The sequence below is a fragment of the Sprattus sprattus genome, assembly GCF_963457725.1.
Source record: "Sprattus sprattus genome assembly, chromosome: 2".
Lineage (NCBI taxonomy): Eukaryota > Metazoa > Chordata > Actinopteri > Clupeiformes > Clupeidae > Sprattus > Sprattus sprattus.
In genome coordinates, this window is record NC_137921.1 from 39,471,895 (window position 1) to 39,616,073 (window position 144,179).

The following is a 144,179-nucleotide window of genomic DNA, read 5'->3' on the forward strand; positions in this document are numbered from 1 at the left end:
TTGGGTAACTTACATGCCTCCATGTGAAGCCTTTTGAGGCATTTTTTTTTTGTGGTTCGCGCGGATCGTCTGGTTACCCCCCCCCCCCCCCCCTTCCACCTTCAATGTGTGAATGCATTCTTATTCCAATAATTATGTGTAATAATAATTTACTGCTAATTCAGGTCGAACACTTGGTAAAATGGCTTTAGTGTTGAAAAGAAGACCAGATCGGAGAACTGCAAACATTGTAATCTAACCTTAATAGAGTTTAAAAAAAGATATACAATAAAATGGCCTTTAGGGTTCCTTATTGATTGACTTGTTTTGTGTAACTAAAATCAGTCTTTGAGAGCAGAATTCTGCGACGCCAGCATTCAGTTAATATGTACATACGAGTATGAGGAAGAAATATTGTTGAAATATCATGTTTGAAAACATTTTGTTAATAATTTACATGGTTTTGTATGTAGCGTCCATGTTGAAAAGTAGACTATACAAGAAAATGACCGGTTAACAAGACTTGATACAGTGAAAAGTAGACTATACAAGAAAATGGCCGGTTAACAATACTTGATACAGTGCTGTGTCAGTTTAGAGTGTCCCTTTGTAAATGCAAATGCTCACAGTCTGTCACACTTCCGTGTACCCAAGGAGAGAAGTCACTCGCCTTTGCACTGAAACACAGAACGTACTTGCAAGTACGGTGCTGTGTGCAACCTTTTGGCACAGATGACCTGAGGCACTTAAGGTGACCGTAGGTACAACCGTCAGCCTTCGTCACTGCAAGTTCTTTGTTGTCGGTTTGGTGTGTCTTTCGCTAGAACTGACCGATTTCACCAGTGTATGCAGCATATGCCAAAGACTAGTGCTGTCTGGGTGAAGTGTGTGTGTGTGTGTGTGTGTGTGTGTGTGTGTGTGTGTGTGTGTGTGTGTGTGTGTGTGTGCCTGTGCATGTGCATGTGCATGCATGTGGTGGTTTGATGGGACACAACATCATTATTGACTAGCCTTTAAATAGATTACATCTATGTTCCTAATTCTTGGCTGATTACAGTGTGCCGATGGTCCCCTCCTCCTCTCCCTCCTCAACCCGGGAAGGATCTGCGAAGGTCACTACATACTCCAAACAGGACTGAGGATATGGCTTATGCCATAGAGTCAATACTATTTGTACCATCCCTTCGTGGAGTATATTATGAAGTTCATTCCTGTCTCCTGAGTCTTAAGGGAAGAAATATGATTCACAACAGAAAGGCATGTAAGTGACATTTAATGATTTAATTGTCTGGGCGTTGTTTTTGAACCACATACTTTGAAAATGGGATTAAACTGTGCCCTGAACAATAATTAAATGTGTTATGAACTGAATTCTATGCAAGAAATAGAAGAAGTTGAACAGGTTTTTGTGTGACTACATGGGTGGTTGTGAGTATCTTTGCACACATTATTTTAAAGGGGTGATCATCCAATTAGACTGTGATCATGACAAACGTGAAGCTGGTCGAACTAGGTTATAAATGAATTGATTCCACTTAATGTCATCACACATCTCAATTTGGTGAACAAAGCAGACAAACAAACGCAAACTGTTCCCTCACCTCCTCCTTATCACAATTTATTTGACCTATCAGGAATCTATTTGAAATGTCAGAACATCCCTGCAGCTATTTCTTCAACCTGTACAGGTTTAAGATTGTTGGAAAAACGATGTTTCTTTCCTGGTTGATCCAGCAATTAGTCTTCATTCCGGTAAAGTGCAGTAACGAAACACGTGGAACATACTCCAGATTCTGTGGTGCAGATCTGGGGCCGTATTCACAAAGAATCTTAGGGCTAAAAGTAGGTCATAAGTGGCGAATTTAGGAGAAACTCCTAAAAATAATGGGCGTGTCAGTCTTAAATGTAGGACTCCTAATTTTTTTTACTAAGAGCAATTCACAAAATATTTTATCCCTAAAAGTAGCACCTAAGTCTAGGACAGCTTAAAACTCCTCATGAGGACTCCTAAGTCACTAAGACCTATTCACAAAAAATCGTAAGATGGCTGCAGCCGACTTGGAATTGATAAAAGACATTGCTTAAACCGTGAAGGTATTAATATTGTCGTAGAATTAGCGCGGGATGCAATGACGCCTTTAAACAACTTTGTGTCCCGAAGTGAAATGTTTGGAAACATAAATATAGCCTATTTGGCTTCGCGGAAAACGCAAATGACGACACTGGGAATCAGTCAGCCGTTTAATTCATCAAACTATCAACGCACTGTAGACCCCACATCATCCAACAGTTTATCCAGTTGCCTTTGCCCTTTGGACAATCGCCAATTACACAAGATCAAAGTAAATTCCATGGCGATCGCAGGAATGTCCAGTGAATGTCCACACATTACAATAATTGCCCCATCAAAAGATGAGGACGTTTTCGACTCGTGCATTTCAACGGAGAGCGGTCTGCAGCAGTTTTTTAAGAACTTACCAGCTGGATGCCGCTGGGGTGACAGTGGCTATTGGTCCTGGGACCAGTAGGCTTTCGCTATACGTTTCACGTTCGTTTCGCTTGAAGGGCCGTATGTGCTGATATTTGAAGTGGTCAAGGGCTTGGAATATAATAGCCTAACAGTTTGCTGGGTGCTTTAATTATTACTGCCTTGATTACATGCAATTGCCATATTTTATATTGATCGTTTTTTATTTCTCTTAACGTGCAAAGTGTCATTCCCGTTGGATGCACAAACTTGTCATCATGCGTGTGCATTCTGCTAACTGCACTGTCCATAACTATTTAATATGACTTAATGTGAAGCCTAGGTTATTCTCTTATTTTCAGTTGATATAGTGGGATTGTTAGAGGGACGTCACGAATGAGTTTTTAATGAGAGAGCCTGTCAACAACCAATCACCGTCCTCACCCCTTCTAAACTCGTGCATGAGAGTCGACGTCATCCATAGCAACGGTGGTTTTATCTTAAGCTTAGGAGTTGGTATTATCCTTAGTATGAGTAGGTCTCAGAGCCGTTGTGAATCACTTTTAAGAAATTACTCCTACGTAAAAGGTTTTAGCGCGAGTTAGGAGCACTCCTAGTGGTAAGATAAAAGGCTTTGTGAATACGGCCCCTGAACCACAAGCATTCTCCAACTCCAGACATATATACTGTTTAAGATACCTCCTAGGTTTTTAATGTAAATGACCTGCTGCCTTAGATGGTTCTCAATGGCCTACCCCTTTCCCATACTATGATTAATTGCTGTCACTCACACCTCAGTTTGATTCCTGACCTCAGGTATCTTAACAATTCCAGTGTGGGGACCTTTCCTTTGTTACCATGATAAGATTACTATTACGAAGATTATGCTGGCCAACTTTTGGTGGACACAGCAGCTGCTTTATCATATTTAGTTGGGCCAGTATTCTCACACTGTTTTGTTTACGATTGAGGCAATGCGTGCACTCCTCATTACTCTCTGACACTCCCACACCAACTGCCACCATCTCCCACACCAACAAGTTTAATCCCAACCTCTCAGTAATTCACACTGCAAAAATGTAAATGTTATTAAGATGAAATATCTTAAATCAAGGCAATATGTGCTTGTTTTTTGTTTGACAAGATATTTCATCTTACCAGGCATTTTTTATGTAAGAGCATTTCACTTTTTTATGCTTTTCAGTCCTGAATAATCTTAATAATGTATTTTAACTTGTTACTGAGATTGTATAACTGGGGCCGTATTCACAAAGAATCTTAGGGCTAAAAGTAGCTCATAAGTGGCGAATTTAGGAGAAACTCCTAAAAATAATGGGCGTGTCAGTCTTAAAGGCACCCAGTGCAACTTTATGTAAACATTCAATGAAAAATAAACATTCAATTTCTAGTCTTTTTTGCACGTAGTAAGTTTCAATAACTCCATACCATTACATATCGACATTCAAGGAGCAAAGATGAGACGTCGTTGTGTGGTGAGAACTGATAGAAAATCGTAAACAACAACAATCGACGGTGGGGAGAAGCCATTTTTCCATTGACTGGAACCTGCTTTATTTATTGTAGGTTACCAAAAAATAAAGAAAATGGCGGCGATTGTTGTTGTTATCGATTTTCTATCAGTTCTTACCACACAACGACGTCTCATCTTTGCTGCTTGAATGTCGGTATGTAATGGTATGGAGTTATTGAAACTTACTACGGGTAAAAAAGACTAGAAATTGAATGTTTATTTTTAAGCCTCGAAAGTTGCACTGGGTGCCTTTAAATGTAGGACTCCTAATTTTTTTTACTAAGAGCAATTCACAAAATATTTTATCCCTAAAAGTAGCACCTAAGTCTAGGACAGCTTAAAACTCCTCATGAGGACTCCTAAGTCACTAAGACCTATTCACAAAAAATCGTAAGATGGCTGCAGCCGACATGGAACGCAGAGCGGTCTGCAGCAGGTTTTTGAGAACTTACCAGCTGGATGCCGCTGGGGTGACAGTGGCTATTGGTCCTGGGACCAGTAGGCTTTCGCTTAGGCTATACGTTTCACGTTCGTTTCGCTTTGATCAATTAAGATTGGAGGGCTTAAAGGGCCGCATGTGCTGATATTTGAAGTGGTCAAGGGCTGGAAATATAATAGCCTTACAGTTTGCTGGGTGCTTTAATTATTACTGCCTTGATTACATGCAATTGCCATATTTTATATTGATCGCTTTATATTTCTCTTAACGTGCAAAGTGTCATTCCCGTTGGATGCACAAACTTGTCATCATGCGTGTGCATTCTGCTAACTGCACTGTCCATAACTATTTAATATGACTTAATTTGAAGCCTAGGTTATTCTCGTATTTTCAGTCGATATAGTGGGATTGTTAGAGAGACGTCACGAATGAGTTTTTAATGAGAGAGCCTGTCAACAACCAATCACCGTCCTCACCCTTTCTAAACTCGTGCATGAGAAGCGACGTCATCCATAGCAACGGAGTTTTTATCTTAAGCTTAGGAGTTGGTATTATCCTTAGTATGAGTAGGTCTCAGAGCCGTTGTGAATCACTTTAAAGAAATTACTCCTACGTAAAAGGTTTTAGCGCGAGTTAGGAGCACTCCTAGTGGTAAGATAAAAGGCTTTGTGAATACGGCCCCTGGTTCTGAGAAAGTACATTTTTAAAACTAGTTTGATGACCACTGACAAAAGTGCTTTGTCAAAGTCAGAATCAAGACACATGTACTTATTTTTAGTCTGGCCACACTAGTTATAGCCTGGCCACACTAAGATATATTTCGGTTCTTTAAAAAAAATCTTGGTCAGTCAAATTTTCCTGTTCTGTTGGCAGATAGTTTTGCTTATTTTAAGTGATATATCCCCCATTTTATCACTTTTGTTCTTGTTTTTGATGTTGAACAGAGTTTATGGGTGGCCGTGGTTTATCATGGTTTGATGTTTCCTAGGAAGGCCATGGTGAGATAGCATTCCTGTGGCAATTACACACAACTGAATTATTTCCTTGGAAACCGTGCCAAACTTCCATACACGCATGTGTGAAACAAGAAAACAACTTGCCATTTCCTATGTCCTTCATGTCCTGTCCCTAGGTGAGATGATCTTTGTCTCTACTGGGCCTTGGCCTCAAGAGAGCATCTGATCACAGTAACACCGCTGGACTGGGCATAGGGCATGGCGGGCATATGCCCGGTAGCCTGAGACCTTTTATTTTTTTTTGTATTCATGCCAAACTCGCGTCTAACGTAGCAGGTCATGTTAACTTCAAAGCAGGCCACATTAACGTCAATTCAAGTTAATGCAAGTTTAACAGGCAGATTTGCCCGCGGGCCCTGGCCTTCAAGTAGTCTAGCTAAAGTTTTCAGCGCTAACTTCCTTCTTTAAAGATGTAAGTGTCTCGACAACTATTTATACTCCTATAATACCGTACGTATCTTCGTCATGGTGGGAATTATTTTTGCAAAAAAAAATAGTAGCAATTTAGAACAACAGCACATGATTAACCAACATACACTGAAGAAACAATAAAGAAAAACGATTCAATGAAACGAATAAGTTATTTTCTTTGGTATTTTGTCATTCAGAATTTCAGATTTGCAATGGGGATTTCTGGGTAACATGTTTAACAGTGTTAATGGACCAGATCATTTAAATATTCGTCTCGCGAGAAAGGTAACAGAGTGACATTAAGGCTGCTAACTGTCAATAGCAAAGGAGCAAGACTGCTATACCCACGAGTCTGTTGAAAATGTCTTATAAACACAAAAGTCACAGTAAGAAAAGGCAAGAGAGAAAAGAGCTGCAGGAGAAGGTGGCAAAGCTACCTAAATTAGATTATTTTGATTTTTCACCAAGCGTTCGCCAGTCCATGGAGTCTGCTAGTGCTACGTACGACCCTCCTGCTAGCCCGCAAGGCTCGTCGAATGCCATTCAAATACTGTAGGTGAGTAGTACAAGGGTATTTGATGGGCTGCCATGCCCCCTTTAACAAGTCGCAGTGGAGCACCCGTTTCATTATGTGTTTTTCAGATGTGGGTAAAGCAGGTGTGTCGCTTGTCATCCGTGTTTTAAGAACGCTTTAGCACACTTTGACCCTGTGTTTACGTTACCGCGAGTCGGAGTGCGTCGCTATCCATGTTTCTAATACCTTTGTGACTGTCCTGTCTACTTTCAAAGAGCAAGAGGACTTTGAGTGAGAGAGGTGTCGGGCCATCCGTGACCGCATCATGGCCAGGAGGATGGAAAACAGAACGTGTGTGTCTGTGTTTAATAATTTAGTTAGTTTCATCGTGTCTGCGTTGCTTGTATACACAATTTAAATATCCTATTGAAACTTCTTCTTGTAAATATTGTTAATACATTGTTTGCTGTTCCTCTTAATAAATTAGTTAATTACGTTATGTGGGACGTCTGTCATTTCTAAGATCAGGGTTATCGTAAACAGTGCTATCTAGGCTACTTTCTGACCATTTCTAACGAGTTAAACAAGATTTTGTTCTTTGTGTACACACCTGTCACAATCATATTGATTACAAACATCTTTGTTTAGCGTAATAGGGAAAGCCAAAGTAACTCTAGGGCCCGTCAAAATAGCGTGCACCGGGGCCCGTCGCAACCACGTTACGCCACTGTACAGATGTCATCATTGACAGGGTAGCCGAGAAGAGCGATTTGATGAAAAGGCTGCTTTTGTGATGAGGTAAAATAATACGCTGACTTGAAACACTCATAGTGGATCAGATTAAGTTAATTAATATTTTTTAATATAATTCCTTTACTTAAATTTAAGTAACAAGGTTGAAAGAAATGACATGTCTAAAAAGTAATGTGATCATACTTTTGATAAGCCTACGATAACAGTATTTTGGGAGAACTTTTCATAATGCTTCTCATAGTGTTAAAATGTTTGTGTCTCCTAGTGCACATTGATCGTTTAAAGCAGTGATTCCCAACAAGGGGTAAGTGGTACATACCACCTGAGGTGCGCAAGCAAACTGCAGGGGGTATGTTGATAAATTAACGAATGTGTGCAGCATAGTCACTGCATGAGTGAAGGGGTACTCATGGTGTGACAAAAAGGCTTAAGGGGTACGCATGTCAAAAGCAGTCACACAGCGCGCTTACATTTTTCCCCGTCAATACCTGGTGGTGGCCTGCTCTTGGTTAAAAATGCCCGGCCTGAAAAATTTCCCCAGTCCAGCCCTGCACAGTAACCTAACACGCCTACATTCAGTCAGCTTTCCATGCAGTCTATTTCATTCTCCTCCCCCTCACCTCTTTGTAACTAGTGTCTCTTTTTACACACCTTACCTATTGTAGGCTACTGCTCGCAACTAGGTCTACCTCTTTAAATCGTTTGAAGGTACAGCCGCAATTCTATTTCAATTCTCTTTCAGTCAATTTCAGTTCATTGTTCCTAATGGTTGTCTAACTGTCCGCTCAGTGTGTGCGCTCAAAATAAAACTTTGGTGTTTGTACACAGTCCCGGCTTTGTCAATGTGAAACAAACACAGTGACTTGGCCCAAGCCGTCCAAATCACTGTGTTTGTTTCAGATTGACAGAGCCGATTGATTGGCTGTTGAACTCAAATATCAACAACATTTTGCCAGGCAACATATCAAACACTGGCTTAAAATCTATTCTTTTTTAGATAAGGGTGAAATTAAGCACATAATCATAGGTTGGCTGCTGGCAGGTCCCACATAACATACAAAGCACAACTTTGTGCACTTTCATAATCTTTCGTATTTCATAACAGCAAGGGGGGAAAAAATCAGGTAATAAGGATCACTGAAAATAATCCTCAGATAACTATTAAAAGATTCCAGGTGCGCCTTTGTGTTTGAAGTTACTAGTAAAAATGTAAAAATGTTTCACCATGCAAATTCTGGTTAATGCAATCAAACCATCCTTAGCAATTATTTTGTCACAGATATTTTCTGTGGTGTGTCTCATGCTGACACTGGCCATCATGTACAGTCCCCGCCACAATTATTTTTATTGGCAACCCTGATGAGTAAGAATAGTAAAAAGGGTCATATGACATTCCCCTTTTGGTGAATTAACTTAGTATCTCACTGAAAAAAACCTAAACCTGAGAAAAAAATGACCCATCAAGGAATACTTATTTTCCATGTGTGTTTTTGTCCCGAAGAGAAGTTCTGTGTTTCCCACAAAGAGAGTCTCTTTTCATGGGCATACACATTCCAAATCATGAAGAGGTTAATTTAATTAGTAGGTGTGTGTGTGGGTGTGGTGTGGATCTGTTTCGACCTCACTCTGACCGTCACTACGGTCTAAAAAAGGAATGATCACCTTCGTTCTGCCTATCACCGAGACCATATGTCAAAAATGTCATGTCCATGACCTCCGGAAGCAGAACGACACGTGTTTATAATAACGGTGAATGCTCCCGGTTCAGTCCCTCACCTTGATCGCCTCAAAACCGGACCAGGTAAGACGCAGATCTTTTCTATGCGAACTTGACAGTTGAAAACCAAGCGAAGCAGCCTGGACTGAAGATAAACGGCTTCAGACTTCCAGATACAAGCTGTTGACGCAGAGGGAATCAAGATGGCAGAAGATGCACTGGGGAAGACGGTCAAGCAGCTCAAAAGAGAGAGGACTGTAATGTCTGTAGCTAAGTAACTAACAGGCATAAGACCACGCGTGAGTTCTCAGTGTCTGGTTTATTTCCGAACCGTCTCTTCAGTACAACACAACGTAATTACTCCTCATGTGTGTAACGCTTCTTCTGCTTGGCATAGAACAATGCCCTTGGTATATGACCCTGACCTCTTCAGGTCACTATCTGTCATTACATCTCCCCCCTAAAGATGTTACCCTTATCATCTCACATGAACTGTAAGTGTGTAGTAAACATTAAACACTTCTGTATGTTAACAATATTCCTCATTGAAACATAACTGCATATCAGACCTTAATGGTGTCTAATGAAAATGACCATTATCTGTTAATACTGTTACAAAATATAAACATTCACTCTGTCTTGTTTTTTCTCTGAACTAGTGCATTTCCTGTTAATGTAAATCAGAAATAATGAAAGTGCATTTTCTGCAACCCAAAATCATTCATCAATCAAACATTTCCCCTCCTTTTTTTTTTTTTTCCCCCAAAACTCCCTCCCCCAAAGGCCGTACTGCAAAGTCTCTTGACCCTGAGTTTTCTCCAAGACAGCCCTGCAGTCCCTATTCACCAGTTCAGTTTGACTGGGGGCTTGCTCACTCTGCCAGAACGAGTGACGATCACAGTCCCTTGTGGTCGCGTGGGAGTGTATTGTGTTTGTGTCCCCGCACCCTGTGTGTCCCCAGTATCAGTGTCAGTGACCTCTGGAGTCACCTGGTCAGAACTTTCTTTGACAGGCGTAGACTGCAGATGGCGCCTGTTCCTTCTGTAGCGCTCACCTTGTGCTGTCTCAACGACATAGGACCTTGGAGTGGAGCTAGAGCTATGAACAACAGCAGGCGTTGTCCACTGTTTCTGTCCATCCAGCTTCATTAGCGTGGAGTCCCCTGGGCTCAGGGGTGGTAGAATCTTAACTCCATTTCTGCGATTGTAAAAGTAGGCCTGCCGCTGCTTGGCTGCAGCGTCTGCCTGCCTGATCTCATCCTCATCGGGCCAGCTGGGTCTCAGATTGTCCTGCAAGATGGACAAGGTGGTCCTAATTTTCCTGCCCATCAGCAGTTCCGCTGGGCTGACTCCTGTCGATGAGGTGGGTGTGGCTCTGTATGTCATTAGGGCTAGGAGGGGGTCTTTCTGTCTCAATATGGATTTAGCCATCTGAACTGCCCTCTCTGCCTGCCCGTTACTCTGGGGGTAGTGAGGGCTGGATGTGACCTGGACAAAATCATAATCCTCACTAAATTCCCTCATCTCTGCTGAAGCTAGCTGGGGCCCATTGTCACTCACTATCACTTCGGGGATACCGAAACGTGCAAATGTGGCTTTCAGCTTAGCTACAACCTGGTGGGTAGTAGTTGTAGGCAGATTCAAAATTTCAAGATATCTGGAGTAATAATCTGACACTACTAAGTAGTTGTGCTTCTTATACTCACACAGATCTATAGCAATTTTCTGCCATGGCCTGGATGGGAGCTCACTAGGCATTAATGGCTCCTTTCTCTGAGTGTTTTTATTCTCCCTACAGAATGTACACTGCTGTACTGTTCTAGTTATTTCATCAGCTATTCCAGGCCACCATACTGATTGGTAAGCTCTTTCCCTGCACTTCACTAGGCCTTGGTGACCATCGTGAATTCTTTTTAGCATTTCCTCTCTCATTTCAGTGGGAATGACGATGCGTTGACCTCTAGTGACTAAACCTTCTACCTCTGATAGCTCTCCTCTCACTTTGTAGAAGTCTTTAACTGCCTCCGGCACCTTGTTTTCAAACTCAGGCCACCCACTCCTAATGAAACCTATGGCTGTCTGGAGCTGGCTATCATTTGCAGTGTTCTGTCTTAGCTCTACCATTCTGTGTGGTGTGGCTGGGACCTGGTCCATAACAGCCTCAATGTGTGCTGCTACATCTTCGTGACAAACCCCATCCCCCTGACACTGCTCTGGGCCCCTAGACAGTGCATCTGCTACTGCTAATGTCTTACCAGGTGCATGCTCTGCGGTGGCGTTGAAACGCATGAGCCTCATCAGCAGCCTCTGGCACCTGATTGGGACGCAGTCCAGATCTTTACTGTTCATGAGGGGTACCAGTGGTTTGTGATCAGTCACCAGTCTAAAACTGTCCAGTCCATACAGGTACTTGTCGAACCGTTCACAGGCCCACACGCTGGCAAGGCACTCCTTCTCAATCTGTGCGTACCGTTTCTCCGCATCGCTTAATCGTCTGGAGCAGTAGGCCACGGGTTTCCAGCTCTCCCCATGCTGCTGGAGTAGGACACCCCCCAGCCCGTAGCTGCTGGCGTCTGCTGACACGATGGTGGGCTTGTTGGCATCATAGAAGGTAAGTACCGGAGCTGTGGCTAATGCAGTCTTTAGATTTCTGAATGCTTCACACTGTGCGGGACCCCACATCCACTCTGTGTCTCCCTTCAGTAACTCATACAGTGGATGGGCCACTGTTGATAGCTCTGGGATGAACTTGGCTAAATAATTCACCATGCCTAAGAACCGCTTGAGTTCTGTCACGTTCTGTGGTTGTGGGAAGTTCTCTATTCCCGTCACTTTGCTTGGGTCAACACTGACCCCTGTCTCGTCGATTACGTGACCCAGGAAACGAACCTGTCGCTGTTTGAATTTGCACTTGGCTTTGTTGAGCTTTAGTCCTGCCGCCTCGATGACCTTTAACACCTCTGCTAAGCGTTGGTCGTGTTGCTCCTCAGTCTCACCATGGATCAAGACGTCGTCCATGAAGATCTCTGTTCCTTCAAGGCCGGCCAAAGTCTCTGCCATCTTCCTCTGAAAAATTTCAGGCGCTGATGTTATTCCGAAAGGGAGACGGCGAAAGGCATATCTCCCAAACGGAGTAATGAACGTAGTGAGCATCCTGCTCTCTTCATGCAGAGGAATCTGATAGAATCCACTTGCTGCATCTAATGATGTGAACACTTTTGAACCAGCGAGCCTGGGCACTATCTCCTCCACTGTAGGTAGGACAAACCTCTCTCGCCTCACAGCTTTATTCAGTTTCCTGAGGTCGGCGCAGAGACGGACCTCTCTCTTGTTTGGTTTGAGGACCGGCACCATGGCGGCACACCATTCAGTTGGCTGTGTCACCTTTTCGATTATGTCCTCATCCTCCATGCGCTGTAGTTCCCTCTTCACCAGCGGTACCAGTGGCAGGGGTATTCGTCTGGCTGTTGGCACTGCATACGGCTGGGCATCATCATGCAGGGCTATTCTGACTGGCTCTGTTTTCAATAGCCCGCTCGATCCAAACACACCGCTGACCTCGTCCATCCTCTTCACTAGGCCCATTTTCACTGCTTCCTCACGGCCTAATAAGCAGCTTGTTCCCTCCATCACATACACTTTGAAAGAAAACCTTTTCTCTCTGTAGCTGGTGGTGCCTTGGAACATGCCTGCACATTTGAGGTCGCCCCCTGGGCTTACAAAACGTGTGTCTGGAGGCCCTAACTGTATTTTAGGACTCATCTTCTTGAATGTGTCTTGATCGATAATGGTAGCGTCAGCTCCTGTGTCGATCTTGAAAACTACTATCACATTGTTTATGGTTAAGCTTACAGTCCATTTATTTTCCTCATTCTTACGGTCAACAGCACCAAGGAAATATGTCTGTTCAGGCTGTTCACTTGTGACTTCCCTGACTGCTTTAGACTGACATTTACGTTCCCAGTGTCCATTTTTGTGACATTTATTGCACTTACTTTTGAATGCAGGGCAACGTTTTTCATCAGAATGTTGTGGCTTACCACATCTTCCACACTCCTCCTTTGTGTAGGCTCCCTGGCTGCTGTTCCCGCTTCTCCAGTTGTCATGGCCTTTCTTTCCATACTGTCCACCTTTCCATTTCACCGCGTCAATGTTGGCTAGCTGATGTTCCGGTCTGTTGGCTTGAAGACTGATCTGTTTAGTCACCACCTCTGCGTGGCGCACACGTTCAATAACCTGCGCGAGAGTCAGGTCTGCTTTGAGCTGGAATTGGCGCGAAAGTTCTTTGTCTGCTATTCCTACTACAAGACGATCCCTTATATGTTCATCTCTCGTAGCTCCGAATTGACAATGTTCCGCCATGTCATACAAAGTCCTAACGTACATCTCCGCCGATTCTCCGGAATGCTGGCAACGTTGGTAGAAACATGCTCGTTCATGTATGATATTACGTCTTGGAATAAAGTACTCGTCAAACTTTTTCATTACCTCATCAATGTCCTCCTTATGATCTTCATCCTCAAACTCGAATGAGCTGAATATCTTTTCAGCCTCACTTCCCATCGCGTAGATAAGTGCACTCACTTGTATCTCGCCATCTTCTAGGTTGAGCTTCGTGGCTAGCCGGTAGCGGCAAAATCTCTGTTTCCACTCTGGCCATTCTGTTGGACTCTCGATCTTGAATTCGTTCGGTGCTCTAAACTTTGCCATAACGTATTACGTATTACCAACACACTGTCTAACTATGTCTGACACCATGTAATGTCTGTAGCTAAGTAACTAACAGGCATAAGACCACGCGTGAGTTCTCAGTGTCTGGTTTATTTCCGAACCGTCTCTTCAGTACAACACAACGTAATTACTCCTAATGTGTGTAACGCTTCTTCTGCTTGGCATAGAACAATGCCCTTGGTATATGACCCTGACCTCTTCAGGTCACTATCTGTCATTACAAGGACCACTGCAAAAAGCAGCTTTACCAGACAGGCCAACTTCATTTCCAGAGGGGTAAGCAGCATGCTCGAAGCAGAGTTAGAGGAGGGGTTCACAAAACTCTCAAACTGTTTTAGAAAACTGCTTGACGCCAATGATGAATACAGGCTCGGATTACTGGCTGAGATTAAAAAGCCAGAGGAGGAGGAAGAAGAAGTACTGCTTGAAAAGCAGCAAGAGCGTAACATTAGGATAACAGAAAATGAAGCTGAAACTAAATTTGAAGAAGTAAAGCAAACTGTCCAGACGAACCTGTGGTCAAGGTATGGCAAAGATAAACTCATGATGGCAATCATAGACGCAGAAAATGCCTTTGATCAAGCAAATGGTGTAGTTGTGGAAAGTAATAATTTGGAGTGCTTTGAGGTGCACCTGACCCTCAGCCTGGATCTGATAAAGGAGCTTGCGCCATTGATGTTAGCTTGGGAGCGATGGATCCCTGCCTCATCGAAGGAGGAGCAAGATGTCAGAGTCAAGGGTCTGAGAACAGCTAGCATCAAGCTCAGACAGAGGAAAGCTGAATTTGTCACTGCACAGAGAATTGCAGAACAAGCACTAGCCACAGAAGCTTCAGGAGCTGGGAGGGGGAGAGCACTGCCCACACCCGCAACACCAATTGTGAAAATCAAGCCAATCACTCTGCCCATCTTCAATGGCTGCAAAAGAGAATTCCACAGATGGAGGAAAGACTGGGAGAGCCTACAAATGCATGGAGAGCCAACTGGATCACCTGAAGTCAAGAACATTCATCTCCTGGGTAGTGTGGAGGACAAGATTTCAAAGGACCTCAGAATTTCAACCTACAACACAGCTGAGGATATATTCAGAGTCATGGAGAACAGGTATGGAAATAAATCAACCATCGCCATAGAAGTCCTTGAGGAGCTGAAGAAGATGGCGCATGTGAGGGGGAACCAGCCAAGGCAAGTCATTGACCTCATACAGTCTGTGGAGAGGGCCCTAGCAGATCTCACAGAGCTGGGAAACTCCGGAGCCCTAAAGAACCCACTGATCATTATATCTATTGAGAGTAAGTTACCTGACTTTATAATAAGAGACTGGCTAAAGTTTATGGTCGACCCTGCAAATGATGTCACGCCAGACAACCACTTTGACATGCTCTTAAAATTCCTAAAAAAACAGGAAGACATCCTAGAGAGGCTTGAACAGCTAAGGATTGTGGAGAAGATGGAGAAATCAGATCGTCCAGAAAATAAATATGAGCGGAGATATGCTTCAACAAGAGCCACAGAGAAAGGAGAGCTGGAGGATGTGTGCAGTGTGTGCGGTGATAGTGGACACAATAACAAAATCTTCTTCTGTAGGAAGTTCAGATGGCAGAAGCTACCTGAAAAGAAATCTGTGGTAAAAAAGCTGGGAGCGTGCATAAAATGTCTTGGATGCCATGATGACGATGGGTATTGCAGAGATACATTCCTATGCAGAAATAAAGACTGAAAAGAGGGAGGACGCACCCCAGACCACCATTACTATCTCTGCCCAAAAGGAGGAGGTAAAAGCAAGCTGACAGGAGAACAAACGGGATTCTTGTCTGAACTTTCCCCAGAACTAGCAGAACGGTGTGTAGGCCTGAAATTATCAAGTCTAAGTTAATCTAAGCATGTCCTCTTTCTTTAGTAATAAGTGTGGCTCTTGGGTGCTCCAGTATGCCTTAAATGGTAAAGCAGAGGTCAGAGTTCACTGTATTTTAGGCCTAACTGCTAGACAGAGAGGTTTTACTTACTTTAGCATAAGAGGACACTCGGCGGGACGCCACCTGTGACTTCCCATTAGACAAATCGTCTCCACCTATTTTAAACAAACTCTCTCTTATTTGGAGGTAACTTGGGGAAATGTCATATGAGAAGTAGGCAAAGTTACATACTATTCTGGGATTTCTGATGGGTATAAGAACAGTTTGTATTCTGTGGCTAGTTAGATCTTGGATTCCGGAGTCCTGTCTCCACGTCTTCGGCGTGTGTATGTTATTAAACCAGCTCCAGTTCTCCTCAATCTTGATGGCTCTTGGCTCTTTTGATTATCGAACTCAGATCTAGTACAAAGTATTACCAATTCTCTACATCATAGTTGTCGACCGCGAAAGGGACTGAATAAGGACAAAGAAAGCGTCAGGAGACGTGGTTTTCGCCGCCTGGCTCTCGTTCAGCTGCAAGCGCGCATTAATTGGTAAGAATGGCATACTTTTGCTAAAATATATGCAGCTGAGTGAAGTCAGAAGCGATTACGGCTATCCTGACGTAGTCCTCAGTTAAAGAATTCTAAATTAAAGAGTCTTAAGGTTGAGGAACATTGGAATACCTGGTAATAATATGTCTTATGTTTGTAGAACGTGTATGTTTGTATACTAATGTCTTGGTGAAGTTTGTAGAAGTGTATATTTGTATACCAATGTATTGGTGTGTACGTATTGTGTATATCGTGTCTAAAGTGAAAGTTTACGGATGAGAGTTCACCGTGCTTTCGGTTAAATGGTATGATGTTATGCGCTGATAGTGTTTAGAACTCCACTTCCCAGCATGCTTAGAGTTACGCATGCGCAGTAGGTGGACAAACGCTACAGGCATATACGGTAGTAAAAACGTTGGTATATTTCTTTAGAATAAAGGTTCGGTATGTGCAGATTGGAGAAGAGCTCTCTGCGAGAAAGAATGATTGCAGGTTGAAGATGAGCTCCTTACATTGTGAGAATGGTTGTGGGCCTGAGTTACGAGTGGATGGTAGCCTAGTAACAAGTCCGAGCGGACAACAAGATGCGTCAACTCAACTCTGCCACCTTGTGGACACAGGAGGGAATTACAATTGAAAGAATGCGTTTCAGACAGACCGACCGACCGACAGGCGGACGGACATACCCTCTTATAGAGATGCCGGACGCATCTAAAAACGGATAGGAGAGGATCTCTGTTGATTAACGTGATAATTAAAGAAAGGTGTTTAATGTACAAAGAAAGGTGCTAATGTTAAAGAAAGGATTGTGAGATCTCTGCGTTGAAAAAGTGTGTTAAATTGTGAAAGTGTTAAGTGTTAGGCCTATGTGTTGTTTAAGTCATTGGAATAAAACATAAAGATAAAAGAATATATGTTTTTTGTTTAGCGTCTATGTTTTCGGTGTTTACGGAATGAATGGAACTCTCTGTTTTTAGGTATAGCCTAATGAATAGATTTAGAGGACTAACCGTGTGTAATGTATAGATATATGGAACTCTCCGTATATTAAGATATGTACGGATTTGGAGGAATGTATCGCGTCTAGTGAAGGTTACGGATGAGAAAATTGCGATGAGCGGCCATCACATTTTTTGTAAAGGTTACGGATGAAAGATTTCATTCCGGGTGGAGGCAAGAGGATCTTGCATTTGTTTTTAATTACGGATGAGATGATTTCATGCCGTGTCACCGCAAGAGGATCTTGCATTTTTTAATTACGGATGAGATGATTTCAGGCCGTGTGATTATTGAGAGGATCTCAACATTGATAAGGCTTGGGTGTGCAGAGTGAAGGTAACAGGACTTCTCTGCGAGTGAGAAAGTGTGCAAATTAGGAGAGGAACTCCTTGCAAACGTATGACTGTGTGTGGGCCTGGGAAAGTGAATGTACAGCCAGTGGAAATATATGCAGATTATATAAAGTGTAGCGCTATGAGTAATGCTCTCTTCGGTGAAGAGTGTGGTATTTATGTTATGTGTAGTTTCAAAGAATGACGATTCGGTGAAATATTGTAAGTTGAAGTATTAAGCATTTAAACTGAGAATAAGTTAAATACATCCAACACATAAGGTACAAAACACAAAGGTGCTGGGAGATAGTATTGACACATTTCCTTAAGCAACAGACATATAAACACCACACGCAGTTGTTCAGTTATGAATTGTCAATGAATCATAAATGAGAAATTGTCATTGAAATGAGAAATTGTCATTGAATATTCCTTTAAAGGTAATTTCGTGACTAGTGGAGAAAGCAGATAAGAGACTGCATTGTGAGTATAGTGAATTCTAGAGAATTTGAGATTGTTGTTGTTATAAAGTTTAAAATATAAGTTTTAGAGGTGTTTTTAAGTTTTGGAAGAAACATAAGCTAAAAAGAATTCATTAGGAAATTGAATTTAGAGTTTAAAATTGGAAGACTTGTATGATGATAAGTAGTAGGCTACATTATAGGTTATTGTGAGTATTTTTAAATTGGCAAAAAGATTAGGTGATCGTAAGAAATTTAAATGTGGGGCAGCGAGATTACTAAATTGTTTGTTGAGAAAATTATATGTGGAAAAGACATTGTAATTAATGTTATTTGACAGAATTGTGAGTAGGGGAAAAAGTAAGGGCCATATCATCCTGCCATACGGGTTATTTTCTGTCATAGAGGGAGAGAGACAGAGGGACAGCGCGTAGGAGAAGCAGAGAAAGGAGGGGTTAGCCCCTCCCGTACTGCTCCTTGTCACACAGAGGAAGAGGAAAAATCCTTGAGTAAGCTTTAAGCAAAGAATTATTTTTCAAAGTACAGTAATATAGTTTAAAGTATACGGTTGTAGTCAGAAAAGAGAGAGAGGAATAATTATAATACATAGAGCTGTGGTAAAATTTGAATTCAAAGGATGGCGTTGGAAGAAATAAGCAAATTGTATTTGTCGGAAGCAAGTGAGAAACTAGGCATTAGCGCTGCATTTTGGTCTCTGGCTGATGACACAATAATAGCGGGGGAAGATTATAGTCATACTACAAAGGAAGATTTGACAAAATTGAGACAAAAAATCAGCGCACCACCAGATAAGATTAGAGATAAATTTGGAAAATGGACAGAATCTGATTGTCCTGTAAGGTAGTTTATGTGCTACGCCTCTAGGTAGGCTGGCAGCCGTGTTTATATTTTGTTCGCGCTGGGGTGTTTGTACCTCGGGGTGACCCGTACAGTTTGAGGAGCTCTGATGTCAGAGATGCGTTGAATGAATCGGTGAGTGTGTGTGTGTTAGATGAAGGAGATAGATGCTGTGTGGAATACAATAAATCTTGACACCATTACGAAACCTCCTTTTCATCTCCTGTGTTAAATACTTTGAACGCCCAACCACCCGTTAACATAGATCACCAGAAAACAACGTAGAGTTTCAGTGGGCCGTTGACTAACTGGAGAGAGAGGGTTACATATAAGAATATGGCGTCATTAACAAATACTATGAGAAGTTTTGGGGTAAGATAGATGAAATAATTGAACTTATTAATGGATTTGTGACGGAAACAATAAAACAGGATTGCTCAAAGGCAGACATGGAGCACTTGATAAAGAAAATTGTGAAAGAAGAGACATTGATTTTTAATGCTTTAAGTTCAGGAAAATAGGAGGGAAAAAAGTTATTTGATAAAATGATAAGGCAATTGAGCAGTTTGTGGAGAATGCAGGCTGGGGTGTGGGGATGTCTGAGTGTTGGAGACAGTCCAGAAAAGGGAACAAGATAAAAAGCATTATAACTTAAAGTAAACAGTAATTGATTGGGATCTGTAAATATAACTTCTGGGTAACTTTAGTAGTGAGGTGGAAGAGGACAAAGTTCCACAGCCAGATTTGTTAACACTAGTGCTCCCATTAAGGTCTTAAACAGGAGTGAAAGAGACAGCACATAGTCCATTAGGGAAAGTGTTGAGATAATTCAAGAATAGAGAAAACAGAGACGGCAGTAATTAAGAATCAGAAATAGCAGGAAAATGCTTTATAACAGAGCTGAGTAGAAATACATTCTGAGGGGAGTGTAGATAGAAAGGAAAAAAGAAAGGCCAACACATATAACCTATTGACTGTGGGGACATCAGGTTGTGGCTGGGCTGACCTCTACTACCCATATGTGCAAGAAAGTGCTCCAATACAACTCGTCTGGAAAGAGAGATGGAAAGAAAACATCTTGCTTGGATCTATGCCTAAGATCTGAATGCAAAACTAACTGGACTATGTGAGAAGGACAAAGATAGCTCAGGCCCTTGAATCTGGCCTGAGACTGCAAATCATGCCTGTGTCGGCGTCTGCTCAGCGTCTCACAGCAATTCCCTCCCAAAGAGTTTCATGGCACATCACGCCCAGCCAATGAACAATCAAACTGGACACAGCCATCTTGACAGTGGCAGCAGCCCTCAGAGGAAAGAGGGAGAAGGGGGTGAAGGGAGGTGGCAGGTGAATAGGCCTCCGACATGACCACCCACACAGCAAGGACTTCTCTCAAGTATATGCGCTATGTGGTGGGACGAGGATATGCTCAGCCATGAATTGGTGAAACCAGGGGGTCTAGTTTCCCTGTACTGGGGTGTGTAGTATTAATAAAAGGCCTAGTGAATTCTACAATTCTAGTATCAATTAAAATGAGTGGGAAGGAGGTAAGGATGCCCATTTTAATTTAAAATCATACTCATATTAATTTATTAGAGAATTATGTGTTTTGCCGTATGATAATTTAAATTGAGTGTACCTAGGCTGGACTTTCTTTGACTAATCAGACACCATGCCTCACAATGGTTCTCCAAGCACTTCTTACGCCGCAAATGTAATCAAACCAAGCTGATAGAGAACTTCACTGCAGGTAACATGATGGTCCTTCAGACTTTTGTTACACTTACAAATACACAGGTTTAGAGTAAATGATCCTTATTGATGGTGAGTATAGCCATAATATGTCATATAAAGATAGGGTTAATAAGGGGTTTAAAAGATGAGATGATGCTCAACTATTAAAATAGATTTAACTAGCTATGCATTTAGAATTGGAAAAATAGACATGGTAACAGGAGAGATATACAGAGAAAATAGAGAAATTAAGTTTCTCTTGTCAGTATTTTTAGTTATACAAAGTGCAGGAGTCAGTGAAACTTAGAACTAGGCCATTAGGGGTATGGTGTTTTTTGGCTTATGTAAATGACAGGAAGGTTTGAAGGAGTTTTGGAATGGTTGGCTTGAGATTAAGGGGGTGTCAGGTGAGAACACATATTCCAATAAGGAATCACAGTTTAGGGTGTATATGGGGAGTTTTCGGTAATATGAGTGGGACTGTATGGATGTGTGTAATTCAAAGATTTGCGGGTATGCTTGTGTGTTTGTGTGATGAAGATAGGTATGTGTGGTTTTTGTTCAGATATCGCACACTGGATAAGACATGTAGCAGTATTGAAGTTGCTGTTCTTCTGAGTGATAGGAAGGGGCGTGTCTGTGAGTCCGTGAGGAAAAATGGGAATCTTCTAAACAGTGAAGATGTGAGTGAGGAATTGTGTTAGTTTTATGTTAACACATGAAGGTATATTTGAATATATGTGGTTTTAAGTGTCTCTTACAGGCTTGGCTGTAATATTACACTAAGTGGTTTTTGTTGAAAAACAGAAATGGCATCAAGGGAAGGTATGCCATGGGTAATTGTACTTTCAGTGGGTGAGGGGCATGAGGTAGGAATGCCATGCCTGTGAAGTATTAGTTTACTAGTGATATATCTTGGTATTGAGTAGGGTTGATGTAGTATGCAGATTGTGAACATCAATGTAAGCCTTTGGTTATTATTATGTTACCAAGGGGGGTCAGCCTTTATATATGTTTGATAAGCCGTGTGGGCTTTGGTTGTTTGCCACACAGGATTCAACAATTACTTTGCAGTAAACTTAGTACTAGAAAATATACTGAGAAATATGTGATGAAGCTTGATGGAATAAGACCATTGGATAAAAAAGGGGATTAACTGCGGGCATGATACAATATGAATGTACTATGATGGCCACATGGTAACTTCATACATGTTATTAGCCCTGTTGTTTTGTACGCACTTTGATTTTAAGTGCGTAAGGGGGGTATATGAGAACAATATTGAATTTGGGGTTATGGTCACCCTATTATGGGAGGTTTGGGATTGCAATATGTATAATGCTATGTTTGTAGCATCTTCAATCAAAGAAAAGGAGTGCGGATAAAACTTTTGGGTAATACTTTACACTAAAAGGTGTAATCGTATAGGCAGTTACGTACTACATAGATATGAAAAGGTATTGGAGATATGGAGTGATTTATATGATTGATTGAGGAATGTCTAAGGACAGGACCAAAATTAAGAGAGGGTAAGTATACTTCTTAAATATGTGATATTATTTTAGTTTTTAGCATTACAGCAATGCTTTTAGTATAACAATAAGAATGTATAGGAAGCATGGAATACAAGTACTGCAAATCATCGATCATAGTACACTTTTAGAGCATGTCTAGGGGGCATGTGGAAATTATGTGTACCTGTCATTTCTAATTTTTGGAGATTATATACACACAGGTGGACGCATATGGACTGATCCAGTCAGGAGACTGGGGATAGGGGAAGATTTTAAACAAAAAGAGCTTCCAGCCTATGGTGATATCAAGGTTCTAGTGTCTAATATTGTACTAACTTTTTGTGGAATTTCAGGACCACAAGGTGATGGGACTACTACAATTTATTGTATCAGGGTTAGAATGGGAAGCATTCTGTTGCAGCAGCTCGACCTGGACGAGAGGCTGTGAAGGTCATGGAAATGCTGCAGTGAATGAATGTTTCTTGTCATTGCAGGAAAGAACTGTTGTATGATATATGGGAAATCATTCACATATAAATAGGACATTTCATGTGGAAAAGGGTGTTGCATACACATTACGAGACCATTGTAAATTAGATGTACACAATTGGCCAGAAACTGATTTAGCGGAAATCCGTGAGTACACTGTAGAAGAATATTTCAATTACAAATGTTTTGACATGACTAATAAAGAGCATGTGGGTATTTTTGAAGGAAATTGTAATAGAACTTGGACACTGGTTACCAGTGGTCCTTTTAACACTTCAAATAAGAAATCCATGTTATACAGGCAAGCATGGGAGCTACGAGGACTTGTTCCCATCAGAGGTAAACAAGGCATGACTAACGGTACTGATATGGATAGATTCCTAGACGGTCAAAGAACATTTATGTATGCATATCATTTCCCCCATTCTCCGCAGGATGCTCCATTAGCTGATATATGGTGGGCGTGTGGAAAAGAATATGGATTAAGAAACACGCTACCTCATGATTGGACAGGGAAATGTGCTAGAGTAGCCATAATGCAACAAATAAAAGTTATTAACGTGGACAATAGCACAGAGGGGGACCTGGTTTGCTTCAGTACTTGGTATCATTGCACTAATCGTATTGGTGTTCAGTCTAATTGTATGTTGTGTTATTCCTTGTTGCAGGTCACTTGCAGTCAGAGCAATAGCTTCTCAATTTACCCAGATGACAGTGTTGGGTGATAAAAGTGAAAGCCGAGTGGGGTTAACAATGTCTTATGGTAACGATGAAGCGCTTGAAATGTTACAGGTTATGAGCAACTAAGACATTATGGGTCAGGGAGGCAGTCCTGACTACAACGGTGGCGTGTGGGAACTAGGTGACTAGACCATATTAGCCCTGGAAAAAAAGAAACAAACAAAGTAGCAGGCCAAAATCAAGTGCTAGTCTGCCCTCGCCAGGCAGAGCGATAAGTGGTTTACCACTATCGCAACCTCTGATTCTACGGCAGACTCAAAGGAAGTTGAAGAACCACAACACCAGCATTCATGTGTTATGTATTAAAAGTATAAAGCAGTAGTCGATTTACTGATGAGTATAATGTAATAACTCAGGGAAAATGTGATAACGTATGATGTGAACAAAGGGGCGTATTATTATTCTTTAAAGGATTTTCCCTCATATACAGAAAGGCCTCTCAAGGAACTATACTTCCTAGAGATGAATGTAAGCGTAATGTTAAAGTATAATGGGTAAAAAGAAATTGGATATCCATATTGACTTAACTTCTATATTAAAATTGTGTATGTAATGGTTTAGATAAACAGAGAGTGCCTTAGAAAAATAGACAAATGTGCTTGTAGCTTTTTAGACAAAGCTATATTTCCATACTTGTGTATTTTTTATTTTTCATATGACAGGCCATATGGGAATGTTCCATGGTCTGTGTGTGTGTAAAACTCTCCTAGGCGTACCCTAGGGAGGCATTATTGTTCTGTGATGTAAACTACTGGAAGTTGGTAATACAGCTGTATTGGATGTTTGGAGTAATGTGATGTTTAGCATAAGGTTAGTTGTAGGCTTTACTGTATAAGTAAAACTGTGCTTGTTTGCTGTATAGTATAGCGATAAATGTTTGGGTTATAACATGTGCTAGGATAAGGTGTGGATTAATCCACAAAGGGGCGAATGTAGGCCTGAAATTATCAAGTCTAAGTTAATCTAAGCATGTCCTCTTTCTTTAGTAATAAGTGTGGCTCTTGGGTGCTCCAGTATGCCTTAAATGGTAAAGCAGAGGTCAGAGTTCACTGTATTTTAGGCCTAACTGCTAGACAGAGAGGTTTTACTTACTTTAGCATAAGAGGACACTCGGTGGGACGCCACCTGTGACTTCCCATTAGACAAATCGTCTCCACCTATTTTAAACAAACTCTCTCTTATTTGGAGGTAACTTGGGGAAATGTCATATGAGAAGTAGGCAAAGTTACATACTATTCTGGGATTTCTGATGGGTATAAGAACAGTTTGTATTCTGTGGCTAGTTAGATCTTGGATTCCGGAGTCCTGTCTCCACGTCTTCGGCGTGTGTATGTTATTAAACCAGCTCCAGTTCTCCTCAATCTTGATGGCTCTTGGCTCTTTTGATTATCGAACTCAGATCTAGTACAAAGTATTACCAATTCTCTACATCAGGTGCAAAAAGGCTTTCACCAACAAGACCACAGTTACAAACAGTGCTAAATTCCAGTCAAAGCTTTTAGAGAAAAGGGGGCTGTCTGAACTTCCTGTCATCATGATGCTGATGGAGGTCACTGCAAATGCAGGGCAGAAGATTGGGACTCTGATTGACCTTGCATCCGACACTAACTACATTACCCACAAGACTGCTAACAGGCTGAGGTTAAAGTGAGAAGATAACCTTAGTTATGCACGGAGTTGGTGGAATGACCATGAAGTTGAACACGAAAAGATATGTCCTCAAAGTCAGAGTCAAAACTCCTCGAGGAACAGAGAGGGCACATGAACTTGTCTGCTAGGGCCTGGATGAAATTGCCAAAGTGCACAAAGTAGTTGAACCTGAGAAGTTGCAGAAATTCTTCCCAGAGGTCAAGCTTGAGGAATTGAGAAGACCAAAAGAAGTTGAACTCCTCATAAGCCACCGGGAGGGAAGACTCGCTCCCCAGAGGGTAAGAGTTGTAGGAGATCTTGTCTTGTGGGAAAGTCCATTGGGTAAGACAGTGGGCGGAGCACATCCCCACTTGTTTGAGGAAATAGAAGTGGCAGCACACAAATCCAAAACACACTTTGCCCGCTCCATGAGGACAGCTGCTGTCAAGTATGAGGAAATCCTCAGGAGTTCAACAACTGAGGCAGCCCAGTTACAACAGAAGAGGAGCGATGGCAAGGATCTTCTCAAACGGGAGGTGAGATCAGAGACACCTAACCCGCTGACCAGGAGGGGACTCCTAAGCCAAGTAGCTGGACTGTACGACCCAGTTACACCTGCCAAACAGAAAGGGGCAATCCTTGCCAGGAAAGAGTTCCAGGAAGGTGGAGGCGGTAAGCTGACCTCGTGGCAGAATGGACCAGACCTCCTTAAGTGGCCAGTAGACGAGATGCCCAAAAAGTCTGCTGGAGAGGTTGCAGCTAGTGCCAGGGAGTGTGTAAATAAACTCCAGAAGAAGACATTCACAGCTGAAGGGACAAGAGCTCAAGCTAAAATGGGCCAGAAAAAAGAAAACCTGCAGACCCTCCAGGAGAGGCTAAAATGTGAAATTCCAGGGGGAAAAAACTGCATCAAACACAAGTCCTCCTCTTCCAAAAAGGAAACCTGCTGGCTGGGTAATCGAAAAGCTTGTCAAAATGAGGAATATCAGTAGTTTTTCCAAACTGGTCATCAGCTGGGTGTGGCGAGTTGCACATAAGTCACGTGAGAAGAAGAGCCAGACCAGAGGTCAGTCAAAGTGGGAGGCAATTTCACTGAAGAAATTAAGTGAAGAAAAGGGTGAGCTGCAAAGTGTGGGGAATTGTGTTCTGTTGCATGGGCTCCAGTCATACACACTGATGTGGTGGGTGGTCATCAGAAGGATCCTACGACCCATCGAAGAGCAGTATGAGGCTTGAAAGACTGGTGTGACCTCCCTGGGTTTGAAAAACCAGGAGCTCAAGTGGGAGGTGTTGAGGTAAAATGAACATTTTCAGTCTTTTTATAATAATTTCAGTTCATTATACCAGCTTACTTGTCTTTGTCTGGGAAAACTATAAGTCCCAGAATGCACCACTAGCAGGCCGGTGCAGCCTGCTTATTATTTTAAGTGGAAGCACCTGTGAGCAGCACCTCTCAGCAAACATTTCAGCAGAGACAGTCAAAGGAGTAACACACAAAATATCTACTCATGGTGCAACCAAAGAAGCCACTGGTAAAGTAACTTGTTGAGTTTTAAGTGCAAGGATTATTAGAAGTGTTGTTATATCGATCTATGGTTAAGGCGAGACACAGCAGGTGAAATATCGATTTTTTTCATGCCCTGGTCAAATTTGAGATTTTGGGCTAGTTTGCCTCTTTAGCTTGTTATCTTTCATACTACCATAAAGAAAACGTCAAAATTACACATTTAAGTGTCTGTTTCACTGCATTTAGTTCAGCCGCGGCATCCATTTTCTCCTAACTTTACCAAGAATTCTCCCTTGAACCACGTTCAGCGTTTCGTCTTTTTACACGACATCTTTCATGTCTGGAATGACTTTAAAGCTATGAGCCTCGATCAGAAGGCTGTGTAATCCAAATATGGGCATTTCCTTTCTTTTCAGCAACCAATCCTGACTTTCTGAAGGGATTCATTGGCTGACGGCGCTTTTCTGCTAACGTGATTCGCTCAGTGCCCCACGTGTTGTCTTTAAATGCGGTTTTCTCAAAATGAGTGTTTTTTCATTTTTAGGTACACATTTCTCAGCCTATGTAGAACCTAGGTACACCACACTTCCCAGTTTCACACATAGCATTGTTATGAAGACATCTACAGATGGATTTATTTATAAATTGTTCCTGGCCAGATTTATGGGTCATTTTACCTGGAAATCATGGCGAAAATAGGGTTTTTAAGGCCACGGATAGTATATTTTGATTTCCCAGGTCATAAAAGCAGATATCCTAAAATCCATCTGAGTATTTTTTGTCATTTGATATATGAACAAAATAAAAAAAGAATTTTGGTCCTGGCTTTATCACAGTTTAAGATTCATGTACCTGAAATATATGCAAAAACGTGCATATTTAATGAGATCCAGCCTAATTAGCATAATTAACTATGCAAAATTCAAAAACTTGTAATACATTTTTTTCTTGTAATGATGTATGTAATCAACTGGTAAAGTTTCATGGTGATCCCTTGTATTTAAATTTTTTACCCTATTCACCAAACAAATTCTAGAAAATAAAGAAAACTGAGTTGAAAAAGAGTTGTCCCGTGCGTCCTTTGGGGTTCCAGCACCAGGCCATTTCAAGTTGGGCCAGAGAGTAGACCAAAAAACACCTGGGAACTTGACACTCACCCCATCGCTCGTCCCGCCCCTGTAAACATGGCCATAAGCGCAAGCGCTCAAGAGACCAGCAGCGGGAGTCTCCCCTTAGGTCTGACCAGGAGGAGGCCTCCAGAGCTGCAAAGCGCCCTGCTCCAGCTGAGGCAACAGAGGGCAGTAGTGCGGAGTCACGCCAAATCCTCTTGGATCTCCAGGCACTATCAAGGAGGATGGACGGGCTAGAAGGACATCAAGGCCCGCCATCCATACCGCCGGGCCAGGAGGGTCCCCCCTTACGCAGGCCTGAGAGCCATGGTGAGGAGGAGGAGGACTTGGCCGATGCGGATGTGCTATCCCTCCATGCCTCTCAGGCTACACACAACAGGCCAGGGCACGACACAACACGCCAGGGCAGCCGCGGTGGGGAACCATGTACCTACTGTAGAAGTGAGTCCACAAGGGTGGGGGAGATACCTGTTAGCCCTCTGCTGACCAGGGTATTGAGTGCCGCTAAGATTCTAGGCATGCAGCCCCCCACACCAGACCCGGCTCCTCATAGGGGTGTTTGGGAGGGTGTATCTCACGCTAGCCCCCCTCCTTCTATTCCTGTGGCAGAGGACTACACCATAATGCTGAGGACTGCTTGGGGTAAGACCTTGCAGCGGCCCCAGTTTAACACAGGCTGCCGTCAGCTGGCAACGGCTGTGTACCCAGCTGAAACCGGTATGGGGGACATGCCGCCTGTCGAATCGTCAATTGCCTCTTGGACATCGCTTGGGCCTGCCCGGGCGTCCCCTAATCCACGTTGCCCGCGCAAAGAGTGTGCAAAGACGGACCGCCTGGTCACTCGATCTTTTAATGCATCTGCACGAGCAGCCCGTATGGGCAATGCCCTTGCTATGACGCTGGCGGCTCTGCGTAAGACGCTCGACCCGGCGGACAGAGATGCCATGGCCCTGGTGGCGGCTGCACTATTGGCTCACTCCCAGCTTACATGGGACGTAGGGGACTCAATGGCCTCCGCAGTGTTGTGCCGTCGTCAGGTGTGGCTGGCGCAAACCTCTCTGCCAGAAGCTACTAAAACAGAGCTGCTTAACCTCCCTGTGGCACCTGGACATGTATTTAACCCAGGATCCCAGGAGGTGCTGGACCGTGCAGAACGTGCTACAGCATATAGGGGGGCTGTCCAACGTGTATACGTTAGGGCAGCTCCAGGCATCAACCGGGCACCAGCAGGTAGGTTCAGGCAACGGCAGCCCGGCAGGCCTCCACAGGCAACTAGTGTTGTCCAGAACCACCGCTTTCATGCAGCTAACCAGGGGCCAGCCCTACATCCCCAGTCCAGGGGGTGGCGGGGACCGAAACCGAACAGAGGCAAGAACACAGGCCGCGGCGGTGGTGCTACCTAGCAGCCAGAGGCTGCCCGTCGGATGCCCTTCCCATCTGTCTCAGATCTCCTGGGAGGGGATTATGCCAGACCCTTGGGTCGTGGCAACAGTAGCCCATGGGTACCGGCTACAATTTCAACGGCGGCCCCCAGCATTTTCAAGGGTCAGAGTAACAAATGTCAGAGACCCAGTTTTAAAGTCCGTGCTCGACAAGGAGGTTCGAGAACTACTTTTAAAGGGTGCCATCTCAGAGGTGCCACTCAGCGCACAGCAAGATGGGTTTTATTCCAAATATTTTATTGTGCCCAAAAAAGACGGCGGTCATCGGCCCGTCCTCGACCTCAGGCCCCTGAATCAATATCTCAAGGTGCTGCCATTCAAAATGGTCCACACCGCAGTGGTGATACGGTCAATCCAGAAGGGGGAGTGGTTTACGTCTCTGGACCTGAAGGACGCTTACTTTCATGTCCCAATCTGTCCAGAACACAGGCCATACCTCCGGTTTGCCTTCCAGGGCAAGGCGTTCCAGTTTCAGGTCCTTTCTTTCGGCCTCTCCCTGGCCCCAAGGGTTTTCAGCCGGGTGGTGTCCGCTGCAGTTGCCCCCCTCCAGGCACGGGGGTTGAAAATACTACCCTACCTGGACGATTGGCTCACTTGTGCCCCCTCTCGAGAACAGGTAATGCGCGACAAAGAGACACTGCTGGCCCACATCCATTTCTTGGGCTTCACGGTAAACTGGAACAAAAGCAACTTGCAGCCCCGCCAACAGGCGGAGTTCCTTGGTGTCATTCTCGACTCGGCCAGCATGAAAGCGTCCCTCACTGGCCGGAGAGCAGACAGTGTGGTGGAGACTCTGAAGTACTTTCGGCTGGGCGGACTAGTTACCGCCCACAGAGTCCAGATCTTGAGCCAGCATGGATCTTGAGCCAGCAGCAACTTGCCCTGTGCCTCATGTGTTACGCTTCTCGCAGTCCCAGCTGGATCTAGGCAAGGCGGTTAGTACGGTGAAAGTCTATGCTTTTGCCATTTCGGCTTTCCACCAGGGCGAGAATAGCAGGCCCCTTGGAAGGCATCCTTTGGTCAGCCAGTTCTTGAGTGGGGCGCGCCGGTTGCGTCCAGCTCGTTCCCTACGGGCACCAGGCTGGGACACACCTTTGGTTCTAACTTCACTCACTGGGGCGCCGTACGAACCCATATCAGATTCCAGTCTACGCTCTTTGTCGCTCAAGACTGCATTCCTTTTGGCTCTCTGCTCAGCAAAACGAGTCGGGGAGCTGTGTGCCCTCTCTGTCAGTGACGACTGCCTCAGATGGAGGGAAGGCGGCACTGGTGTTTCACTGTGGCCAAATCCAGCCTTTTTACCAACCCAGCAAGCAAGCCTCCACAGGCCCTGTACGGGCCCCCTTAGGGACGGCACAAGGGCCCTTTGAGGGCTGCCCATGCAGGGCCCCTGAGCTTTTGCTCATTGGCAAAATACTGGCCCCTCAGTGCTGGCCTTGCGTGGGCAGTCCTAACATAGCCCACAGCAAGCCTCCACAGGCCCTGTACGGGCCCCCTTAGGGCTGGCACAAGGGCCCTTTGAGGGCTGCCCACGCAGGGCCCCCAAGCTTTTCCTCATGGCCCTGTGTGGGCAGCCCTAGCATAGCCCACAGCAAGCCTCCACAGGCCCTGTACGGGCCCCCTTAGGGCTGGCACAAGGGCCCTTTGAGGGCTGCCCACACAGGGCCCCCAAGCTTTTCCTCATGGCCCTGCGTGGGCAGCCCTGACATAGCCCACAGGAGCCCTCACTAGGCCCACACAGAGCCTGCACTAATTTTTTGCTAATGTATTTATTGAATATATTTATATATAATAGTACAACATGTTGTGTTGCAAATCTAAATGGATGCAGTTACATCATAACTAGGCAGAAATGTACAATAGCCAAAAGGAATTCAAATGAAAGACTTTATTAAATAGAAGTGTGTGTGTGTGTGTGTGTGCGTGTGTGTGTGTGTGTGTGTGTGTGTGTGTGTGTGTGCGTGTGTGTGTGTGTGTGTGTGTGTGTGTGTGTGTGTGTGTGTGTGTGCGCGCGCATGCCCGCGCGTGCTAATCCTCTCCCCCCCTTGTTAACTGTCGTTGAAATGGCTCCTTCCGTCCTCCCCCTCTGTCGCGTGAGTTCCGCAGCCAGGCCTTTATTTCTTCCTCAATTTCAGACATTTTTGGACTGGGTTGAGGGCAACATTTTCTAACAGCTTCTGCAAAGCAAAAAGCAAATAGGCTTATATCCAACAACTATGTGAACCGGGTCGAATGGTGTCTTTTAATCTTTAATGTTTTACATTTAATATTTGTAATACTATAAATGTAAGTTACCTGTTTCAACGCTCCTTAACACCAAGTTCTGAAATGCCCTTTTGTCATGAGTTCCATTCCAGTTTATCAAAACGGCCAAAGAATGCCCAATGACTGTGCCTTAAATTCGCCTGGTAACAACCTGGGTATTGTGTCCCCCAATTGTTCCTAGGTAATCGGTCTAACAGAAAGGGAAGACTCAAAAATAAATAATAATAATAACTATAATAATGATATGCGCTCTTGCACTGTTAAAAGATTGGGTTCAGGACAAAATATTGTTTCAATGGCTCACTCTACCCATAAATATGCAAATGGGAAAAAACATAGTTTTGATGACAATAACTAACTAATGACAGAGTGACAGTATGCAACGTAGGTGTTTAAGAAAAGCACTTCAAACGTCATTGTTCAATTTATAATCAACAAAATACACTTATCAAAAAACCAAACTCATATGCATGCAGCAAACTGATATGCATGCTGCCTGTATGCTTTATGCTGCTTGGTTGGTATCATTACACAAATCAAACAATTAATACTACCATCATCAACAATCAACTACCAACAGCAAATAATCATCTAAAAAAACCACTCAATAAGTTACGTTACCAGTGGCTTCTTTGGTACTTTCTTTGGTTTGCTTCTTTCTTTCACCACGAGTAGATCCTTGATTCTCTCTCTCTTTCTCTCTGTCGAAATGTTGAAAATGCTCCATCATCAACAATCAACTACCAACAGCAAATAATCATCGCAATGAAACACTCAACAAGTTACTGTACCAGTGGCTTCTTTTGTTCTTTCTTTGGTTTGCTTCTTTCTTCTTTCTTCTTCTTTTTCTTTCACTACCTTGTTTCTCTCTCTCTTTCTCTCTGTCAAAATGTTTGCTGAGACTTCTCCTTCACAGGTGCTCCAACTTCATATAATCAGTTCTAAAATGGCCTCTTTTTGTTCCTGTTAGACCATTTACCTTGGAACAACACCCAGGTTGCTACCAGGCGATTTCTTGGCACAGTTATTCTGCATTCTTTGGTCACTGGTTGGCCTACTGGTTAGGGTTTCAGGCTGGTAACCGGTTAAATCCCCAACCAGTAGGAAAAATGTGGGAAGTGGTAGAGCCCTGCTCTCCACTGGGTGCTGTGTGTGTGTCACTACCCTGGATGGGTCAAATGCAGAGGTGGAATTCAGAGTGTGTGTGTCTACACCACCTCTGCCATAAAAGTCACTTTCACTGACATTTCTGATTAACTTGATTTTAAGCCATCAGTGCTTGGTATACTGTATTCCGTCTCCCTCCATTTGCTGAACATGTATGTTAGTTTATTTCAAATAAACTTCTCGTTTGCTGTGTTACAACCTTGCACCACATTTCCATTTGTCTTAATGAAGTTTGTTTATTCTCGGATTAATAAAGTATCTATCTATTTTCAGTTTCAGTTGTTTTCAGAAATGCATTTTAATGGGTTTTAAAACCATGCGTCTTTGTGTATTCAGAAAAGCGCTATAAAAACATGAATTATTGTTATTATTGAGCTTTGTCAAACCAAACTCCGAGGTCGAAAAGTTACACTGGGTAGGACTGGTGTGGGCTGGCCCTAGCCCACAGTGCCCACACCGGGCCTGTGTAGGATTGGTGTGGGCTGGCCCTAGCCCACAGCCTGCCTGCATGGGGCCCGTGGAGGCTTGCTTGCTGGGAAAGGTTATTAATAAGCAGTCCATCAACCAGGTTCTGGAGGTGGATCAATTTCAGCCAGCCTCTGCCTCACAGGCAGAGCAGGAGAAGTTACTCACCTTGTGCCCAGTGAGATCCTTGAGGGCTTATCTGGCCCATACACAGCCACTGAGGAGAGCACACTCCCAACTCCTCGACTGTTATGGGGCAGCAAAAAGGGGGACGCCTCACTCAAAGCAGAGGCTATCCCGTTGGTTGGTAGAGGTTATCTCCCATGCGTATAGCGCACGGGGGATGCAAGCCCATCCTGGTACAAGAGCTCATTCTACCAGGAGTATGGCAACGTCTTGGGCTGCCCTCAGGGGAGTACCAGCAGACGATTAATGTGCAGCGGCCTCATGGTCTACGCCATGCACTTTTACTAGGTTTTATAGGGTGGATGTAACTCGCCCAGCTTCGGTCAGCGAAGCCGCCCTCATGTCCGTGACCGAGCGAGGTTTTTAATAACTAATTATGGGTTCCTCGCGACTCTTTTGGTATGTGTCATCCCTTTTTTAGACCGTAGTGACGGTCAGAGTGAGGTTGAAACAGATCGTAAGTTAGAATGTAACTATGGATCTGTGAGACCGAGGGATGACCGTCACTATCTTTGTCGCTCAGAACCAGTGGTGGACGAAGTACACTAAGGCTGAATCCCATTTCACCCCCTACCCCTTCGTCTTTCCCCTTCCCCTCCGTTTTGCGCGTTCACGTGTAGGGGTAGTGCTATCCCAATTCACGTTAAGACAGAGGGGTAGGGGAAGGGGAAGCGCTTTCTACCCCTCCAAACGGAGATTTTCCGAGGGCACACTTCAAACGGAGGGGTAGACTGATTTCCCTCAATGCATTGCGAACCCGTGATCATTAAAGAACAAACATCGCGCGAGTCCATTTAAAAATGTCGGAAACAGCAGGGAAAGCATCACACAAATGAAAGTATTTTCTTTGTAATTCATGATTTTAAAACTTGTTTGATGAAATGTTGCATTGTGTAAATAACAGCTGCAGGCGCCATGTTTGTTTATATCTGGTGAGTGACAGCTGTCGGTCTCCGGTAACGTAACAGCTGACGCTTCGTACTGATGACGTACGTAATTGTTGAAGGGCTATCCCATTTCGAAGGGCTAGCGTTCCCTACCCCTTCGAAATGGCTCCGTTTGAAAAAGCGAGGGCAAAGGGGTAGGGGTAAGGGTAGGGGTAGAGATTAGAAATGGGATTGGGCCTAACTACGTACTTAAGTGAAAGTATAGATACCTGGTGTAAAATATTACTCCAGTAAAAGTAGAAGTATGCACTTTGAATTTCCACTTAAGTAGAAGTATAAAAGTATTTGCCTTCAAATATACTTAAGTATTAAAAGTAAAAGTACCTTAATGAATTATGGTTTTAATGGCCTTTTATCATTTTCACATCAAAGCTCGGGCTCAATCAACTGATATAAGATGAAAATACTAATGCCAATCTTTAAATAGTGTCTTACATTTGTCTATTTAAAAGTGTATAAGCACAAAACATTGAACGCTATCTATTGCCATTAGGTAAGACAAAGTGGTTATGAAAAACAAGAGAACAATTATTTAATTTTACATTTATTTGTAACTTAGTTGCACATTTAGTTATAAAAAATGTGGAGTTAAACATAAGCTCCTTTACTATATCACATCGGTCTGTCTGTGTTACCCTTAAACTCATAATTCCTGATTTATGTTTGAATAATAAATACCATTACAGGAACTAGTTCCACAAACTCAGAGAATGCATGTGGTGTTGTAATAGTTTGTGCTGAAGACTAGTAATAGCAGTGATATTTCCTACACAACTATAGGTACAAAAACAACAACACTTGACCAAGTTATACTAGTTTGTGCTGAAGACTAGTGTTAGCAGTGATATCCCCTACACAACCCTAGGTACAAAAACAAAACACTTGACCTCAGATCAAACGTGAAGAAAAAAAATGTCATTAAAGGAACTAGTCTTTGCTAGCCTGACGATGTCATACTCATGATTCTAGTCAGAATATGAGTCTGATACCGGACCTTTGGGCTGTGATTATGGGGCGTGTTTCAACGAACCAGGAAAGAAAATGCCTATTCGCTGAATTGGATACCTAGAACCAATCAGAGCAACGTAGTAGCCTATTACCATCTGATAGATTAAACTTTTACCTGATCCCTAGGAAGGACGGCAAAAACATCTTTTCAATGACAAATGCCTGCAGCTACAGCCTTAATCGCGTTTCTCTGTTCCTCTTTCAAAATGAATGCGCTGTCAATGTCTGAGATATGCCTGCTCACGTTAATTAATTAGCATTAAGGCTACAAGCTACAGTTTATTTCGATGGGTTTTTTGTGTACACGTTAGCAATGATATAACAATAATGGTCTAGAGAACTTTAGTTAAGACAAACAATACTCTGTAACATTCGTGTTGCACATGCACAACTAACCGAGTCAATGTAGACATTAAAAAGTCGTGTAGATAGCTTAATTCACATAAAATATTCCCCACTAAGCACCCGAGACGCGGCCATCTTGGTCGGAGTTCGAATCTACCGGTTAATTCAACTCAAGCGTTGGTATCTGTCCATCAACGTATAAAGCCCGCCCTGCCAATTTGATTGGTCCGGTTTGATCCTACCGATGAAACTCTCTCCCAATTAACCCAGAGCCAGACCAAATCTCCCTGACATAAAATGTTGTGGGCGGGGTTTGGGCTGGTATCCAGGCTAAGTCTTTGCATAAATTGCACAAAACTACAGAGCATACCAGTCTGCTCCGAAGACTGTAAAGAAGTATGTAGTGATACCTTTACCGAGGGAGTTTGTCAAGAACTGCATGATAAAAGTTTGCGACATCTTGTGCCCTTATAAAAGGCAAGCATTTTTAAATGTGTGCCTGAGCAGAAACTCCGTTGATTGTGTATGTTTCTTCCATAATTTATGTAGCGTTACGTAGGCTAAGCTTGAGAATAAAACAGCCTCAAAATGCTGCAGAATTCAACGTAGCTCACGCTCAACGAACGAACGAAACTGACAAAACCGAAACTTCAGGCCAAATAGCGCTAATCCCTGATTGGTGTGATTGTGAACTCACTTTGACCTCTCATTATTTGATTCGCTTTGGTAAAAAGGAACGAGGGGCTTTACTAAATGTAATGGAGTAAAAAGTAGCCTACGAATTTTCACTTTGAAATGTAGTGGAGTGAAAGTATAAAGTCTCACTAAATATAAATACTTGAGTAAAGTACAGATACATAGATATGTTACTTAAGTACAGGAACGAATTACATTTACTTTTGTTACTGTCCACCACTGCTCAGAACAGCCTGAGGCGCTCAAGGTAGGAGACTGAACCGGGAGCGTGTCGTTCTGCTTCCGGAGGTCATGGACATGACATTCTTGACATATGGTCTCGGTGATAGGCAGAACGAAGGTGATCATTCCTTTTTTAGACCGTAGTGACGGTCATCCCTCGGTCTCACAGATCCATAGTTACATTTGTAACTTACGTTATGTGGTCCTGTTTATCAATGTTTTGATCAGAATCCACTCATTGACATTTCACATGACTATATAAGTAACCCTATTTCCAGGACCAACAGAGCTGTTGTATCAGATGAAAACATAACGCCTTCAAAGACAATATGATATAGTGCACCGGAACACTCAACAGTATACAAAAACAATACAAACAAACAAAAAAACACATAAAAAAATGTATAAACGATAAAGGTGTCAGTGGAATTAAATCTCAGCCAAAGTAAAGAGTACACAGAAATCCCATCCACATATGGCGTAATATCAACCAGCTAAACCACTAATTGGACATACAACTACAACCTCTCTGCCTGTACAAGCACATTCCCATTGGCTCCCCCTTAGGGAGATAAGAGAGTCTGTATATCTGACTCATCTTCGCCCTGATTCCAGACCAGCAGGAAAAGCATTGTCTGAGCAGATGTGTGTGGACATTACATGAAATGAAATGCCCTGTATTGTTATTCCTTGGCTTCTTACACTTAGTATTATTCTCTTTACCAATTTCTGTGTTCAGTTCAGCTGGAACCGCTGAACATAGAAACTTTGTTCAAACTTTGTTGAGAAGGTCTTCAGGGTCTTCAGCTATGTATTATACTTTTTAACATATAAAAAAAGCCTAATACAATGCATCCCAAATACTTAAACTTGCTTGCACCTGTGCTTCACTGACGACTTCACTGAAGCTCTATGGCTTCTCTTCTCTCTGTGTCTCTCCATTCAACTGTCTAACTAGGAATATTAAGAGACATCTTCCATACTCCACTTTTTTTTCTCTCTACTCTCTCTCCATGTTTCTATTGTGACCATGTGGAGAGTTCCCCAATACTTGTATGTTACCCAATTAAATGGATTCAAACATAGGCTGTTATAAGCAATAAATAATTTATTTCGATACAGATCTTCTTTGTTGTTTTTACTTGGCAGAAGTAACGAAACAAAATGACAATACAAACATCAGACATAAAATAAAAGAAAAACACATAACATAGGCCCAAGGGGCAACCCAGAGTAACTACAGTAACAATGCTATAATTCTGCCATATGTGATAACACACTCATGCAAACACAAGTGTAATACGTCAAAGTTCAAAACGTTGTGAGGTCAAGATAAATCACACAGATAACATGCTAGATATCAAACTCCACACAGAAACTTAAGGGCAGAATATTACCATAAAAGGTACCAACACAATGTTACCTTGCCACTCACCCTGGGTAGGCACCCAGGCCACAACAAATGGGGACAATAAGATAAAACCAAACAAGCAACAACGAGACACGTGGCTTCAGCTAGATCAGTCAATACAGAATGAATTAAATTAAAGAAATAAACAGGAGGAAAACAGTGGCGAGTGACTATCGCTGTGGTTTATCTCTGCTGTGATCTACAAGAGAAAGATTGTTTTAAACATTGACAGATATTGCACATTTTCCCTGAAACAGTATAAATATCTCATCACTTTAATAATTTACAAAAATAGACATTTGAATATAAAAACATTTCAGACACATTAAAAGAGTTACGACATATGGATACCTTGGCCTGCCCTGGACTGTCATACAAAAGGAAGGGACCCAGGTGGAAATGGGAGGAGAGCAGAGAGGAAAGGGACCGGAAACAGGAAGTAGTGGATTATTGTTGACGATCGAGACGCGGAACATTTGAAACCAAGACTGTAAAATCAAATAAATAAACTATTCAGTGAATGTAAAGTGGATAATGGCTGAGGACTCAGATGGTTGTTCACAGATTTTGACTGAAGACTGTGATTTAATGTTATGGGAAGAAATTAGGAGAAAGAAGAAAGCTAGGCAAAGATCAGGAAGTAGTGAAGAATCTGTACAGACGGTGATCAAAAAGAGCAAGGCGGATGCCAGATCTTTTAATGATAAATCACCGGATGAAGTATGGAAAGTGATTATAGTGTTTGATCAAAAAGAAGGACCAGATTTACACCCGATACACATCACAAAGGCAATAGAGAAAGAAATAGGCAAGATAAATTATGCACGAATCATGGGGAATCGGAGAATCCTGATTTTTGCTAACTCCGAAGAACAGCAAAATAAAATTCTGCAGAAAAATACACTTAACAACCTTAAGATCACTACACACATTCCAGGTACTGCAGCTAAGGCAAGAGGGGTCATATCAGGGATTCCAACTTCACTTACCATTGAAGAAATTAAAGAAAGTTTAAAACAATATGATTTAGTGGAAGCTATACGGTTAATGAATGGAAAGGAGAAAACTGAAAGTTTGTCTGATTTGTTAAGTTTTAAGAAGGAGTTGCCAGTTAGAATCCAAATGGGTTATATATCCTACCTAGTACGACAGTACATACCACCACCAATTAGATGTTACAAATGCCAAAGACTAGGACATGTAGCTGTACAATGCAGAGGTAAATCTATATGTGCTAAATGTGGAGGAGAACACGAATAATGGGAAATGTGGGGATAAGGATGTACTAAAATGCTGCAATTGTGGAGGTGAGCATAGTGTGGCATATGGTGGATGTGGAAAACAAAAAGAAGCCAGGGAAGTCCAGAAATTTAAGATAACAAATAACGTGTCTTATGCTGAGGCTCTTAGGGAAATTGTTAAGTAGAAAAAAGATACTAGGATTGATGTCCCTAGCTGTATTCCAGAGCAGACTGCAGCGAAATCATACCATACCAGCAGGGCTAAGATAAGCAGAACAAATTATGGGAATCACCTTAAAGGTACATTAAGGATTAATAGCTATTCGCTAAAGGTATGTTAGCAGCTAAAACTAACGAAATCTCTTGAAATGTGCTGACTTTGACATTATGACAAACTAATTACTCAACGACTGTCCTTACACAGTCAAACATCAATCATGTGCAACACAAGACTAAGCAAGACGGCAAATAAGCTACCTACTAGATCGGCAGAAGTTAATCAAAGTCAGGTCGGCGGGCATCGGCAGGCAAAACTACAGAAGGCAGTTATATGCCTATCGACCCTTCTATGCCATTGGCACGGACGCAATTCTCCATATTAAAAGTCATTGTAGCGCCCCAATTTTTTTTAAGCTGTTATTTTAAGGTTAAACTGCTTATCCTAACCCTAATCCTGAAGCATAATTGTTGCATATTGTGCCTTTAATGTAATGAATAATTCACTCATTTCAGGATACGTCCCGCAATCATTCAAAATAGCAGTGATCAAACCATCTCTCAAAAAACCTAACCTTGATCCTGATAATCTAGCTAACTATAGACTCATATCTAACCTTCCTTTCTTGTCAAAAATAGTAGCTAAGCAACTTGACTAACAATCTGGCTTTAGAGCCCACCACAGGACTGAAACAGCCTTAGTCAAAGTCCTGAATAACCTACTTATCGCATCCAATCATGGGTGCACCTCAATACTAGTTCTCTTAGACCTTAGTGCCGCTTTCGACACTAAAGATCATCATATCCTATTACAGAGACTTAACCATCATGTTGGCATGAGAGGTTGTGCCCTATCTTGGTTTAGATCTTACCTCTCTGATATGGTGATCAGAGAGGTAAGATCAATTTGTTCATGTCCATGATGTCATCCAATCACACCAGAGTAAGCTACGGTGTTCCCCAAGGCTCTGTCCTTGGACCACTGCTCTTTTCCCTTTAAATGCTACCCTTAGGTTAGCCTGGCCGTTACCAGCCTGTGACTCCATTTCATTCCGTCTTTCAGTCTGGGCCAACCCAATGCATTTTGGTTTCCGAGATGGGCGGGTGCTTATCTTGAGGTTTAAAATCATTGGAATTCCCTTAACCAATCAGCAACGTTTAGTAAGCATTCGGTAGATTAAACTCTTCCCAAAGCCAGTTGGGAGAAGAGCTACGACGTCCTTTCCAATCATAAAACTTACAAGAAAATACTCTTGTTCTCCTTTTAATTTTCTGATGTTCTCGAGAGTTGAGACAACTTTTCCGATAGCTTTTCGTGTCTTTTCCTCCAAGGCGAGTTTTGCGTCACAGCTCTGAACTGTTCGCTGATTGGTCCTGCAAAATTTTGAGTTCTGGAGACGATTGTCAATGGGGTTGGGCCAGACTGAGTATGAGCTTGAAATCAATTCAGGCGGAAATACGTAGGCTGGTGTCACCAGGCTACCCTTAGGTGATGTCATAAGGAAACATGGCATTAACTTCCATTGCTATGCTGATGACACCCAACTCTACCTATCCATGAAACCTGATGAAATTGTACATCTACCCAAGATAGAAATCTACCTGCACAATGTCAAATCTTGATTGGCTAACAACTTCCTGCTCCTCAACTCTGATAAAACTGAGGTTGTGCTTGTAGGCCCGATCAATTGAGAATGACACTATCTAGCCATCTACCAACACTCGATGGCATCCCAACACCCAATACTAGCATCAAAAACCTTGGTGTAACTATCAACCTAGACCTCCTACTTGACTCTGATCTCTGATCTCGAAGACATCATTTTTTCATTTACACAATATTGCCAAAATTAGAAAAGTCCCTCCAAGATGCAGAAAAATGAATCCACGAATGTATTACATCCCAACTAGATTACTGCAATGCTCTTCTGTCCGGATGCAGCGTCAACTCAATAAAGAGCCTCCAACTCCAACGCTGCTGCCCGTACACTCACCAGAACTAAAAAATAAGTTCCTGTGAGAATCACCCCAGACCTTCCATTGACTCCCATGTTAAATCCATTTGTTTCACAAAACAGAGCTCTCAATCAGTGGCGTAGCGTGGGGTGTGCGGACCGCACAGGACGGCCAATTGAATGGGGGCGGCCACTACTATAATTTGATTACTTTCTTTTTATTTTTTAGTTAGTCATTTTTTGAAAATTGTTGTTTTCCCAAATGGCCGAATTTAGAATATAGTGTTGTTTTGAAGTGGCGCGGTCTCCCTAGCGTCCACTTTGCAATGTATTAGTTCGAATCTCCTGCGACCTGCGCGTGTGGTGGAACGTCTTTGTGTTTAATTTTACTCCAGGACTGCATTCTGCAACATTGTCAAGCAGGGTATCTTACGTTTATGAAGAACATTATATACATAGATGTTTCTTCTGGTTGTTTTCATGTTTCATATCAGCATTCTGAACGCACAAATAGGTAAGGTTATACATGCGCTGAACTCTTCGTGTAAATATGTGTCAATATGAACTCATGAATATGAACTCGTTCATACAAAGTGGCACAGGCACCCTGAGGGTTTCTACCTTTTCCCTTTATAATTTGATCAGTTAAATCGAGGAGACTTTGACATCAGCTAAACTAGCTAACATTTTATGTAAATGGAACTCTTCCATTTAAATCATTTAATGTTAGATCCTTAGTTATCCTTAATAACTTAACTAGTTAGCTAGCATAACTAGGTGACCATAGCAACTAGCTCAAAGTTGATACGTCTGTCCTCACCGCCCTCTTAACCATGGATTTAACATATGAATAGCCAAAAGTGCTAATTTTTATTATTTTTCAAACTGTATATATCTGTAAAAAAAGATTCAAGGTTTATGGGGATGTAGTTTTTATGACGCTAGGACAAAAAAATCGCGGAGCTTCAAAGGCATATTGACAACAATAACAAAACTTCGCACCAGTAGGAAATCCTCCTTGAAGGGGGGCGGCGAATTTGGCTACCGCACAGGGAGGCCAAAACCCCAGCTACGCCACTGCTCTCAATGCATTCTCTATGGCTTCTGGGAGGGCTCTCCCCTCCATGCTGTGTCATAAGTAATGGACGTAAAAGCGTATAAGTATGTCAAACAGCTTCGACCAAGGCATATTCTGTAAAGATGGCTCACGTTCAGTGCAACATCTCAATATGCTCTTTGACAGAAACTCCTTTTAAGTCGGCGTATTAATGAAGATAAATTGACAACAAAACAATTAGGACTTCCTGGACCAAATGTATCTATTCAACAGAGTTCTACAAAGGGAGGGAAATCATACATCCAAGAATTTGAACAAAAGAAAACTGCGGCCGTGAAGTGGCTAACCCGGTCTGTATTTCTATATACCACTGTCACTTTTCATAGGTTTCACAGTGCGAATGTTCACTTCCTGCACTAACACTGAATTATTTTTTATGTCATGACTTATTTTGCTTTTGAAAGCCAATACCTTAAATCAGTCAATAAATATTGGTTTTGACTTATATGTTGCCCCTTCTATTGACCTTATTCGATCAGCGTCACAATAGCCTGCCGCGGCCATTTTGTAGACATAGAAAGCCCCACCCCCCACGTAGCTAGATAGCCCAGTGTTGAGAGATTTGAGTCGCAGATAGAGGGAGACAGAGAGCGAGAGCGAAAGACAGATAGAGATATAGAGAGATATAGATAGTGAGAAAGAGATAGATAGTGAGAGAGAGATAGATAGTGAGAGATAGAAAGATAGAGAGATAATTTTAGCAGCTGCGAGAGAGGAAATGTAACCACTACGAGCGCAGATACTGACATACTTTGTCTGCTGCTCTAATTTATTTTACGCTCGCTCAAAATTTGCTCGCTCGAGTTCATAGTTTTGGCACTTCTGCTCGCTCGAGTTCATAGTTTTGGCACTGTGTGGGCGGGAACCAAAGGAGGACTGGCTCTTCTCTGATTGGTCCTGATTTGACAGCTGGAGAAGCATATTCACCACTAACGTTTAGCAAACTTCATTGCAGGGACGTGCAGTCATAGGAGGCAGACCCTCACCTGTCATTTTGAAAAGTAAAAAAAAAAAATTATAATAATAATATATATTTATGTATTATAAAATGAATATTCATATTTCTGTAGTTATCTAGAGGAGGTTGCTTTGATTGTACTATATGGGATACTTTTGTGGACACAAGCGACGGTTTAGAAGAACTTAACTCTGTTGTCACTGATTACATTCAATTTTGTGTGTATTGCACTGAAAAGGAAAAAGAGAGCCTTTGAACAGGGGGATACGTCAAAGATGAAGGATACCCAGAAGGAGATTAGACAAATAATATCTAACAACAAGCAGAAATACAAACAGCGCATTGAGGCACAAATGAGGGGGAATAATCTAAGACATGCATGGCAAGGGATGTATACAATGATTGGGAAGGAGGATAAGAAAGCAAACATCAATACAAATGGAGATGACCTAACTTTTGCAAAGGAATTGAATGTGCACAGTACTGATCCCTTACAATTTGCCCATAGGGCTATGAGGAGCACAGACGATGCTCTACTGTACATGCTCCACAACATTTATTGTCATTTGGACAGGCCCAATCGGTATGCTAGGGTTCTTTTTATAGATTTTTCGTCGGCGTTCAACACAATCAGGCCCCACTTTATGATGGAGAGGCTACTGCACTTGGGTGTGAATGCAAATATAATTAGATGGGTTGAGTCCTTTCTGACGGAGAGGACACAGTGTGTTAGAGTAAACGAGGCTGTGTCCACCCCCATTCTAACAAACACGGGGGCTCCACAAAGGAGCGTAATTTCACCTGTATTGTTTACTCTCTATACAAATGCATGCCAAAGTAACACAGCCGATCATATAACAATTACATTTGCTGATGATACAGCTATTGTAGGGTTAATACAGAACAAGGATGAAACACAATATAGAGACTGGGTGGACCAGTTTGCAGACTGGTGTAAGTCCAGCTGTCTTATTCTCAATGCAAGGAAAACAAAAGAATTGATTATTGATTTCGGGACGGGGAGTCACATCCACCAGAGTATTGTCATAAATGGGGAGGGGATTGATGTTGTGGGGAGTTACAAATACCTGGGAACAATAATAGATGATTAATTAACATGGGGTTGTAAGGCAGATGCTATCTATAAAAAGGGGCTGCAAAGGCTCTATTTTATGCGGAAGTTAAGGCAATTCAGAGTTGACAGAGACATGATGCGTATTTTTTACCACTCTTTTGTTGAGAGCATTTTATGTTTTTGTTCTGTGGCCTGGTACTTTTCACTGTCAGTAGCAAACTAAAATAAGCTTCACAAGATAATTAACATGGCCAGCAAGATTGCCTGCCAGCCATTAAATAGCTTGGCCATGACTGTTGAAGCAAGGGTGGTAAGAAAGGCACATAGTATTTGTAATGATGTGTCACACCCTTTACATCAGGCGTATGAGTTGTTGCCTTCAGGCAGGAGGTTCAGGCTGCCTTCATTACAGACAAATAGAGCCCGTAAGTCTTTTATACACACCAGTACATCCCTGTTAAATAAGAATCCAACTGTAATGTAACTACACTCATCACCACACTTTTCCATTGTATTGTATTTTGAGGGGGTTGTGTATTGTAATATGAGAGGGTATTGTCCTGTCCTATGTCATGTTGTGTTCTGTCTGTATTTGTCTTTGTGTCTTTTCTGTTTTTGTAACTATCAGATGTTCTGTCAATGGCACAGAACAAGTTTCTGCAAAGACAAATAAAAATAAATAATCTATCTATCTGTGTTACGGGTGTCATTTCTGCATGATTCCGATCATTTCGAGCATTTTTATTATCAAAATCGCTGAATTTGCGCATTTCCGGTTCCCAGTGACAGTGATCAGCCAATGAACATGGACGTGCCATCAAGGGAGGCAGATGCATTGGTGTCTATGGGCAGCTGAGCCAGTGCCTCCCCTAGGATTGCGCAATCACTCCAAACTGGGTTTTACGCATGCGTGCGCAAGCGTAGAACCTTTGAGTTGAGCTCAAAACGCATTGAAAAATATTGTTAGGAAGGCAGGCAGTACCACTGTCGCAGGAAGGGAGGCGAGCGAGAGCGCAATTGTCGGGTATATTTTGGTTCTAAAAGTAGGTCTTCTTCTACACTTCTGCTTGACGGCGAAAATGGAAGGTTGTATTGCTAAGCTGAAGCAGTTCTCAAAACTGGACTTGCGGTCCAAACGCGAAATGATTAATAATGGGAGACCAATGGCGGAGCTAAAATGTTTGCTTCAAACGACGGGACAGAAGGTATTGACATTTGCATTGGAGTGTTTCAAGTTTCCCAACGGGACATATTCATGCGCAACACAAACGTCGCTAAAGGCTGCTAGGTGCAGGAAAGTTGCCTTGAAGAAGTGAGCAGACTAGGTGCCTGAGCTAAACAAGCCACTGACTGCATTTGCTCAAGCCAGGGAGGTAGATCGCGGAAGAAAAGGACAACGGATTTCTACTGAACTATACGGGGAGCCGTGAGTGGATTACTTTGGTTTAACCTCAAATTGACGGTTAAGAGCTCCAACCAGTGGCGGCCCGTCCATAAGGGCGATTGGGGTGACGCACTCCCTATGGGAAAAGGAAGAAAAAAAAATTCAAAAAAAATTCCTGATGTATAAATTAAATTGCACGACTACATGTAAATGTAAATTTCATATTTTTTTTCTGTCGGATTCCACCACTAGACCGTCTGATATGCCTCTGTATGTCATTGTCGAATCAGGTAACAGTCATTCAGTAAGCATAGAGTCGTTATTCAAATGGCCCCTTCAGGGCGATCTTGGGAGAAATGAAAATCGCCCCAGACCTCTCCCATTCCCCCCGTTCCAAAGGTCTTAAAAGGCCTCCTTCCTTCCTTCCTTCCTATCAAGAGAGCAAGGAGTGTCCCATTGGTCTTAAACCTTCAGTTCCGCTTTAGTCAGAGACCTTGAAATCACATAACGGTCGTTTTTCAAGAGAGGGTCTGAGCTTCCTTGATGCCCTAATGGCGGCATTTATTACCCATAACTCTTTGAGCCATTCCCAACCGGAGCTTTTCGTTTTATTTCGAAAACAATGGCGGACATAATGGTTACGGTGGCTATGATAGCAGAGTCAGTAGACCACAAGGCTACAGACCGTAAATGTAAATATCAGCAGCAATTAAACAACTGTACTGATATTAAATGTACTAATAACATGCCATTCTCAAATTAAAGCCAGTGACATGAGTATTTTGGTGGTTCTATATCGTTTCTTCTGACCGCCAGAGGCGGTGCTTACAGCACATGGATATTATCACACGGAACATGCAGGTCAAGACTTAATAACAACAAAGTCAAACGTGACCTGGGTGACGTCACCCGGTGACCCCGTGGCAGGGGTTAAGACACCAGTGAACCCAGGAAGTGACCTCTTTCACTTCTCGCATTTGCGTTTGCAGGTTTGGAGATTGATTGTGGACTGAAGCGCCGAAGTTTCGTACCTTGTTTGGTTGGGGGCGTGATTTCACCCCCCAAAGAGACAGCGTTTTGGTCATTTGGATTATATTTATTTTCACTGCTTATTTCGCCGTTGCGCCGCCTTTATATTCTGAGTGCTCTTGCTCGGCTGGCGCATGAGTCGCGCTCAGTCCCTTTGGCGGCGAAGGTCCGCAGGATGTCTGCTGACTTGGAGGAGATGAAGGCCCTGTTGGCTCGCCTTCCACCTCCGGTGGACGGTGGTACCCCTGCGGCTGACCAGCAGCCCGCGCGCATGCCACCGCCTCCCAAACTGTCACCGGCTGCCCGCGGCCTGGACGAGGTGTCCATCCTGGCTTCGGAGAGCCTGGATTATGATGGGTCTGGGGCCACTGACTCTACCTCCCAGGCTGGCTCCCGGGCCAACAGCATTGGCTCGGTGGCGGTGTCGGAGCGTGGGCGCTCCACAATTCAGCCCACCTTGAAGGCCGCACTGGCCCGCCTGGGGTTGGACTCAACCCCGGCGGGCCAGCCTCAGCAGAGCGCCTTCTTTAGAGGCTCCACGCAACCCTCCGTGTTGGCCGTGCCGCCCTCGGCCCCCTACATCCAAGAGCTTCAGAGATGCTGGACGGACCCCAGACGTTTTTCGCACCTCCCCAGCGAGTGCAGGGCTCTGGCGGACATGCAGGATGCCCCTGCGTATGGCCTCCAGCAGATGCCCAACATCGAGCCGTCTATGGCGGCTTTGGTCCTGTCCCCCAACGAGGCTCTGCGCCCGGACGGTAGGTGCCCCCGCGCTCAGTGCCGCATTACAGATGATCTTCTTGTCCAGAGCAATGACACGGCGGCACGAGTGGGACGCCTTGGCAACTCCACGTCCCACCTATTGTTGGCCCTCACCCAAACATTTCAGGGGACGGCCGTGGGCTCTCAGGAGCTCTGCGAGGCTGCGCTCCAGGCCTTCGCCTATTCATCGCGAGAACTGGGAAGGCTCATGTCCTTCTTGACCCTCGCCCGCCGCCAAATTTGGTTGGCACAGTCGCTGCTGGCGGAGCCGGACAGGAGGGTCCTGCGCTCTCTCCCTGTTGTCCCCGGGGAGTTGTTTGGCCAAGCCGCGCATCAGGCCCTGGACAGGAGCATTCAAGTCGTCCAGGCACGGGAACAATATGCCGGTCTGCGCCAGGTTCCCCAACATGGCAACGCGGCTTCAACCTCCAGGGGATATCGCCCGTGTACCCGCCAGGACTCAAGGCGGGCCGAGGACTCAAGGCGGGCCGGGGACTTTCGCCGGCCCTACACATCTTGGGCCCGCTGCCCGCTCCCTACACCCAACCAGCCCCTCGTCGCACCTATGATGACCGACGGGGGCGATCTGGACGACGCTGACGATGTCACGTCGGCGGTCGGCCACTTCTCCAGCGAGCAGCTCCGACGCTGTAGAGAGCTGACCTCGGACCCCTGGGTGCTGTTGACCCTCGCAGAAGGTTACCGCATCCAGTTCGACCGCCGAGATTCCAAGGGGTCCGGACCACCACCATGGCCTGCCCGGAGAAGGCCCTCGTCCTCCGGCAAGAGATCTACAGCCTCCTGGAGAAGGTGCCATCTCTCCAGTCGAGCGGAGCAAACGGCTAGGTGGGTTTTACTCCAATTATTTTCTTGTCCCAAAGAAAGACGGCGGTATCCGCCCTATACTGGATCTGAGGGCTTTGAACTGCCATCTGAAGATCCTACGGTTTCACATGCTCCGCACTGTGGATTTTTGCACAGCATACGAGCGGACGACTGGTTCGCCACGATCGACATGAAGGATGCTTACTTTCACGTCCTGATTGCACCACACCACTTCTGCGAACGGCGATGGGCCGAACTGGAGTGCAATTGGACATCATTTCGATTGGTTAAGTGTCTACAATTTGGTCGAGGGGGTCAAAGTCTTCTCTATCATGGTGCCTGCCTTTACATTCAATGCATAAAGTATAAAATTTGAAGTCAATCTATCCAAAATATGTCAAACATGAAGTGATTCTTGCCAGTACTGTACTGATTACAATAAATGAAAATTGCAAAATTGAAAGCATATTTGTTTGTGAGTGCTTTGTCCTGCTCAGCTTTCCTCAGCTTTGGTCACTTGTAGGGACTTGCTAGTTCGACCGCCTGGGAATGGCCCATCTCCCCCCCAAGTCCCTTACGCTCATCCTGAGATCATGATCTAAACAAGAACAAGATGCAGAGTGTTCGGGTCCTGAGGCACGTGGATATGCCAGCTACCTTTCAGGCAGCCCCCCTTGGTCAGAACTTGGAACCCCTGGCTATCTTTGTCCAGGTTCTTTTTAATTTAGTAAGTGATGGTTGAAGGAATAAGGATTGTATAAGGATTTAAGGTCCAGAGTTAATTAATGGATAGACAATGGCCAATCATTTAATGTATGTTAAACCAAGTCTAAATTGTCAAAATGTCACATACTTATGTTATTCATACATAGATTTTGTATAGATTTCCTTAAACATACCGAAACACCTTAGGTGATACGCCAGACGTAGGCCTTTACCTGGTTAGGCTTGAGGAAATTGATCATTTCCTCTTCAGCATGGTTGTTGTAGAGGTCAGGGTTGCCATTCTTGACTGCCTGGACCAGCAGAATCATGTGTGTGTGTGTGTGTGTGTGTGGTGTGTGCATGTGTCTGTGTGAGAGAGAATCTGATGTGAAGACGTGCTGTGTGGTTTGTGTGTGTGTGTGTGTGTTTATCTGAGAGAGTGTGTGTGTCTGTGTCTGAGAGCGAGAGTGTCTGTGTCCGTGTCTGAGAGCGAGTGTGTGTGTGTGTGTGTGTGTCTGTGTCTGTCTGAGAGCAAGAGTGTCTGTGTCCGTGTCTGAGAGCGAGAGTGTGTGTGTGTGTGTGTGTCCATGTCTGAGAGCGAGTGTGTCTGTGTCCGTGTCTGAGAGCGAGTGTGTGTGTGTGTGTGTGTGTGTGTCTGAGAGCCAGAGTGTCTGTGTCCGTGTCTAAGAGTGAGTGAGTGTGTGTGTGTGTGTGTGTGTGTGTGTGTGTGTCTGTCTGAGAGCGAGAGTGTCTGTGTCTGAGAGCGAGTGTGAGTTTCTGTGTGTGTGTATGTGTGTGTGTCTGTCTGAGAGCGAGAGTGTCTGTGTCTGTCTGAGAGCGAGTGTGAGTTTCTGTGTGTGTGTATGTGTGTGTGTCTGTCTGTCTGAGAGCGAGAGTGTCTGTGTCTGTCTGAGAGCGAGAGTGTCTGTGAGCGTGTGTGTGTGTGTGTGTGTGTGTGTGTGTGTGTGTGTGTGACAGTGTGTGTTCACCTACCAAATGTACAGACAAACTGGGCTGTCCATATCTCCCCTCCAGATTTCTCTGCCTCTGCCGTTTCAGGATTCAGCCATGTGGGGTCTCCATGTTTCAAGAAACCCTATACAGCATGGAAACAGAGATAGATAGTTTTCAGTTTAACTTCTCCCTATCCAAAATCATATTTAATGGCAAGAGGATCCATCCACAGGAACATGTCAAATCCGCATATGTAAACAAAGGCGTTTGAGCCGGTTTTCAGATAATCATTCAACACAGCAAAACTGACACCTAGCTGGCTCCATGAACAATCGAATTACCTTTAAAAAGAGCCCAGGTTTAAGAAATTTGAACTTACATGAGAGAAACCAGAGCATTAAATGTATATCGCTGGATTTGCATGTTCATATGTAAACAATGGCGTTTGAGACAGTTTTCAGATAATCATTCAACACAGCAAAACTGACACCTAGCTGGCTCCATGCACAATCGAATTACCTTTAAAAAGAGCCCAGATTTAAGAAATTTGAACTTACATGAGAGAAACAAGAGCATTATATGTCGCTGGATTCATGGGTATACAGTGGGGAAAATAAGTATTTGAACCCCTGCCGACTTCGCAAGTTTGGCCACTTGCAAAGAAATGTGTGATCTAGAATTGTAATGGTAGGTGTATTTTAACAGTGAGAAACTGAATATCAACAAAAAAATCCAGAAAACTGCATTTTATAAGATTTATGACTTTATTTGCATTTGATGCAAAAAATAAGTATTTGAACCCCCAAGCAAACAGCAAGAATTCTGGCTCCCAATGGCCAGTTATGTGCCCAAAAGGCACACAGATTAGTCCTCATTAGGTCTAACAAGGTATACCTGATCTCAACTGATGACCTGTATAAAAGAAACCTGTCCAAAGAATCATACTTCACACCTTCAACCTCACCACCATGGGCAAGACCAAAGAGCTGTCCAAGGACGTCAGAGATAAGATTGTAGACCTGCACAAGGCTGGAATGGGCTAAAAAAACACCGGCAAGCAGCTTGGTGAGAAGCAGATAACTATTGGTGCGATAATTCATAAATGGAAGCAACACAAAACAACTGTCACCCGCTCTAGGTCTGGGGCTCCATGCAAGATATCCCCTCGTGCGGAATCAGTGATCATTCGGAAGGTGCAGAATAACCCCAGAACTACACAGGGGGAGCTTGTGAATGATCTCAAGGCAGCTGGGACCAGAGTCACCAAGAAAACCATTGGCAACACACCACGCCATCATTTTTTGAAGTACTGCAGCACTCCCAAGGTCCCCCTGCTCAAGGAAGCGCATGTACAGGGCCATCTGAAGTTTACCATTGCACACTTGAATGATTCTAGGGAGGATTGGGAGACAGAATGTGGTCAGATGATACCAAAATCAAGCTCTTTGGCATCAACTCGACTTGCCGTGTTTGACAGGGGGGGGAATGCTGAATATGACCCCAAGAGTACATCATACCCACCATCAAGCATGGCGGTGGAAACATTATGCTTTGGGGCTGTTTCTCTGCCAAGGGTACAGGACGACTCCACCGCATCAAGGGGACTATGGATGGGGCCATGTAACGTGGAATATTGGGCTTGAACCTCATTCCCTCATATTGAAAACACAACCTTAAAGATTTGGAGAGGATCTGGAAAGAGGAGTGGACCAAAATCCCTCCTGAGATGTTTGTAAACCTGGTGACCAACTACAAGAAACGTCTGACGTCTGTGCTTGCCAATAAGGGTTATTCCACCAAGTACTAAGTCATTTTTGTCTGTCAGTTTTGGGGGTTCAAATACTTATTTTTTGCATCAAATGCAAATAAAGTCATAAATGTTATAAAATGCATTTTTCTGGATTTTTTTGTTGATATTCTGTTTCTCACTGTTAATATACACCTACCAAATACAATTCTAGATCACACATTTCTTTGCAAATGGCCAAACTTGTGAAATCGCAAGGGGTTCAAAAACTTATTTTCCCCACTGTATATGTAGACAAAAGATCGTTTTTTTTTTCTTTCAACACAGCAAAACTGACACCTAGCTGGCTCCATGCACAATCGAATTACCTTTAAAAAGAGCCCAGATTTAAGAAATTTGAACTTACCTGAGAGAAACAAGAGCATTATATGTCCATTATGAGATATGCGCTATGTTAGCTATGTCCATTATGTCCAGTCCAGTCAAAACTCCCAGTCACAACCAGTGACCGTTATAAAGTTTACCGAGATTGATGTTTAAGTGTGGGGAATTGATGTGTTGGACATGGCCTTTTCTATGAAACTGTATGGCTCTCTTGATGACTTGAAGATGTTTTGATACTTTGATTTGATATAGTGTATAAACTTTGGCTTGACTTTCAGACGCGAACTTTCAGACGCTAAACGCTACATCTGATTAGCATATTCAAAAAACGGGAGCAATTTGATTGGACAGCTCTAGACCAGTCAGTTCATAACCTAGAAACTGTAGACATTTACGGGCTGCAATTGGACAGCTCTAGACCAGTCAGAACGCATAGTCTGTCTACAGTCGCAAGTGTAGACAGTAGGGATGGGCACAATTAATCGACGATCGATTAATTACAGTGCATGAAATGCCCTGTATTGTTATTCCTAGGCTTCTTCTTCTTCTTCTTATTACCTTTTTCTGCGATTAATTCAGCCCGAACCGCTTAACGTAGAAACTTCATTCAAACTTTGTCGCGTAGGTCTTGTAAACGACACTTATGCTATGTATTTTTCACTTTTCTAAACTTTATACTCTTTAAGATATTAAAGAAAAACGAATATAAATTTCTCCCATTGACTTACATTGGGCCATTATGACATCATAATAGGGTCTTTAAACTGGCTTGCACCTGTGCTTTACTGACACCTGTGCCAAATCCAAGGAACCTCTTCTCTCTCTGTCCCTCTCAATGTAACTGTAACTAGGAACATTAAGACACCATCCATTCTCTATTTTTTTCTCTCCATCTCTCCATCTTTCTCTCTCAGTCAACTTTCTCTCACACTCAATCTCTCTTCTTCACTCCATTTGTATCTCCTTTTTTCAATACTTTCACTCTCTCTTTATCTCTTCATCCAGAGCCACTCTTGTACACTCTTCTTTCCTTCTTCCACTCTTCTTTCCTTTCTTATTTTCTTCTTCCATTTTTCTTTACTTCTTCCACTCTTCTTGCCTTTCTTTTTTCCTTCATCCACTCTTCTTTCCTTCTTCCACTTTTCTTTCCTTTCTTCACTCTTCTTTCCTTCTTACACTCTTCTTTCCTTTCTTCTTTCCTTCTTTCTTTTCTTATTTCCTTCTTCCACTCTTCTTTCCTTCCTTCACTCTTCTTTCCTTTCTTCTTTCATTATTTCACTCTTCTTTCTTCCCTTCTTCCACTCTTCTTTCCTTTCTTCACTCTTCTTTCTTTTCTTCTTTCCTTTCTTCTTTCTTTTCTTCTTCCTTTCTTAACCTTTGCATTTCATGCACTGGTATTTCCTTCAGGAAATGCATTTTCTAGTTGATCATTAAGAATTTTGTCGAGGACATTATTTTCATCGATAAAACGAATGCATCTTCTGTTGCGTAATGTGAGTCTTAAATGAATGCAATGGAATTCGCTATGTGGCAACAATTAAACATTTTACCACACGAGGGCAATGTTTGAAAAAAAAAAAAAAAAAACCTCCTCAGTGTGTTTTTTTGTTCAGTCGTTAGTCGTCCCGCTCTCATCGGGAATTAATGGAAACGATATCCCGCCAGTCAGTTCAGCGTGTGTGAGCATTGGAGTCTGTTATTGGGAAATATTTTATGTGAATAAAGGTGAATGCAGGTGTTTACATGACTTTTACATGTCTACATCGACTCGGTTTGTTGTTTATATACTACACGAACACTGTCAGGGCTTAACTGAAGCTGTCGGCCATTGTTAGCTTGCTGCTAACCCTTTCACAGAACAGCCATTGAGAACCCATATAGTAGCTAGCTAGCTGCTAATAAGTTTAAATATAACTCGAAACAAGTCAAGTGCCAAGTATCCTTTGATATTGTGGGGATCATGATTTGACTGGCTGATATAAATGAATCAGATACAATTAATGAATCAGAGCATTCATTTCAGCTGCAACATCTATCATTATTTGTTACGAGTTCACAAGCTAATCTGCTATATCAGCACTGTACGCAACTGAACTTGCTATTTGACAGCCAGGCGTGAATTTTCTTTTAAACAACCCGGCGGGAATACCACCTGAGGATTAAACAGTAGTTACAGTATAGTTACAGTAACAACAACAGTTGCAGTTACCCGGTTACTCAGTTACCCGAGAAGTTACGTGTAATTCTAAAGTTAAAGTTAAGTCAAAATGAAGAGATCACGGCGAAGTGTTGCATGGGACCATTTTGAGCTAAAAAACGAGTTTGTTCACTGTAAATACTGTAAAGCAGTGTATAAATATAATTCCTCAACTACTCAAATGATGTACCATCTTAATAACACACATCCGACCGTGGTTAGTGGCGGTACATCCAGCTCTCGGTCTTTGCTTCAACCTACCATCAACTCGGTATTAACGCGGAGGAGCTGTGATCCACAACGAGCAGAGACAATAACTAAACGGATCTGTAAGTTCATCCAAATGGATATGCTACCATTAAGTATCGTTGAGGGCGAAGGTTTTCGGAAATTGGTACAGTTATTAGAACCGGCATATCAAATTCCATCACGACGTACCATGACCAGGCTGGTAGAAGCGCAATATGAAGATCGGAAGCAGGAGCTGTTTGAAGAGTTGAGCACAGTTGAAAGAGTGGCTCTAACTACAGACTGCTGGACCGCTTTGACAGCTGAGAGCTATATAACCATCACCTGCCACTACATCAGTGATGACTGGCAAATTAAATCAGCGGTCCTGCTCACAGAAAGCCTGCCAGGCCGGCATACAGCTGACCACCTCGCTGAGAAATTGAACGGAGCTGTAGCGCAATGGGGACTTGCAGGCCGAGTCATTGCCTGCGTTCATGACAACGCGGCCAATATTGTTGCCGCCAACAATCCCCTGAGAGTGAAATGGATTTCTGTCGCCTGCTTTGCTCACACACTCCAGCTGGCCATAAATGACGGATTTGAGTTACATCTTCATCGGGTAATATCCGCGGCAAGTAAACTTGTTGGCCACTTCAACCACAGCCCTGCAGCAACAAATGCGCTACAAATTAAACAAGTACAAATGGGCCTCGCAACTCACCGGCTTATCCAGTCGTGTAAAACACGGTGGAACTCCGTGTGCGAGATGTTCCATCGGCTGGTCGAGCAGCGGTGGGCTGTTGCTGCTGTGCTGTCGGACCGAACCGTAACCAAGCTTCAGGATGCCAGGATCCTGGAGTTGAAGGATGACTACTGGCAGATGATGGAGGACACACAGCCTGTGCTTTCAGCACTTAAATGTGCCACTACTGTAATGTCTGCAGAGAAAGACGTCTCCATCTCCAACACCTATCCCGTCACCTTCGGCCTCATCAACATTCACCTCATACGCAGTGAGGAAGACGGGCCCAGACTGCTCGAATTCAAGACTAAAGTGCGGTCCTCCCTCATCAAGCGCATGCATGTAAGCTAAACTTTTAATCTAATTTTAAATGTTTTCCATAATAAATAGCCAATACGGTCTGCATTTGCAGGTACCCCGAGATAGAAAAAAAAGGTGAGATGCTAATTATCTTATTGATTTCCCGCATCATTTACAGGTTCAGTCTGATGAGTTTGTGTCATCCGCCGCCATGATCTCATCAATGCTGGACCCTCGACACAAGCACCTTGGCTTTCTCACACCTGCACAGAAAATGGCAGCTAAAGAAAAACTTGCTGAACTGGGAGAGGCAGTGGAGATCGGAAGGGCGGCTATCCCAGAGGATGGGGGAGACAAGGAGCCTGCGTTGGACGAGGGGAGCGCAAACACGGTAGTCGCCCAGTCCCAGGTCTCTGCCATGACACAACTCCTTGGGGAGCACTACACGATTCAATGCGAGTCTGGCATTGAAGCAGAAGTTCAGAACTTTCTGAGGGAAGCTCCCCCACCCCTGGATTGCACCCCTACAGACTGGTGGAAAGTGAATGGAGTAAGGTTCCCCAGGCTTGCCAAGTTAGCGCGGAGGTACCTGTGTATCACAGCGACGTCTGTCCCATCAGAGCGGGTGTTTTCGGCGGCTGGACTGACGGTGACCAGGCTGCGTTCGCGTCTAACCCCAGAGCATGTTAATATGCTCATCTTTTTAAACAAAAATCAGTAGGCTAGTGCTGAAGTTTTATATGAGTTAGCCTAGCCTACTGGTTATTTTTATGAAGCTTTGTTAATAAGCCCAATTCATTTTTAGGTAGGCTAATCTTTCTCGACAAAGTTAAATTATTGTATGTGTTAGACTCAGTAACGTATTATATATTTGTTATATGTTGAACCTGATTGTTTTTTATATTATTATTATTATTATAATTATTTTATTTTATTTTGGGGGAAAACGAGGGTCAGTTGTGTTGGAGCACCGGCTTGTAGCTGTTGTCTCCGCTGTTTAAGAGTCCGTTCTTCTTGTAATAAAGCTCTTAATGAGGAAACACGCTGTGATTGTTCTATTTTCACTGCATTTTACTTGAGCTTTTAAATAGTGAATTTTAATATTAAATGATTAGAGCTGCGTCAATTATCGACAGTTTATTTAAAAATCGATCTATTTATAGATTAACGTTATATAGCCTAAGCTTACCCAAATTAACGGTTTTAGAGAGATATATGTCCTTTTTAACTTGTACAACTCGTTTAACACCGCAAGAAAACTTTCTAAATATTTCTATTCATGTTTACAGCGACATGTTACATGAGTTTCGCCTGCGTCAATTACCAATCACTTCACAACCGCGTTGGTTTTCGAGATAATAATAAGCTTTCCTGCTTTGACATATAGGCTACCGGTCTAATTTCTGTACAAATGACTGTCATAATATGTTTCAACAAGAAAACGTTAATCTAACTAGTGTTATTTTTGTTTAATTTGGGTATTTTGTTGGCTTACTTTGACCTGATTCAGTTGTGCAGTCTATTCACTTAAACACGCATAAAACATGACGTACGCTGAATGGGGCCAATAATTGACGCATGCCGGTAGGCTATTTGACGCATTTCCGCTAATGATTAATCGCAAAACCGATCGTTAATTCTCCCGACTATCGATTAAGACAATTTCATCGAATGCCCATCCTTAGTAGACAGATATGCGTTCTGATTAGTGCCAAGTGTAGACGCTAGACCAATGAGAAGGCGTAACTGTCTACAATGACTGTAGACATTGCACGACTGTAGACTCAACCCCTGCGGTTTGCCTTCGAGGGGCAGGCATACCAGTTTCGTGTCCTGCCCTTTGGCATAGCATTGGCTCCCCGGGTCTTCACCCGGTGTGTGGCGGCGGCATTGTGCCGCTCCAGGCCCAGGGCTTGCGCATCCTGCCCTACCTGGACGACTGGCTGATATGCTCCCGGTCGGAGGCCCAGGCCCGCTCCGATGTCGGGCTTGTGCTCTCGCTCAGGTCCTTCCAACGCCTCCTCGGCATGCTGACCGCTGCCTCTTCTCTGGTTCCGCTGGGGCTGCTGGAACTGCGCCCGCTCCAGAGGTGGCTGAACGACCTCCGCCTCCACCCGGCCTTGCACGGGCATAGGCTGGTCAAGGTCTCCTACACCTGCGACAAGCTCCTCCGTCCTTGGAGGCAGAGGGCTTACCTCCTGGCTGCCGTCCCTTCCCGGCGGGAGGTCGTCACCACGGACACCTACCTGGAAGGATGGGGTGCGGTCTGGCAGTGCCGGACGGCCAGAGGCCGCTGGAGTTCTCTGCAGCGGCGGCAGCACATCAATGTGTTGGAGCTGCAGGCTGTCTTTCTCGGCCTACAGCGCTTCCTCACGGGCCTGGCCGGCAGACACGTTTTGGTGAGGTCCGACAATTGCACGGTGGTGTACTACATCAACCACCAGGGTGGCACCAAGTCCCTCCAGTGCTTGAGAGTGGCCCAGCGTCTGCTGCGGTGGGCCCATCGTCATCTCCTGAGCCTCCGGGCTGCGTATTTGCCAGGGGATCTGCTGTCCCGGTGGGGCCCCGATCCCGGGGAGTGGCGGCTCAACCCAGCTGTGGTCCTCGCCATCTGGGACCGCTTTGGCAGGGCAGAGGTGGACCTCTTTGCTTGCCAGGAATCGACACACTGCCCCTTGTGGTTCAGTCTCCACTGCCCCAGTCCCCTGGGCCAGGACGCACTGGCATATGCATGGCCGCGGCGACGGCTTTAAGCGTTTCCCCCGCAACCACTGTTAGTGCAGACTCTCCACAGAGTTATGGTGGACCGTCATTCGCTTCTGCTGGTGGCTCCTCGGTGTGGTTTCCTCAGCTGCTACAGCTTTTGGACGGAGACCCCTGGTGCCTGCCGATGAGGCAGGATCTTCTGTCTCAGCTGGGGGGCCAGATCTGTCACCCGGATCCGGCCAGGATGCAGCTCTGGGTTTGGCCCTTGAGGGGCCAGACCCCTTACTAGGGCTTTGCGAGCCGGCGGTGGTCAACACCATTGCCAGCTCGAGGGCGCCCTCCACCAATGCCCTCTACGCCAACCGGTGGAGGCTATTCTCCGATTGGTGCCTGGCGCTGGGCGTGAAGCCTACACGCTGCCCCCTGCCTACCATTCTGCGGTTCCTTCAGTCACTGTTTGACAAGGGTCTTGCACCTTCCACCATCAAGGTGTACGCTGCTGCCATCTCTGCACATCATGCCAGGGTTGACGGACGTACTGTGGGATCCCTTCCTTTGGTGGCTCGCTTCCTCCGGGGCGCTCTCCGTCTGAGGCCCCCCCAGCGGGCCCGGGTGCCCACGTGGGATCTGCCTTTGGTACTGCAGGCTCTCTGCGATGCGCCATTTGAGCCCTTGCTGACAGCAGATGTTGCATGGCTCTCCATGAAGACGGCGTTCCTTCTGGCTATTACATCTGCCAAGCGCGTTGGGGAATTGACCTGTCGCTAAGCGCCGCCCTTAGAACGCAGATGAACCAATGACATTCCAGCCTGAACTGGACTCGGACATCGGCTCCGATAACTCCATTGAAAACAACAGGGAGGAGACATGTTACAATAATTTAATGATCGATTGATGTTGCTTATGAAAAAAAAAAAAACATGGTCAAACGATGTGCTTGGGGTACATGTAACACCGACAGTAGGTATCCCGATAGGCTGCAGAATGGGGTATATTTCATCCCTTTCCCCAAGCCACAACGGGACAAAAACAAGTGTAATTGTGGTAATGTAGTTTCAAAATAAATGGCCAAACGATGTGCATGGGGTAGATACAACACTGTATACAATACGAGTTATCGTGAGAAGATAGGCAATGGGGTATATTGTATCTCATTTCCTAAACGAAAACAAGACCGGTCCAAAATATCTCCGGTGGATTAAGCTGTGTGACAGACCGCACAGTGAACGCTACGTTCATTAGCTTTCTGCCATACTCTTGTTAGAATTTCCCATTGCTTAAGCAATCAACTAAGCCTACATGATAAAAGGCATAGGCCTACTCATTATTCACAGTACCTGCTTACTTTCACCACTGATGTTATGCTAGGCTTAGGCAAGTTATCTCTGGTTCAAATTAGCTAACGTTAATGATTCAATGCGCTAGCGTAACTTTGTCAGTTATGGGACAGTTTATTAAACAAACGATATGTTTAATAATGGATTAACATGACAACGTGAACGAAACACACGCATGCCGGTAATTAAAAAGGTTACATTAACAAGCTAAACAGTTAGGACCATAGCCTATGGTTTGGACACTGTCCTGTCAGGGGCAGGTTTCTGCTAGTTAATAAACGTAGGTGTACATCTCGGTGCCTTCCAGATTAGTTAAATTAACTGACTGTGAATTCATTGTATCTTTCCCATGCGGTGCATGAACAATGCAGGTATTGGATGTATTTATCTGCAATCGCGATGACCGTGGGTTAGGCTTCTCTTGCATTGAGCTCTGTAAATTCTCGCCTCAAATTTAAGCTTGTTATCCACCATATCGAGTTTTAAATTGTATACAAATCCCTCCATTGCATAATTAAGACCCTTTTGAAGGCTTCTAGGCGAAATCAGGTCCTTTTGTCTCCAAAAAGTTGTCTAGAGCCTCTTGGGATATAGTTTTGTCACTGATAGCTGCCATTGTAAACTCTAGTCAGCTCTGATAAAGTGTCCGATTTAGCAGCTGTCACAATGGGGGGCGGGGCTTAGCGATAGGTCAATTGCACGCGCTGTCGGTTAGTGGGCACTGCCTGCAGTGGCACCCCGGCGACAGTGGGGTCACTCTGTGGCCTAACCCCTCTTTCCTGCCGAAGACCCTCTCTTCCGGATTTGTTAATCAGCCTCTCAGCCTGTCTGCGTTTGCAGTAGATCAGGGGGAGAGTTCAGAACTTTTATGCCCTGTTCGTGCCCTCAGGATGTACGTGTCTCGTACTGAGGGCTTCCGTCTGAGTGATGCCCTGTTCCTGTGCCACACCGGACCGAGGAGGGGCCTGGCACTCTCTAGGCAGAGACTGTCCAAGCGGATAGTGGAGGCCATACGGCATGCCTACGGGCACACTCCACTCGTGGTATGGCGGCCTCCTGGGCTTCGCTGAGGGGCGTGCCCCTCTCTGACATTTGCAGCGCTGCCTCCTGGGCGTCCAGCTGCACGTTCACGCGGTTCTACAGGATTAATGTTGTCCCTCATAATCCTGTCCCGCTGGCGGTGGTTCCTGGCCCGTCCCAGCAACACTGAGTACGGGTAGGCACTCCTCGTGACTTTGTTGGTATTGGTCATCCATGTGCTGTAAGCACCGCCTCTGGCGGTCAGTAGGAACGATATAGAACGATGGTTATGTATATAACCACGGTTCTATGAGTTCCGGATGATCGCCAGAGCCTGGCAGTCACTCGGAGTCTATGCGAGAAGACTTGCCAAAAGGTCACTTCCTGGGTTCACCGGTGTCTTAACCCCTGTCACGGGGTCACCGGGTGACGTCACCCAGGTCACGTTTGACTTTGTTGTTATTAAGTCTCGACCTGCACGTTCTGTGTGATAATATCCATGTGCTGTAAGCACCGCCTCTGGCGGTCATCCAGAACTCAGAACTGTGGTTATATACATAACCATCGTTTTTCACGATGTATACCGACAGTTAGCATACCTAGCTAGCCTAGCTTGGTAGCATTACCATTGGTTCTGAATGGCAGTTATGCTAAGCAGCTGGCTATCACCCCACCTGGGACTGTAGTTAGACCGACGAAGAGGCACTAAATTGGGACACTTTTCGCTTGGCAAGCGGGGGCAGATGGCAGGCTCAAGGCGCTTGTTTCAATGGGCTATTCCACCACCCGGGAATAGCCCGTTGGTGCACTATTAATCGGACACTTTTCGCTTGATTAGCGGGGGCAATTATGCCGTGATTGATTAACAAAGAATTGTCTGAATTCGTTAGGGAGGTATACGTTAGCCATGTCGCTGTCAGTAGCTTATGATGATTGCTCGCTTGCTAACAACGTGCTTGTTAACGCACAGCGTGATGACACCACATACTGCAGTCTGACAGAGCGCGCTAGTGCGAGCAGATACGTACTGCGTGATGACGCCACATCCTCTCTGAATAGAGTGTCCCGAATGTCGAAAATTAACAGTCTTTTGGCATACCTTTATCTCTCGTTCTCTCTCTCTCTGACTGGACATCGAGGAGTCAAGAGAGCTCTCTTAGAATCGGAACGCAGCCATTGACTCCCATGTTAAATGCGTTTTTCACAAAACAGAGCTCTCAATGCAAGTCTAGTCATAAGTAAGCAACGCAAAAGCCTATGATAAAAGCCAATGAGGACGTCACACAACTTCGACAAAGGCATGTTAAGATGGCACCTGTTCAGCACAACAACTCCATCCGCTCTTTGACAGAAACTTCTTTTTAGTCAGCGTAATAATGAAGATAAATTGACCAAAAAAACAATAAGGACTTCCTAGACCAAAAGTATCCATTCAACAGTTTTCTACAAAGGGAGGGAAATTGGAACAAAAGAAAATCGCGGTCGTGAAGTGGCTAACGCGGTCTGTATTTCTATACCACTGTCACTTTTCATAGGTTTCACAGTGTGAACTAACTTTGAATTTGTTTTATTGCTTTTGTAAGCCAATACTTAATAAATATCGTTGGTTTTGACGTATGTTGCCCCCTTCTTTATGTTGTTAGTGGACATATCACGTGTCCTGTTCAGCTATGTTACATCATACAACATTTGAGACGTGTGGATAATGAAAAAGTGGGATCATTTAATGTGGAGCCACATCATGTTCGCTTATGAAGGCTCCTGAATGTAACTTTCTTCCATAGCGTTCCACTTGCATCTTGCTACTCTAGCTATGTAGAAAGAGGGGAGATATTACTGTTGGTTGCTGCCAATAGTGGACAAAAAGGTATTGCTGTATGAGTAAATCGGATAACTTAATGTACCTACTGAATGGGTCGCCTTAATCATTATCAAAAAAATTGCCCCCCCTGAGAATTTTTTCAGGGGCCGCCACTACCTGCGTGAAGTTGGCACCCCATGTGTAAAAAAAACATGTAAAACTATTTCAGATCGTTTGTGCTTCGTTTGTGCACGTTTGTGCACGACAAATGAAAATTTGTGCTCATACCGTTTTGGAGATATCAAACATTACATTTTGTAAACATATGACGTCACTCAGCACCCCAATATTGTCCGAATCTGTTCAAATGTGTCTCGATCATTTGTGCATCGTTTGTGCACGTTTGTGCACGACAAATAAACATTTGTGCTCTTTTAATTTTTAAGTTATTGAGGTTTCTTTTTTTGCACTCAGCACCCCAATAATGTCAGAATTGGTTCAAATTGGTCTCATTCGTTTGTGCATCGTTTGTGCACGTTTGTGCACGACAAATGAACATTTGTGCTCTTTCAATTTTTAAGTTATTAAGGTTTAATTTTTTTCACTCAGCACCCCAATAACGTCCGAATCGGTCCAAATTGGTCTCATTCATTTGTGCTTCGTTTGTGCACGTTTGTGCACGGCAAATAAACATTTGTGCTCATACCACCTTTGAGATACTAAACATAAAATTTTGTAAACAAATCACGTCACTCAACTTCCGAAGCTGGAGCCCCAAAGGTTAAAAAAATATATATAAAACTTCTTCTGATCGTTGTGCTCAACGCATGAATATTTCTGCTCTTTTATTTTTTTCTGTGATAAGGTTTCATTTTTTCACTCAGCAAGAATGTCCAAATTGGTCAACGTTTGTGCTTTAAAATGTCTCAAGATCTAGACTACAGTCTTCGTATTTTTGAACAAGCGACGCAGTTGGTCACGCGGCGTAGTTGTGCTGCAGAAGCCAACCGCGGGAAGATCTGAAGGCTTCGACTCAAACGTCTCCTGTGCTAACACCGCTGTTTGTCTTCTAAGAGGTGAGTAAAGTCGTAGCGTACATGTATCAAAGATGTGTCAGTTGGTTATTCCAGAGACTTATATCGCCTACCTTGTTGAAAGCAGTTGTCATTATTCAGGTAAGACACGCTAAAGCACGCTTTTCAAACGTTAGGATGAAGTGAGTTGATGAGGTCAAGTGCAGATGGCAACATGGCCAACGGAGGAAGATGGCATGTCTTAGTTTGTGAGTGTCATATGTTAAGAAAGTTTAAGGTAAAAAACGAACCAAATTCATTGTATTTAGTAACAAACTTGGTCAATTAAAGCAGATGCAGATTGTGGTTCTGATTATATTAGATTTAAGAGAAGAGAATCAATGAAGAATGTGTAGTTGTAAAATGTGTGATGGCAAAACAGAGATGAAAGAAATGAAAACCAGGACTACAGAGAAAATTGTATTTAGTGAACAATGAACACATGTATGGAAGAGAACTGAACTACATATTAGGTTTTCTGAAGGAAACAAAAGTTTAGGTTCTGCACACAGTATCATGCAATCATTGTTATTTAGTTGCTGGTCATGTAGAAAATGTGTCATACTGAAGAAGAAAAAAAGAAATGTTACTGTGTGCTTGTAAGCCCTCAAAAAAACTGATGGTGGGAAATGAATTGCAGTAAGTTGAAGTCTGTCAGTGCAACAAAAAACGGTCTCAAAAAAGCCTCTGCTGACAGAAGGACAGGGCCCAGGGGAGCCTATATGATGTGATGTGATGGTTGTTGGCGGAAAGGTGGCCAAGAGGCAGGAACACAAAAGTCAATTAAGATTGATTGGAGAGGATGGATGGCTGAAAAAACTGGCTCTTTATAAATTATAAATTATGACATGTGGTTGTATTTTTGTTTTGGCAGGTGAAGTTGTGACTTTGTTGGCGAGGTCATCACAAACACTGATCAATGTAAGTTTTGAGGTCTGGTTGAAGAGTGAAGGCCTTAACAACTCCTCCCAGGAGTGCGAGGGTGAAGTCGCACACAATTTCTTTTGGGACAGCGGCCCCTGCTCGTCGCCATTCAGGCAACCAGTTTTGAATCGCTCGGATGTCATGACGTTCATGACGTTCAAAGAGCATCTGAACCACTGGAATGTGAACTCCAGGTGAGGACAAAACCCCTTGATAAAGGAAGATATGTCCTGATGTTCCAGTGGGTCGTTTTAGTTTTTTCACCACTGTGCCTGTGGCATCAAAACTAACAGGGGAGCCTGGTATCTTTGACATTGCCTTGTATACATGTTACGTCCCTGAACATTTTGTGGCCTGTGTATGCCATCCTGTGTTCCGTGTTTTGCAGACAGCCCAGCAAGCGGCCTAATTGCTGCTTCCCTATTGAGTGGGCGGCCGGAGTCAGTCCGTTAAAATGCGCTTCGTGACGTCACCCGGGAGACGCATTCATGACTGCAGCCACCAGGGTTGCTGCGCTAGAAGCCTCGTTGCCTCGCCTAGGCCGCCAGACATTCCACCAGTATCGGAGTGAGAGTCCGAGATGGAGGCCCAGGATTCCTGGAGGCCTGTTTCTTAAGGCCCGTTTGTTTCTTTGTTACTTTGAGCTTTTGGGTTGTGTCTATTTTGTTGTCTCACCGTTTTTCCTTGAGTATATATTTTTTCCATTATTCAATATCATTTTGAGTTAGTTTAATCATAATAAATGATCGTTTATTTTTCCCTTATCCGACGTTGTCTGCCATTTCCTTATTCCATCCAACTTGTTTTTGTTTACGTTGTCTGACCCTAGCCAGGCACATAACAATGCATTTGAGAGGGGGTCCAGTAGTGACAGAAAAATTTGTCAAGGCCAATATCATGGATGCTACCACTGTGAGGCACACTGTGTTTCATCACCTGCAGCGACATAATGGGGTCTTGGTTACCTAGTTCCTTGCTCTTTCTTTCTTTCTTTCTTGTTTTGCTTTTCTAAGGGTAGCTAGATTTGGCAGATGGCTAGGCTCTGGATCACCTAAATTCATAATGTTGTGAGCCTCTGTCACTCGCCATACATGTGGAAGTTGTTTGCCCTTACACAGCTCCTCTGACACAGTTTTTCGCCGTGCCCCAGTTAATCTCCTCTTCCTTTTCCCAGTGTGTAGATTGTCATCGACATTCTGAATTTGACATTGTAGCAGCACTGGACCACCCCAGTATGAATGTGAGGGATTCTGTTGGTCACTTCCAATCCCTCCCCTCCCCCACCCACAGTTGCACATTTGATACATTGCTCAGGTTTCCCACAGTGTAGTGGACCTCATGCTTAGTAATATAAGAAATGCTAAAAAATGGACACTGATGCCATTATTTACAATAAAGAGTGATCTGTATGACCAACATTATGACTGAAGTGCATCTTTTACCATCACAGGGAGTGAGTCCTGTTATACATCACACAGTGAGCCTCAAACTATACACCTATTATGAGCATTTATCATTTGCAGTTGCTAACACTATCAATGTTGTTAATATAAGGAATTATGTTTAGTTCCCTCCCTGATGTGTACAGTGGTTTTACCTTGTTAAGATGTCAGACCAGAGCAATTTGCAGAATCTTGATAGAGGACAGACCAGCGAAAAATTTGCAGAAACTTGATAGAGGGCAATATCCACCTTGCTCTCCTGATCAAAACTTGTGGAATGAAGTCAAACCTCCCCCAATTGTAGGTGTACCCTGCTTCTTATGAAGTTCCCCCAGAAATATGGATTCTAATGAAGATTCCTCTTATCAAGCATTATCAAAGTATAATCAATGTATTATTTATCTTTACTGACATTATTCAAAGGATGTCCACACAATGATTATGTATATATTTGTATTAAGTTGAAGTGACAAAGTTTATAACTGTTACATTCATGGATAAACTGCTTAACAATTGTGTCCAGTTTATTGCAATGTTTCTGGTACATCCTGTTCTTTTAAATGGCAATATATCAAATTAAAGAAGCATATAAAGGGTATGAGAAGCTCTACTGTACTATAGGATCTTTGCATCCCAGTCTGTATTTTCCTTTCTAGAATTTCAAATTACATTTGGCAAACTAATCAACGAATACAACTAAAACAAAGCCTGTTCACTGTTGCTGTGTAAGGGGGAACAACTGCCACATGTATGGCGAGTGACAAGAGGCCCACAACATTATGAAGTTAGATGATCCAGAGCCTAGCCGCCAGCCAAGTCTAGCTACCCTTAAACAAGAAAAAAAGAGCAAGGTGCTAGGTAACCAATACCCCATCATGTCACTACAGGTGATAAAACACCGTTTTTTTTTGCACTGACAGACTTCAGTTCTCTTCCATAAAATATCTCCAGTTCTCTTTACATGTGTTCATTGTTCATTCTCTTCAGATATTCCCTTTGTTGTCTTCTGCAGCACAACTACGCCGCGTGACCAACTGCGTCACATGTTTAAAAAAAATACGAAGCCATAGTCTAGATCTTGAGACATTTTAAAGCACAAACGTTTATTCTTCGTGCGCAAACGGATGAGACCAATATGGACATTCTTGTTGAGTGAAAAAATAAACCTTATAACTGAAAAAAAATTAAAGAGCAGGAATATTCATGCGTCGAGCACAACGATCAGAAGTGTTATATATTTTTTTCACCTTTGGGGCGCCAGCTTCGGAAGTTGAGTGACGTGATTTGTTTACAAAATGTTATGTTTAATATCTCAAAGGTGGTATGAGCACAAATGTTTATTTACCGTGCACAAACGTGCACAAACGAAGCACAAATGAATGAGACCAATTTGGACCGATTCGGACATTATTGGGGTGCTGAGTGAAAAAAATTAAACCTTAATAACTTAAAAATTGAAAGAGCACAAATGTTCATTTGTCGTGCACAAACGTGCACAAACGATGCACAAACGAATGAGACCAATTTGAACCAATTCTGACATTATTGGGGTGCTGAGTGAAAAAAATGAAACCTTAATAACTTAAAAATTAAAAGAGCACAAATGTTTATTTGTCGTGCACAAACGTGCACAAACGATGCACAAATGATTGAGACACATTTGAATCGATTCGGACAATATTGGGGTGCTGAGTGACGTCATATGTTTACAAAATGTAATGTTTGATATCTCGAAAACTGTATGAGCACAAATTTTCATTTGCCGTGCACAAACGTGCACAAACGAAGCACAAACGATCTGAAATAGTTTTACATGTTTTTTTTACACATGGGGTGCCAACTTCACGCAGGTGCCGCCACTGGCTCCAACAAAAGTGCACCAACTTTAAATTATACCGGTCAGTAGAACATGTTGGTATTCTGTGCTATGTCTGCGGTGTTTAACTGTTTGCTTGTTAATACGTTGTGTAAATAAATATGTAATTGTTTTTTTTCTAAACTGCGAATTCAAGTGTCCAAGTTGTGTAAAAGGTAATTTAAATTAGCATCCCACCAACGTAGTTATATTTTCCCTAGACAAAATGAAATGAGCCATATCATTGGTGGGAGGGCTACATACGCTACCTTGTAACTATTAATATCTTATTTGACACGGTGTAAAAGTTCAATTACCACACCGATTGTACGTTTAGCTGTAGGCCTATAGCCTCGTAAAAGTCAGTTGACTATTGAGCCGCATAACTACTTATAATAAAAAAAAAAAACGATCGTTTTAAAATAATAGTATTAGACAATAAAACATAAACATTTTTCAGTTCTGGTGGGATGACAATTTTTAAACCATAAGCATATATACATGTATGATGTATACATTTTTTTTTTTTTTTAAACAACTAGCAATCGGAATGATGTAATCACTTCCGGTTTCTGTGCCGCACCAGCTGCGAACCTCACGGCCAGGGAATAAAATTAGCACCCGCCACATGCGAGTAGAAAAATGGTTTGGCGATTAAAATAATTAGGTAACTCGCCATTGGCTGCTGCCGGTTTCTCTATTGAATCTACACTACTTCACATCATAATGTAAAACAGACTTGGGCTAATGTTATTGCATCAGCGAATTTACTGATTGGTTCATTATATCTCATTATATCTATATATTGGTTCATTATATCATCATTCTACATTCGAAAATATACCGTTATCTGCAATAACGTTAGCGTTCACATTCAGTCCGTCAGTTGGTCAAGAAGACGCGTACCGTAGGCTAACTGTCTCTAATCGTATATTTCATAATGTGGCGACATATTGCTGGGGTGCAACCACCAGAGAAGCGAAAGCTTGTAGATTGTGCTCCTATCGCAAGTAGGCCTAAAAGAAAGTTTAACGAGAAGTGGCGATTTACTGATAGCGGAGTGAGTAGGGGACTGGTTGGTGTACAAGGCTATCGATAGCAATGATAACCCCACAATGAGCTGCAGTATTTGCAAGAGGCACTCTACAGCTGGATCTATCATTACAACACCAACAGTGCAGGGACTTTCCAATATGACCGGGCCGACTGCTGAAAAGATGAGGAACTTCTTCAGAACTGTTCATGCCTTGGCCAAGCATTCAAAACATTTATCCGACTTCGTGTGGCAGTGCCAGTAAGTACTTTAATTTACTCATCCTCTTTACAATTTGTGTTAACATGTCGCTTATGTTAGCAGCAGTAAATAAGCCATGTCTCAGTTGGACCATCTAGAGTAGCATTTTATGCAGCTAGCCAGAGCCAATAGCATTAGGCTAGTTCGGCTAACGTTAGTTGCAGTGTTGGCCGTTGGCTACATTAACCTTGTAATGTCCTTGTAAACTTTTTACTTTGTTATCTGACTAGCAAAATAGATAAATAGTCTGTGTTTTGCATTAGCTCCTTAGATGGAACTAATCACGGTACATTTCTTTATCTCTGTTTCTTAGATTGGACGAACAAAAAGGTATTCAAGTAGGGGGAAGATATCGTAATCCCGTAGAAGCAAGGGTGTTTCTACACTACATTGCTGAAATCGAAAGACGGAAGATACGGGACAGACTCAACAAGGCCAACCACATTGGCGTCATGAGCGATGGATCCACCGACAGTTCTGTAAAAGAGGAGGAGTTGGTTTATGTCAGAACGTGTGTGGCGGGTACCGTGGAGATGGTATTTGTTGGCATAACCGCAGTTGAGAAGGCTGATGCCGAGAACATAACCTCGGCCATTAAGGGGATCATGGAGTCGGTGTGCAGCGATTGGGAGAAGAAGGTGGTGGCGGTCTCAACAGACGGAGCAGCAGTTATGATAGGAGCCAAAAGTGGTGTTGTCACACGGCTGAGGGAAAAGACACCTTACATCGTCGGGGTTCACTGTATGGCGCATAGACTCGAGCTTAGTTTTAAAGATGCAATTAAGAGCATCAGTCTCTACCATCAACTTGAGGATCTGCTCTCTGGTCTTTACACCTTTTATCACGTGAGTCCTCTAAATCGCTCAAACCAGGGGCCGTATTCACAAAGAATCTTAGGGCTAAAAGTAGCTCATAAGTGGCGAATTTAGGAGAAACTCCTAAAAATAATGGGCGTGTCAGTCTTAAATGTAGGACTCTTTTTTTACTAAGAGCAATTCACAAAATATTTTATCCCTAAAAGTAGCACCTAAGTCTAGGACAGCTTAAAACTCCTCATGAGGACTCCTAAATCACTAAGACCTATTCACAAAAAATCGTAAGATGGCTGCAGCCGACTTGGAATTGATAAAAGACATTGCTTAAACCGTGAAGGTATTAATATTGTCGTAGAATTAGCGCGGAATGCAATGACGCCTTTAAACAACGATGTGTCCCGAAGTAAAATGTTTGGAAACATAAAGATAGCCTATTTGGCTTTGCTGAAAACGCAAATGACGACACTGGAAATCATCAGTCAGCCGTTTAATTCATCAAACTATCAACGCACTGTAGACCCCACATCATCCAACAGTTTATCCAGTTGCTTTTGGACAATCGCCAAATTACACAATATCAAAGTAAATTCCATGGCGATCGCAGGAATGTCCAGTGACAGGACACACATTACAATAATTCGTCCACCGTGGCCTGGATGTACCGATGACTCGTGCATTTCAACGGAGAGCGGTCGCAGGTTTTTGAGAATTTACCAGCTGGATGCCGCTGGGGTGACAGTGGCTATTGGTCCTGGGACCAGTAGGCTTTCGCCTAGGCTACGGTTCACGCTCGTTTCGCTTTGATCAATTAAGATTGGAGGGCTTGAAGGGCCGTATGTGCTGATATTTGAAGTGGTCAAGGGCTGGAAATATAACAGCCTAACAGTTTGCTGGGTGCTTTAATTATTACTGCCTTGATTACATGCAATTGCCATATTATATATTGATCGCTTTCTATGTATCTTATCGTGCAAAGTGTCATTCCCGTTGGATGCACAAACTTGTCATCATGCGTGTGCATTCTGCTAACTGCACTGTCCATAACTATTTAATATGACTTAATTTGAAGCCTAGGTTATTCTCTTATTTTCAGTTGATATAGTGGGATTGTTAGAGGGACGCCACGAATGAGTTTTTAATGAGAGAGCCTGTCAACAACCAATCACCGTCCTCACCCCTTCTAAACTCGTGCATGAGAATCGTCGTCATCCATAGCAACGGAGTTTTTATCTTAAGCTTAGGAGTTGGTATTATCCTTAGTATGAGTAGGTCTCAGAGCCGTTGTGAATCACTTTTAAGAAATTACTCCTACGTAAAAGGTTTTAGCGCGAGTTAGGAGCACTCCTAGTGGTAAGATAAAAGGCTTTGTGAATACGGCCCCTGGTCAAGAGCTAAAAAGATTTAGGAATGACCCCTCTCATGCCGACCAGATTTGGTGGCACCAGCAATTGATCATTTCCTGAGTGGATATCAAGCCATTGTTAAACATCTAGAGCAGGTTAGTCTCTCATAAAAAAAAATATTGTTAGAAAATTATTAATAATTTTGCTATTTTAATGCTTTTTGGCTGTTTTCATTGAAATGTAGTCTAATTGAACATGCCAAAAAAAATAACAATTTATGATGTAAAATATTATTTTAAAATAAATGTATTTTGTATTGAAATATGTCAATATGAATGGTTTTGTGATTTGTCAATCTTGGCTTATTCTAGTTGAGGTCCAGTGATGCAGGGCAGGTAAAGTCTGTACAGCAATGCAAGGCCAAGAAGTTTGCGCAGATGGCAAAGGATTCCGGGATTCTGAGGTTTTGTGGATTCCTGTGCGACCTTGTCTCTCAGCTGAGTATCCTGTCACAGTCACTCCAGAGATCCTGCATAACTATCGCTGAGGCTCACAGTTGCCTCTGCTCCACCCAAGCTGTCTTGATGAAGTACAAATCCAGGTATTATTGATTGGAAAAGAAAATTAAATTAAATGTTTTATAGATGAGGAAAGTGATTGTGATGTACTGATGTGAGATGTATTTAATTACGTTGTAGAGAGGGACCAATGATGAGGGCGACTAAGGGCAACATTTTCAATGGAGTGACCCTGAATGCTGGGAAAGCAGAGGAGCAGGTCATCTCATCTAAGGATAGGCTGATTGACAAGGCTTCTTGACAGCATTGGAAGCAGGTTCATGGATGTCAGCACAGGAGTACTACAGGCTACCAAGTTGGCTTGCTTCAAACATTGGCCGCAGTCAGCAGAGGAGCAAGCAGGTTGGTTCAAATTCAGGCTAGAGTCAGTGTAGCACACTCTTTCTTGTCAAATATATTAAGAAATGCTTAGGATAACCTAATTAAAACAAAAGAAGTATGATGCCTAAATGTAGTTTAGATTTCTAAAGTTATGGTGTTGTTTCCGCAGATTTTGGTGACAGCAAAATAGACACACTTGTGGACCACTTTTCCCCTGTCCTCTACCAGCCTGAAAAAATAGGTGATGGACAATGCTTAAAGCCAGGATCCAGGATCTTCCTTGATCATAAAATAATTCAAAACCTGACCTGGGCAGATGTTGGTCATATGTATGGCAGCACCTGTCCAGACATCTTAAACCTCATGGACCTAATTTGTGCCATACCAGTAGCAACGGCTGACTGTGAGAGAGGGTTCTATGTCATGAAAAAAGTGAAAACAGACTGGAGGTCAAGGCTGGACTCGCTGACCCTGTCAGACTTGCTGCTGGTGCAGCTGACATCCCCAGACATCCCATGTTTTGACCCTACTCCTGCAGTCGAACTGTGGCATTCGGACTGCGTCAGAGGTGGTATACCGGATTGCATGGCTCGTCACACATTTGAAGATGGCAGTGATGATGATGATAATTAAATTATATTTAATAGTATTTTATAGAACTCTCTCTCTCTCTCACTATATGGTTATGTGGCGCCTAGTTCACATGTTCTTTGAAGACTGTATATAAGATGTGATATGAATTATTTTTAATAAACGATATGATTCTTTTAACAGTGTCTGAAACCTTCATATAGTTCCCCACTTAGTAGTACTAAGACTAGGGCTGGGACGACGCGTCGACATCATCGATTACGTCGACGCAAGATATTTCGCGCCGATGCATCATTTAAAAAAAAAAAAAAAAAACTGTTTTATTAACGGTTTGATTACATTTTTATTGAAGAAAGTTGAGCCAAGAGAAAGTTGAGCCAACGGAAGATTACACAAGTAAATACAAAAGTGTAACGAGTTGCTAGTTGAGATTCAACGGTGTGTCGCTGGTTTCCTTGGTAACGGACAGACGGTAAGCAGCTAGCCCTGGGTCTACTCTACCTTCTGATTGACGCTCTTTGCCCTGCCATCCACGGACATCTCAGTGTGACCCATCTCTCTGGACCATCGAGGTACTGGGCTCCAGTTTTATTGAGTTATTATCCTGACATTACACACACATACATAACAAGGCGCTCCTTCCCGAACTGAACGGCATTATCCAGACATTCGTATCGCTCACACACACCGCCAGCACAGCCGCTTGCCGGAGCGGCATTGAACTCTGTGGATTGACAAATACGTCATCGTACGTATTCTGAACTGTGACCATCGACTTTTGAACTCTGAACTCATACATCTATTCGGAACACAAAGAACTGTAAAATACATCGGGATTGTATTGCCATATTGTTATATTGTTATTGCATTAGTGAAGTTGTTTATTGATTGTATATTTATAGCAAGCGTGAACGAGAGAGTGATTGGGCATTAGGCCACTGATATTGAATGGGTATGAAAATAGTGTAATAGTTATTAAAGCAAATATTTAGAGTAGGTTCATTGAACGTATCTATTTATAATAATTAATATTAGTAAATATCTTATTTAATACTGAATGTTCTTTCTTTCAACTTTCTCAAAAAATGTTATGACCTGGTTAGGTGATTTTCTTCAATTTTCTTTTTTCTTTTTGAAGAGCAATAAACAAACACATATTGCAATGTCAAGGGATTCATGTTTTTTTCCCCAGATGTAGAAATCAACATGTATAGTAAATTGCTATAAGCGAATTAATCGGGAGATAATCGATAATCGAATCGAACTGAAAAAATTAATCGATAGATTAATCGATGCATCGAAAAAATTATCGCTAGATTAATCGTTTAAAAAATAATCGTTTATCCCAGCCCTAACTAAGACCAATGGTCAATCAGCAATTATTTCTGTAATCTTTTTTAATGATTTTGTGTTGTGAGGAGTTCAGTGGCCGGTAAAAAAAATATTTTGGCCGGTAAATTTTACACCTTACATGCCAATGGCAGGTAGGCCTAAAAGTTAATTTTATACCCTGCTCACGGCACGTCACTGCTTCATTGAGTACGGTAGCTACATATATCTTTTTATGGTGAAGACTGATATTTAATGACGAACCGAAGTAACTCTACCCATTAAACCTGTTTTGATTAAATACTTGTGGTGATTATGGCATTTGACCCACGGCCACAATTCCAGGAAAAAGATTCAAATATCAGGACAAAGTCATTGAATATATCATTCGTCATTACATATCAGTTTTCACCATACAAAGCCCGTCCTCCTTTGGTTCCCGCCCACACAGTGCCAAAACTATGAACTCGAGCGAGCAGAAGTGCCAAAACTATGAACTCGAGCGAGCGTAAAATAAATTCGAGCAGCAGACCAAGTATGTCAGTCTCTGCGCTCGCAGTGGTTACATTTTCTCAGCTAAAATTATGTGCGCAGACGAAATTCACGCTCGCGAAAATCTGAAAGTTGCTCGAAGACGTTTATTGCGCGTGTGACTTTTGGCACTAAACTGACGCCATACTGGGCCCCCTCATTGAAGTTGGCAGGAGAGAATGAAACAGGGACACATGACAAGTCAGGGAAGGCGAGCACAATTGACAGGTTTAAAAGAGTACAGCAGCGTAGACAACAGAAAGCTTCCACAAGCACAGACAATGTGGAACAGGAGGAAGATGGGTTGGATGGATGGGATGGGTACTGCTGAAGCTGTTGCAGATCCTGCACTGGACACACCAACACCATGCACATCTGAGCTGAACTCTAAATCAAAAGCTGGTTATGAGAGACTTATTGCTGAAAACATTGCACTTAGACACCAGATAGCCAGTGAAAAGATGACCATGGACGCACTCAGAGATGATGAGAAGAAAGTGAAATATTACACTGGTTTCACCACATTAATGGTAGTCTTTAGTTTCATTGAAGGCTCCCTCACAGACAGCATTAAAGGCACAATATGCAACAATTATGCTTCAGGATTAGGGTTAGGATAAGCAGTTTAACCTTAAAATAACAGCTTAAAAAAAATTGGGGCGCTACAATGACTTTTAATATGGAGAATTGCGTCCGTGCCAATGGCATAGCAGGGTCGATAGGCATATAACTGCCTTCTGTAGTTTTGCCTGCCGATGCCCGCCGACCTGACTTTGATTACCTTCTGCCGATCTAGTAAGTAGCTTATTTGCCGTCTTGCTTAGTCTTGTGTTGCACATAATTGATGTTTGACTATGTAAGGACAGTCGTTGAGTAATTAGTTTGTCATAATGTCAAAGTCAGCACATTTAGCATACCTTTAGCGAATAGCTATTAATCCTTAATGCACCTTTAAGGTACCACTGGACAAGTTTCAGAAACTTATGTTAGTATTGATGAAACTGCGTCACAACTTCACAGAACAGGATCTTGCATACAGATTTGGAATTTCTCAGCCGACAGTTTCAAAAATATTTTTTTGCGTATTACACGTTTTGTACATTAAGCTTAAGAAATGTATTTTTTGGCCAAGGAGAGAGGAACTTTGGAAGTCTATGCCACGGACCTTCCAAGAACACATTGGGTCCAAGGTAACCGTTATAATTGATTTTTATTGAGAAGCCTTCACATCAGACACCTAGAAGTCACACTTGGTCATCCTACAAACACCACAACACTATCAAGTACCTTATAGGCATCGCACCACAGGGTCACATTTCTTTCCTTTCCAAGGCATGGGGAGGGCGCACAACTGATAAGCACATCACAGAAAACTCAGGCTTTCTAGAGCTACTTACCCCAGGTGATTTTATGTTGGCAGACAGAGGCTTTAACATGACAGTGTAGGCTAGGCTTAAAGTGTGCGTGGGTTGCAACACCAAGCCTTACCAGAGGCAAGTTACAGCTGTCTGCTATTGAGGTTGAGTCCACACGCAAAATTGCACATGTATGCATACACGTAGAAAGAGTGCTAGGCCTGTTGCGCAATAAACATGTTATACTGTCAGAGAAGATACCAATCTCCTACTTGGTGAGTTCTGGATCTGAGACAACAACAATAGATAAAATAACTACAATGTGTTGTGCTCTAACCAACATGTGCACCTCTGTTGTACCTTTTGAGTAAATGTAGGGTTAGATAAATACAATAGACACTTCAGTCTAGACTAAGATAACAAAACTGACTTTATTTTGCTGTTTATACATTTCTTCTGGAACTGTTTTTTTTTTTTCATAAAATTGTGTTTAAAGTTCATCACAACAATGCAAAGAGAAAATATTGTTTTTAATGTACTGTACACAAAGGGACAGAGGAAGATTTCATATTTTATGACCAAAAATAATTAAACCATGTTACTTTAAAATCATCTTTTATGTGTCATACTTGTGGCATGGCCTTGAGTTCAGTTTTCCCACAAGCTCTGGGAGTATGTAAAATAAGGCTCTGGATTTTGACCTCAGTAGTTCCCACAGTTCCACATCTGCAAACTCCCTGTTGCTTACTAGGAGCTGTGTCTGTACTTGATAATAGTAGGCATGTGAATGTTTAAGCTGTAATTTGCCATTTGAGCCCTCCAAACAGAATCTGCTGTCTACACATTCCTTCAGGCTGGAACATTCACAATGAATCATCCCATCAGGTGTAGCCCCCATGTGAAGCAACTCTGGATTGATTAATAAACCACTTGTTTCCAATGAAAAGTTACCGTGTCAAATCGGGGTCAGCTCATTTTTCCGACGCCCCATTGGTCCGATGCGTCAATATTCCGAAAATGTCCCATTGATCCTACAGCCCTTAGTCTTAGATAGATTTTCACCGATAAATTGAAACCCTTTGTCCCGACAGTTCAATGTTCCGACCAAAAGCTGCTTTAGATCACCGTCACCTCATGATAAAATAATGCATGCCTACAGGCCTATAGTATTATTATTATTATTATTGTTACTATAATTATATAGACTAAATCGATAGAAAACTGTGAATCTCAAAACCAAAGCGGAATCATCTTTCCATGACAGCTCTCGAAAAGCAGCGCAAACAGGGTTCTTTCCATTAAGCTATCCTCCCGTCCTCGAACTGTGCGTGGCTGCAGTAGACCTATGCTGCTGTTAGCCCATCCGTAGTTGGTTTGTTTTGTTTATTTTACATTTGCAAAGACGCTGCTGGCCTAGACTTCACTAGCTCGACCAAAAATCGAAATAACTTGTCCGTGTCTGTCTCCATTGCGTCTCTGGTGTCTGGGCGCAAAGTAGAGAAGCAACAACGTGCGTCTGCAGTCGTTACAGCGGCAGTCTACTTGGCACCCGGTAAAAGAGGGGCGAGGAATATACGACCTGGGGAATTATGTTGACCGACCCCAAACAGCCATTGGTCGGAACATTGAGCTGTCGGAGCAATGGGTTTATGTTAATCATTTCGAATTAGTGGGCTGTAGGATTAATGGGAAATTTTCGGAATATTGACGGGTCGGACCAAAGGGGCGTCGGAATAATGGCATGCTACCGTGAAATCATCTGCTGACAATAGTAACTAAGTGCCTGCTGTTTCTTGATCACATCCCCAAGCGGTAGCCTTGGTTGTACACCCAGTGCTCAGAGGGTAAAATATGCTTCTGATGAGACTAGGTGATGGACTCTCCAGAGGTATACAACAAACAGCTTTCATGCGTGAGGCTGTAACTCTGCCAGCCCTATATCGGTGCCAGACTTTGCTCTTAGACTGTCCTCTTGTCTGCTGTTCAATTGTGTCAGCTTGCCTTTGATTAATGTCAACTTCTATAGCACTGCAATGTAAAAGTAACTCATCACTTGCCATGGATAAACACTGTTCGTCAAACAGCTCACTCAGGGGCTGGGATGTACTTGTATTTGTACCTGGTGCATAGAGCTCAGCATAGTCTGGCAAGACAGAGAGTAAGACCGCTTGTCACCAGTGGTATTTAACTGACTAAAAAAGGAAGCCATCTCCTCATCGGTTGACTCTGACACATCAGGTAGCCTTTTCGCCTTAAATTCAGTTGACGATCCTTCAAACAGTGCTGTGTCCAACTTGCGGTCGACTGTGCCTTTGGAGTGAAAATCAATTTTTTCTAGCTCAAGGTACTTTGGTTCCGTTCCACCTGGCAATAGCCAATAAGCTGGTTGTTGGGTCACCGTCTTTGAGTTACGGAGTGTTACAGCTGCCTTCACTGCAAAAAGGACCGCTCCGGGGGTTCCGGTTGAGCATGTGAGAGAGCAAGACGCAGGTGGAGAGAGCTCCCGGGTGTTTTTTCAAAATTTTCATATTTACATTTTCTCACACATAGTTACACCCCGTATTATTGTCTTATTACAGTTTAATATCCCTTTTTTTTTTACTGGAATGAAGAAACAGCGTCGGAACAGGACTACTACCACAACTATGTCTGCTGTAACTAAGAACTCTGACCACGCTAGCGCCTCGTCTGCTAGTGCTAATGGCGCCTCCCCTGTTAAGGTACCTGTAGATTTGGACAATCTTCGTACTGCTTTAATGTCTGACCTAACTTCTGCCATTACTGATCAACTTAAACTGGCGATTGATGCTGCTCTGAGGCCCATTGCTGATGCGATTGAGGGATTTACAGCGAAGTTTGATTCTCAAGACAGCCGCTTCGTCGATTTGGAGCAACACCTCTCCTCTTACAGTGACCGGGTTGTGTCGCTAGAAAAAGCTGTTGAAGATCTTGCCACGGCTAACAAGCAGCTAACGGATGAAATGGAAGACCTAGAATCCCGCTCCCGTCGCTGCAATCTTCGAGTCATTGGCATACCTGAGGGGGCAGAAGGAGCTGATCCATTGGCATATATGTCCGCATTTTTTTCTGATGTTCTGGGGCCAGGTGTATTCCAATCACCGCCACTTCTGGACCGAGCTCATCGCATTGGCCCCAAACCATCGGATGGATCCCAGCGCCAAGGGGCTAAAGTCGAGGGTCTTCGTCGTTCGGTTCCACTACTATCAGGACAAGGAGCGAGCCTGGCGCTGGGGGATTATCAACAAGAAGCAGCTTACTCATAACGGTCGAAAGGTCTACATTTTCCCGGACTTCAATGCCAGCGTCGCTAAGAAGAGGGCTGCTTTCACCAACGTGAGACAATGTCTGAAGGAGAAGGATGTGCGATTCTCTCTGCGTTTTCCAGCCGTACTTCGTATCGACCATGGCAATGAAAAACTTCATTTCAATTCCTCCAGGGATGCACAGAGCTGGTTTGACAGTCAATTTCATTCAGTGGTGTAGTATGGTCTGGGCTTTCTATAAGTATAAGTATTTTGAATCTCGTTGAGTTCCATAGGGCAGCTAGCTCGCTAAGCCTACTATTCTGCCCACGTATAGTTTAGCCATAGTTTGCTTGCTAGGTTACTGGCAAGCTATAACTCATTGGCAGCTAGCCTACTTTAGTGTTTTGTCAGCTTGCAAGCTAGCTCTTATTTTTTTTTATACTATGAGGTGCTATTCCTGGGTCGTTTATAAAAGTTCTGGAAATTCTTTCACTAATTTACTTGTACTATCCGTATTAGACAATTGTGTTTAATGAGCTATGTCTGGCCCTGTAGCCAACTGATTTGCGCTTATCGCAAGGGTGTTTTGATCATTAGCAATTTTAAATACTGGTTAATGTGTAATTTTAATGTGTAATGTGTAATTTTAACGTGTAATTTTCACCGGGGAGCCTCTCTGTTCAGAAGAGGAGACTTGCTTTTTTTTAGATGCATCGGAATTTGATGATGAGTTTTCCCGCGATTTCTCTCGATTGGGGAGGGAGATCTAGGGACTGGGGGAGGGGAGGGAGGGGGGGATACTTTTACCTGTGTGCGCATGTGACTTTGTCTCGTTTTCTGTATGTTTTTATTTCTTCATTCATGTGTTTTGATTTGTTTTGGTTAATCTTACAGTTTTGTGATCAACTGGTGGTTGCTCTAACATTACCCCTCCTAGCTGAGGTCCGTTGGTTTATGCTAGGTGTAGGCTTATGTGCTTACTTCTCTTACCCATCTTGCTTTTTTATTCACCCTGATTTAAGGTATGGGTAATCACGTTAAAAATGATTTATCCTTGAGATTCTTGAGCTGGAATTTGAAAGGGATGAATATCCCTGTGAAAAGATCTAGAGTGTTGTCTCACTTAAAACAGTTAAGGGTAGATGTGGCTTTTCTCCAGGAGACTCACCTGCGTGTTAAGGACCACTATAGAGTAAAACCCCCTTGGGCTCAACATTATTTTCACTCTAATTTTGATTCCAGGGCCAGAGGAGTTGCCATTCTAATCCACAAAAATGTGCACTTTACCCCAGCTAAAGTCATAGCTGATAAAAATGGTAGATATTTAATAATAGTGGGCTCTATTAACCACACACCGGTTCTTTTGGTGAATGTATATGCCCCTAATTTTGATAATTCAGAATTTGCTAATAACCTTTTAATGCAGATCCCAAACCTAAACACCCATTTATTAATATTTGGCGGAGACTTGAATTGTGTTATCAACCCTGTGCTTGACCGATCCAGTGCTCGAACCAGCGTTCCATCGGCTATGTCCAAAGCTTTCTCTGAATTCATGGTGCAGCATAAATATATTGACCCTTGGAGACATAACAAGCCTCTAGCAAGGGAATATTCATTCTTCTCTCACGTCCACCATACATTTTCTCGTATAGACTACTTTTTTGTTGATGGCTCTCTACTCCCAAAGGTTACAAACACAAAATATTTACCAATTGTTATTTCAGATCACGCTCCCTTGCTTCTTGATATTGACTTGAATTCCAACCGTGCGGACCGACCCCCATGGAGACTGAACTCCTTACTTTTATCCGACCCTTCTTTCTGTGAATTCATTTCTACATCCATTGACACTTTCCTTAGGATAAATCAAACTCCTGACACATCTTACTCTTTACTATGGGATACCCTCAAAGCTTACCTTAGGGGATACATTATATCATATGTATCACACCAAAATAAAACTAGGAAAGCTAAGCAGACAGACCTTTCCAATGCCATTCTTGACCTTGATCACCAGTATGCACTGAACCCATCTCCTGAGCTCTATAAACAACGCCTTGACCTTCAGGCTGAGTTCGACCTCCTGTCAACGGGGGCAGCAGAGAGGTTATTGCTAAAGTCTCGTGGCTCTTACTACGAATATGGCGATAAAGCCAGTCGCCTTCTAGCACATCAGCTAAAGCGTCATGCAGCAGGGCGCACTATTCCACAGATAAAAAATATCTCAGGTGCCCTAACTATTGACCCTGTTGAGATAAATTCTGCTTTTAAGTCTTACTATTCCTCTCTGTACTCGTCTGAGTTCCCACCCAACTCTGATAACATGTTCCATTTTCTTAATAACTTAGATATCCCCAATATAAATTCCACTCAAGTTGATCAACTTGATGGCCCTATAAATTTGGATGAGGTTGTGTCTTCTATCTTCTCATTGCAATCAGGCAAAGCTCCGGGTCCAGATGGGTTCCCTCCTCAATTCTATAAGAAATTTCACATTCAATTGGCCCCATTGCTACTTTCGGTGTTTGAGGAATCTCTAAAGCAGGGTTCTCTCCCCCACACTCTAAGACAAGCTTCAATTTTTCTTCTGTTAAAGGAAGGGAAAGATCCTGATCTGTGTGGCTCCTACAGGCCCCTGAGTCTCCTCAATGCTGACGTTAAGGTCTTAGCTAAGCTGTTAGCTACCCGCATTGAAAATGTTCTTCCCTGTATAATATCTGAGGAGCAGACTGGTTTCATTAAGGGCAGACATTTATTTTTCAATATTAGAACCCTGTTTAATATTATCTACTCCAAAGACACGTGTCAACTCCCTGAAGTAGTCATCTCTCTGGATGCTGAAAAGGCCTTTGATAGAGTTGAGTGGGAATTCCTTTTCACTGTTCTGAAAAAGTTTGGCTTTGGGGATACACTAATATCCTGGATACGCCTCTTGTACACCTCGCCCCTCGCCTCTGTCAACACCAATAATACAAGGTCTGAATATTTCAATTTATCTCGTGGTACTCGCCAGGGCTGCCCACTTTCTCCCTTGCTTTTTGCTATTGCTATAGAGCCCCTCTCCATAGCTGTCAGGAATTCAACCTCATTCCTGGGGATAACCCGTAGGGGCTTTGAACACAGGCTTGCATTGTATGCAGATGATTTGCTTTTGTACATTACTGATCCTCTTTCTCAACTACCTAACATTCTGTCGTTATTACAAAACTTTGGCTCCTTTTCTGGGTACAAGCTCAATCTACAAAAGAGTGAATGTCTCCCTATTAACACAAAGGCTCTTCTGCTTTCCCAGTCTGACCTACCATTTCAACTGAAAAACTGTAGCATCAAGTACCTGGGAGTAACTGTTACACGAACACTGTCTTCTTTATTAGATGCAAATTTTACCCCCCTACTCAGCAATATGAGGTCTGCTTTCCAGAGATGGCGTAATCTGCCCCTGTCTATGCTTGGTAAAATTAATGCAGTTAAGATGAACATTCTTCCAAAATTTCTATATCTTTTTCAATGTATCCCCCTATTTTTGCCTAAATCATATTTTAAATCTATTGATCAAGCAGTCATTTCCTTCATATGGAATGGAAAATTAGGAAATCTCTCTTGCAGCAGTGCTCACTCAGTGGAGGACTGGCTTTGCCAAATTTTATGTATTACTACTGGGCAGCAAATATCCATACATTTCTGTTTTGGGTACATAACGCCAAAGCCCCGTGGTGCCAGCTCGAGTTGAGGTCGTGTGTGTCGTCCTCACTTCCTGCTCTCCTCTTCTCACCACTTCCGACATCCCCCTCTCGTTACACAGATAACCAAATTGTCTGTAACGCCTTGAAAATTTGGTATCAATTCAGGCGCCATTTTAAATCATACTCCCCCTCTACTCTTATGCCAATAAACCGCAATCATCTTTTCCCACCTTCTTTTCTAGACTCTGCATTCCGGTTGTGGGAGAGAAATGGCCTACAGACGTTCAATGACTTATACACAGACAGAGTTTTTGCTAGCTTCACAGACCTATCGGCTTCACACGACTTGCCCACATCACACTTATTTAGATACTTTCAAATTAGACTTTTTCTGTCTTCCCCTCTTCACCCCCTAGGCAGCCATGGGAAGACCTCTTTAAACTCCAACCCAATCAGAGGTCACTTGTTTCCCACATTTATCGGGGTCTTCAGTCATTTAACACAGAGCAGTGCTCTAAAAGCGCCGCTGCCTGGGAGCAGGAGTTGGGCGTACAATTTGAGGAAGACTTCTGGGAGAGAGCCATCAACAGAATACGTAATTCGTCATCATGTGCCCGTTTGGGCCTGATTCAATTTAAAATTGTTCATAGAATGCATCTGTCAAGTTCAAGGCTATCCAAAATATACCAGACACTGTGGACATTTGTGTAAAGTGTGGAGGCACACCCTGCCACTTGACTCATATGTATACGTCATGCCCCAAACTTGACAATTACTGGATCTCCATCTTTAAAATTCTCTCAGAAATTTTAGGAATCACTTTGGAACCATGCCCTCTTGTAGCCATATTTGGTGTTTCGCCCACCCCACACGTTCTAAACAAGACCCATGCAAATGTTGTGGCATTCGCCAGCCTACTGGCTAGGCGTAGAATTCTTTTCAACTGGAAATCACCACAGCCCCCTCTTGTATCTGTCTGGTTGAAAGACCTCATGTTTTTCTTAAAATTAGAGAAAATCAAATTCACTCTACGTGGGGACACAAGTAGATTTTTCAAGCACTGGCAACCATTTATACAATACTTTTCTGACTTACAAACACTCTCTTGATTTGGTTTCCTATTCTCCTTCTACACTGCCCTAGTATTTATAGGACATATATCTATTCCTTTCAATAATCTGTTTTGCAGCTAACCACCAATGCTCTGTCCACCATGTTTTTTTATTTTTATTATTGTTATTCATTATTATTATTATTATTATTTATTTTTTGTGTGTGTTTGTTTTAGGTTCATCTTTACTGTGCTTATGATTTGTGTGTCTTGAGATGTATCTGTATGCCTGTTTTGTTAAGGGAGGGGGATTGGGTGGGTGTGTGGGAGGGGGTGGGGTGGGGTGGTGGAAGTTTGTGCTCTTTGACTCTTGAATTAATATTTGTACTGTACAATTTAACATCTGTGCGTTAAAAAGCAATAAAAAAACCTTGTTAAAAAAAAAAAGGACCGCTCCAACTTGGCTGCAAGTCTCCCCTTGAGTAGAGTAAAGTAGATAGAGAAACATATAAGTAATTTGTAGTACAACTAGCAAACACATATGACAGGGGTTGCAAGAATATGTATCACGCAACATATATACAAAGACAATGTACAACACTGAACCGTCAACACCTAGTCCTGCCATGCATGTACAGTGGGCAGCCAGGATTAAGCCATCTACTCCAGTAGCAGCTAATAGGTTGAGTATGCAGTATGAGCGGCATGACTTTTTTCAATGGATTCTGACTAATTTGACCATGAGGAACAAAACTAGGGTGCTGTCATTTCATGTAACCCGAGCGAAAATTGAGATTTTGCCACGCCCTTTTAGCACGCTTGCGGTCCATCCAGCGCATCTGTAGCTCAGCTTCCGAAGGTCATAGACACTTGAATTTGAATTTGGTCTCCAAATGACCGGAATATGCATGTTTATATATGCACTACTAAGGTTTCTAAGCTCTAAACCCTTTACTTTTCGAGATACACAAGAAAAAACATTGTGTGGGGTGCAAAAAGCTTAAAATCGCACAAATTATATTTCTACTTCAGCAGGAGAATTTAATAGGGCATTATAAATATCTTCTTAGCCATTTAAAAGCAATATTAGGCCAATTCAATGTTCTTTTATTGAGTCTTAACCACATAAACCAACTAAAAGGCCCTTTCAATTAAAATGTATCTTAATAATCTAATTTATGAAAACAAACACTCAATCGACGTACTCCTAATTCTATTGCCCAAATAAGCAAATACTATCCATGCAAAATACGTGTAGGTAATACAACTTTATCAATGACAATGCAGGTAGTTGTCACTCTTTACAGTTAATTGAATTGTCAGTTTCACCGGGTTTCACTGAGATTTCATGTAAATGTTCTTGCATGAATGGAGCCCAGCTTTGGTGGCATTTACATGACACTTGGAGAATTTTGTACATGAGACACTCTGCAGGAGCAGGTGGATTTGGCGCAAGTAGAGCAACAGGGATGTTGGTAGGGCACTGAGCAGCAGTTGGTACATCAATTGGGGTCAGGATACCCTGATCATTGATCTGGAATCCAAAATCAAATGGGTTGGGGAAAGTGTTTGGGGAGTCAGCAGAACGATAACATTTAAAAGCCTGGAAATAGGAACGTTGGATATGCTCATGAATTGATGCAGAGGAACAAACAAGCTTTTTGAAATTGACCTGATCGTAGTATTGCTCTTTCCTGTATTGATCGAAGGTCTCAACCTCCCTGTTCTTAGGGAGACATTGTACAAGGAAGTTTTCTGCTCCTTTCATCATGTCATCAATCGGGAGTTTCCCAAAATGATCAATGCAGCTCGTATCCAATGCTTTGGTCAAACAGGCAACCTTGGATCCAACCTTACTTGTGTTATCACATCCTGTCAAGGCATGTATGCCAGGTAGATTCCTCACAAGGCAACTTTTCAGCTTAGAGGCAAGGAGATGAATAGGAATTATTTTCTTTGTTCGACCCCTGCCAGATTTGAGGTGAAGCTCCTTTAAGCACCATCTATTCGCCTGATGATAGAGCAGGATAACAAGGACATCCGTGTCCGGAGACAGGACAAGAATAGAGTTAACTCCAGATCCTCTCATTCTCTCATCGGCCTCTTCTTGTGGGCTTTTCAGCTGAGGAATGTTACTGCACTGCCTGCTAACCAGTTTCATGCAGGACATTCCATCAAACCTGCCAAAATAAAATGTCAAAGGCCCATGGTAGTTCTTAACTACCCAGTTCATGAAGTAATTCTGGATTTGCACTTTGTTCTCAGCTGAGTTCCAGAACAACTGCATGTCAACAGGGGTTTTTTGCCTGTCACTCTTGATGGTGACTTATGTGTCCAGCGTTTCCTCTCCTTGATCGTTCACCTCTCCTTGATCGTTCACCATCTTTGATTGAAGCATCTTTGTACAAGTCAAAAATGATATCAATCCGTGATGAACCCCTTGACGCAGCAACAATATGGCTCAGCAGTATGTCTGCAAGTTCCCCGTTATTTCCTAGGTTCATCTTTTTGATTGGTAATTTTCAGATGAATGCCATAAAATCAATCACCGTCATCTGTGGTTCCTTATCGCAGGAACTGCGATATAATAACGGACTTGACCTAGTGTAATGGACTTGTTCGAAGAACACATTCATTCACGCCGCTAGGCAGGGAGAAGTGCGCCGGGCTCTGGCCCCGCCCCCACCGGAGCCTATAAAAACCACGACGCGCTCCTCCATTTTCCTTTTTCAAAATCTTCGCGTAAGATTAGGGCGTTCCGTCACCGTCATCTGTGGATTTATTTCAGTAATAACGTTTCTATCATCCTTCAGAAGCTCATTGACGAGAGCTCTTGCCAATGTGGATTTATCAGCCTTAGCCAATGAAATCCCAGCTTTTGTCTCCCTTGTCAGGAAGAATGATATGGGAGATATCTCGAATTTCAACAGTTCTTTAGCGTAGTCAATGAAGTGAAGTGCATCAGATTCATCACTTTTGGAGTTAATCACCTTCTTGCTTGGACCAGCTGTCTGCACTTCAGGGTTGGGCGTGACAACATTTTTGTTGGTGGAAAGTGTCATGGATGGATAAAACTTTGAGAACCAGGCGGTCTTTTATATAGGCCTTGTAGCTAGTTTCACCAGCATCAATGCACTTGAGGATTCCAGATACAACGTTAGGTGCTATACTAGCTTTAGTACAAACATTTCTTAGCCCTGTGTCATCACTGTCAAAAGGACTGCCAACAAGTCTCAAGTATTGAAGCAGCTGCTTCACTCGACTGTTGCTCAGTTTGGCTGCTGTTCCCGATCATTTCGAGCATTTTTATAATCAAAATCGCTGAAATTGCGCACTTCTGCTTCCTGAAAACATGGACGTGCCGTCAAGGGAGGCAGATGCATTGGTCTCTATGGGCAGCTGAGCCAGTGCCTCACTAAAGATTGCGCAATCACTCCAGACCTGCCAACATTGGAAAATGTGTTTGAGTACCACCCCGGTGCGGCGCAGTGCGGCGCGGCAAGATTTTGTGGCCTTCATTTTATTAGTTATAATACTGTTGTTGCATGTTTGAACCAATCGAAGACATTCTGAGCTAATAAATAATGCAGTTCTGAACCACTTTAGAAGGCCTAATGAAATAATAAAAAAAAGGACTGTGATAACAGTTATAAGTGATAACTGTGACAACAAATTTGTAGCCCGGTGAGACATTTCTCTGCACAGCAGGCCTATTATATTTCCTCTGGGATGTTATTTCACTCTAGGCTACTTAGGAACTTCTCAAACAATGGTCATGTTGTATTTTTTCCCTACCTCATACCCATCAAGTGTCATGATTCATCATTCTTTTTTCTCCCCACGTCTGATGTTCAAATGCAAGCCCAATTACATGTGATACCAGGACTAGACAACTGCTAAGACCAAATGATGGCGCTGTGTTTGCTTCTTTATTATTTAATTAAATTGTTGAACTTACCTCAACAAGTCTATTACAGTCATTTAACCCACCATGGGCAATGCTGAAATCACTGTAACAGCATGCAAGACTGTCATTGTGATTTACTTTTATAAGACAGGGGTATACCTTTGTATAGGCTGTTGTAAAATGTCTTATATTTCCTTTTGGGGGGGCACCCTCCCTGTGCCATGGTGCCCCTGTTCCTAGATACACTGAACTGATTAATTCAGTTCGGGAGAAGAGATAAAAGGCTGCCCACACTGAAAATTGATTGGTTGACTTACCGAAACAGGCCAATCAGGATGCTCCTGAGCAGGGGCGGAGTGGGACACAAAAATCCACCGGGACAATTCTGACTGCACCGGCCCACAACGTGCCCAAAACTGGCCCAACCCGCATCCCCTCCACCTCCCATATCAACTACACAAACAAACGGGCGGCTTTTGATCATTATTGTTAGATTTAGTGTTGATGTGTGGGTGACAGACATGACAGTGACAGTGTATTTGTATATATACATTTATGGAAATACGGAACAAATCGCGTCCTGTATCGGCTCAAATGTTATGCTAATTCGCAACAATGTGTCCTGTCAAATCACTCGCATTTAGTTGACGGCTGGTTGAATAAATCCGTAATTCTTGTACATTTTGATGCACTTTCCTCCAGCATCCACCTCTTTTTCAGTCTGGCCTTTTTGCCCCCTCCTTTCTCCTTTCTCTTATGTCCCTCCATCAGGTCCGCTTCACCTGCTCTCTCTCCCTGATAGCCGCTAATTTATCTCCCTAGGTTCACTTGATAAAGGCAGAACGATACGCATTTCCCATGAGGCAATTTGCTCCGACCATTCTACATTCAACAAAAAAAACGAATTAAATCGCTGGCCAATTTATATTTGTGGTCATGAAAGTAATGGAGCGTCTGAATAAAAAATAATTACATCAATATAGGAGGCTAAACAACAATCAGAAGGTTGGATTAATGGGAGTGAGTTTGACACACACCATAGGTGTGATGTACAGAGACAAATACTGCTATAAATAGTGGTTGGACTGCTTAATCGCACAACTCTCGGAGAACTTAGAGATTTTCACGGGACCATGATTTGACGTACATGCAATCTCGATGGGCCGCTCATGAATTTGACACGACGGCTGCGAAGGCCGGTCTGCAGGCTGGTTCTCGATAGATTATTGGCCGACCGGCCGACCGGGAAAAATCCTGGTGCTCCCGATGGCCACTCCGCCCCTGCTCCTGAGGCACACACGCACACTGCCTCACACACACAGTCTCCAGGTCCCTCTCTGTCGTGCGCGCGCTACAGATGCTAACACGGTTTGGAGCACGTCGCTCGCTCTAGATTCTGGGAGATTTTCAGTCATTTGCGGGCTTCAGGGTGTGGTTATCAATATGCGGGAGACTCCCGGAATTTCCGGGAGACTTTGGATGTCTGCTATTATCCTTATCCTATTATTATTAGAAACATATAGGCTAGCCTTTTACACTCCTGTGACATGACAACAGCTGTGCTTAAGCGTGTGTGGACACTGTACGTAGAAGGCTGCCGCGGACCTCTAGCATGAACTTGACAGGTAGGCCTATGATTTTCTGATAATATGCATCTTACTGTGTTCGTTACCTGTTGCTCCTTGGTGACTGATGTCAATAATGACATTGCACACTGTGCAGAAAGCATGGTGGGGATGTCTGGAAAGAACAGAGGCATGGCCATCTCTCCCGGTAACTATCAATTATTTTTTGCGATCTTTTTATTTTATCCGGTGGTTCTGCCATGGTAACATACTACAATAGTTTGTCTAAAATAAGTATTTTCAAAAAACCCAAAAAGCGTAAAGTCAAACCATTTCTAACACAGCCAAGACACTTAGATTTATTTGCCATTTTAAATCGATGGAGAACACGAAAACCACAAAAATTAAATACATTTTTAACGTCTTATCTCTACATTACTCGTTAGTTTACCTTTCAGTGATTTTTGACTTGGTTTAATGTCCTCACTTGAAGAATTGGCCAAATTTGGTCGGTAAGGGAGAGTTAGTTCATGAATGAAAAATCGCTAACTGACACCTAAACAGCGGTTGATTCTTCTGACCGCAGAGTAACCTAGTATTCTCTGATTTCGATGGTAATACAGGGGATAGTAACGATAGGGGGTCTGTGATTGGTCAAACTCCTCTTCTGCTTCTTGCTCTGCTTCAGCTGCCTATGTACGCATTGGTGACTAGAGACAGACTGTGAAGTTTGAACCCGTTGAAAACCGGGAATGCATTATTGAGCATTATACGTTCTTAAAATATATATATATATATATACAGCCGCGGAAAAAATTAAGAGACCACTTCAAAATTATCAGTTTCTCTGGTTTTACTATTTATTGGTATGTGTTAAAGTAAAATGTACATTTTTGTTTTATTCTATAACCTACTGGCAACATTCCTACCAAATTTCAAATAAAAATATTGTCATTTAGATCATTTATTTGCAGAAAAATTACAATTGGTCAAAATAGCAAAAAAGATGCAGTGTCTTCAGATCTCGAATAATGCAAAGAAAACAAGCTCATATTCATTTTTAAACTACACAATACTAATGCTTTAACTTAGGAAGAGTTCAGAAATCAATATTTGGTGGAATAACCTTGATTTAAAAGCACAACTTTCATGTGTCTTGGCATGCTCTCCACCAGTCTTTCACATTGCCGTTGGGTGACTTTATGCTACTCCTGGCGCAAGAATTCAAGCAGCTCGGCTTCTTTTCATGGCTTGTGACCATCCATCTTCCTCTTGATCACATTTCAGAGTTTTTTTTATGGGATTCAGGTCTCGAAATTGGGCTGGCCATGACAGGGTCCTGATCTGGTGATACTCCATCCACACCTTTACTGGCCTGGCTGTGTGGCATGGAGCATTGCCCTGCTGGAAAAAACACTTCTCAGAGTTGGGGAACATTGTCAGAGCAAAAGGAAGCAAGTTTTTCTTCCGGGACAACGTTGTACTTTGCCTGGCTGAGGTTTGTAAAAGACCATAAGGATTGAACCAAAGCGGACTGGAGGGTCTCCTAGTTCGTCTTCTCTGATGAGTCCAATTTTCAGCTTTGCCCAACACATGGTCGTCTGATGGTTAGACGGAGACCTGGAGAGGCCTACAAGCCACAGAGTCTTGCACCTACTGTGAAATATAGGAATGTTGCCAGTAGGTTATAGAATAAAACAAAAATGTACATTTTACTTTAACACATACCAATAAATAGTAAAACCAGAGAAACTGATCATTTTGAAGTGGTCTCTTAATTTTTTCCGCGGCTGTATATGTATATATATATTGCCCAAAGCCCAAGTTATTATTAATTATTGTACAGGGCTGAAATAACAAGCACACAAATCTTGAGGTCTCAAATCAACAACGAAATATTGACAGAACTACACTAAAACCATAAGTAAGTCAAATTTGTTCATGAATTAGATAAGAAAAAAATCTTGAAAGGAAAATAAACACTCCTTTATCTTCTAAATGTCTTGTTAGTCCCTGCTTGCTTATGCCTTTCAAATGCCAAAATGTAAACCCAGTAACATGTTGTTTGCTATTAGTACAATGTGCGTTTGCATCAGCTTTGCGGTAAACGAGACACATGTTCGCCCTCACAAATGTCTTCTACAAATCTAGCCAAATTGATAGGCGAACACAAAACTAAATACAAAGGTTTGATAAAGTTAATGATTTACTCCGAGAAACAAATGAGGAAAGCTAGCATGCATTTCAGTGACTACTTGTTGGTACGTGTGTGTATTTACGATGAAACGTAGCCTACCTTGTGATAGAAACGCAGTCGGCGTAGCCTCCTTTTCTCCGGCGCTTTCTCCTTCCAATTCTCTGTAAAATTCAAACGTTTTCTCCACTAGAAATCCATCCAGGACCACTGTGTACATTGGTTTCTTGGTCACTCGTCATTCATTAGAAATGCTGCTTCTTCTTGTGCTGAAAATCGCTGTTTCTCACTGAAGTGACGCATACTTGCGGACGCCATGTTTGTTTTTTCTAACCTCAGTCACGTCACTCGCGTAGGTTGATTTGAGAGAGACTAGCTCTGTGAGACTAGCCAATCAATAAAATGGATTTAAAAAGCATGTAATCTGATTGGATGGGTCTTGAGGAGATGTAAAACATTTTTTTTTTCAAAAATATGTTATTTTCCGTTGTCATGACACCAAAACGTCATCGTTCCTGAAGGAACGATATTTACATGGATCGTCACCAAAGGGTTAACCCTACTGTAATACGGAGTTTTTTCAAATGTCATTCCTCAACGCGATTCCTCAAATAACCACAAGATGGCCCGTGGAATCCCATTTGAGAAGATTCTGGTAGAGTTACGACTGCTATTTCGAGTTCTGAAAGTTGTCTGAAGTTCAGAAGAAAGCACAGAAGAAAAAAATTACGAGAATGCAAATGTTTTCATAAATGTTTCCGAAGTGGAGTTCCTTCTGAAATCCTTCGGAAAGTCTTCCCAACTGCTGTCGAGAATGAGGCCCAATGACGTTAAAGGAGCTAACTTTGCCATAGGTGTTTCCCCCATTGTGAAGGACAACTCACAACGTCTTAAGGAAAAGGAACAGCAGAATACAGTCAAGTCTGACACTTCAGAAAAGGCTTGCTTGTACTGTGAAAAGGCACACGCACTCAGCTCATGTGAAAAGATTAAAGAACAGAAGCATCCAGAAAGGATACAGTTCTTGAGAAGCAAAGGACTTTGCTATGGATGTCTCACCAAAGGACACCTAAGTAAAGATTGTAAGAGAAGACTGACTTGTGCAGATTGTACTTTGAAGCATCCAACGATACTTCATAGGACGAAGGAAAATAGTGGTTCTGATGGGAATACCAATGTTAGCAGTCCTACAGTGTCGAATGCTCTTCTGTCACTGGATCAAGAAACTTGTGGATCTACTGGGGCCGGCGACAGTGAGTGCATTTTGTCAGTAGTACCTGTAAAGGTGAAATCAAAGAGAAGTGACAAGACTGTAGAGACTTATGCATTTTTAGACCCAGGTAGTACCACTACTTTTTGCACAGAAGATTTGATGCACAGACTTAATGTCCGAGGCAAGAAGACAGACTTCTTACTGTGTACCATGGGACAGCAGAAGAAGACTCAAGGACATGTCTTAACAGATTTAGAAGTGTGTGCACTAGAAGGAACCACGTACATTGATCTGCCAAGGGTGTTGACACAGCAACATATTCCTGTGAAGAAAGGCAATATTCCTAAGCAACAAGATCTAAGTGAGTGGCCTTACCTGCGTGAAGTTCGTCTACTACACATTGAAGCAGATGTTGGACTGTTGATTGGTGTGAATGCCTACAAAGCAATGGAACCATGGCAAGTGGTGAACAGTAGAGATGACGGACCATATGCTGTGCAGACAGTACTAGGCTGGATTGTGAATGGCCCGAAACAAGAAAGCACAAATGTGAATCCTGACGCTCTGCAAAGCTGCATTGTGAATCGCATATCAGTGGAGACAATTGAAGACTTGCTGGTTCAGCAGTTCAATACAGACTTTCCTGAAAGGCGTTATGAGGATAAGACAGAAATGTCTCAGGAAGATCATCAATTCATGCAATCAGTGACGAAGTCATTACAATTCAAAGATGGTCATTACCACATTGGATTGCCTCTGAAAGATGAAAAGATTCAGGTGCCAAACAACAAATGCACAGCAATGCAGAGGCTGTTAGGTCTGAAAAGGAAACTCACAAGAAATCCTCAGTTTCACAGGGATTACTTAGGATTTATGGACAGCGTGCTTGGCAAGGGATATGCTGAAAGAGTACCAGTGGATGAGTTGCGGACAGACAGAAGGGTGTGGTATATTCCTCACCACGGGGTTTACCACCCCAAGAAGAATAAGATACGTGTGGTGTTTGACTGCAACGCATCCTACCAAGGATTTTCCCTGAATGGTCAGTTACTACAGGGACCCAACCTCACTAACACTCTTGTTGGAGTGCTGAACAGGTTCCGCAGACAGCCAGTAGCCATCATGGCTGACATTGAATCAATGTTTTATCAGGTCCAAGTTCAAGAGAAGGACGCAGACCTTCTTAGATTTTTGTGGTGGCCTGAAGGCAGTCTGGAAGATGAGGCAGTTGATTACCGGATGTGTGTCCACATATTTGGTGCTACCTCTTCGCCAAGCTGCTCATGCTTTGCTCTTCGAAGAATAGTGGAGGATCGAAAGGATGAGACAACAGACAAGGCAGCTCAGGCACTCCTGACTAGTTTTTATGTGGATGATTGTTTGACTTCGGTGGAAATAGATCAAGAAGCAATCGTGCTGGCCAGGGATCTAACATCTCTCTGTAGCAAGGGTGGATTTCACTTGATGAAGTGGATGAGTAATTCAAGAGCCTTCCTGTCATCCGTTCCTGACCAAGAGCGAGCCACAGAAGTCAAGAATCTAGACATGGACAGCGGGTTGTTGCCTGTAGAACGAGCTTTAGGGGTGACTTGGTGTACTGAAACTGACACATTCTCCTTCAACATCAATGTGCAGAACAAACCCCCTACAAGAAGAGGAATCTTGTCAGTTGTTGGCTCTGTATATGATCCCCTTGGATTTTTGTCACCGTTTGTTTTGCCAGCAAAACTGCTCCTGAGAGACCTCTGTAAAGACAGGACAGGTTGGGATGAGGAGATCACAGAGAACCACCTAAGACGGTGGACAAGATGGACTGATGATCTGCAAAAACTTTCCAGTTTTAGTGTGAAGAGATGTTTCAAGCCTGCAAGCTTTGGACCAGTCAAGACTGCACAGTTGCATAATTTTTCGGACGCCAGCGAGGATGGTTATGGGACAGTGACCTACCTTGTGTTGACCAATGAGCATGATCAGAAGTCCTGTTCATTTGTAATGGCCAAGTCCAGAGTGGCACCACTCAAACAAATAACCATACCCAGAATGGAACTTACAGCTGCATTTGTGGCAGTCAAGATGGACCGAATGTTAATGCAGGAACTAAACATGCAGCTGGGGGAGTTATTGTTTTGGACGGACAGCATGACCATCTTGAAATATATCGAAAATGATGCAGCTCGATACAAGACGTTTGTAGCAAATCGAGTGTCATTGATAAGAGAAGCCTCCAAGCCATCACAGTGGAGGTTCGTGAATTCTGCAGAGAATCCAGCAGACCATGTCTCAAGAAGTTTGACGGCAGAGAGCCTAATGAGATGTGAGAACTGGATTAAAGGACCTTCATTCCTGCTGAGACCATGCAGCAAGTGGCCTGTCAGGGCAGACCAATCAAGTTCTTTGTCAGAAGAAGATCCAGAGATTAAGGGAAATGTTTTGTCTTGTGTCATCAGTACTCAAGAAGACGAAGATGCTTTGGGCAAGCTCATTGCATATTATTCTGATTGGCATCGCTTAAAGAAGGCAGTAGTGTGGTTCACCCATCTCAAGCGGATTCTGCTGAACTTGAGCCAAAAAAGAGAAGAATTGCAAAAGACCCTCAGTGCATCAGATGGCAAACAGGATGGACAGTATAGTGCCTTGGCTCAGGAAATGAGGAAAAACAAGGAGAGCCTGAAGAGCTTCTCAATTGGTGTGGAAGATTTGACAAATGCCGAACATGATCTGATTCGCTACAGTCAACAGCTGAAATATGGAGAAGAGATCAAGACTCTGCGACAGGGGAAGAACCAAGTTAGAAAGAACAGCCATATATACAAGCTGGATCCGTACCTTGATGAAGGAGTGTTGAGAGTTGGAGGAAGGCTGTGCAGGGCAGCGATGCCAGAGGAGGCTAAGCATCCAGCTATCCTGCACAAAGACCTCAAGATTTCGACCCTTATTCTTCAACATACGCACCATCAGGTTGGACACTGTGGACGGAATCATGTTCTGGCACGGCTTAGGCAAAAGTATTGGATCCCGAAAGCAAATTCTGCCATAAGAAGAATGTTATCAGATTGCTACACCTGTCGCAGAATGTATGCAAGGACTGGCGAGCAAAAGATGGCGGATTTGCCGGTGGAGAGACTGACACCAGACAACCCACCTTTTACGTTCACTGGTGTTGACTACTTCGGGCCGTTTCAAGTAAAAAGAGGACGAGTCATGGTCAAGAGATATGTCGTTTTGTTTACTTGTTTGACCACTAGAGCAGTTCACATAGAAGTTGCGCACTCGCTGGACACCGATGCGTGCATTAATGCATTACGCCGCTTCATCAGTCAAAGAGGACAGGTGTCTGTGATCAGATCGGACAATGGAACGAATTTCATTGGTGCTGAAAGAGAGTTGCGTGAATCAATACAGAACATGAATGACTCCAAGATCAAAGAAGAAATGCTGAAAGGAGAAATTGAGTGGAACTTTAATCCTCCTGGTGCATCCCATCAAGGAGGTGTCTGGGAACGCCAGATTAGGACGGTAAGGAAGGTGCTTGGGGCTCTGCTAAAACAACAAGTTCTGGATGATGATGGCTTGCACACACTGTTGTGTGAAGTAGAGTCCATAATCAACAGCAGACCGTTAACTAAGATGTCAGACAAGCCAAATGATCTCGAAGCGCTCACTCCAAATCATCTACTACTGATGAAAACGAAGCCTACGATACCACCAGGGGTCTTTGAGAAGAGTGATGTGTACGGGAGGAGACGTTGGAGACAAATACAGTACCTGTCTGACCTGTTCTGGCGCAGATGGACCTCAGAATACTTACCCCTGCTGCAAGAACGCCAGCGCTGGTCCAAGCTGAAAAGAAACTTTGCAGTGAACGACATTGTTTTGATTGTGGATCCTTCAGGTCCACGAAATTCATGGATGATAGGCCGCGTCATCAAGACCATGCCAGATTACAGAGGCAGTGTTCGGAGTGTGCAAGTGCAGACAAAGAGCAGCGTCCTGACAAGACCTATAACCAAGTTATGCTTGCTGCAGGAAGCAGTGTGAATGGACATAAAGGACTGTTAGAATAGTAATTCACAGTTTAAATTGAAAATTGAGAATATTTGTTTATTGTTTGATTAAGAAAGTGAATGGCTCTGTATGGTGGAAGTAATTGATGCAGTCGCCATGCCTACACAATTAGGGGCCGGGCATGTTAGAGCCATATTGAGAATAGGAAAATAATAAGACAATTATAATTTAATATTTTGTAATGTGTAAGGTTTGCTTTAATATTTCCTAGAACTGACTGTTGTTTGTTTAGTAATGTTAATTGTTAGGTTTAATATTGCTTAATTATATGTATGAATGACATCATTATGCTGAAGAAGTAAGCTGCGTGAGTAACGTGCCTGAGAGACAGAGCGCAACAGTCTTTGACCGTGACTACACGGAATTAACCGATCTCATGTTTAAATTAGAAAGAACTTTTATTTTTGCCATTTTAGTCTTGTACTGTGAACCTTTTGATTTAGTAAACAGAAGAAGCTTTAAAGAAGTCTCGCGTCATTTACTTAAGCTCAAGGAACTTAAAAGAAACTGCATCTACAACAAGCAAAAACTAAGACAAAAATAACAAAACAAAATCTAAACAGTTACAACTCGTCTCGCCTAAAGTGATGTACTGCCTAATTTTTGTGTTTGATGGCTGCAGGGAAGCCTGTTATGAATGAACATCAGAAAGGTCCAGGATAAATTAGCTTTCGAGGACGCTACTGCGGTACTTGATCAATAAAAGAGCTTAGCTACTGAAAAGTTACTTGGTTTTGTAAATAGCAACATTACTGCCAAGCTACTGACAAAAGTAGTTAAGCTAGTAGCGTCGCTACAAGTAGTGACGCTACTGCCCATCACTGCCGAGTTGTATAAAAGGTTATACTTTCCCTAGACAAATTGAAATGAGCCATATCATTGATGGGAGGGCTACATACGCTACCTTGTAACTATTAATATCTTATTTGACACGGTGTAAAAGTTCAATTACCACACCGATTGTACGTTTAGCTGTAGGCCTATAGCCTCGTTAAAGTCAGTTGACTATTGAGCCGCATAACTTCTTATAATAATAATCGTTTAAAAGTAATATTATTAGACAGTAAAACATAACGTTTTTTCAGTTCTGGTGAGATGACAATTTTTAAACCATAAGCATATATACATGTATGATGTATACATTTCTTTTTTTTTAAACAACTAGAGATCGGAATGACGTAATCATTTCCGGTTTCTGTGCCTCACCAGCTGCGAGCCTCACCACACGTCACTACTCACAGACATACATACATAAATTACATACACATAGGTAAGTCATGTAGCTCGCCAACGCAAACAGAATCCTCTTTTTCCTGGACATTTTGCCTCGTCGGATATTTGTGTTTCTCTGGGTCTTTCACAAACTAGTTATTACGACCTTACAAGTTTTGGAAAGGATATGTCTCTCGCGTTGCACCTTCGTGCGCAAGCTCTGACTGTAGAGAGAACTGTCACTGATAGACTTCCCAGTGTTGCCAGATGTATGATATTTCAAAACTCTGTCGCGGAGGCGGAGTCCCGCGACGAAGTGTCCTCTTTTTCACAAACTCAAATCTGGTCACCCTAGGTAGCGTTAATGTTAGCTAGTCAACTTATGCTAGCAAAAAGACAAAGTTTTTGTTGTTTGTTTTAGCAAATTGACAACCATTGGAATATATTAAAAGCACATATTTACATACCTTTGCTGTCACGACAATGTTCAAGGGGGATGATGATGACGTTGGTGGTAAAATATCGCTCACTTTGCCAGAGATAAAGTAATTGTACGAGTCTAGTGACTTGTATGCCTTCAGTGACTGTCCCGTATACGCCGAAGCAGTGTTGATCAGATAATTGTATATGTCACCATATTCAATCAATGGTAAATCTTCTTCTTCTTTAGTGTTGGCAGTTTGCAACCTATTTGGTGCATTACCGCCACCTCCGTTTTCGGTGTGGAGTTTCGATGGAGGTTAGACGTTTTATACATGGGTTTCTCGGCTACGTCATCACTGGTTGCGTGCGCAATCTCGCGGCAGAAAGAAGCAAGATAACGTTGAAGTGGATGAGAAATCTGTGGAGGAAGGCAACATGACAGGGAGTTGTTGTGTGGTGAACTGCTCTAACAGAGTTGGTAAGATGTTCAGTATACCTAGGAGGAAGCATCCGTTTGCCAGTTTTTCGTTTTTCTTAAAGGTGCATTAAGGATTAATAGCTATTCGCTAAAGGTATGCTAGCAGCTACAACTAACGAAATCTCTTGAAATGTGCTGACTTTGACATTATGACAAACTAATTACTCAACGACTGTCCTTACACAGTCAAACATCAATCATGTGCAACACAAGACTAAGCAAGACGGTAAATAAGCTACTTACTAGATCGGCAGAAGGTAATCAAAGTCAGGTCGGCGGGCATCGGCAGGCAAAACTACAGAAGGCAGTTATATGCCTATCGACCCTGCTATGCCATTGGCACGGACGCAATTCTCCATATTAAAAGTCATTGTAGCGCCCCATTTTTTTTTAAGCTGTTATTTTAAGGTTAAACTGCTTATCCTAACCCTAATCCTGAAGCATAATTGTTGCATATTGTGCCTTTAACGTCAAATAAAATATAGAAAAAGGCTCAACAATGTACAAGGTTACGTTTGGGAATATGTTGAGGGTGTGTGCAAGCATTCATGGCAACAGAATAGGGATCGGTAGGCTAAATAAGTAATAAACAATACATTTAAACTGGGCTTTCTGTATTCATTTGTATTAGGGTAGATGGCTTTCTGCCGTGGATTTGGGCGCGCAGTCCAGCTTCCCACCAGGACTAGTGAAAACAGCCTTTGTGTCCTTCAAAACAGGGCGCTGGGGCAGCCTGAGGAATGTCTGCTCTGAAATCACAGTAATATCTGCGCCTGTGTCAATCCTAAATTGCACCGTTCTCCCTTTTATTTGCAGATCTACGAGCCACTTGTCCTCGTCGACATCGTTCTCAGTAATGGCTGCTATGCACCAAGATCTGCCCTCGTCACTATCACTGTTAGCCGCTGCCACTGCTCGCAATGCTTTCGTTTTGCACATAGCTTCAAAATGTCCATTTTTACTGCATTTCCGGCACTGTTTGCCGTTTGCTGGACATGCTCCAAACTCGTGCACTCTGCCACATCTCTGACATGCATTTCCTTGATGCCCACTTTTGGCTTTAGCATTACCCTGTTTTCTCTCTGTGTTTTTGAATTGTTTTGGCTTTCGTGTAATTGCACTTACTTCACTCTCAGGTGATCGGGTGGTGAGGCTTTGTGCCTTGACAAGCTCTGGCTGTCGAGCCATGTTGATGGCTTTTTCTAAAGTCAAGTCCAGCTCCAGCTGCAGTTTTTGTGATATCTCCATGTCTGTCAATCCAATGACGATACGATCCCGTATCTGTTCTTTTTTCGTCGCCCTGAAGTCGCAATACACCGCCAGTTCATACAAGTGTCTCACGAACGCCTCCACGCTCTCACCTTGCCTCTGTGAGCGCCTGTAAAAGCATGCCCGCTCGTGGATAACATTCCGTTTAGGTAGGGTGACCATATTTGAGTTTGAGAAAAAGAGGACACTTCGTTGTGGGGGAGGGGGCGTGGCAGTGTATAGCCAACAGATGACCCCCCCCCAACAATGTTTTGCCATCTTTTTTCGCATACAGATGACCCCGCCCACTCCCCCCGTGATGAGGTTTTGCCATCTTTTCCACATGCAGATGTCATGTGCTGTTGTAAACAATGCAACTAGTCACAAGTTGCCATGTTTACAACAGCACATGACATCTGTGTAATTTGCTGTTGTAAACATTGCAAGTAGTACTAGTTGCATTGTTTACAACAGCACATGACATCTGCATGTGGAAAAAGATACTAGTTACTAGTGGAAGCGGCAAGGTGCTCAGTGTTGCAAGATTGGAAATGGCGAAGTATCGTACCAAGTGGTCAAAATTATCGTCTTTGGAGGATAATTATCGTGCATCTCGCAACACTGAGAGGGCGGTCGCCCAATGATGGTTCTCTCTACATTCCATTTTGGAATCCCTACCGGATGCATTTTTTAGGTCTCGAAAAGAGGACATGTCCGGGGAAAAGAGGACGTCTGGTCACCCTAGTTTAGGGACAAAGTGTTCATCGAACTTTTTCATTGTTTCTCCATAGTAATCCTCAACATCATCGGGAAACGTGAAAGTACTGAAAATGGGCTCAGACTCCTTACCCATCGCGTAGAGTAGAGTATTTACTTGAATTTCGCCGTCCTCTTTGTCTAGCTTCATAGCGACTCTATAGCGAGAGAAGTGTTGTCTCCATACCAGCCATGTGGACAGTTGGGTGAAGTCAAACGATTCTGGCGCGTGTAACTTTGCCATCTCGTCGTCGCTTGCTTCAGTCGAATCTTTCTCCTCACTGTCGATCACTGCAGTCACTGGGCCACGTCTGACACCATGTCATGAAAATGCCCGGCTGAATTACTCGTTGAGATCTTTTATTAATCACTCAGTAAGGATAACACATAACTTATACTCCTAGCATCTTCATGGATATAACGTAACTCCCAGAAGTCTCAGCTTCACGTAATAACGTCACCAATACTATGCGTATGACAGATTAACCTTTTTATCGCATCACAGTTTGTATACAAGAAACCCATGTATACTATGCAGGCATTAAATTAAAAAAAAGAAACGAACAAAATAATATAAATAGAAAACACCAGTAATCAAAAACAAACAAAGATAATGATTGAATAAATATAAATTATAGTGTGTCAAATAAACCTGTATCTTTTAGGTATGTCATTACGTGCAGTGCATCCATGCTGATGGTCTAAGAGTAGAAAATGAGAGTAAACCCTCTAAGCTCAATCTTGTTTGACCTAAAGCTTTGACCTTTTCTAACAACTCAATCCTCTCCAACTTGTATGCTTCACATTGCAATAAAACGTGCTCCACTGTTTCTCTCTCATTACACTTTGGACAGACCCCTGTTTCATATTTGCCTATGATGTTCAGGCTGTGGTTAAGACATGTATGCGTAACTTTGTGATAATCACTTCACATCTTCTATTCCAGTTACCCTGTCTTCTCGCTACTACCTGCCTCTGAATTCTATGCAGGAACCGACCCTTAATTTCTTTATCCCATTGTTCTTGCCACATCTTGTTCATTTCTGATTTAATTAATGTTTTAACTTCAGGTTTACTTAATGAAACACCCAGCTGTACATTTTGTTTTTAGTGCCTCTTTTGCCAACTTGTCAGCAACCTCGTTGCCTTTCACTCCAGCATGGGATGGGACCTATTTGGATGGGATATGCGATAATCTAGACTCAGTAACAGATGAAAACAAGGACATCTTTCTTTTTGGGGACCTGAACATAGACTGGTTTTCAATGAATTGCCCATTACGTAAAAAGCTCAGTTCAGTGGCTGATGCTTGCAATCTATGCTAAGTCGTTAGGCTGCCCACTAGAGTCTCCACCAACACTGCAGGTGCTAAGACATCAACCTGTATTGATCACATTTTCACTAACATTCATAAACTGTGCTCAAAGGCTGTATCAGTGTCTGTGGGATGTAGTGACCACAATTTAATCGCCTTAACAAGGAAGAGTAAAATCCCTAAATCCGGTGTTGCAATTATACACCGAAGGTCAATCAGGAGAATGAATGTGGAATCTTTTGTGAATGATGTTAGTGCTCTTCAATGGTCTGATGTGCGTCAAGAGAATAATACAAACACTGCTTTGACAATATTTATGGATAACTAACGAAGCTGGTAGACAAGCATGCTCCACTCAGGAAGAGGTCAGTCAAGAACAGCAGTGCCTTATGGAAAGATAATGAATTGCAAGCACTGATGATGCAAAGAGACAAAGCCAAAGCGGTTGCCCAAAAATCTGGGAATACGTCCGATAAAAGTTGCTATTGTAAGTTGAGAAACCAGGCTACAAAACTAAACAACATCAAGAAAAATAATTATTTTATAAAAATAATTCGCACCTCTACAAATGACAGTAAAAAAGTATGGAGGACATTGCATGAAATCATGTGTCAAAAGTCAAAGCATTCTCCAAAATATGTTGAATGCCAGGGCCATTTCATTACCAAGCCTTATGAGATAGCCAATCACTTAAATGGCTTTTTCACAGAAAAGTTTGATAGGTTAAGATCAAATATGCTATCATGCGACGGCGATACAACACAGCATAATATCACACATAGCATTATGAGTGGCAAATCTTGTAATTTTTCATTGGACACAGTGGATCAAGATACAGTGGAAAAAAATGCTCATGTCACTTTCTGAACATTCATCTTCAGGAATAGTTAATCTTGAGGGAATAGTTTTTTAAATGGCTGCTGGACCTCTTTGTGGACCAATATGTCTTATTTTTAATAAGTGTATACTTACTGGTACTTTTCCAGAATTATGGAAAGAGTCCAAAGTTATACCCTTACCTAAGGATGCAAAAGCGGCTTTCACTGGCTCTAACAGCAGGCCCATTAGTCTACTCCCTGCACTGTCAAAAATATTTGAGAAGATTATCTTTCTCCAAATTTTGACTTACTTTAGTGAAAATGCCTTACTAACAAATGCTCAGCATGCATACAGACCAGGACACTCCACTAATTCAGCACTAGTGCATATGACTGATCAATGGCTAACACAAATGGACGCTGGGAAACTAATTGGTGCAGTGCTTTTGGATTCACAGTAGCTTTTGACGTCATTGATCATCGTATTTTAATTTTGAAACTTGAAAAATATGGCTTTTCTCCCCTTGCGCTCTCCTGCATGAAAAGCTACCTCTCTGGTAGAAGACAGAGAGTATTTTTTAATGGTAGTCTCTCGGAGAGTAAAACTGTTCCCTGTGGTGTTCCACAAGGTAGCTGCCTGGGTCTGCTTTTGTTTTCAATTTTTATCAATGACTTGCCATCCGTTATTAGTAAGGCTGATGTAGTTGTGTATGCGGATGACTCTACTCTTTTCACCTCTTTAAACACGTTAGTGGAGCTAAGAGAAAACCTTATTCTTGAGCTGCAAAATATAACAAACTGGGTGAGAATGAATAGATTAGTGTTGAACATTTCTAAGTGTAGCGCCCCCAGCCCATATATGAGGTGCTGTCAGTGACGCCCTGAGTTCTTACTCTCTATATTAATCAACTAAACTTACTGTGAATTAAGATATGAATATATAACTGTACTTACTGTAATTACCCCTCTTGGACACTATACTACCTTGACTGTAATAAACCACTTGATACACCGCAATGCATAGAAACATGAATTTCCACCTCGGTGAGTATAGTTTAGGTATTGTATTGAAAATTCAACAGGTATTGAGTGACATAAAAGAAAATAGATAACACTGAATATAAAATAAAAGTAGAATGCACTATTATGAATTTAAATCAGAAACCTTATGATAGCAGTTATCATGCTTACTTAAACAAACTGAACCGGTTACATATAACCTCTTACAAATCACATAAACATCCATTACATCAAGCATATAACTTATGGGCCCATAAAGTGATAAAGCTAAGCCGGCATTTATCTAGTCACCCCAAACATGAATTTTTCCAGTTGCAGACCAGAGTTGTTGCTTGTGTGCGTTGTGGCCTTTGAAACATCAAAATGGCCTCTTCACGCAATGCGCAGCAAAACAAAACCAGCTGGTTACTTACGAAGGTGATTATGGAAAGCCAAAAATGACATAATTAAAAATAAATACATATGTAAAAATGTGAGTCATAAATAAATAAAATCACTAAAAATGCACCAAAGAAAAGCATTAGAAAAAATATATCATGCAGTTATGTGAATGGAAATGGAAAATGAGTCCTTTTTATTTACTGTTACATTTATTTACGCTTACATTTATTCCCAAATACATTTCTTCCTCCTTTTATTTTTCTATTTATTTACACATTTTTTACCGTACTATTTCCCGTACCGTATTGATTTCTTCTCGCGCCTTTTTACATTTCTTTCTCCTTCATTTACATTTCTGGCTGCATTTATTTCTGGCTGCATTTATTTCCGTATTCATTCTTGTCTCAGTATGCAAATGAGGTGGGCTATCATTGGCCTGCGCACCGTCTCTCTCATTGGTCGAGCTGCTTACCCCACTCTCCCCTAGCTCTGTTTTCTTATAACCAAAGCTATGCAAGCTAACCAGCTAACTCACGTTAGTTACCTTCAGACACACATATCACCTTCACACACACTGATCATACCCAAGCTGTCAACCTTAACGTATGAGGTTTATCGTTTTGCTTGCCATGGTTCAGTTTGTTTAGCTAACGGAAGCTAAGCAGTGCACAGTTAGTTTAGCTAACGGAAGCTAACCAAGTTAAACAGTGCACCGTTAGTTTAGCTAACAGAAGCTAAGCAAGTTAACCACAACCAGTGCACATCAGCAGTTGAGATCTTTGTCCGCTCTCGTCAGCTCGGTTGTAACGTGAACTGCAGGACGTGATAGCTTTTGCAGAGCTTTGTCAACACAATATTCCCCCTAATGACAAGTGAGAAAAAAATCGCTGGATTTGTCACCCAAACCCATGAAATCAGGCCACACATAACGTGAGGATTGTAATAACTCTAAGGCAATGTGTGCAGCTCTTTAACTTTCTCAAAAAGTTGATAGATAGTCTCTTTATTGATCCCTCGTGGAAATGAACTGTCGTGCATCTACAATGAAAGTACTATACACCAAAGCTATAAAATGAGACGTTTGCGTCCCCTATTTTGTTGCTACATCCCACTGCACAACAGGTAGCGGGCATCTTCATTTGAGTATGGCGTATTGTAGCGAGCGAGCAGGGTAAGAAATCTGGAGTCAAGGTCTCAGCCACATAGACATCCTATTACGCTCAGCCATCTCTGCGAAGCCTCGAAGCTCCCTCGCCACCATACTCCAAGTGATCGGTGGATTCATTAAAAAAAAATTGTGATTCAAATTGCATCAAAATAGCTTTCAATCTCTTCCGATCTCTCCATACAGCTTCTCAGTTCTCACCAACACTTAGGCCAGAGGCCTAGCGAGACCAATGAGCGACACGGTGCGCTGACCAATGATAGCCCACCTCATTTGCATACTGTGACAAGAATGAATACGGAAATAAATGCAGCCAGAAATGTAAATGTAGGAGAAAGAAATGTAAAAAGGCGCGAGAAGAAATAAATACGGTACGGGAAATAGTACGGTAAAAAATGTGTAAATAAATAGAAAAATAAAAGGAGGAAGAAATGTATTTGGGAATAAATGTAAGCGTAAATAAATGTAACAGTAAATAAAAAGGACTCATTTTCCATTTCCATTCACATAACTGCATGATATATTTTTTCTAATGCTTTTCTTTGGTGCATTTTTAGTCATTTTATTTATTTATGACTCACATTTTTACATATGTATTTATTTTTAATTATGTCATTTTTGGCTTTCCATAGGTGATGAGCTCCGGGGACACAGAGGAAATCCGTGTACCGCCGTTAGTAGCCACTGTCTCTTCAATGGCAAGGTAGCAAAACGCAGCAGGCTACAGCTAACTAACTGCACTTTTCTAAATATCAAAATGACGGACAAAATTCTATGCAAACTGCAGAAACTTCTCTGTTTAACGTTAAATATCCTACTTAAGTATGTACACTATAACCACGGGTCATCTGGCCGACAACCTTACTTAGCATATCTACCGGTGAATATCTTAAAGTTAACAGCTCTCAATCGTGACCTTCTCTGTTGCCTGTCCGTCGCCCATGAGAACGTGCATTCAATATCCACCGGATTTTCCTTCATCCGTGACCTCTCACCTTTGTCATGGATTGGCCAATATGTTATGACCGAAATTAAATATTTAACACACTTCATTCTATTTCATCCTTACTGACCGCTAGACGGTGCTTCAAGCACTGGATGATCCATCTCGCGCATGCGCAGGTCGAGGACTAATACCAACATTGTCACGTCGTGACCCCGATGACCCCCGGATAATCTATATCTTCCGGTGGGGTCAGGGAAACTGTTCCTTTTCATCTTCTTGCTACGCAGGTTGGTGTTTGCTAAGAAGCTAAGGAAGCAACAAAGTTTGGTGCTTATCCTGTCCCGTGCCGTTGGCCTCGCGACACTGTCGGAGCCGTGAACTTCTCACCCTCCAGAGGCCGCACCGACTGTGGGATAAGTACCCTGGTTCTCTTATTATCGCTGGTTACAACTGTTGGCATCGCCTGCGCGTGCCAATGGGTATGCGAGGCCGTAATTACTCTGTCTGTGGTCAAGTAGCGTCTTCGCCCTTCCCACCACTAGACAGCCAGTTACGTTGCTTAGCCAGCTGTTGCCGCAAGAAGTTGGTGATCGTAGTAATTCCCTAATTCTGCCCATCACCATTCATTGTATTGCGGTTACTACGCTCCCTAGGCCTAACATTTTTTTAGTTTTGGTTCCGGTTTCCGACCGACCCTGTCAATTATGTGCGACCTAAATTATTTTATGAGCTTGGGGAAAAAAAAAAAAACACAAATATATATTTTTTTGGGCAGACTAAAATTACGTTTGTGTACAGCACCTCCTCATCCTGTACAAGGACGAGCGCATTCTCTCGTGAAAGCAACGACTTCACGTGAGATCTGCATGCAGACATCTGGATAGGTAACACGTGTTATACATGGGTTTCTCTGCTACGTCAGATGACTATGACAGGGAGTTGTTGTGTGGTGAACTGCTCTAACAGAGTTGGTAAGATGTTCAGTATACCTAGGAGGAAGCATCCGTTTGCCAGGAGCCGAAGCATCTTAACGTCAAATAAAATATAGAAAAAGGCTCAACAATGTACAAGGTTACGTTTGGGAATGTTGAGGGTGTGTGCAAGCATTCATGGCAACAGAATAGGGATCAGTAGGCTAAATAAGTAATAAACAATACATTTAAACTGGGCTTTCTGTATTCATTTGTATTAGGGTAGATGGCTTTCTGCCGCGGATTTGCGCGCGCAGCCTTCAATGTTTGTATACAAGAAACCCATGTATAGAGAAATGTGCATTAAAACATGAGATGGAAACCCACCTAATGACAGGAAGCTAGCGGATTCTTGGGATATTTAGCATCTAGTTTAATTAGCTATTAGAGAAAGATGGATATGTGCATAGTCTCAATTGTTTGCCCATGCAATAGCATGACCAACAAAATTGTAAGATTGGCTATGAAATCTGTCGAAAACTTACTTGAAGAAGTCAAGCAGTGCACCTGCTCATTTGTGTCAGCAGCCGGCAAAGTGAACCGAGCTGACAGGTGGACTGACATCGCCAGCGATGTATTGTCGAACTCGCCTGTCAGTAGCGTCGTTTCTTTATTTCAATTTAAATATTTAACACTTAAGTGCGTACCAGAGAACATGTCTGTGTCCTCCACGAGTACCACAAACCCGTCCGCCTTTGAAATGCTGTTTCGAGCACAGCAACTTACACACTTGCCCCCGCCGAAAGTTGTGCAGAACAAAAAAGACCAGCTGAATTCTGATATTCTGAAGAATCTGCAGACCAGGGGAGTGGGCTTTTCAATTCCAGAGAGCACAACCCAAGGCTCACTTTTTCTGACGGTAAGTGAACTATAATATTTGAATTATTGTAGGCTATTGCATTTGAAGAAATGATCACCGTAGCTCTACCCTTGCCACAACGCTAACCTAGAGACAGTCGTTTTAACCACTTTTTGATTAATTCCAAGACCTAGGCCTATTGAATGCGACTTGGTTAGGCTACTAAACAAGAGACCACCGTGCCTGTTTAACCCACAGTGCGTGTTTAACCCAAATAGTGTGGAAAAGCAGTATATATAGCCGTTTATATTTCCGCAGGCAGCCACTCACCTCTGTTTATTTCTGGAAAATCCTTTAGCCTAAGATGGAGCGGCTGAGGTCCCACTATAGCCACAGACGTGACAACTTTTTTCTTGTTGTTTTGTTTACAAAAAGCAACGATCCAGCTGTGCAGACCTAATGTCGATATTATCTCCATGTTTAGATGTCCTGTCCATATTTATGACTATGTAACAACATAGCATTGGTTGCTTGCATAGCAGCTAGCAGCTTTCTTCATCTAGGCTACATCAACAGTGAAAGCCAGTTTTGCGTATCCCTATAGGCTACTTGTGACGTTCTGTGGAGATCTAGACCGCGGTTTGGTCAGATAGATTTTAAATCAGGTTAAAGGTCACCCCAACACTGGGAGACCCTTAGGAGAACGATAAGGGTTAAACATGGCTGGAATTATCCTATTATAGATAGATCTATGATAATGATCTAAAAATAATAATGATTATATGTTATGAAAAATATTTTTGGCTCTCATAAGATATGTTTCATATCATATATATAATACTATCATTATCATTTTTATGAATATATATATATAGGCATAATATACAAAATATTCCAATTGTTTTTTTGTAGGTAGAATAGTAGAAGCTACATGTTAGTCACAATGTTAACTTGAATAGCACTGTCTAATCCTTCTAGGCCTACAGTAGGCTTACTTCACTTTTGAGACATGTATTAAACATGTCAGTGCAACATATACTCTGTTGTATATTTGTACTAAAATTAAATGTATACAAATTTATAAAGGAGTTATATAAAGGAGTTATATAAAATATTAAACAACTTTAATATTAAATACCTGACACCATTTTTTTTGTTTGTGTGTATTTTCAGACACTAACAAACTGTCTTTGGTACATCACAAACCAGCACACTGTGATACGTGATGCGTCTCACCAAGACAGATTTGTGATTCCTGTTCCATCATGCTGGAGCTTTGAAGGTTACAATGAGGTGAAGAGAAAAAAAATGAAGGAGCAACCCATGTGTGCTGCCTTTCTTGACAGTCACTCCCAAGCCCTGTTGTCTTTGTGTGACCGACCATACATGTCCTCAACTGCTGCTTGGAGAACACTGAAGGAGGACATTTTAAGTCTTGCCACTTGCCTTCGCAACTATGTGGAGTACCTGAAGAGGAAAAGGGATACTACATTAACAAATCATAGCTCGAGCCAACCTGTCAGAGTTTTATCAGAGAACATTTCCGTGACACACCACAAGAACACCCCTGAGGTGGCTGCAAGGTACCGGTTGCTGGACAATGTTATGTGTCAAACAGATGCTCCAACTCCTGTGCTCCTTGATGACACTGTACACCTGGAGGAACCGTTTGCCAGTTCATGGCACAGATTTGACTTCATCAACAGAATCCAGCTGTCTGTACCTGTCGATGTGCTGAAATACCAACCTGGGGGCAGCAAGACTGGCATCACCTTTCTGTGGAAAGTGGATAGGAACAGAACACAGGATGAGCAGCTGACCCAGACCACTCGAGTTGTCAGTTCTCTGCAGCCACGTCTCCCACAGTACCACACAAGGTACATGAAGAAAGATTTCAAGAGGAAGGTAGCAAACGTGGCTAGGGTGACACCAAGCATCGTAGAGGCAATCTATCAGGAAATCTCCCATGATTCTTCAGCCCCATCAAATCCTCTCATGAACCAGCGCATCCAAGTGGCTCTCCAAGGAGAGCCTGGCATTATTGTCGACTTGCGCACCCTTAACAGTGGTCGTCCTGGTGACAACTTTGAGGAATTCTTCTCTAAGATGGAAGAAGCAGTCAATGAAGTCACTGCAGCTGATGAAAGGAGACATGGTACTGCCCACCTGTCACAGTGGTTGTCGCTAGAGGACCTCATTGAACAGGTGAAGTCCAAATGCCCTGAAGGAACCAGGGTGCCCAGCAAAGCCCTTGTGAGATTGCAATTTGCGCCTAAGAATCCCTACACCCAGAGTGCTTTGAACTTCACTTCACGCTTTGAGCTCAAGTACAAGATCCAGCGAAGACAGCTCCAAGCATCTCACCCTGATGCACACTTCTGTGCTGCACTCTTCAAGTTATTGCGTCTACGCATGCATCAGCTGAGTTCAGAAATATTTGTCTTATTTGTGGACGATAAGGCCAAGATCCCGGTTGGAGAACCAGGGGAGCCCGTTTCCACCGGTGTTCGAGGTCGACAATCAATTGTGCCTTCAACCAGCCAACTGGCAGCACTGGACCATGACATGACAAGCAAGGGATCAATCACATCCACAGTGTGGACTGGTCAAAGTTCAGCTCAGTCTGATTGCAATATTTAAGATGCTAGGGCTGGACATGCTCATTGCCTGTAGAGCAGCTCCAGGCCAGAGCTGGCAGAATCCAGTTGAGAGAGTGATGGCTATACTCAACATCGGCCTGCAGAACTGTGCATTGGAGAGAGACAAGACAGCAGAGGACATGGAACACCTGCTGAAGAGGTGCAGCTCAATGGCAGAGATCCGCAAAGCAGGCGAGAAAAACCCACAGCTTGCTGAGGCTTGGAGCACTTCAGTTGCGCCAGTGATGGACACAGTGGCAGGACGCTACAGTCGGCTGAAGTTGAAGGGAGAGCCAATGACGATCATAGATGCAGTCACAGATGCAGAGGAAGATTCGGTCATGCAGGTTATCACCACACTCTTCCCTTCCATCAATCCTGCAACAGTGACCAAGCAACAAGCAGACAAGGATCCAGCATTCACTGAGTGGGTGCAGAAACACTGCCGGCAACGCCAGTATCTGTTTCAGGTAATGAGCTTAGTTTCCCTGTGTTTTTATGTTTGTATGTATGATGCATAATGATTATTTTTAATTATGTATTGACTGTATAGGACGTTGAGCTGCAGTCCATGTATGAAAGATGCTTAAATAAGTCTTTCTTTCAGATACGCAAATGTGACGAAACTGAATGCTGTTCCGTACCAGCCCTCCCGTCTGACAGGATGATCTGGCTTCCTGACCCAATGCCTGATGCTTCTGGTAAGAATTTTACTTTAACATTCAATCATTGTAAGGTAAGAATATTTTTGTGGATTATCCACTTATAACATGCTTTAGCCTAATATTACAGACTGTTCACATATTCATATGACGCCCAAAGCTGAAAGCAAAATACTTTAATACATTTGTGTTGTGCTTGTATTGAAATAGGTGACCATTACTTGACTCTGTCTGAGGTTATGGGCAAAGACACAGATGACGCCCATCGACCTTCTGCTCAACAGTCACACAAACACAAACAAGCTGCGTGCGTTGACTACTTCTTGTCGGACGCAGTGGAGAAGCAGCAGAAAGAGTCTGGGCTGTTTACTGCCCAACATGCACGGGCAGTAGTCGGCTGCATGGAATGCTCTAAACCCAGAGTGATCTACTCCATGCGCCTCCTCTCCTCTCGCCACCAGGCCACACTGGCCGAGGCCCTGTCAGATGATGGTATGGATTATACATGTGGGAGTTACATCCTGGAGCCCAAACATCCACTAACATCTACTGTGCAGGTCAGGCTGTCTCTCTCGTGTGGTGATCCCATAGAGCTGGCCTACTACCGGGCACCTTTTGGGAGGCAAGATCTCTGTGCCCACTGTGGCGGGCCTCAAGGCAACACCTGCCCAGCCCTGTTATTGAGGTTTAAGACGTCTTGCCCTGCTGCCACATTTGTATTGGGGCTGGGAAAAAGCACATCGTGGCCAGACCTTATGGCAAGCAGAAATGAGCAGTGTTCATGTGGTTCATAGAGTTGTATTTTCCTTTTTCTTCATGTAGCTTCATGTGGTAACTATCGTTCCCTTTTTTTTTTTTACTTGTAAATAGAAAAATCAAGTATATGAATTGCTTTTGAAAGCAATTCATATACTTGATTTTTCTACTTACAAGTAAAAAAATAAAAAAAACTTCATTAAATCAAAAGCAATTCATAAAAAAAAAGGCAACGATAGTTACCACATGAAGCTGTTTAGTTAAAGTGTAACTTTGGTGTTCTGCGACTCATAGCCCTCTTGTCCGACATTACTGCCTGCTATTAGTAGGAAAAACAATGAGAACATGGTACAACTCAGAGCAAATAGAGGTCTGGCAGCTAAAGCTACACTACATTAAATCTGAAATTGAAACAAAAGCCAACTGGCCCATTAGGCAAGCTTTAGCTTCCAGGTCACTTTTCGCTCTATATTGTACCACATTTTCTCATTGTTTTTCCTACGGACAGCACATGGTGACCTCGTACAACAGGTGTTCTAAAACATTTTCGGGGTTGATTGGATGTTGTCCCGCTACCTTTTTTAACGTTTGTTCAACGTTTTGTAGGTTTGTAAATTGTACAGAGTATTGTAAGAGTTGATACTATTAAATGTATTAATGAAATATTGCTTGAGATGTCTTCAATGCCAATGGTCCAGGTTGTATTGACTACATATTTTGTTCATATAAAAAAGTGTAATTTAACATGCTGGGAGAATCCACTGCTGCTGAAAAAAAAAATCTACCTATCACTCGCTGCCACTGAGAAAAAAAAAAAATAATAAATTCCCTACCTACCCATGACCTCAACTGACTACCAACAGGAACCAAACTTTTTTTTTTTTCGGCCCTAGGGGAATTATTGTGTTAATCGTGGTGACGGCTGCTTTCGCCCCTCTCCCACCACCATGCATTGTATTTGCGCTACGCTACTATTGTAACAACTCCCTAGGGGAATTATTGTGTTAAGTCAGGTGACGGCTGCATTCGTCCTCCCCCACTATTCATTGTGTTTGCGAATACTATGTAGACGCTCCTTCTACTAGCGATCATAGAGACGCAGTTACAATTCCCTAGGGGAATTTCTTGCGTATACTGAATGCTTAATATAGCCTTGGAAATTCACAGCTGTAACCCATTGAGCTGGCTTAGCCCACTGGGTAAGTCGCCGGTTACTACACAAGCGACCACGGTTCGCATCCTGCCTCCGGTGCTTCAAAATGAAAATGTACTATCATTGAATTCATTTTCAAATCGCTGGTCTGTTTGGTAATTGGTGAAGGCTTGCGTGTCCGCCCCTCTCCCACCGTCCATACTACACTGTTGTGTTATTGCGATTGTTACGCTACCCCCACTGGCCCAGTCCAGCGGTGGAGTTGGCAGTAGATTGCTTTATTGTGGCTAAAAGAGATTGATGGTCATAGTGGTTGTCCCACACCCATAGCCACTGGAAGGACGCGCTTTCGCTTCTTCTTCCAGTGCTCAGAGGAAACGCAATTGCGCATGGTGAACGGCTATATCACTACAGTTAACTATTTTCTACAGTGATGCTTAGCCCACCTGACATGCCATTGGTTACCACGCCAGCGATCAGGGTTCGCAACCCACATCCGGCGCCCTCACTCAAGCCTCCGTTGCCCTGGCACTAAATTGAATCCTCAATTGAATTGAGTCAGATTCATTAAAATAAGTTCTCCCTGCAATATTTGAGGGAAAGCCCAGTATTATACTGTTATTCAGTTCATTGTGTGTGGCCATCCACCCTCTCCTGGTGAAGGCAGTGTGCTCGCTCCCCGCTCCCAGCACAGGTGTGGTCTGTTCAACCAGCTGATCAATTAAATTATATAGTGCTTCTCTAAATACTCGAAGACACTTTACAGAGTAGTCTGGCCTAGGCCATACATTCAGACAGTCATCCCAGTGGTGGTAAGCTACATCAGTAGCCACAGCTGCCCTAGGGCAGACTGACGGAAGCGGGGGCCAAACGGCCCCTCCGACCCACCACCAACGTTCATTCGGTTCATACCATGTTATGCATGTATTGGTGGCTGTTGGCCTGCAAATATTTTGTCGGTAAAGGCAGCGGTTCCTGCCTCCCTCTCCCGGCATCTATTCTGCATCTATATCTATTCTAGATTATTCTGCTTAACCCATTGAGTGTGGCCATTCCCCTCTCCTGGTGAGGGCAGTGCTCTCGCTACCCGCTCCCAGCACAGGTGTGGTTTGTAATTGTTGGCCTGAGAATATTGGTCGGTGAAGGCAGCGGTTCCTGCCCCCTCTCCCGGCATCTATTCTGCATCTATATCTATCCTATATATTATGCTGATTAACCCATCGAGTGTGGCCATTCCCCTCTCCAGGTGAGGGCAGTGCTCTCGCTCCCCGCTCCCAGCACAGGTGTGGGTTGTAACTGATGGCCTGTGAATATTGTTGGTGGAGGCAGCGGTTCCTGCATACCTCTCCCTGCACCTAGTCTATTCTGATTGTCCCCATTATGTTGGGACCATTATCCTCTACTGAGGCTAACGACTACCGTTCTCTCTCAGTGGTGCGTGGGTTGCAGACATGGTGAGCAACCACTCTTGTGCGGCCTGCATGGCCCTCTGCAGTTGGAGGGTGGCCATGAGCGATGCCCCTCTTGTCTCTGTGTCAAGCACCTGAGGGCAGGGTTTTCAGACAACCCCTGCATGAATTGCAGCTACATACCGCAGGCAGTGAGGGCAGCTAGATTGGCTGGGGCAGAGCAGCTGTTGGGTCTGTCACCTGAACAGCTGACAAGAGGTTGCTAGTTCGATTCCTGCCCTTCGATGCGCCCTTGAACAGACACTGGACCCCTGATTGCTCCTGATGTGCAGTGTGCCATCAGTGTAAATGTAGAAATGTGTATACATTGTATGTCACTTTGGATAAAAGCGCCTGCTAAATGACAATGTAAATATAAATGACCCCGGCCCAGCGATGCAACCAAGCTCTGCCGATCCGACTTAGGCCTGGAAGGTCTGCGGCTGCCCCACGGCGCAGCTCGCAGTCACAGGTCCACCCAAGGGGTCACTACGGGGCCCAACGCCCACAGCCTGTTCAGCGGCAAGCGCGGGCCTTCAGAGTCCAGAGCGACAGCCCTCGGGCCAACCTCACGCTTCGTGCGCAGCCCATCGTCCCCCCAGGGCCCCTAGGGGCGGGGGGGGGGGGGGGGGGGGGCAGGCGCTGAGGCCCAGGGGCCGGCCGTCTGCGTTCTTCCCAGCTGCAGCTCAGCTACTGGGCTGCTTCTATCAGGGACCCGGGGTGCTTTCCACCTAACCCACTGATGCCGACTTCAGTTCCGACGCCGGCCCCCAGCCTATGGCCGGGTCAAAATGACCATCATGAAGACCCGGCGAAAGCCCGGGCCCTTACCCAGGAGCGGTCCACCCTCCTGGACAGGGGTGCCATCGAGCCGGTAGACCCCCTGACACAACCCGGGGGGTTCTACTCAACCTACTTTCTAGTATCAAAGAAAGATGGCGGACTCCGTCCCATCCTCGACCTGAGGGGCCTCAACGGGCTACCGAGGGTCTTGAGGTTCCGCATGCTGAGCATGGCAAGGGGTTCTGCGTACAATAACCAGGGGGTAGTGGTTTACGTCAGTAGACCTCAAGGATGCCTATTTTCATGTACCCATAGCGCCACACCACAGACGGGTTCTGCAGTTGCGTTCAGGGACATCACCTCAGTTCAGGGTGCGCCCAGTTGGCCTCTCCCTTCCCCACGTGCCTTCATCAGGTGTGGGGCTGCAGCCCTCTCACCCCTACAGTCGCAGGGCATGACAATCTTGCCGTACCTGGACGACTGGCCCCTTGTGCCCCGTCCCGGGCTCAGATGGCCCTGGACACGACGCATCTCCTTCAATTTAACAAAGAGCTGCCTGGTCCAATCGCAGATCACACTCTTCTCAGGGTGACTCTCGATTCAGTGGCCATGAGTGCTTGTCCATCGCCACGGCGATCGTACGACAGCCTACACCTTCTTTCCCAGTTCAGGAAGGCAGGCAGTTGCGTTACGCGGAATTCTGCGCCTTCTAGGGAAGCTGACAGCAGCTGCTACTGTGGTTCCCCTAGGCCTGCTGTCACTACGCCCCCTCCAGTGGTGGCTTCACAGTTTTCATCTGGACGCCGAGCAGCACCGGCATAGGAGACTCAGGGTGTCACCTTGTTGATGCTCTGGGGCTGCGGGCTGTGCACAGGGCATTGCATATCTGCCCTTATGGGAAGGCCGACACGTGCTCGTGCGGTCAGACAAGGTTTCGACCGTCTCCCATATCAATCACCAGGGAGTTGCGTTCCGCCAATCCCGTTGATTTTTCCAACTTTACAGGGAGTTCTCCAGCAGGGCCACAGACTGCTGCTGGTAGCCCCTTCTGGCCAGGGAGGACATGGTTCCCACTTCTGTGCAGGCTGCAGCGGGATGCCGCTGCGCCTCCCCGACAGGAAGGATCTCCTGTCTCAGTTACAGGGTCGGATATGGCATCCTGACCCTCATCGGTTGCAGCGGTTGGTCTGGCCGCCGCAGGGCCCAACCCACTGCTGACAGATGTTTGGACGTTGTCCGTAATGCCATACTGAATGCCCGGGCACCCTCTACCCGGGCGCAGTATGAGAACAGGTGGTAGCTGTTTGCCGCATTGTGAGGGCCCAGTGCATTGCGTGGTCCCTAGCGCCTTAGAGTTCCTCCAGTCACTCCTGGATGGGGGCCGGTCCCCGGCTACCCTGGGGGTGTATGGCAGCTATCCTCCCGACATGCTCTGGTGGATAATGACACAGTGGGGAGCCACAGGTTGGTGTCCCCTTTTTTCTGAGGGGCGCACTAGGGCTGCGCCCCCCACAAGCACGGCACGCCCCAGCATGGGATCTGCACCTTGTGCTTGATGCCTTGTGTTGTCTCCTTGAACCCCTGGCTCAGGCAGAGCTAAAGTGGGTCTCTAACAAGACGGCTTTCTCGTCGCTGTCGCATTGGCGAAGCACGTTAAAAAGCTCTATGCACTGTCCATGAGCGGCCCCTGTTGAGGTGGAGTCTGGATGGCCCAGGGGTTACCCTGTGGCCGAATTCAGTTTCTTCTGTAGGTTTACACAGTCAACCTCAATCGACCTATCCACCTGCCGCAACTTATTCCCCCTGAGGGGGAAGACAGTTTGAAATTACTGTGCCCTGTGCGGGCCCTGAGGGCATATGTGGCTGTGACCGCAGGTATTCGGCGGTCGAATCAGCTTTCCTCTGCTATGGTGACCCTAGGAGGGGCTCTGCTTTTTCCAATCAGTGACTGTCCCACTGGGTGGTGGAGGCCATCACCCAGGCGTATAAAGGAGGTGGGCACCCTGCCATCCGGGTGAGGTGCCACTCCACCAGTGATGTCTCGACAGCCTCGCGGGGCATTCCCCTGGAAGATGTCTGCAAGGCAGCATCATGTACATCACCTAGTACCTTTCCCAGGGTCTACCGGGTGAATGTTGCCACTCCTCAGCCGTTGGCTGTGATCCTGTCACCTAGATAAAAGGGAAGTGGGCACCCCCTGCTATCCGGGGTGAGGTGCCACTCCACCAGAGGTGTCTCGACATCCTGTCAGCCTCGCGGGGCATTCCCCTGGAAGATGTCTGCGAGGCAGCGTCATGGACATCACCTAGTACCTTCTCCAGGTTCTACCGGGTGTATGTTGCCACTCCCCAGCCGTTGGCTGTGGTCCTGTTGCCTGACTCTGCTGCTTTCCCTCAGGGAGGTGAAGTGTTGGAGTTCTTCGTGACTTTGTTGGTATACGTCATCCAGTGCTTGAAGCACCGTCTAGCGGTCAGTAAGGATGAAATAGAACGAAAGTTACGTATGTAACTACGGTTCTATGAATCACTGGATGACTGCTAGACCGTTCTGTCACTCAGAATCCTCGTGCTCTCGCGAGAAGATTGTGTAGGAACAGTTTCCCTGACCCCACCGGAAAATATAGACTATCCGGGGGTCATCGGGGTCACGACGTGACAATGTTGGTATTAGTCCTCGACCTGCGCATGCGCGAGATGGATCATCCAGTGCTTGAAGCACCGTCTAGCGGTCATCCAGTGATTCATAGAACCGTAGTTACATACGTAACTTTCGTTATATTTTCACATAAGGATAGTATAAATTACAATCAGTTTTTAAATTCACTTTTTACCTTATCAGAAAATAAAGTAAACAAACAAAACAAAGGAAACTTAACCGTGTATTTTCTACAGGGTTACATCAGACTAAAAGCATTGTCTTTGGAAATAGGTATGCACTTGACAATGCTCCACCACTAACTCTGACAATTGATCAGATACCTATAGAGCAGGTCACGAAAACAAAGTTGTTAGGCGTCAAATTAGATAATCTGCTTTCTTGGTCAGATCGATGACATAGTCATAAAAATTGGTGAAGGTATTGCCTGTGCAAGAAAATGTGTTGTTTATGTCTCTTCCAACATCATGGCTGATGTTGTTAGGTCTATTGCGCTTTCACATTTGGAATACTGTCCAGTTGTCTGGTCTAGTGCTGCCAGAAAACATCTACTGAGGCTCCTAGTTGCACAAAACAGAGCAGCCAGATTAGTGCTTAATTGCTCCTCACGATCAAATGTCATGGAAATGCACAGAAAGCTATCATGGCTAACTGTAGAAGCTAAGTGTGCATACCACACTAAAAGATTCATGCATAATGCGATATGGAAAAAGACCCCTAATGAAAGGTTGCTACGCACAGGCTTTAGCCATTCATATACAACGCGTCAGGTTTCCAATGGTCTTTTAGTGACACCGGCTCCACGTACAAATTATATGTTTAAAACGGTTCTCTTCAGGGCTTCTTTGAGTTGGAACAAGCTGCCCTTTGTTATAAGAAATATAGAGAACAGCACAACTTTTAAGAGGTCAGTAAGACGTCACTTTTTGTCATTCTTAGAACAGATTCTTGAGTAATTTATTAGCTATTAAAAGCGTAATTGTGTTTGTTAGATCCTTTTTATCTGTGTGATTTTGTGTAGAACGTGTTTATATTCTATTTATGGTGTATTGATTGATGTATATTTTGTGACACGTGAATGCTACAATTTGATGTATTTTTCTATGTATCACTGTGTTTTATATCCATGTATACTCACGACAGACCCCAGGGAGACTAGCGACCATTCTGTGGAAGCTAATGGGGATCCAAATAAATAAACAAAATAAACAAATAAACCCATAAAAAACACACAATTTGTTTGCATTCGTTCTAATCTATGTAAACACTGAAGGACACCATACACCAAATCAGGCCTACACGTAGATTTGCCATTTGAAATGCTAACCAGAGCTGCCATTGAGTCTGAACAAATTATGTAACTGTTTGGCCTTCCCTCCTCTACCCACCCTAGTGCCAATAAAATGGCTAACAGTTCCACAGTAAAAATCGCTAAATAATCTGACGTTCTTTTATTAATTGAGACATTAAACTGCGGTATGTGCACTGCTGCCCCTGTCTTACCCGTATCTGGATCTTTTTTTTTGTTCAATGTATATTTATTGAGATTTTCAAACACAAAGACAGTAGACACAATAACACTGGGACCAGCAAACAAACAAAACACCACAAAACAAAACAGGGGAGAAAAAAAATAAAAAAAAGTCCAGAGTGGTTAGTTACATGTAGTACATAACAACTTAGTCAGAGTCAAGGATCATGGTCATTTGTTCAACATATACAATAAATGGACGCCATGCTACATCAAATTTGTCTATTGATCCATTTACAGTATATCTCATTTTTTCAAGCTTAAGAAAAAAAATCACATCACAGATCCATCTGCCAAAGGAAGGGGGGTGGTCACCGTGCTAAAAGGGAGGAATAGGCTAAACTATTTAATTGTGGCTTTTGCAGAGGGAGATCGTCTGCAGGTACACCAAAAAGTCCAATGAAAGGACAGGGATCAATAGTTAAACCAAAAATGGTTGAGTATACCTCAAATATTGAGGACCAGAATGCTGTTAGACTTGAACAGGACCAAAATGTGTGATACAGAGTGGCAGGTGCTTGCTTACATCTGTCACAGATAGGGTTAACTCCTGGGAAGATTTGGGACATTTTAACCTTGGACATATGAAGCCTATGTACAATCTTAAACTGAATAAGACTGTGCCTTGCACAAATAGAGGTGGAGTGAATTTTTTGAATTATGTTAGACCATTGATCCACAGTTATATCTGCACCCATATCCTTCTCCCAGTTTTCCTTTATTACTGACATTGAGGAACCTTCCAATTCAAATATAATTGTGTACAGCCTTGATACGGTTCCCTTCACCTCAGGAGGGGTTTCAAGGATTGAATCAAGTGGTGACTTTGGTGGAGGTGAGGGAAATTGAGTAAAGTGATTCTGTATGAAATGTCTGACTTGTAAATATCTGAAAAAATGGTGTGCTGGTAAAGAAAATTCTAACTTGATCAAATGACATGAAAATGGCATCCTTGTATAACATCTTTATATTCACCACTCCGTTTCTAAACCAACAAGTAAATGTATTATCTTGGAGAGAGGGTAGGAATAGGTGGTTGGCTGTAATAGGGGAAAAAACTGACATAGAGACTAGCCCATAACGTTTCCGGAACTGAGACCAGATTTTTAAAGAATGGCGGACTACAGGATTCTGGCAGGTCTGTGGTGAATGTAAGGGAATAGATGAACACAAAAGAGCTGAAAGTGAGACAGGACTACAATAACTAGATTCAATTTGTAACCAGCCAGGAAGATCTCGGGAGGATGTATCCCATCGCCAATACAATAAGCTTTTGATATTGGCAGCCCAATAGTAAATTTGAAAATTAGGTAGGGCCATTCCGCCATGTATTTTAGGCCTCTGTAGAAACAATTTCCTGATCCTAGGTGTTTTATTATTCCAAATAAAAGTTGAAATAAGACTATCAAGTTTTGTAAAAAATGCTTTTGTAAGGAAATATGGGATGCACTGAAATTAAAATAAGAATTTGGGAAGGATATTCATTTTAATTATACTGATTCGCCCGGCTAAGGACAAAGGCATAGTGGACCAGCGGGTAAGATCCTGTTGGGTGCGCTCCAAAAGTGGAGTATAATTGGCCTTAAAAAGTTGGGAATGGGACATTGTTATACACACACCCAGATAATTAAACTTATTATTAGTCACTTTGAAAGGTAGAGAGAGAAGTGAGGTCTGATTAGCAATTGTAGTAATGGGTAAGCGCTCACTTTTGTCAAGATTGAGTTTGTATCCTGAGAAACTGCCAAAAACTTTAAGGATGGTAAGAATATGCGGAATGGATGTATCTGGATCTTTTGACCCATCTGTAAATATTTGAATTGATCCTTTATACCTGGTACTAAGATACTGTTGTATCATATAATTCATCCCATCAAATTCGATACCTTTCTTTGCCTTCTTTGTCATTTCAATGTCCACAGTAGGCATGGGGAAAAGCCAAGGAGGGGTTGCTGGTAGTGGTACTGAACTGTGTGTCAAATTGGATAACCCTAGCTTCCTGGCAGAGCCATTTCCTACCCATCCAAAACTATTTACCTTTGTGCGCCCATGTTCCCAGCATGCCTTTAAAACTGATTTGGTTGGGTGAGCCTGTGTGTGTCCTTGCAGATTAGTCCAGTATACCATAGATAACTGCAAACGTCTCAAGGACAATGGTCTTAAAAGCCCCGCAACACAGCCGGATAGCCTGTGCCTGTATTATATCGTACTTGGACAGTTGTGACTTGGCAGCTGAACTATACGCGATACATGCATAGTCTAAAGTTGCTCTTACTATGGCTGTGTAAATTTGCATAAGGGAATTCATACTGGCTCCCCAGCTACTCCCAGCTAAGCACCTCATAATATTTATTGCCTTTTTGCATTTCATCACACCTCTCTGGATATGTTCACCGAAGGTCATTTTACTATCCATCCAGACTCCCAGAAACCGAATAACTTGGACTTGCTTTACCCTCTGTCCATAGAGTGCAATTTGTATGTCTGGATTTTTCCGCCTCTTAGTAAAACATATCACTTGAGTCTTCTCAACTGAGAAACGGAAGGCCCACTTATTACTAGGGGTGTAAAAAAGAATCGTTTTGCATCGATGCATCGATCCAACAGCCGACGATACGATGCATCGACACGTCCACAAGAGTATCGATTTAAAAAAAAAAAACTTTTTTTTTTTTTTTTTTTTGTTGCTAGTGCACTTTGATGAGTATTTTTATTTTATAGTGAATGAAGTAGGCCAACAGGGGTATTTTTTGTTACCATTTGCTGATACTAGTGCACATTTGCACTCATTGCTCTGATTTTGTGGAGCATTGTCATTTTAAATTGAATTAACTACAGGCCTATTTTTTGTTACCGTTTGCTGCTAGTGCACTTTTGCACTGATTTTGTTGAGTATTGTTATTCTATAGTGAATGTGGTATAGGCCTATTTTTGTTACTTAACACTTTGTACTTTGTACAGTACTTTTTGATGCAAGGCCTTTCAGAATCTATAACAGGGGCATTATTATTTTTCAGTGAATGAGGTTGTCAAAGGCCTAGGTGGAGTACAACTTTTCTACTTCTGTTATTGGCTGTTGTTTCTCAAATAAAATGCATAACGATATAACAGCTTTCATTGATTTATTTCAAATCTGAAACATTGTCTAGCCTGTAAGGTAAAAAAAAGAAAAAATTAATCGAATCGAATCGTATCGTGGTGTATTCATGAGTATCGAAAATAATCGAATCGTTGGGTCAGGAAATCGATACTGAATCGAATCGCCATGATGGGTGTGATTTACACCCATACTTATTACCCCATTTCTCTACTACACTTACAGCTGCCTGAAGCTTCTTTTCAACAAACGTGCCATTGCGGCCTTTAGCCCACAACGCTCCATCATCTGCGTACAGAGACCTTCCAAGGCTAGCATCAACTTCAGAAAAAATGTCATTGATCATAATGCTGAAGAGTAATGGACTGCACACACTCCCTTGTGGGACTCCATTCTCTGTAGGATAGACCCTAGAGTGGGTTGCCCCCACCCTCACTTCAATAGTTCTATCCTTAAGGAAATCCAAACCCCAGTTAAACATCCTCCCACCTATTCCCATGCTTTCAAGCTTAATAAGGAGACCATCCCGCCACAACATATCATATGCCTTTTCGACATAAAAAAAGACGGCGTCCACCATCTCCTTATTAGCCTGAGCCTTCCTCACTATATCCTCCAAACACAGTACAGGGTCCATGGTCGTCCTCCCTCTACGAAAACCACTCTGACTTGGACTAATCATGTTTCTGCTTTCTACTATGTAGGTAAGCCTATCAGTGACCATACGCTCCATTATCTTACATAGGTTAAATGTCAGGGCTATTGGTCTACAGCTAGTTGTTTCACTCTTATCTTTTCCTGGTTTCGCAATAGGGATAACCACAGAGTGTTTCCGTGCCAATGGTAGTGTCCCTGATTCCCAAACCCTATTATATAGCTGCAGGATCACCATCTGTGCTTGGGGGGTTACATTTTCCACCATTTTATAACACACCTCATCCTTACCAGGAGATGTATCTCTGACACCTGCTAAAGCTCGCTTCAATTCAAATAAGGAAAAACAAACATTTAAAGCTTCCTCAGAGTTATTCTTTTTTCCTATTGTGTTAGGATGTTGTGGTCAAAATTACTTACAGACAACTGGAGTGGTACTGCAGATTTATTAACGATATCGGGAGCATTGTTACAAGCAATCCATGTTCATGAAATGTCCCACAACAATGCCCATCAGTCTCTGGGCAAACTGAGCTCTTATACCTAAAACCCCTCCCTCGGACTAATACACTGTGGCCACCTTGTCCTCCACTATAGATAAGACTATTGACATAGGATCCCCTTACCCCAAGTCTTGACTAACTCTCTTAGCTCATCAAACCTTACCCAACAGGTCAGTCAGAATACATGGCCACACTCAGTTACCAATTCAATTTATGTTATACTATGGAATCCTATACTAACCTACTTAATTAAATGTGAAACATATATTTTTTATCCCACATTCCCCCCTTGTGGTACTATTGTACCACACCTAGAGAAACTATATGTATCATCATTACATTTGATTACTAGCCTTAAACACACATAATAGCAAAACATGGTTACAAATGACTTCCTCCAAGTTATCTAATTATTGAAATGTAACTCCATATTATACATAGAAAATAAAAGAAATAACAATTACTCATGGGAAATAAAATAACAACATGAAATTCCAATTGCCTATCTATCATTTAAACCAGGTTTTTTCAAAATAGGGTCAGACTCATTGTACACTTCTGTTACTACCATATTTCCTCTCTCATATTATTTGGGACTTCTTTGAATGGAAAAACATTTTCATATATTTCAGTTGGCACGGGACTACTTTGAAACGTGTAATCATTTCTGTCAGCTTTCCAAAATACATTGATCATACCACTGGTTTTCCCACATAGAATAAGGAGAAGATGGATCCGCCAATCACTAACTACCTTCCACCAGACAAATCTAGTCTCAGATAACATCGTGACCCACTCTCTTATCAGGTCGTAAACATCCCTAAAGTTAAGGGGTTTCACAGACTCCAGTTTCTGTTCATGTTGTTTTGGCATGGAAGGCTAAATCACAGACTTTATTCGTTTCACACATCAACAAAACCAACATCTTGTGTTTTCTCAGTTATTAAAAACTCAAAAATAAATCCTTATCCCTAGTCTTCGACAGCAGAGCTGACTTGGGTTGTTGACCCGCCTCAGGTAACTGTCCAAATAAAATGAAAACAAAAACAACAAACTTGTAACGGTTTTCTAGCTAAACTGAGAAAAATACTTTGATGTGGTGCTAGTGATACTTATGAATCTATCCTGACGTCTGTATTCTTTAGCCTCCTGAAGATTGTTTACCAATCCTTTCTTATTGCCAATCCAATTCAGTTGATGTATTGTTCCAGATTTTTTTTACCACTCTGCAGTGTGACAGATGTACCCAAGTGTCTCTTTCCTTTATCCTCACAGTCGTAGATGTAGATAACAGTACTTCAAACGGTCCTCGCCACCACTGTTGATCCCAATTCGTCCTCCTTAAATCTTTGATCAGAACCCAGGCTCCTGGCTCAACTGGGTGTGTCCTTTGGAAACTTTGTGGAAAGGCCGACGCCACCTATCGAGACACAAAAGACAGAGCAGCAATCAGTCCTCGCATGTAACTAGTCATTTTTATATCTACATCCTCTAAGTTAGGTGGATTAGTGAACCCTGGAGCCGGCAGAAGACGTCCAGTCAAAATTTCAAAAGGACTGAGCCCTGTTGATCTTGAATGAACGGCCTCTGAGGAGAAGAGCTAAAGGAAGTGCAGTCACCCAATCCATCGCTATTGACACTGTAATTTTAGTCAGTTTTGCTTTCAACCTTGAATTAGTTATCTCCATAGCACCTGCACTCTGTGGATGTTATGCACAATGGGTTCTGAAGTCCATTTGCAATTTCTCAGACATCATTTTACTGATTCTGTTGACACAATGTGCTCCATTATCTGAGGTTAGTTTCTTTGGAACTCCCCATCTAGGCACAACATCTCTCATTTAAGCCTTAGCCACTGATATGGCATTTGCATGCTTGACTGGATAACATTTAGGCCATTTTGAAAACATATCCACTATGACCAAACACTATTCATATCCTCTGCATTTGTTCAATTGACTGAAATCCATCATAATGTGTTCAAATGAATTTTTCAGGTGATGGGTGATGCCCTTCCTTATACTCTCATTGTAGGTTCAACATTATATTTCAGACACACAATGCACCTTGAACAATATCTGGCTGCTACTGTAGTGAATCCTGGTGCAAAATAAATTTTGTATGCTACAAACATAACATTAACACCTCCCATAAATAGGGTGACCATAACCCCATATTCAAATTTTGCTCATATACCCCCCTTTTGCAAACTGAAAATCAAAGTGTGCACAAAGCAACAGGGCTAATAACATGTATGAAGTTACCATGTGGCCATCATAGCACCTTCAAATTTTATCATGCCCGCAGTTTATCCCCTTTTTTTTTTCAATGGTCTAATCCAATAAACTAGTTTCATCACATATTACAGTTTGCCTTTTGCCAAATTCCATGCTCACACCAAGGTTATCATTTCAGCTGCTTTAGCAGAAAAACTTCCTGTGAGGGGGTGAGTTTATCATTTCAAAAGGATTCCCTACAGAACACCTGTTCCCCCCCTTTCCGGACTCCAGTGGCATAGATGATCCATTAACAAACAAGAGTAAATCAGGGTTAGATAAAAGGGTCTCAGAAATGTCAGTGAATCACCATCCTCCGCTATCGGCAGCAGAGAAGCTAGATTAAGTGTGGTGCAACTGGTAAGGGTCAAATGGAAAGGGTTAATAACACATGCTGATAAGTTAAGAGACGCGCCGGTGTAAGATGTGCAGTTTTTTCTTTTGTCTTGTAAAAGCAATGAATGTACTTTATGTGGGACATTCACAGTTAGTAAATGCAACACTACTATGTCTGCACTACCTAACACTGCACTGGCAGCCGCTGCAACTGCTTTTAAACAAGAAATCATTCTTCTAGTCAATTCTTCTAATTTGTTTAACTAAGTATACCACAGGTCTATGCTGCCCCCCATATTGTTGACATAACACCCCCTTTATGTAACCTAATTTCTCACACACATACAAATGACAAATGACAGGTCATAATTAGGCAACCCCATGGCTGGAGCTGATACTAACGCCTATCTTAAATAAACAAAAACTTTATCAGAGTTGTCAGTCCAAGTCAATTAGTCAGTCAAGGTTTTACAATTATTTGCACATGCTTGGAGAGGCTGTGCCCTCTCTGTCTAAGTTAATATACAAGCACATAATGTCTCAGAGTTGCTCTTTCCTCAGCAGACAAAGTTAAAGTCTCTTGCTGTTGTAAATAGGAAGGTTCAGGCTTTACAAAGATATGTCTTTGTACAGGTAAGGAGCTCCATTTTTGAAAAAAAATATGCCTCCAGAGAGGATGAATAAAACAAATCAGGGGTGTGTGGAATGGACACCCAATTATCAGCATGTACACATGCTTTAACCAAAAGTCCACAATCACAACATTCCCCCTTTTTTCTCTAAAGTCACATGGGGAGAAAAAGTTGAGTTTAAACAAAATATCTCAGACCAGGTTTCAGGCCTACTACAGCTGCTTTTGGTCATAATAATGCTAGCTATGTCAATATTCTTTAACGATATGATTGACTTGGTACCATTTCTCCGGATTTTGTGATATCTGAGAAAGAACTTGTCACCCATTGCAAACACTCTGGAAGTTCCTTATCTCCCTGGACCGAGACTAGTGACTTTAAAACTCCACTCCAAGTTGGGCAAGTTATCTGATAATACAAATGTAGTGAGATGAATTTACCTGCACTCTCACGTCACTGCACTCATTTAGCACACCTGTTCAATAAGTGGCCATTGCTTGGGTGTGGCTATAAAAGCCTAGAAGTTTGCACTAATTGTAGATGGCGAATTGCTACATCCTGTGCAGAGTGGTGTCCTATTTCTCCCGTGGTAGGTTTTCATTGCCACTAAGCATTTAATTTTAATCACACTGTGGACTAACTCCGTCCTTCATTGTAGCCTGGTGTTGTGATCCTCTCCTCCTTCGCTGACCTCGAGAACGGTGGCCCACTAGGTCCAGGTATGCTCTGTTCTTTAATGTGTTAGCAGACCTGGTCTTGGTATTTTTATAATTATATTTATAGTCAGTGTCGTCTGTTTAGTGAGGACGCACGTTCCCGCGGCAGCCAGTGTCCTCGAGTAACGTGGGTATTATTTATATCTCCCTATTGGCTTAATTTTACCTCCGTTGGTTTTTAATTACGATATGTGTTTTGCAGACGCAACCCAGCCTGGTGGAGGGCTGGAGCCACGAGCTGCTGTCTTGTCTTGTCTTTCTTTTGATTTGGTTTTCCCGAGTTTGTTTGGGGATTTGGCGTCAGCCTTTCCCTATACTCTGCCGTGTAACCTAAACGGCGTGTCTGTCATTTGTTCACGTGCTTGCTTTTGTCTCGTCTCACCTAGTTTAATTGCTTTGTTTTGGCGTGCTTCACTTGTTATTCTGTTGCTTTCGTTTTGTTATTTTCGTGTTTTATGTCCGTGTATGGGCATAGTGGCGTAAAGCATAGTTTATTCTTGTGTTTTGTTTTGTTTTGTATTGTCTGCATGTGTATTGTTTATGGGTAGTGCAGGTATCCTGTGAGAGGGGAGACTATCCTGCCCTTTAGTGTTTGTGTTTATGTGTTGTCTTAACTGGGATCGACTGGTGCTTAATAGTTTCTTTTATCCCCTTTTGTGTGTCTGAGCAGGCATTGTGCTATCCTGGAGGGGGGGCTAGTCACCTGGTGGTGGAGTCCCGTTATTGCATGCTCACGTGTGATCATTGGTTGCTGTGTGGTTGCTGTGTCACTTTGGTCACTTTCCGTGTGCTGTGCTGTGCCGTGTTTGCCTTCACCAGGGTGGTGTGAATCCTGAGCACACTTCCCAGTTAGCCCGCCGCCCCTCTAAGGTAAGTCTCTGCCTGTTATAGTTCCCTTACCTAGTGTGTTTGCCAGCCCTAGTCATGACTGTTTGAGCCTTTTTTATTACTGATTAAATAAATACTTTTCTACCCTGACTAACCTCTCAGTTTGTCTAGGTCCATCTCCCCACATCTACATCGTAATTGCTATTCTTTAAAATAAATATATTCTGGAACTCACGACTCTTGTGTGCTGTGTGTATCGAACCTGTTCTCGAGGGCTGAGGTGTCTAAGAACATTTAGATTAGATATTCTCTGGGTGTAATTCCCAGGGTGGCGTAGTTGGCTACTTACACAGGGCTGTGGGGTTCCCCCCTTATGCTCCTGTTACACAAACAAAAGGGACCCCTCTAAACCAACCCCATTATGTGTGAGTGAAATAGTAAGCTGTAGTTTACACATTAAGTCTCGGCCCAGTACATTTTCAGGGCAAACACTGCTGAGGATGAACTGGTGTTGTAATGCATTGTTTTTCTATTGTAGTAATATTGGAGTAAAAACTGGCTCTGCTATCAACTGACCTGATGCTCCCATAACATTCACTATTCTGGTACTTTTCATACACTTGTCATACACTTTCCACTATCCTTCTTTCCTAACATACTAATATCCGTCCCTGTATCAATCAAAAAAGAAACAATATGTACATTCAAAGAGAGAGAGAGTTTCGGCTGGGCTGCAGCATCCAGACAATCCAATCAGTCAATCAGAAGTGTCAACAAAAGGTCCCAGTGCCCCAAGGGCTGACTGTTGTCCTCTTCTCACTCCCTGTCCTTCCCTTCCCCCCTTGCCTCCACCTGTTTGCCCACTTGTTTGAAAGTGCTTGAAATTCATCTGGCTTCTTTTGGTCACTCTTTTCACAATTTTCAGCATATTATAACAGTTCATTGAGAGGTGCAGTACTCCAAGTAACAAGATGAGTCTTAACTAGGGATGGGTATCGTTTGGGTTTTTTCCGATACCGGTACATAACCGATACTTTTAAAACGATATCGGTGCCTGAACCGATACTTTAAAAAAAAAAGAGCACAAAACGAGGATTGACGACATTAAAGAAAGGCTTTTTTTTATTGCAGAGGCCAATTTTTTTCTTCAAATTGAACAATATATTAACTGTTTAAAGTATACTATGAATATAAATACATACAAAAACTTTGCTTCAAACTACAGCTTCAAACTATGAATATTATATTAACTGTTAACAACAGTTTATAGTATGCTTAAATAAATATAAATAAATACAAAACACACACACAGAGACTACAGCTTCAAACGTATGAGCATATTTGCCTATGTAGTCAAACATGTATTATTTAGTTTGCATTTATTTAATGAAATTTCACAATTTTCTGATTTGTTTATACCTAGTTATCTTTTCTATCTTGTTTACTTGAACATACCGATTGCGTGAAAGTGTACTGCCCCTTTAAGAGACTATAGCTCCGGTAGCCTACCTACAGTTTAAGTTTGCGGTTGCAGATCTGCCCAGGACTCTTGCCTTCTCTCCACTCTTTACACGCAATTGTTTTGTTGCATTTACTGCAAGTCGCGGTGTTTGAATCTTTTTGTGCGAAATACAGCCACACTTTTGACCGTTTACCTTTCGCTATTTTCTCTGTTAAAAGGTTGATGGCGAGCTCTGTTTGTGCTTGCGCTGTTAAATGCTGCCTGCTTCACTGTCATAAGACTGTTGCTATGAAAACACCAAGCGTGAGCGCCACAGGACAAAGTTAACATTGGGAGATGGGGCAGTTTTAAATGTGACCCACGAAATATGCATGGCAACAAAATAAAAGATAATTCATACAGATCATACATACGCCACTCACGTTACTGCTAGCTAGTTTTCTACTGTTTTGGAACCAGCCTCCGTGTTTCATGTTGCAGCCTGAAATAATTCCTGTTTATAAGACAACATTTTACGTACGTTATGTTCATTTAACTGCATGATTTGTTGCGGTTCCTCATTCCAATCAGCTCAGGCATTGAAAGGAAGCATCGAAATCTGCGTGACATTTCGGTCCGGTTTGTTCATTTAGCTGCATGAATTGTTGATGTTATTAATTTCAATCGGCTCAGGCACCGAAAGGAAGCACCGAAATCTGCGTGACATTTCGGTCCGGGTAGGTATCGGTTGTATAGTCCCGGTGCCATATTGGTACCGGTTCTCGGTACCCAACCCTAGTCTTAACACAGTCCATGAGCTCTTTTTTTCCTCCTAGGATGAAATATTGTCTTCTCAATGCTTCCTCCTGTGCTGCATTTGTGATCTCCCCTCCATGTCTATTCACTGCCTGTGCCACTCTTCCCAAGAATTCTCTAGCTGTTTGTTTTAAACCTTGAGATGGCTATTTTAGTCCAATCTTCAGTGGCTGTATCACAGTTCAGTAAACAAATCAGCCAATACTTGTTGCAATCCACTCCTGCCCCCCTTTTCTTCCTTCCCAGTCGCCTACTGTGAAACTGTGTTGGTCTGGGGACAGTGGCCTGTGCAACAGCACCTGGTTGTGTAAGCTATGTGGGAGGCTGTGGCACAGATAGCTGGAGTAACTGAGTCTGGAATGATTTCGGTAATACCTGAGGCTGAAGTGACTGAGGCAAAGGTGGCTGGGGTCTTAACAGGGAGTGTGGCTGTTGGTTCTGGTTCATTCTTCTGCACAAACATTTCTGCTGTCATGTCTGTAGTCCTCTGGGCAGCCATTTCCCCTCTCTCTTCTGTAAAAACCTTTCTTTCCCTCTGCTCTCTAGCTTGCTTTCTTTTCTCTTCTCTATCCATTGCTTCCTTCTCCCATTTCCCATACACTTCCACTTTCCATCATCCCTACCTTCTTTTTACTTTCCTACACTTACTTTTCATTTTTTCCCTCTAAAGGAAATTTCCCTTCCTTAGTAAGTTCTCATCTACACATTCAGGTCCATATTTTTTATACATGTCCCTCAAACATCCTGGTCTCTCTACTCCTCTAGGTGTGTTACTAGTTTTACTCTTATTATTCCCCATATTTGCAGTGTCCCAGTGATATTTTTTTTCCCAATTACCTCACGCCTAAATCAGAGTTAAGCAAACAAAGTGTGACAAATTCCTTATCACATACCCCACATTTCCTACCACTCTACTAGCAGGAAATATATGCATATCTTTCTTTACCAACCCTTGTGGTAACTATCAACCCTTGTGATAGATTTCCCTTTTACCAACCCTTGTGGCAACTACCAACCCTTGTGGTAACTATCAACCCTTGTTATAGATTTCCTTTTTACCAACCCTTGTGGCAACTACCAACCCTTGTGGTAACTATCAACCCTTGTGATAGATTTCCTTTTTACCAACCCTTGTGGTAAATGCCAACCCTTGTGGCAGAGCTCAACACTACCAACCCTTGTGGTAGTGACCAGTGCACATAACAACCCTATTTTACTAGCATTTGTTAAAGTAAAATTAGGGACTCACCACAGTTGTCTGCAACCACCAAGCTGGTGATACCGTATCCAGGTCACAGGAGGAATTCCTCTGGCCAGGCTGGGTGCCGCTGGAGCATGTCTTTGTTGCTATCGACGGCCTTCTCCCAAAGATCAGAAATAGATCTCCCTTCATCTGTGTCGGGTCCTGAGCCTTCGGTCTTCCTCGCTGTTCCTCGGAGATAGGTATCCCACTTCTGACACCATTTATGTGGTCAAAATTACTTACAGACAACTGGAGTGGTACTGCAGATTTATTAACGATATCGGGAGCATTGTTACAAGCAATCCATGTTCATGAAATGTCCCACAACAATGCCCATCAGTCTCTGGGCAAACTGAGCTCTTATACCTAAAACCCCTCCCTCGGACTAATACACTGTGGCCACCTTGTCCTCCACTATAGATAAGACTATTGACATAGGATCCCCTTACCCCAAGTCTTGACTAACTCTCTTAGCTCATCAAACCTTACCCAACAGGTCAGACAGAATACATGACCACACTCAGTTACCAATTCAATTTATGTTATACTATGGAATCCTATACTAACCTACTTAATTAAATGTGAAACATATATTTTTTATCCCACAATGTGCCCTAATAACTTCATACCTACTTGCTCTTGCCTCCTGGGTCAGATTATCAGAGCTATGCACTTTAGCGAATGCTTAAGCTAAAGCCTCTGCCTTGTCTTTGCTTGTCACCATTATTTCATCATTATACCTAATTGCTGGTAGGGTGTATTCCCTCCTGATACCACCATCCTTCGAATCATGCCCCACACATCACTGATCTTGGTTTCTCTTCCAATAGTACTACAGAAAAGCTGCCACTGGTTTTGCTTGGCCTCCCTTATCACTCTTCTGACAACTGCTTGCGCTTTCTTGTATTCTATTACATCACTGAATAAAAATGTAGTTTTGACCTTCTTAAAAGCTTTGTTCCTTGCCTGCACAGCCATTTTACATTCATCAGTCCACCAAGGAACCATGTGACGCTTTCCTGATCCACTACCTTTACCTATAATATCTATCCCTCCATTGCTTTGGTTCAATCCTACTAACCTCATACTACACATCAGGCTGTATGCCCCCCAATTTGCATCCTTTAGTTTCCACCTAGGGAAGCCTCCCTCCTCAAGCGGAACTGGGCCCACTCCTACTTCATACATTATAGGGTAGTGATCGCTCCCTATTGTATTGATGTATTGTAACAATTAAGTAAGTAAGTAAGAAGAAATATAACAATTCATTTAATTAGTTTAAGGGGTTTTTAGTCACACACACACAGCAACCTTGTAAGATGAGTAAGAAGGGGAGGGTCATTAGACAGCCTTCTGATTGGATGTTAGAGTAGATGAGGTAATTTCATTGGGTTAAAGGGACAACCAGTTATGGCTTGAGTGGGAGTGTCCTAGTATGTTTTAAATATGAGCCCGCGAAGCTCAGGTGGGCAGAAATACTACCGGTTTTGTCTTTCTCTAATTGTGGTGTAATTTCCTCAATTAAACCGCACTGAAACCAGCATTTGTAATCCATCTTCTGATTGTGAATTAGTTTATAATACTTAGAATTGGCCACAACATTTTGGTGACGGCCCGACGTGAAAGCAAAAAGATTGAAAACTGTGAGTTTTCAGCCTTGATTCAACTGTGTCCGAGAGGCCTTGTATAAAAAAGGTAAGCGAATTTCAGCTTATTAATGGATGTAAGTTGAGTCGGAACTGAACTCTCTTCTGTTAGTCTTTGCTAAAACGAACACAGTGTGGATTGTAGATGGGAAATTTCAGTGCGGTTGTAGACTTCTATTTTTTGGTTTGTTTTGTTTGACGGTAAAAAGGGAAAGTAATAGGCCTACAGCCACGGTGGCTGGTATATGAAATTAAGAAGGCGACTCGGTGAAGTCTTAAATCTCAAGGGAGATGGGAATTTTTTATTATCTACGCGTTTTGCGATTGTGTGATTGTGTGAGAGCGAGGGTTGAAAAAGGAACGTCTGTGTGGGATTTTGTGTGATAGGGATATTTCACTGAGATAATTAAAGATCTCTGTAAAAAGCAGTGCTTAAAACGGAGTATTTAGGGAGTGCTCCATAGTGTGCTCGTGGGTGAATGAATGTATGTATGTACCCTTTTCCTTAACAGCAGTTAAATCGAACAACGACGGGTTGAATGATAAGTCGTTGGGAAAGTTTATCTGGTAATTATATTAATATCACATCGCCATATTTTGCATTCAGCTTGATAAACTTACTGATGTGAATCAGGAGCCAAGTCATTTTGAATTGTTATTAGAATATTTGACCATATAAGAACGCAGCGTGATTTGTTTCCACTTTAGCTGGGTGGTTGTGATATTTACTAAGTTAAAGGGATTTTAAATTGCGCTGTTATCCTTATTGAAAACATAGTATACAACTCGGATCAATTTGTTTTATTGAAATAGAGGAACTGTGGTTTCCGCTGTTCGTAAGACGAAGGAGTCTGAACTTGTGGTATTAAAACACGAGCGACTTACTGTTTAACGTGTTTATTATTCTAATACATTGATATTAGTACCGGCGCCGCATATTGACACTTTGTAGACACAAAGGAGATTTGTGTGTTGTTGGAATATAACAAAACTAAGGCTGGCTGTAATTGTTCTGTGAGGAGGTAAGCATTTTGTAAACACATGGGTTAAAAAACGTAGACTATAGGCTTGTATTGTTGGCTGAAGGCTTGAATTAAAGTTGGAATTTGTGGACGATTTGGTTGGGTTAGGAAACGTGGTAACAAGAGATAATTGAATTGGGTAAAGTTAAGGTTAAAATTCATACCATAGTGTATACATAGATGTGAGAATTTCGGGGGATTCTATTAATTGTTAGTGAGCAGAAAGACTTGTTGAAATTACTCATTTGTTGTCGACACAAGGGTGAAACGAGGGGGAGAAGGTTATTGCTTGCTGTGTGTTCAACTTGGGTAGTTGAAAGTTAAGGTTAGGTTGTGGAAATTGCATTAATACAACAGAGACAACTTCTCACGTTGAGTACACAAGTCTGTGACTCGTTTAATTTTACAAGCATAAATCCGATAAACAAGATGGCGTTGAACCGTGACTAAACAAGCAACGTCATAATCAACAATGGATATTTAAAGGGACAACGATCCCGTAACAGTCAGTCATACAGTATGCATTATACATTCATATGTAGGTCTGACAACGGTGTGTAGAACCACACTACAACACAAGTGAATTATGTAAGTCACATTCACTACACACGTCCCCCCAGAATTCACCATGTAAGAAAAAAATATATATATCATCGGCGAGGTGGTCGTATCAATCGGCCAGAACGGCTTTTAACAGGGGTTCGAGGAGACACTACTGTGGCAGGTGTCCCGCCCTGACACGGGTGTGGGTCATGGAGTGTGGGAGTTTTTGGAGGGCGGGGAGCAGGGGGCGGGTGCAGAGCTGGAGGACGCCCGCGTCGTGGGGGCTGGGCCAATTCAATAGGCCTAGCCACGTCCAAATGAGCTGGTTTGAGGCGGTCAATGGAGAGTTTCTCCGGTTTACCGCCCATGTCCACCACAAAATGTTTGTCTCCCGTCTCCAAAACACGGAATGGGCCCTCGTAGGGTGGGCGTAGTGGTCCTCTGTGAGCGTCTTGGTGAATAAAAACGTATTCAGCCGTCTTAAGCCCAGCAGGGATGTGCGACTGAGGGAGGCCGTGATGGGAAGTAGGGACTGGTGCGAAAAGTCTCGCATTGTCCAGTAGCGTGGCCCGCTGGAGGGCCGCTGACCAAGGAACGGTGGAGGCAGGAACAAAATCCCCTGGAACCCGCAGTGGCTGGCCATAGACCAGCTCCGCGGATGAGGATTGTAGGTCTTCCTTCGGTGCAGTCCTGATGCCCAACATCACCCACGGTAGCTTGTCGACCCAGTTGCAGTCTTTGAGGCAGGCACGGAGAGAAGCCTTCATGGACCTGTGAAACCGCTCACAGAGTCCATTAGCCTGCGGGTGATATGCAGTTGTGCGGTGGAGTTTCACTCCAAGGCTCTGGGCAACCGCGTTCCACAGCTCAGACGTGAACTGTGCGCCCCGGTCAGAGGATATTTCTGAAGGGGTGCCGAAACGGGCAACCCAGGTACCAATGAATGCCCGTGTCATCTCGACAGATGCCAATGATGTCAGTGGCACAGCCTCGGGCCAACGGGTGGTCCTGTCAACCATGGTCAACAGGTAGGTGAAACCATGAGAGGAGGGTAGAGGGCCAACCAGATCCACGTTGACATGGTCAAACCGCCTCTCTGGCACCGGGTACAACTCTAACGGGGCTTTAGTGTGGCGGTGTACTTTGGCCCGTTGGCAATCAAGGCAAGTGGAGGCCCAGTCTCTGACGTCCTTTTTGAGGCCATGCCAAACAAACTTTGCCGCCACCAGCCTCTGTGATGCTTTCGAACCAGGGTGGGAGAGACCATGGATGGCATCAAAGACGCGTCGTCTCCACCCCGTGGGATCGCTTGGCCGAGGACTGCCTGTGGAGACGTCACACAGGAGCGTGGTGTCGGCTTCACCAAAAACCACATCCTCTATTTTCAAACCTGTAGTCGAGGTCCTCAAGGTGTGCACGTCTGGGTCTGTGGTCTGGTCTGCTGCCATGCGGCTGTAATCCAGGCCAAGATGGACTGCCCCCGCCACAGCCCGTGACAGGCAGTCCGCCACCTGGTTGTCCTTACCGGCCACGTGCTGTAAATCTGTGGTGAACTCGGAGATGTAGGACAGATGACGTTGTTGGCGGGCGGACCACGGCTCGGCCACCATTGCCATGGCGAAAACCAGCGGCTTGTGGTCGACAAAGGCGGTGAAGTGTCGGCCTTCCAGCAGGAAACGAAAGTGCCTGATGGCGAGGTAGAGACCCAACAGCTCTCGGTCGAAGGTGCTGTACTTTCGCTCGTTGGCACGCAGTTGGCGGCTGAAAAAGGCAAGCGGCTGCCAGGCCCCGCCAACCCACTGCTCGTAGACGGCACCGACAGCGTAGTCCGAGGCGTCCGAGGTGATGGCGACTGAGGCTGTGGCTGAAGGATGAGCCAGCATGGTGGCGTGCGCTAGGGCTGCCTTAGTGTCGTCAAAAGCCTTGGACATGACCTCAGTCCAGTCCACAGCGTGCGTGGGCTTACCTTTCAAGGCCTCGTGCAAGGGCTGCATGAGCCGAGCGGCTCGAGGGATGAATCGATGGTAAAAGTTCACCATGCCGAGAAACTCCTGTAGGGCTTTCACGGTGAGTGGGCGCGGAAACTGCATGACTGCCTCCACCTTTGATGGAAGAGGGACTGCACCGTCTTTGGTGACTCTGTGTCCCAGGAAATCAATGGTGGAGAGACCAAACTGGCACTTGGCAGGGTTAACAATCAAGCCATGCTGGTTGAGCCGCTCAAAAAGTGTTCGGAGGTGCGACAGGTGCTGAGCTTTGGACGTGCTCGCTACTAGAATGTCGTCCAGATATACAAAATGAAAAGGCAGGTCTCGTAAAACAGAGTCCATAAGGCGCTGGAAAGATTGGGCTGAGTTTTTAAGGCCAAACGGCATCCTCAAAAATTCAAAAAGGCCAAACGGCGTAATCACAGCCGTTTTTTGGATGTCCAGTGAGTGCATAGGCACCTGATGATAGCCCCGGACGAGGTCTATCTTTGAAAAAATCACCATACCTGCCAGATGCGCTGAAAAATCCTGAATGTTCGGGACTGGGTATCGGTCAGGTGTCGTTGCCTCACTGAGCCGCCGGTAGTCGCCGCATGGGCGCCAGCCACCACCGGGTTTGGGGACGATGTGAAGGGGTGACGCCCACGGGCTGTCGGATCGACGGACTATGCCAAGGCGTTCCATGCTGGAAAACTCAGCCTTGGCGACGGCAAGCTTGGTCGGGTCGAGGCGCCGAGCGCGGGCGTAGACGGGTGGACCAGTAGTGGCGATATGGTGCTCCACACCATGCTTCACGGCAGACGCGGAGAAAGTGGGCTGAGTGAGTGCTGGAAAAGCAGCCAGTAAACGGTTGAAGTCATCAGAAATGGATAGCATGCTAGACAGTTGAATGGAGTCAGCCCCGCTAAGCGTGCACGTATATGAACAGAACGTGATGGCGTCGATCAAACGGCGGTTCTTGACATCCACCAACAGTCCATGCGCACACAAAAAATCGGCGCCAAGGAGGGGAACGGCGACCTTTGCTGTAACAAAATCCCAGCCAAACCGATGCCCTCCGAAACTCAATTCAACGTACCTCATGCCATACGTGCGGATGGGGGTCCCATTAGCAGCTTCCATAGGGGGGCCATGGCTTCAGTCACCATGTCCAAACGGGATGCAGGCAGTACGCTCCTCTGTGCACCCGTGTCGCACAGGAAACGTCGTCCGGAGATGCTGTCCCGGATAAAAAGGAGCCTGCCTAGGCGGCCGACACTCATGGCCACTGAGCGCCGGCCCTGGCGTTTCCCAACCCGCCGAAACTGCATGGCGAACGGCATTTAAGGGCCTTTGGTCCAAACTTTTCATGATAAAAGCACATGCCTGAAGAAGACTGCTGGGTGCCTGAAGACTGCTGCCGCCCTGAAGGCTGCTGCCGACGAGAAGAGGTCGCCGCGACGAGTGTGGAATCCTCCATTGTCACCGGAGTGACGTGCGTGGGAATAAGGGCGGCCATGACACCGTGCCCTTGACTTGCAAGAAAAAATTTATCAGCCTCTTCTGCCATTTTTCTACAGTCAGTGATAGTGGTGTTGGCCAATGCAGCTCTGACTTGGGAAGGCAGCTGACGCAGGAAAAGTTGGGTGAAAAGAAAATGCTGTGGGGGGTTCACCCAGGAGATCCAGCATACGGTCCATGAGCTCAGATGGTTTGCTATCACCCAGTCCTTGGAGGGAGAAAAGCCTGCTAGCTCTCTCAGCATCAGACAGTTCAAACGTTTTTAATAGGTGGGCTTTGAGCGCTGCATATTTCCCATCAGCTGGAGGATGTTTAAGCAGACTCACCACTCGGGTCGCTGTTGAGTTTCCCAGAGCTGACACAACGTAATAGTACTGTGTTGTATCTGCGGTTATCTCCCGCAAAGCGAACTGCGCTTCAGTCTGGGCAAACCATGCCGACGCTGACGATTCCCAGAATTCGGGGAGTTTGAGAGTAACAGCGTTTGCGGCCATGTTCGAGTCGTGTTTGTGAAAACGTTAAGCAAACAAATATCGGGGTCACCAGTGTGGAAATTGCATTAATACAACAGAGACAACTTCTCACGTTGAGTACACAAGTCTGTGACTCGTTTAATTTTACAAGCATAAATCCGATAAACAAGATGGCGTTGAACCGTGACTAAACAAGCAACGTCATAATCAACAATGGATATTTAAAGGGACAACGATCCCGTAACAGTCAGTCATACAGTATGCATTATACATTCATATGTAGGTCTGACAACGGTGTGTAGAACCACACTATAACACAGGTGAATTATGTAAGTCACATTCACTACAAGGTATTGTTTGAGACATGGCTCCATTGACTGTGGAACAAAAGGCTGTGCTTAGGAAGGAGGTATCTGAAGGATTGCTAGTGGGGGAAGGTGAAAGGAGTGCTTTGTTTTTAGGAGACAGTGATGGGCAGGAAAGTAACTTGTTTTTTGGCCAGGTGGCTCAAGGTGTTAAGAATGCTAATTCAGTGGGGGAACTTCCTGTGTTGGCAGGGTTGTTGGATGAAGGTGTGAAATGTGACCAAATGATTGCAGGGTATCAAGAGGTCTTTAAACTTGGATTTCGAATGGGTTATAAGGCACAAAGGGAAGAGAGAATGGTTGTTGAGAGTAAGTTCATGCAATTAAAACATTCTTTGATGCAACAGGAAATGGGAGAGCCGAGTGATTGTAAGCCTCAGACGGATAACCCTAGTGGCTTTGTTCCTCTGCATGATGAGTCATTGTTAAATGCAGGTTTAATTCAGTTTGATGTGAGAGAGAAACAACACCAGGTTATTGATTTGAAAGAACCCATTTCATCTAAAATTAAACAGATTTATTGGATAGGTTTGTTTGGCTTAGAATGGGAAGAAAGGATTTGGAATGAGTGGGGACCTGTTATTTATAAGTGGCATGGGAGTCTCAGAAATCCTTGTGTACCAATACATTGTGCTGTTATGGTAAAAGATGTTATGGGTACAGGAGGGAAAGATGAGTGCGATGAGAAATGGAGAGAGGCATTATACGGAAGGACGGTGGTTTGGTTAAAGGCTAGGGGTATATTTGTTGGACCTGAAGGTGTGGCAGTACAGGTAAGGATGGATACACAGTTGTTTACTTTAGCCCGTGATGTTGGAAACATAACACCACACGTTACACTTAAAGTGGGCCTTGGGTTTAAGGAGAGCGATGTTGGTAAAATGATGAAGAGAGCCATTGCCAGCATGTGGCTGCCTTTGAATGGATTAGGAAAAGGTGACGTGAAAGTGTCACAGGATAATACCTTAATGCAAATCAGACACTCAGGTCGCTTAACGGGGGAGCCTCAAGAAGTCAGAGTGATTGAGTGAGAGAGTCTGGGGAGGAATATACAGTGAGTAAACTTTGCAGGAATCTATACTGTATATATGATGGTTATGAAGGAATAGGTTTAGTTATTGAAATGTTAATTACATGGGTGTTGATTGAGGATTGTAGATTGGTGGAATGAAATTAAGGGTTTTATCTAAAGGTATAGTGATTGGAATTGGATTGTGAATAGGACTTAGTGGGAATAAATACATAAAAGAATTGAAAGGTGGGATAAAGTATTGCTATATGAATAGTGGATAGTGAATTATAAGGGTTGGTGATTGCTCCTTGTCAGTGGTATGTCTTGAGTTTCACACATGGGATTATTAACAGTTTAAGAATATAAAATTAGGTTTTCTGGGGAAATACATGTTAATGATGAAATGCATATTGGGTTGAAAGGTGGATTTAATATTGGATAAATGTTGGAAGTTGGATAGTTGCAGCTAGAATACAAGAATGTGATTCTAATTAGTGTGCTTGCCCGAAGGGAAGCACAGTATTGTTATCGTCAAGTTTTCTTTATTTATTCTCCCCGTTTTTCTTGCAGCTAACTACTCCTCGCCCGTTTGAGATAGAGACGCCATTCAAACACCGAAATGTCCGGCTCGATCCGGTGCAAGCCGCTATGACTTTTCGTGGCGGTACTCCTTGCCACTCCTTTTTTATTCCTCTTTTTCATCACCTTTTTCTCTCATTGACTAACATGGTGGAAGGTTGAGCCATTGTGACGTCACCCACTAAGGCGAAGCTCTGTATTCTCCTGTAACGGCCGTTGACGGCCAGCGACGACCAGCATACAATCATGGATATAAACACTAGAAAAGCTGTTGCTGAACGTCATCTACACACCTGATTTAATTCTTTAAGCCTTATTGAACATATTTTTATCTTAAAAGCTATATATTTGTATTTAACTATTTTGAGAAATGATAACGTTATTACGTGATGTGCCTTCGCTGCAGAACAGGATGGTATAAGAGAAAGAGAGCGGAGATTCTCCTAACTGGCTGGCTAATGTAGCCATCCCATTTAAGCTATTCATATTACCGCTAAGCTATTTGTGACATTGGTAATTATACAGTATAATTTGTTACATTTCACTCTCAATATTTCCCGCTACAAACTGCTTAGTATTCCACTTTGTAGCCTTCTCTAATCACTCGATTACCTCAGCCAGCCAGATCGGCAAAATGACAGCACCGAAACGTCCACGTATGTTTACCCTGAAGGGAGCAGTAGTGCTTTGCCAAATTGAGCCAGAGATTTTCGAGTCGAATGACAACGAAACTAATGTAAGTTGTAAAATGAATGTTGATGGATAACAACCTAAATCTGAGCCATAGTTGCCAACTCTGACATCTACAACATTTCTGATTAGCTACGCTAATTTGACTCACAGAGCCTAGTTTGTGTTGATGCGCCGGTCAGTGTCTTTCAATAGAGAGTTAGCCTACACATAGCCTCTTACTCTATAAAACATTAAAGCAAATATTGCGATTATTATTTACCTTATCTGCTGGTAACCATAGAAGATCGTGAAGTAGGCCTACTAGTGATTTGAGTCCAAGCCCATATGTATTGTAGATGAGGTAATCCACTTGGTGCTAGCAAGCACATCAAAACTCCAGTCAAAACGATGGTCTGTCGACAACGCAGATTTCGCTAGGATGTTTATCCTACTTGTAACTTGTTGGTTGCTAGAAAGCTCTCTGAACATATGACCGGTCTTACTATACTGTTAGTACACAGAGTATTCCTATTTTATGGACTGCATGGCTTATGAACAAAGCTCATGTAAAGTGACATTTCTAGTAACGTAATCTTGGAATGTAGCCTGGCTCGCGTCGCTGTCATTCTTCCACACTGTCAGTGGACGAGCGTTGGCTCACTGTAGATTCACTTTGTTTGCGTTATTTCAGTGTAGTATTTATTTATATATTTACTTTTGCAATTAGGCTATATAGGCTGTCAAAAAGGTGTTGTATCGCTATGGCAGGGTTACATGAAGTAAATATGAATGTAATAGGCTACTTTGTGCTACTGAATAATGCAGCTGAGATAATAAAGTCTTTGGAAGATGTTTTGTGTCATGTCTATAGGTTTATGTCTGTAAATGTGAAATGGTAAGTAATAGTATTGTAGTGTGCTCAGTTTTCGAAAACTAGACTGAAACTAAGAAGGATGACTAAATGTGACTAAAACTAATATGCATTTTTGTCTTAAGACTGAATCTAAAATAGCTGCCAAAATGAACACTGATAGGGGACCCCTTAATCTGCAATGCATGGTTGCTAGCTCTAATCAGATGTACTAACTAGGCTTATAAGAGAAGACTAACTTTTTATGCCAACGAACACACTAGACCCTTTCACAATAAACAAGCAAACATGAGAGAAAAACAGAGCAAGCACACTCTCGCAGTTCGTTCACGAAACGCATTCTAGTTCAATTCCTTCTCGTTTTCAACCAATGGCTGCAGCAGGGTGTGTGTGGCTAGACTGCTGACAGTCAATATGCTAATGAGAGCATTTCGCACCTTTGTCAGCGGGAGGTGAGAATGCTAAACACACCGGCCCCCCTCCCCTCGCAGGTTCCTTCCCGGGAATTTCCGTTCGTATGCGGCAGACGGATATTTCGGGGGAATGTACGCGATCAGCCAGGAATGGTGATCATTCGCGGCTGTATCACAGCGTTTACGGGCCCGATAATCTTGCTTTTCGTGCAGTGATTTGTAATCCATCTTCTGATTGTGAATTATTTTATAATACTTAGAATTGGCCACAACAGTATTATCTTGAATAACATCCCACTTGGATGTTGTAGCTAGTTGTGCTGACACCAAAGTGAGGTTAATAGCTGATTCTAACCCTCTTGACACATCTATTCTGGTCATTCTTCCATCATTCAGGCATACTAATCCTTCATCCTCAAGCAGCTCTTCTATAACACTTCCATTAAAATCGGTGTGACCACTACCCCAAAGAGAGCTGTGTGCATTAAAATCACTGCACCAAATTGTGTTGTGTCTTTCCTTACCACTTATCTCTCCTAACACTTCTCTACTTAATTTCTCGCAAGGGTTATAGAAGTTTATGATTCTTAAGCTTGTATTGCCAATCCATACTTCAGTTAAAACTGCCTCTGCATCCTGACTTATATTTATGGTCTGAAACCCTAAACCTTGCTGTACAAACGTTGCTACCCCACCTCCAGAACCGTTTCCTCTCCCTATCCCTTCGCACAGCTACATAACCCTGGATAATAAAATCTAA